The sequence below is a fragment of the Pipra filicauda genome, unplaced genomic scaffold, assembly GCF_003945595.2.
Source record: "Pipra filicauda isolate LSUMZ 115617 unplaced genomic scaffold, ASM394559v2 scaffold734_size124207_pilon, whole genome shotgun sequence".
Lineage (NCBI taxonomy): Eukaryota > Metazoa > Chordata > Aves > Passeriformes > Pipridae > Pipra > Pipra filicauda.
The window spans coordinates 1-124,218 of NW_024104903.1; the positions used below are offsets into that span (position 1 = coordinate 1).

The window sequence follows — 124,218 nt, forward strand, 5'->3', positions numbered from 1 at the left end:
CCTAACCAACCTCTAATTAACTGAGGTTTTGATTCCCCCTTTAATGAGTTCACCCAGCAGCTGCTTTCAAGAAAAATCCCTCTGTGGTTTTGGTTTCCTTTGAAAGAGAAACTCGGGAAGGCGGAATTTCGAAGAGAGCCTGGATGCTTGGAGAGGGTTGGAGGAGCTTGGGATGGGTTTCAGGGTGTCTGGTGTGGTCAGGAGCAGGAAAAAAATCTGGTTTCAGCTTTGAGAACAAGTGTGCAGATATTAAAATAAGATTCCTGGTGGCCTCCAAGGGGCAGATTTTAGAGTTTGTGTCCCCTCTGAGCTCGTTTGCTTCCAAGTTCTGTCCCAATTTTCCCTTTATTTTGTTCCTTTCTTGTGTTTCCCACCCTGTGGCTTTGTCCCCACCCCTTTTTCCCTCTTGCCATCTGCTACAAAGGTGATTTCCCCTCCTAAGGGCCAAGCTGGCACTTGATGCATCTTTATTTTGGAGCCATCCCATTCCTGTTAGTCCTGGAATTCTATCCCAGCAGTGCATCCAACGGGCAGGTGGTTGAGGAGGGGTAGAGCTTTGGGGTTTTTGCTCCATAAAATACTTTAATGGTGGCGTTGGAAGGAAGGCAGGGATTTCCTAACCCCAGAAAAACCTCAAAGCTTGGGAAATCTTGGCTGGTTTGGGCTCCTGGTTTCCAGCCAAGGAGGCCAAGGAAGGGGGAAACGGTGGCAGGGTGAGGGGCTGGGTGATTTTTGGGAACGATGCTGCTCTTGGGATACCTGTTCCAGGTCACCTTTCCCAATATATTCCAGGAGGAGACCAAAGGAACCCTCCCCCAAGGGCCATCTGTGGAGCTTCAAGACTCTTCAGGGTGAGTTGAGTCACTTTTGGGATGATTTTTACCCGGAGAATTGGGAACTTTGTCCTTTTTCTTCTTTTTTTTTTGTGGGGTTGCACAGCCCTGGGTCACCCAAACCAGCAGTTGGTGCCTCCACCTGAGCAGCTTCACCGGTGACACCTTTCCAAAAACATCCCGAGGGGGATTTAAGGCCCAATCCTGGGATTTGAGGGTGGAGAGGGAAGGTCCTGCCCCATCCAAGCTCCCTGAGTCAGCAGGGTGGGATTGCTCAGCTGCAAACACCTCCAGGAACAGAGAGGTGGGAACAACCAGCCTCCCAAATCCTGGGAAAAGGCTGTTCCTTCCCTCTCCCTGGGTTAGATCTGGGCAGAGATAAGAAGCTGAACTCAGACTAAAGCTGGGCCTAAGCAGGTTAATCCTCTCTTGCCTCTTCAAAATGCCCACTGAGAGGCCTCTAATGAGACCTTTGGAATAAAGAGCCGATGCCAAAAGGTGGCAGGAAGGACTTTGCCTCCTGAGTCATGGATCTGTTAATGAGATTGGAAGGGCTGAGCTTGTTTTCCTGGGATATTTTTCCCTAATGAGTTTAGTGGGGATGGTCTGACGTGCCTTCCAGCTGGAAAAAGCATCTGGCTCCTGGTTTGGTGTTTTTTTTTTCCTTGGGAGCTTTGTTTCCATCCCAAAAATTCCTGTGCCCTATTTTGTCCCACATTAAGGTAATTAAGGATCAGCCTAAATTAATTTGGAGAAAAGGGCCAAACCCTCCACTGTCTCTTGTAGAAACTGTGTGGGATGTTTTGGATAAAAGCAGGAATTTGTGGCTCTTCTGTTTGGGCTCCCCTGGAATTCCAGGAGAACCATCCCATCCCTTCTGTTGAGCCTCTTCCTTGGGAGCAGGAATGTGGTTTTCCAGCTCTTTCCTGGGTAGGATCAGGGCTGTGCTTCCAAAATGGTCCTGCTGAGGGGTGCCAGGAGCTGGGAAAGGCAGGGAATGGGGCTGATCCATGGGCTGAGCTCAGCTCCAGCCTTATCCAGCTGGGAGAACTTTCTTGGGAAGTGACAATGACCCCAAAGGGACAGAAACAACTTTCCATGTGGACATGGAGGCACAGTCACCTCCAGCCTGGAATCACAGAGTTTGGAAAAGACCCCACATTTCCATGTGGGGCCAGGGGACACCATCACCACAACCCTCATGGAATCGTTAAGGTTGGAAAAGACATCCAAGATCATCAAGTCCAACCACTATCCCACGTCCCCAAGTGCCACGTTTATGTTTCCTGGACACTTCCAAGAGGGATGGTGATTCCAGCACTTCCCTGGGCAACCCATTCCAATGCTTGCCCACCCTTCCAGTGAGGAATTTTCCCGATATCCATCTTAAATCCACCCTGAGGAGATGTAGGCTTGGTTTAGGCTGGGCTTGCTACTCCTTCCTCCCTATTTTGCTTGGATTTTTTTTTTTTGGGAACAGGAGCAGCTCCAAGATGATGTCCCAATTCCCTGCCTGGCTCGGAGAAACCTTGGGAGGAGTTATTTTATAGGGACCAGGTTGTGCTTTGTAATCTTTCCCAAGTCCCACAGAAATCCCAGAAATCCCAGTGATCTCTGTGCTGAGCAGGGAAACATTCCCATGTTCCCCACCCATATTGTGGATGGAAGGAATTGTGGATTTGGACACTCCTTGTCCTGCAGATTGTTGTGAACTTGTGGCCTTCCCTGGCCTTCCCTGGCCTTCCCTGGCCTTCCCTGGCCTTCCCTTTCCATCCTCAGGCTGCCTTGGGATGGAGGAGCTTGTCCCCACAATCCCAGCAGTCCCATCTCCTCCTCCGCTATATCCATGATATCCAACCTGATCCCACCTGTCCCGTGTGCTGTTGGTGCTCCCAAACCTTGTAAACTTTTCCCCTGAGGTTTCTCTGGGAATATTCCCTTGGAATGTTGCCCATTTGGTCTGGAGACCTCATGGTCCTGCTTTTCTTGTGCTTCCTCATCCCATCAAATCCGTGTGGGATAAAAGGTGGATAAAATCCGCTGCTGCTTTGGGATATCTCCGTGTGCCACAACACCTGTGGAGCTTCCCTGGAGGAGAAACAAGGACTTGTTTGGGAGCAATTCCCTAATTTTGGATGGAAGAGGTGGAGCTGGTGCTCCCCAAGGTGGTGAGAAGTGGCTGGAATTTCGTTGTAGGTCCCAGGATAAACCCCGGGAAGCAGGACCTGCGGTGGGACAGCAGCTCTTGGAGAGCCAGAATGGAATTGGGGTAGGAAATCTGGGAGGAATGACATTCCCTGGATCTTATCCTGCATGGAATACGTCCCTCAGCCACTCCTGGGCTTTGGGATAACCTCTCTCTTTTCCCAACCTCAACATTCCTTCCCTTCTGGCTGCTTCCCACAGATCCCAAAGCCAAGTGATGGTGTCGCTGGTGGGATTTCCTCCCCCTCTGGAGATCCTGGGAATTTGGAGATGGATGAGGAGAAGGAGCTGGATCCCCCTGTCCCACAAAAGGAATGGGATTCCCAAGTCCTGAAAAGCAAAAAAGGACGAGAGAAGAAACAAGAAGAAAAGAAAGAGCAGGAAAAGGGATTGAAGAGGAAAAGAGGGAGGAAGAAGGATAAATTTGGGAATGGGATGGAGGGAATTGAGGAGGAGGAGGAGGGTGATGGGGGCAGGAATTGGGAAGGGGAACAGGGAAGAGCCGAAAGAGGGAAAAGCAACGGATTTCAGGGACAGGGGGATGGGAGAGAAAACCAGGAGACGGGAAAAGCGAAGAAACACAAGAAGGGGAAAGTTGAGGGGGTGGAAAAGGTGGGGAAAAAGGGAATAAAGAAGGAAAAAGTGTTGGAAGAGGAAAAGGAGCAAGAGGTGGAAAAGATGGAGGAGGAGGAGGAAAGAGAGGAAGGAGTGGGAGGTGAAACAGAGGGAAAAGATGAGGTGGGAAAGGGAAGTGGGGATGGAAAAGGAGTAAAGGAGGAGGAAAAGGTGGAGGAGGAAAGAGAGGAAGGAGCAGGAGGTGAAATGGGGGGAAAAGGTGAGGTGGGAAAGGGAAGTGGGGATGGAAAAGGAGTAAAGGAGGAGGAAGAGTTGGGAGAGACACGGAGCACGGGGATGGAGCAGGAAAAGGAGGAGGAGGAAGGGAAGGGAGATGGACCAGGGAAAGAGAAAAAGAGGAAAAGCAAGAAGAAAAAGCTGGAGGGGGAAGAGCAAGAGAAGGAGGAGAAGAAGAGGGAAGAGGAGGAGACTCCAGGGAAAAGCAGGAAAAGGAAATCCAAGGAAGGAGGAGGAGAAAAGGACAACAAAAAGGCGCGGAAAGAGGAGGAAAAAGAGGCGGAAAACAAGTGGAAATGGTAAATATTCCGTGTGCTTTTGGCCCCCCGGGAAGATCCGACCCGGATGCTTTGGGGGGGTTTTGGTTTGAGTTCTTTGGGTAAAAGGGTGAAAATGGAATTTTGAGTTTTATTTTTTAGGGCAAAAGCGTGAAAATTGAATTTTTGGTTTTATTTCTTTGGGTAAAATTGAGAATTGAACTTTTGGTTTTATTTCTTTGGGTAAAATTGAGAATTGAATTTTTGGTTTTATTTCTTTGGGTAAAGGTTGAAAATTGAATTTTTAGTTTTATTTCTTTGAGCAAAAGTGTGAAAATTGAATTTGAGTTTTATTTCTTGGGGTAAAACTGAAAACTGAATTTTTGGTTTTCTTTCTAAGGCCAAAAGTGTGGAAAATTGAATTTGAGTTTTATTTCTTAAGGTAAAACTGAAAATTAAATTTTTGGTTTTATTTCTTGGGGCAAAAGTGTGAAAATTGGATTTTGTTGCCATTTTTTACCTGTTTTGCTGGATTTTCTGAAGCCCTGAACTCGTCACTCTTGGCAGGACGAAGGGGCTGAGAGAGAAAACCCAACAGTGTCTGCAAAATTGGAGATATTTCTTTATAATTTAGTATTTAAGGTATTTATTTAATAGTTGGTTTTAGTTATTTCTCCAGAAATGCCTTTTCTGGTGTCCAACCAGAGAAGGGAGATGCCTGGAGTTGGTGCAAGGAGATAATTTGCCCAAATTATATAATAAAATATAAATATAATATATGTATTATATATAAAAATAGAAATAAAAAATATAAAATAAAAAATAAATGAAAATAAACATAAATATACAAATAAAAATAACAAAATAATAAATATAAATACAAAATATAAAATAAATTATATATAATAAATAAATAAAAATGAATATACAAATATAAAATAAATAATATATAATAATTAAAGATATATTATGAAGATACAAATATAACTAAATAATAAATATATACTAAATAAATAAAAATAAAGACACATTTTAAATAAAATATATAATAAAAACATAAAAATAAATAGAAATAGAAACATAATTATATTTATATTTGTATATAATATATATGTTCTGTATAATATTTTATATTAATATTTAATACATATTTAATATGTGTATTATTTGATATAAATATAATAAATAAATAGAAATATAAAATAAATAATAAACAAAGATAAATATTAAATAAATAATAAATATATAATAAACAATAAATAGATACAAATATAAAACTAGAAATATATAATAAATAAAAATAAAGGTAACTATATAAAAAATAAAAATATAAATATAATTATATTTATATTTGTATACAGTAGATAATGTTATTAAACATTAATGTAAACTATTATATAAGATATTTAATATTTATATTATTTGATATTTATACAATATAAGTAATATATAATACTATATAAAATAGAATATTTGTATGTAGTATATAATTATATTTGTATACATATAATATAATTATATCACATTATATTATATTATGTATTATAAAAATATAGAAAAATATATAAACAATCTGTATAAAATATAGAAAATAAAAATAAATAATAATATAGAAAAATAAAAGTAAAATATATTAAAAATCTCCCCCCCCGTGTTTTTCTTGGAAAATGCATCTTTTGGAATTGGATTTCTTTGCATTTGGATTTATTCCTCCGTGTTTCCCATCCCAAATTCCTGTAGCTTGTTGATTTTTCCTTAATATTTTTATTTTCCCTGTGTTTTTCTTCCAAAATACACCTTTTGCCACACTGGATTTATTCCTCCATATTTCCCATCCAAAATTCCTGTAACCTGTTGTTATTTCCTTTGTATTTTTATTTTCCCTGTGTTTTTCTGGGAAAATCCACCTTTTGCCACACTGGATTTATCCCTGCACATTTCCCATCTAAAATTCCTGTAACTCATTGATTTTTTTTTTTCCTTAATATCTTGTATTTTCCCTGTATTTTTGTGGGAGAATCCACCTTTTACCACACTGGATTTATTCCCCATTTATTTCCCATCCAAAATTCCTATAACTCATTGATTTTTCCTTAATATCCTTTTTCCCCCCCCCGTGTTTTTCTGACAAAATCCACCTTTTCCTACAACCCATCCGTTCCTGCACGTTTCCAGGGGGAAGGAGAAAAATCCCAAATGCTTCCGGGGCCGCCTCCTGAGCAAGAAAGGGGAATTTCTCTCTCTCAGCCCGTGTTTTCCCAGCAATCCTTGGCTTTTTTTTCCCTTGGAGATGCTGGAATTAAAGGGCCAGTGCCCCATCCTGTGCTGTACCTCTTCTTTTATCCCTGACCTTTTTTTTTTTTTTCCCCTTTTTCATGCTTTTTGATTTTTTTTTTTTTTTTTCAGGTTGTTCTGACACTTTTTAACTTTTATATTTGATTAATTAATTAATTGATTAATTGATTTTGAATCTCCAGCCAAGATCCTGTTTCTTCTGGCTGAGGGGGGAGATGTGTTCAAATCTTCTTTGCATCAAACTCAAAGTTCTGAATGATCCTGAGGAACAGCTCCGGGTTTTCCAGAGGAAGCAGTGGCTGCCTCATCCCTGGAATTCTTCAGGAGGGATTGGATGGGGCTTGGAGCGACCTGGGATAGTGGAAGGTGTCTCTTCCCATGGAATGAGATGATCTTTGAGGTCCCTTCGCTCTCCTGAATCCCTCCAATATCACCACCCCCTTCCTCAAAACACCTTTCCCTGGGTTCCTTTGCGGCTTCCCTCGTCTCAAACAATGGGAAAACCGAGGCGGGAGCGGAGAAAACGGGATTTCACCTGGAGTTTGGGCCAACTTGGGGTCTGGAACTTCACCCCGGGGGTTTAGGATGTTCTCACTGGTCCCCCCTTTGTGTCTTCTCCCAGGTGGGAAGAGGAAAAGAAGGAAGATGGAGTCAAGTGGACGCAGTTGGAGCACAGGGGCCCCTACTTTGCCCCCCTTTACGAGCCCCTTCCCGAAGACGTTCGCTTTTATTACGCCGGTACGTCCGCCTCGGGATGGCACCTGGGGTTGTCTCTTCCCTGGAAAAACAACTGGTGTCTTCTGCTGTATGGAATAGGAATATCCCATGGGATAAAGCCTGCAGGCATCGCTTGGAACTGGAGGTGGAAGGAGTTCTGGGGTTATTCACGAGTTGATCCTGGTGGTCGTTTTTTTCTCTGAGGAACCGTTTTTTTCCTCGTTAAGGTGCGTTTTGGGGGTTGAGTTTTAAGGATGAGTTGAAGCTCATCCCGGCTGGAAAACCAGGATTTTCCTGTCCCGTGGCCTCAGTGACTCGCCCCGTGTAATCTGGAAGGCTTTGGTTGAGGTGCTCTGAGCTCCTGCTCGTGGCTCCTGGTGTCCCCAAGGTCACCAAGGATCACTCCCAGCAACTCCGGCGTTGCCGAGGGGCTGATCCAGGACAGATCCAGAGCTCTGCTGTCCTTGTTTTCCTCCCATTTCTGCTGGATTGTCTTCTCCCTGCTCTCAGCTTCATCCCTGAACTCGTTTCTGGTGGATCCAGGCAAGGAGGGGCAACTTGGGGCTTGGCCAAAGGGGTGCTGGAGATGGGAGGGGACCGCGTTCCCTGGGGGTCTTGGTGCTCCTCAGCTCCATCCCTGGGCCTTCCTGTGCCTTTTTTCCAGTAGGAAAAAGGCCAATTTTGGGGAAGGAGGTGTCTGGAGACACCAGAGGGCACTGCTGGGACATCCATGGGGCTGTCAGAGACTCAGGAGGATCCCTGGCAGGGTTTGAACCTTCTCTGTGACCTCTGAAGTTGTTGGAGATCCACCTGTGTGCTGTGTGGATCGGGGCCGGTGGCTTTGACCTGGAATCTTTGATCTTGGCTCGTTTCCTTAAAAATTATCACCATTCCTGGATGGAAAAGTGTTTGTGGACAGACAACAACCCCAAGGAGGAGGAGACCACGGAAGGGACCACGTGGTGCCTGTAGGTTGTCGTGGGGCTGCTCTGAGGCTGTGACCCCCCATGGCCTGCAGTCCAGGAACCCCAAACCCCAGTGGTCCAGGTGGGATTGGACCATCCCCTGGAGCTCTGCAGGTTGCTTTTCCTCCAGCTTGCCTCGGAAAGCTGTTTCCAAGGAATTCTTAGGATGAGCCAAGATGTTCTTCCTTGGTTTCAGTGTGTTTCTCTGGGCGAAGAGCTCAGCAGAGGGTGGTGGCTTTGGCACCTCCAGGGACCGATCCCAGGCCCGGAGAAGCCCCGGGAACCGATCCCAGGCCCGGAGAAGCCCCGGGAACCGATCCCAGGCCCGGAGAAGCCCCGGGAACCGATCCCCGGAGACGCCCCGGGAAAGCCCCGGAACCGAATCCCAGGGCCCGGAAAGCCCCGGGAACCGATCCCAGTCCCAGCCCCGGGAACCGATCCCAGGCCATCCCAGCCCCGGGAACCGATCCCAGGCCCGGAGAAGCCCCGGGAACCGATCCCAGGCCCGGAGAAGCCCCGGGAACCGATCCCAGGCCCGGAGAAGCCCCGGGAACCGATCCCAGGCCCGGAGAAGCTGTGCCTGTCCCATCCCTGGAAGTCTCCAAGGCCCGGTTGGACAGGACTTGGAGCAACCTGGGCTAGTGGAAGGTGTCCCTGCCCATGGCAGGGGTTTTGGAACTGAAAATCCCTTGCAACCCAAACTATTCCATGATTCTTGGATCCATTGGACAACCAGGAGAGGCTCTTGCCTCTTATGTCTTTTACAAACTTCAGCTTGGAGCATCCCATGGTTGTTCTATCTGCGTGGATGAGGTGAAACCTCTCCAAGGAGGATCCTGCCTCCTGGAATTGGTGGGATTCAGGAACATTCCACTGTGCCAAGAGCTATGGACGTTGATCCTGGAGCAGGAGGTGCTGAGCTCCTGCCAGTGACTCTTCTCACCCTTTGTCCCTGTTTTGGTGGAGCGTGGAATGTGAGGAGTCTCCAAAGGATGCTGGGATTGGGCTGTTCCCTTAACTGATGCTGAAGGTCCTCTCTTTTCCCAGGAAAACCCCTGAAGCTGAGCTTGACCACAGAGGAAATTGCCACATTTTATGCCAAAATGCTCGACCACGAATACACGACCAAGGAGATCTTCCAGAACAACTTCTTCCACGACTGGAGGAAGGTACATCCCTGGGAAGGCTTCCTTGATATCCATCATCAGGCCGTGGTGTGGGATGGGAGGGAATGAGAGGCTTTTATGGCTTATTTATAACTATGAAATCCCGAATTCTGATTTGTTTCCTTGGTTTGGGGGGGATTTGGGCTGGGATTTGCTGCCTGCAGCATCTTTGAGGGCTTCACTTGTGCTCCCCCCGAGTTTTGGTGATGGGAGGAGGTGCTGGATCTTCCAAACAGCTTCCCAAATATTTGGGGGCTTGAAGGAACAACCTTATGGTCCTAAATAAAACCAAAAGCCCTGCTAGGGTGCGTTTACACCCCCCCAAATACCTTTTGTGCACCTTCTGCAGTCCCTGAAGTTCCTGCAGTGGTTTTTGGGGGATTTTTTTCCATGTCAGAGGTTGTTCCACCCCAGCTTTGGCTGCATTTTGTTTCTCTGGGTGTTGGTTGAATCTGAAGGTCATCCAGACCTCCCTCTGTGGAAGCTGGATGTGGCTGTGCCTCCTGATACTTTTCCAGAGAGGTGGAATATGGGTCTCTGTTCCCTTTTCTGGGAAGGAGAGGCACAAACTGTGTGAGGTTAGTTTGGTCTCCCAGCTTTATCCAGCCCATCCCACCTTTTCCCCAGGAGATGACCTCAGAGGAGCAGGAGATAATCCAGGAGCTGGCCAAGTGTGACTTCAGTGAGATCCACAAGTACTTTGTGGACAAAAGCGAGGCACGGAAAGCGCTCCCCAAGGAGGAGAAGCAGGTCAGGACTCATCCCTGGGACATCTGGGACTGGATAACGGTGTTTTGGGGTCCAGCTTTGGGGTGTTTGGGCTCCTGCTTGTCATTTTTTCCTGCTGGAATGCCCTGGGACCTCTTTGGAGCAGCTCTGTCTCCATGACCATCATCCTCTCCTCTTCGTGAATTTTATCAGCAGGTCCTGCCCTTTCCATGGTTTTCCAACCTGCCAACCATCCTTGGACCATGGTTTTGGGTCCTGCTCTATCCAGAGGATGGTGGACCTTGCTGAGGGACTGGTGGCCCTTGGGGTTGTTCCATCAGCATCACTGGGAAGGTTTGCAGAGTGGATGGAGATGAGCCACCTTTTGGGAATGGATTTACCTCCTTCTCCCACCCTCTGAGCTCTGCCTTCCCAGCCTTCCTTTTCTCCAGGGAAAGGGGGGTGGTGTTGAGTAAACACGAACCATGGGGGTTAAAACTCATCCTGTGGGATGAGAGTAGGTTTAGATTAGATGTTGGGAAGAAATTCCATACTGGGAGGGTGGTGGGACACTGGCACAGGTTGCCCAGAGAAGCTGTGGCTGCCCCATCCCTGGAAGTCTCCAAGGCCAGGTTGGATGGGGCCTGGAGCAACCTGGGCTAGTGGAAGGTGTCCTTGCCCAGGGCAGGGAGGTGGAATAAGAATGAGATAAATTTGGAGGTCTTTTCCAACTCAAACCATTCCATGATTTTTTTTTTTTTTTGGTGTCCTGGTGCTTCTTTCAGAAGCTGAAGGAGGAGGCAGACAAGATCCAGGAGGAATATGGCTACTGCATCCTGGATGGGCACCGCGAGAAGATCGGCAACTTCAAAACGGAGCCGCCGGGGCTGTTCCGTGGCCGTGGCGACCACCCCAAAATGGGGATGCTGAAGAAGAGGATCATGCCAGAAGATGTGATCATCAACTGCAGCAGGTGAGTTGCCATGAGCTCCTGGAGCTGGTTTTGGGACCGGGAGGAGCAGGATCCTGGGATTTCACCATCTCCTGCAATCCCTGCTTTCCATGCCCTGAGGACTTGCTGGAGCTCTTTGGTCACCTCCAGAATTCCTCTGTGGATCTCCAGTGGCCAGGAAGCTGCTCAAGCAGCTCCATCTCCCACTGGTTCATCCAAAATCAACCATAAACAACCCGTGGTTCTCTTGCTGCCTCTTGGAAGAAGGGACAACTCTGTGCTCCTCCTAATTTTTTGGACCCCTCACGCTGCCTGGAAGCACCAGGATCGTCCCTGGAGGAGGGAGGAAGGCAGTGATTGGGTTAAGAGTCTTCTCTAAGTGCTAAATTAGATGAGTTGGGTTGGTCTTAAACCACCCATTTGAAGACTTTGATTCAAAACATTCCCCTCCAGAAAGTTCTCCTTTGTCTTCAGCATCCAAATGATAAAAGACCTGATGGTGGGAAGGGTCTGGAGCACCAGGAGTGGCTGAGGGAGCTTGGGGGGGGCTCAGCTTGGAGAAAAGGAGGCTCAGGATGGACCTTATTTCTCTTTACAGCTCCCTGAAAGAAAGGGGTGGACAGGTGGGGGTTGGTCTCTTCTCCCAGATGAGGCCATTTCCTCTTGTCCTATCACTTAAGTTGTCCCAGGAGAGAGGTTTAGGTTGGATGTGAGGGAAAACCTCTTCCCAGAAAGGGTTGTCAGGCACTAGGAAAGGCTGCTCAGGGCGGTGGTGGAGTCCCCAGCCCTGAAGGGATTTGTAGATGTGGCACTTGGGGACACGGTTTATTGGTGGACCTGGAAGTGCTGGTTTAATGGTTGAACTTCCTGATCTTGAAGGACTTTCCCAACCTTAACAATTCCACGTTGTGGACTCTGTGACCGTCCTTGGCTCACTGAAGTCGAGCTGAAGCCCCATCTCCTTCATGGTCTCAGGGCTTTAATCCTGCTCTTCCCACAGGGATTCCAAGATTCCCGAGCCCCCAGAAGGTCACAAGTGGAAGGAGGTTCGCTTTGACAACACAGTGACCTGGTTGGCCTCGTGGACAGAGAACATCCAGAACACCCTGAAGTACATCATGCTGAACCCCAGCTCCAAGCTGAAGGTTGGAATGGTGGTGGAAAGATCAGGGAAAGCAGAGATGTGGCACAGCACCAAAAATCCGTTTTTTTTTTTCCACCTTTCCCAAAAAAAAGACCGGGGTGAACTAAAGGAATCTGTGTGTCGTTGGGTGGTGAGAGGAGAAGGACAGATGGTTGTTAAGCATTAATCCTATTCCAGGGAAGGATTGCTGCTGGCAGAGCCAACATTCCAATATTGCCTGTGCCACATTCCTCATGTGTGTCCAGGGAAGGCTGTTGGAAGCCTGGCAGGAGCTGGGAGGGTCCACAGGGACCAGAGTCCATGGGGTGGAGTTCACTCATGGGGAAAAGTGGGATCATGGTCTTTAGTGCCATGGGAAGAAAGCAAAGGAGATTTAAGGCTTTTTCCAGTGTTCCAAGTAAATGAGGGCACTGAATCCCAGCTGGGCAAAGCCCAGGGAGTGTTGTGTCCCTCCCTGGTGGTGTCCAGGCAGTGGTGGCCGTGGCCACGCAGTGTTTGACCACTTTGGCTCCTTGCTGGGCACTCCTGGTGGAGAACACCTCGACTTGGCCACGATCCCAAATCCAGCTCAGCCAGCAGAGGGCACAGAAACCTTGGATGAGCTGCTTCTGCTCCAGTTCTTCCACTTTGTGGATTTTTCCTTGAGAAAACAACGGGCTCTGAGCAGAATTTAGATGCTGGAAGTGTTTCCAAAACAGGGTTAGACTGGAAGGGGTGGAATAAAGGTGGGGCACAGTGAAAAATGTCTTGGCCTCCCTTTATTTCCTAAGGAAACAGCGGGATTGGAGCAGGATTTAGATGCTGGAGGTGTTCCCAGAGCAGGGTTAGACTGGAAGGGGTGGAATAAAGGTGGGACACTGATTGAAGAATGTCTTGGCCTCCCTTTCCAGGGGGAGAAGGACTGGCAGAAGTATGAGGTCGCTCGGCGCTTGAAGGACGTCGTCCATGAAATCCGGGCTCGGTACCGAGCGGATTGGAAATCCAAGGAGATGAAGAACAGGCAAAGAGCAGTGGCCCTCTACTTCATTGATAAGGTACCCACAGCCTCACATCCAGTCCCTGGGTCCCCCATCCATGTGGAAGTTGGGAATTGCCTGATCCACTCCGCCCTGGAGTTGTTTTTTTGGTGATTCCTCGTGCTCTATGTGAGGAATCTTGGCAGCGATTATGGGATCGTGGAATGGTTTGGGTTGGAAGGGACCTTCGAGATCATCCAGTTCCAACCTCCTGTCACAGGCAGGGACACCTTCCACTAGACCAGGTGGCTCCAGTGCCCATCCTGCCTGGATGGCTCCAGTGCCCATCCAGCCCGGATGGGGTGTGACCATGGATGGTGATTCCCACTATTCCCTGAGGGTGCAGTTGTGCAGCAGAGCAGGAGCTGTGCTGTCCTTCCTGGGCTTCACCTGCACTTGTGTCTCCATGTGGTGGCAAAATCCCCACTGGGAAGACAGAGAACCTTCATCTGGGGGGGGATATTTTAGGGTTTCTCTTGCTGGAGGCAGCTGCTGTTTGATTTCCACCAGGGTTCCGGTGAGACACCATCCTGAGAAAGCTGTCCTTGAGGCTCTGGAACAGGGAAGTGTTCAAGACCAGGTTGGATGAGGCTTTAACCCAATCTGGTCTTGAACACTTCCAGGGATGAGGAATCCACAGTTTCCCTGTCCCAGGTTGCTCCAAGCCCCATCCAACCTGGCCTTGGACACTTCCAGGGATGGGGCATGACAGTGAATCCCAAATAATGGCTTCCACTTGATACAAATAACTGGAACAGGGAAACTGCGGATTCCTCATCCCTGGAAGTGTTCAAGACCAGGTTGGATGAGGCTTTAACCCAGTCTGGTCTTGAACACTTCCAGGGAGGAGGAATCCACAGTAGTGGAAGGTGTCCCTGCCCACGGCAGAGGGTTGCAACGAGATGATTTTTGAAGTCCCTTCTAACCCAAACCATTCCACGATTCTCTTCCCCCGCGTGTCCACATCCACTTTAACAACCTTGGAAAGGGGGAATCGAGGTGGGATGGGGGTGGATGACTCCCTGTCTCCCTTCCAGCTGGCCCTGAGAGCCGGGAACGAGAAGGAGGAAGGGGAGACGGCGGACACGGTCGGCTGCTGCTCCCTGCGCGTGGAGCACATCCGGCTGCACCCCCGGCTGGACGGGCAGGAGCACGTGGTGGAGTTGGACTTCCTTGGGAAGGATTCCATCCGCTACTACAACAAGGTGGCAGTGGAGAAGCAGGTGAGCGGGGGCAGTGCCAGGTCTCCAGGTGGTTCAAGTCAGCCCCGTGTCCGTCAGTCCCAAATCCGCATCCAAAACCTCTGGCAGAGGTGCCTCTTGTGCCTTAAAACCATCTCCTTGTCCTGGAGAACGGGGAGAAACTTCGGAGGAGGGGGGCTTGCCAAGTTGTTCTGCCCCAGGGACCGTGAAGGTCTCAGGATCTTTGGAGGGAGAAGTTCCCACCTCTGTTGAGGGAGAAAAGGTCCTGGAATCTTTTGGGGGGGGAGAGGAAAGGTCCTGAAGTCTTTTGAGGGGGGGAGAAGAAGCTCCCACCTCTTCTGAGGGGAAGAGGAGAATTCCCACCTCTTTTTGAGGGGGGGAGAGGGGAATTCCCAGCTCTTTGAAGGGGGGGAGAGGAGAATTCCCAGCTCTTTGGAGGGGGGGAGAGGAGAATTCCCAGCTCTTTGGAGGGGGGGAGAGGAGAATTCCCAGCTCTTTGGAGGGGGGGAGAGGAGAATTCCCAAGCTCTTTCTGGAGCATCCTCAGTTGGCTACCTGGCACCAGAACTTGAAATGTCTTCATTTAGATTTAATTATATAAATATAAATTTATATTTAATGTGTATTTACATATTTATATGTAAGTATTTATATATTTAAAAGTATCAAAAATGCTTTGCCTGTGGAATGGATGATTTTAATGGCGTTTTGGGGGGAAAACTGGAGTGTCAGCGGTGGGAAAGGTTTGGGGGCACAGCCCCAGTGTGGCACCAGGGGCAGCCCTTGGAGTTGAGAAGGTTGGTGGGCGTGGATCTGAGTCCATCTGGATGAGGAGACAGAGATGAGGGAGATGTCTGGAAGCAATTCCACCTTGTCCCTGACCAGGACCATCCTTTCCCCCCATCTTTAGGTCTTCAAGAACCTGCAGCTGTTCATGAAGAACAAGGACCCCTCCGATGACCTCTTTGACAGGCTCACTGTGAGTTGTCACCTCAGATCTTCTCAACCAGCACTGGTGGCCCAGAGGGGGGAGAAGCAAAGCTGGGACCTCCCCCCTCCAGCCTTTGGTGCTGCTCAGTGCCACCCCTTTCCCTGCTTTTAGTCATTCCACCCTCAGAGACACCACTATCACCGTTGGATGGACCTGGGGGGGTTCTCTGAGATGTTTTCCATCCTCTCTGTGCTCTGGTGGCATCTCTGCTCGTGGCCCTTCTAAGGGGGTGGATTTCTGCTCCTTTGATCCTCCTCATTCATCTCCTTGGGATTTTTCTACCCTGGGCTGTGGGGTCCCCAGGGAGCCCCGGGATGGGGCCGTGGGGTCCGTAGGGAGCCCCGGGATGGGGCCGTGGGGTCCGTAGGGAGCCCCGGGATGGGGCCGTGGGGTCCGTAGGGAGCCCCGGGATGGGGCCGTGGGGTCCCTAGGGAGCCCCGGGATGGGGCCGCGGGGTCCCTAGGGAGCCCCGGGATGGGGCCGCGGGGTCCCTAGGGAGCCCCGGGATGGGGCCGTGGGGTCCCTAGGGAGCCCCGGGATGGGGCCGCGGGGTCCCTGGAGGGATAGCCCCGGATGATGGGGCCGCGGGGTGGGGCCCCCTAGGGAGCCCCGGGATGGGGCCGTGGGGTCCCTAGGGAGCCCCGGGATGGGGCCGTGGGGTCCCTAGGGAGCCCCGGGATGGGGCCGTGGGGTCCCTAGGGAGCCCCGGGATGGGGCCGTGGGGTCCCTAGGGAGCCCCAACATGTCGAACAGATCTGAGATCATATATTGGGTGATATCACGGAATCATTAAGGTTGGAAAAGCCCTCCCAAGATCATCCAGTCCAAGCATTAACCACACTCAGCACTAAACGGTGTCCCCACAGGCCAAGATGTGTCTTCTTGGACGTGGCTGGGCAGAAATTGTTGACTTCCAGGGAGATTCTTTGTGGATTTAGGTGGAATTTGTGCCAGTTTGGGGTAGATGGTGACCTGACCCGACCAGTGGATCTACAAACTTCAGAATTTCATGGTTTTTAATTTGGTTTCTTAGGCAGGAGCGGGTGTGAAAAACAAGAGCTTTATTTTCCTGTCTTCTGCTTGTTCTGTTCTTTCTCTTTCATAGAATCATGGAATGGTTTGGGTTGGAAGGGACCTTAAAGATCACCTAGTTCCACCTCCAGCCACGAGCAGGGACACCTTCCACTATCCCAGGTTGCTCCGAGAACCATCCAAGCTGGCCTGGAACACTTCCAGGGCTGGAGCATGATACTGAATCCCAAACTAAGTCTTCTATTCACTACAAATAACTGGATTTGGGGCAAGAAGGGTTCACAGCTTCTCTGGGCAACCTGTGCCAGGACCTCCCCACCTTCCCAGGGAAGAATTTCTTCCCAATATCCCATCTAAACCTACTCTTTTCAGCTTGAAGCCATTCCCCCTTGTCCTGCCGCCCCAGTTCCTGCTGTGAGGTTTCTGTAGCCTTTGTCCTGTCTCCTTTCCCCCAGACAACCTTCCTGAACAAACATCTCCAGCACCTGATGGATGGTTTGACGGCCAAGGTGTTCAGGACCTACAACGCCTCCATCACCCTGCAGGAGCAGCTCAAGGCCCTCACCAACTGTGAGTTGCACTCTGGTTGGGCTCTCACCAGCTGCTTCACGTGGCCAGTGGGCTCAGAAATGTCCACTGGGGTCCCAAGAACTGTCTCCCCCCCCCTTGGCACTACCTTGTAGGGCAGGATGTAACTTATGGGATTGCAGCACTTCCGGGGCAGCAGGTTGGGAACCACGGTGAGAAATAGTTAACTCAGTAATACTCTGACTAATTTCAAGCCAAGGTGGGACTGTTTGTCTCCCCCTTCCTTGTTTTGCTGGTTGGTTGCACCATTATTACCTCCTGGGGCACATGGGTCATGAGTCTCAGCAGCAGAGATTGTGATGCTCGGTTGTCCTTCCCCAATTCCCTTATCGCTCTCCCTGGAGAAAGGATGGGAAAGGCAAATGCCTTGCTGTTGTTCTGCCTTCCCTAAACCCCAGGAAAGAGCCTGAGTGATGCTTTCATTTATTCCCAGCTGAGGACAACGTTGCTGGGAAGCTCCTCTCCTACAACCGAGCCAACCGCGCTGTGGCCGTGCTGTGCAACCATCAGAGGTCTGTGCCCAAAACCTTTGCCAAATCCATGGAAATCCTGCAGACCAAGGTGAGAAAGAGACCAAGTTGAGAGCCCTCAGGCCTGATCTCAGTCTCTGAGTTTTATTTTTGGGATGGGGGGGAGAAGGTGATGCCCAAAGATCAAGTTGATGAAGCTCATCGGGGAATGAAGTGGGAATAGTGGAGCTTAATCAGTGCAGAGCCATCAGTGCCCAGGGTGGAGAGGGATGGGATAAGATCCAGGGTCAAATGCAGGATGAAGCTCACTTGGCACAGAATTTGGGTGGGTTTTTGTGGTTTTGGTCTGTTTTCATCACTTAATGCCTGCAAACCAAGCTCTTTGTGATGCCACAACTCTGGCACAGCTGGCTCAGGACCGGGGAAACAGGTTTTCCTGTCCTGACTGCAGGAGGATCAGCTGGAAATTCCATGGATCTGCTCTGGAAATGCCTCAAATTACCACTTGTTATTGTCCTCAGCTTTTGCTCACACTCCCCTGAGGGACTGGGACTGTCACAAACCAGTTGGTCTCAGGCAATGACACAAGATGAACGGATTTAGGAGCTCCAAGTGTTTCTGGAATCTCTTGGCAAGATTCAAAGTAATGCTTGAGCCCAGCAGGTGCTGCAGCGACAGGTTTTTGGGACTGGGGTAGGGCTGGTAAGAAATTAGGGAATGGTGTGGGAAGGGGAAAAGGGAGGCAGCTGAAACCTCCAGGAAAGACAGGAGTGTGGTCTGACTTTCTTTTCATCTTCCCAGATCGATGCCAAGAAGAAACAGGTGGAGGAAGCCCAGCAAGAGCTGAAAAAAGCTGAAGATGAGTTGGAAGACTCAAAAGATGCCAAAGCAGAAGCGTGAGTGGCTCTTCCTTGGAATCCTGTCTTGCAGGGGGATTCTCTGCACGGAGAGCCCGTGGGTGGGGATGCTTTGGTCCAACACCCTCCTGGCAGTTCAGGAGAACAGGAATGCCCATGGTGGGGGGTATCAGGTGCCTCTTGGCCCATGGAAGTCTGGAAGATGGTATTAGATCATGTGGATGGTTCCTTCCACTAGAGCAGGTTGCTCCAAGAACCATCCAACCCCGCCTGGAACACTTCCAGGGATGGGACAGCCACGGCTTCTCCGGGTAACCCATTCCAAGGTTTTGAGGGTGATGGTCTCTGGATGTTGGATTTTGTGTCTGCCCATCTTTGGTGGTGGGAATGATATTATTTTATATAAAAATAAAAGGCATCTTACCAGGTCAAAGTCCTGGAGAAATAAGTCAAGATTCTTTTGATTCTTCCATTCTGGAATATTTCTAAGCTTAGGCCTTTCCTCTGTGTTTTTTTCTTCCTGTGCCCTCAGGAATGTGAAGAAGAAGAAGAAGCTGCTGAAGAGGCTGGAGGAGCAGCTGGCCAGGCTGAATGTCCAGGCCACAGATAAGGAGGAGAACAAGCAGATAGCTCTGGGCACTTCCAAGCTCAATTACCTGGATCCCAGGATTAGCATTGCTTGGTAAATCTTGAATGTGCAGTCATGGAATGGTTTGAGTTGGAAGGGACCTTGAAGCTCACCCGGTTCCAACCCCCTGCCATGGGCAGGAACACCTTGCACTGTCCCAGGTTGCTCCAAGCCCCGTCCAACCTGGCCTTGGACACTTCCAGGGATGGGGCATGACAGTGGATCCCAAATTATGGCTTCCACTTGATATAAATAACTGGATTTAGGGTGAGAGGGGGTCACTTGGCAAGTCTTCAACAGTGAGTTATTTGCTTAAGGAACTTGGGTTGGAGATGCTGCACCTGGAGTGGGGAGGACACTGAATCCCAGAATCCCAGAATCACTGAGGTTGGAAAAGACCTCCAAGATCATCAAATCCAACCTGTGATCCATCTCCACCTTGTCCCCCAGCCCAGAGCACTGAGTGCCATGTCCAGGCCTTCCTTGGACACCTCCAGGGATGGGGACTCCAAACCTCCCTGGGCATCCCATTCCAGTGCTTGACGACCCTTTCCATGAAGAAATTCCTCCTGATGTCCAACCTGACCCTCCCCTGGTGCATCTTGAGGCCGTTTCCTCTTGTCCTGTCCCTTGTTCCCTGGGAGCAGAGCCCAACCCCCCCAGCTCCTCCCTCCTCTCAGGGAATTGCAGAGATCCAGAAGGTCCCCCCTGAGCCTCCTTTTCTCCACGCTGAACCCCCCCAGCTCCCTCAGCTGCTCCTCATTTATTCTCCAGACCTTCCCCATCTCCATTCCCTTCCCTGGACACGCTCCAGCCCCTCAATGTCTTCCTTGTCACAAGAGGCCCAAAACCCACCCCAGGATCTGAAGTGTGGCCTCTCCTGTGCCCAGCACAGGGGGACAATCCCTGCCCTGCTCCTGCTGGTCACATTATTTCTGATCCAAGCCAGGTGCCACTGTCCTTCTTGGCCACCTGGGCACACCTGGCTCGTGTCCACGAGCATCTCCAGGTCTCTGCCCCTCCAGCCTGGAGCACTCGGGGGGGTGGGTCATTGGGCCTGGGGAGTGTTGGAACATCTCCCTGAGGTGGGAGGTACCAAACACACCCCGTGTCTTGTGCTCCTCACAGGTGCAAGAAGTTCGGGGTGCCCATCGAGAAGATCTACAACAAGACCCAGAGGGAGAAGTTCGCCTGGGCCATCGCCATGGCCAACGAGGACTTTGAGTTCTGAGCCCGCTTCCACCTTCAGTCCTTCATCTGGTGCTGCTAGAAAGCTTCTTTTATTTTTTCCCTGCTGCTGCAGGGGGCTGAGGGGTTGTCCAGGAGAAGAATTTGATGCCTTTTTTGTAGACAGAAGAAAACCTCTGGTTTCTTTTTGAGGGGGTTTTGCTGATTGTGACCCTCGCCCTGAGTGACTTTGAGGGAGCTCCTGATTCATCCTCGGAGCTGCCAAGTGCTTGGGATTTTGTTTTTCTTTTTTTTCCTTTGTGAAGAAGATTAAATGAGAACCTTAACTGTGCTGATAAACAAGCTCTAGTTTAATCCTGTCTCCTTGATGTGGTTGGAGCCCTTTTTGAATTGGCTGGGTGGGAAATACGAGGTGGTGACAGTGCCAGAACAGGTTTGAGCTGTTCTGTCAGACCCGGGCTTGGATTGGGGGTGAAATGAGAGGGAGGGGAAAATCTCAGAGTTCTACATTTCAGGGGGTTTTGTGCCCTTTCACCTCCAGGAGAGGAGAAAGTTTTGCAGGTGCAAGGATGTGAAATGAAAAAATGTGGGAGGGAGGAGAAGGATCCTGGATTAAAAAGCAGCTTCATGTTGCAGGGGGATAAAATTCACCTTGGCACGAGCCAAGTGTACTCTAACCACCCCTAGGTGGGTGAATCTTGGTCTGGGAGAGAACATCTCACTTGGGAATGTGGGAGTTTTTTTTATCCCAAATTCCTTCAGTTGGCTCTGTCTCAGTTTCTCTGGGGCACAAACGTAAACTGCCCGGGCACGGATTTAGGGAATGGGTCATTTCCTAGAAAACAGGCAGTAAGGAAAGATGATGCTGGGCCAGACTCTTGAGTGTGCTGGAGGAGGTGGTACCAACCTTCCTGGAGCTCTTCCTGTGTTGGGATGACATTCCAACTGCTGCAGGGACCGACGGCACCGACCGCTCGTGCTGCTTTTCACCTAATTAGCTGGTTTTAGACCTAAAAAAAAAGTGATCCCAGCATGTCCCTGGCAACATTCCCACATCCCAGCACCTCCCAGGTGTGAACAAGCTGTTGGATTGGCAGCAAAAGCCTTCTGGCACCTCAGGGCTGATGTTCAGGTTGCTCCAGTGCAAAGCTCCTGGTGCTTCCCACGTGTTCTTGTGTTTAAGCTGTCACTGTTTTGGTTGGGAATTTGGGGTTTTAAATGCATTTCTTTAAAACTAGGAGTGTTTTTTTTTCTGGGAATCAGTGACTTGAGGATTTTTGGAGTTTGTCAAGGGTGTGGTTCTGCTGAGATGATGTTCCTTGAGCCCTGTGTTGGGGTCGGGAGCTCTGAGACACAAGGAACCAGTTCGGTCCCAGTGGATGGGAGATGGTTTTCTGCCCACCTTGAAGTGCTTTCTGGCTTTTCAAAGAGGTTAAACTGAATATTTGTCATGAAGCGGGATGGAAAGTTTTTATTCCATCCCAGATGGATGCTTAGAGAAGCTGTGGCTGCCCCATCCCTGGAATTGTTCAGGTTAGACAGGACTTGGAGCAGCCTGGGGCAGTGGAAGGTGTCCCTGCCTATAACAGGGGTTTGGAACTGGATGAGCTTTAAGGTTCCTTTCAATCCAAACCATTCTGTGATTCTCTAAAATAAGGACATAATTCCTGTTAAGTCCCCACAAAACCAGTGCTCCTGTCTCCCAGGAGCAGGAAAAAGAGGAGCAAGATGCAGTGGGATGAGCACTGGGGATGTCTCCGTATCACTGTGGATGTTCCCACCCAACCAGTAGATTTATTAATTCTTTTTTTAGAATTTCCTACAGGAAAAAAGGTCTCTAGAACATCATGTGAGAGAAGAGCTGCTCAGGAGCAGGATGGTGTCCTCACCACACACCCCTGAGAGCAGGATCCCTCTCCCAGGGGAGAGGGTTATTTGTTGACTCCCAGTTTAACCCTGGGAAGCCATTCCCTGTGTCCTGTCCCTCCATCCCTTGTCCCAAGTCCCTCTCCAGCTCTCCTGGAGCCCCTTTAGGCCCTGCAAGGGACTCTCAGGTCTCCCTGGAGCCTTCTCTTCTCTAAGTGAACATTCCCAGCTCTCCCAGCCTGGCTCCAGAGCAGAGGGGCTCCAGCCCTTGGAGCATCTCCGTGGCCTCCTCTGGACCTGCTCCAGCAGCTCCAGATCCTTGTGCTGATGATCCCAGAGCTGGATGCAGAACTCCAGCTCTGGTGCCCCGATATAAGGATGGTTTGAGGGTGTCCAAAGTCTCTCCCCATAGAAGTTCTTTGAGCAGCTGGAGGCTCCAGAGGGGCTCAATCCCTTCCTGGTGCTTCTCCATAAGCATCCTGGAGCCACGGGAACATAAATCCCCGGGACAGAGCCGTGGACAGTGGGAAATTTCCCACATGGTGCTCTTTCCTGGGAATGCTGTGGGGGCAACACATGATCCTCAAGGATGAAAATTGTGCATCCTTTTTCCCAGAGCCACTTTCCATAGCCTGGCCTTGGAAACACCATTCCCTGGGGATGATCTGAGTCGTGGAATTCTTTAGCTTGGAAAACACCTTTAAGTTCCTCCAATCCAACCTTTCCCTGCCGTGTTCACCATCACACCAAGTCCCCAAGTGCTGCTTTTCCAAGCCTTTTAAATCCCTCCATTGGGAATTGAGGGGTTTTTTTGAGAGATACCAGATGGTTTTAGGTCTTGGAGAGCTCAGGTGGAGGCTCATCCCTACAGTATTCCAACCTGGGTTCCCAAGGGGCTGATTATTCCAGGGTCTTGCTATTCCCAGGCTGGAATTGAGGGGTTTTTTTGAGGGATACCAGGTGGTTTTTGGTCTTCGTGAGCTCAAGGGGAGACTCATCCCTGCAGGATCCCAGCCTGGGTTCTCAGGAGGCTGAGTATTCCAGGTTCCCGCTGTTCCCATGCTGGAATTGAGGTGTTTTTTGAGGGATACCAGGTGGTTTTAGGTCTTAGAACTTCATCAGTGAGCTCATCCCTGCCACATTCCAGCTTGGATTCTTGGAGGGCTGCGCTGCTGGGAGTATTCCAGGTTCCTGCTCTTCCCATGCTGGAATTGAGGTGTTTTTTTTAGGGATACCAGGGGGATTTAGGTCTTGGTGAGCTCAGGTGGAGGCTTATCCCTCCAGGATTCCAGCCTGGGTTCCCAGGGGGGCTGATTATCCCAGGTTCCTGCTCTTCCTATGCTGGAATTGAGGGGTTTTTTGAGGGATAGAAGGTGGTTTTAGGTCTTAGAATTTCATTGGTGAGCTCAGGTGGAGGCTCATCCCTACAGAATTCCAGCCTGGGTTCCCGGGGAGGCTGATTATTCCAGGTTATTGCTCTTCCCATGCTGGAATTGAGGGTTCCTTGGGGGAAGGACAGTCGTGGGCTCTTTCATCTGCTCAGGGATGGGTTCTTCCTACGGAGGAGCTGCAGAGAGACGAGTTTTTGGCTGATTCATCCCAGCTGGTGCCGAGAGAGGAGTGGGTGGGATGACAACTCCTCCTGCTGGATCTGCTCCCTGGGGAAGGGAGGGTTGGAAAACAAACCAGTGGGATCTGGCAGACGCTGAGAGGTGGGAAAAGCCCCGTGAGGGTTTGAGGGAGAGCAAGGGGAAGGCTTTCCAGAGGGTTCTTTCTCCTCTTGCCTTCTTCCCAGAAGGGTCTGATGTCACAAAAAAATGAAAAAAAAAGAAAAAATAATAGGGGAAAAATGGACCAGAAACTTCCAAGTGGGATGTTTTTTATCGGTCTGAGAGGAAAGGGATGAGAAAACATTTGAGTTGTCACTGCTGTGGTTCAGAGTCTGTCTCTGAACTCATGAATTTCCTTTCCCAACATGTTTTAGAGGCAGACAGGAGCGTGTCTGTGGTTTGGCATCGATAAAATATGTGTTTAAGGAGCTCCCTGCGTTTATTTTGTCCCTCAGCCAAGATCAGCCTGATGTAAAACAAACCCAAATTGGAGAGACGTCCCCCTGTGCCACGTGCCTGGAAGTGCAGCTCTGCCGGTGATCCCAGGGAAGCAAACAATTAACCCGGGAGAAATTGGATCCCTGGGATAAACCCAAGGACTGGCTAAGGAGGGGCAGGGGAAAGGCTTCCAAGGAAGGATCCAACTCCAGGATATCAGGTTTGTGCCCTGTGAAGGAGAACTGACACTTGCTGTGGGCTCAGGAAGGAGGTGGCTGCACATCCAGGGTATCCCACTGGGAATGAGAGGATAACACACAGCCTGGCTCTTCCTAAAGTTGCTTTTTTAGCCCTAACAGGGATGTTTTTGTCCAATGATTATTTAAATCAAAATAAAGACTCAAGAAGGGCTTGGCTGAGCTTGTCTCAGGCTCCAAGAATGGCTTCTCCAGGCCTTAATCCTGAGCCTCTGCAAGCTGGGACATGAGAAATCCCAATAAATTACTTAGTTAATATTCTTAATCCGGGTCTGGATTAAGCTGCAGTTATGATTGATTAGCTTGGCTGAGAAAGAAGCCTTTGGATAAGTTGCTCTCCCAGCTGCCATGAGCCTGGAAAGAGAGGGATCATGGAATCATAGAATGGTTTGGGTTGGAAGGGAGCTGAAAAATCATTGTCTTCCAACCCCCTGCCATGGGCAGGGACACCTTCCACTAGCCCAGGTTGCTCCAGCCTGGCCTTGGACACTTCCAGGGATGGGGCAGCCACAGCTTCTTTGGGAATTCCATCCCAGCCCCTCCCCACCCTCCCAGCCAAAAATTCCTTCCCTATATCCCACCTAACCCTGCCCTCTGGCAGTGGGAAGCCATTCCCTCTGTCCTAGTGATCTGTGGGTGCAAAGAATTCCTCTTCCATGTGATGTGAGCTCCCTGCGGAGCTTCCAGAGGTTCCCAGGGATTGCCCCGTGCTGCAGGAGGCAGACAGCTGATGCCTTCCCAAAAAAAATGCCGTGATTCCAGCTGGGTGGTGGCACTTGGGGTGCCCCTCCCTTGCCAACAGGGCAGGAGCTTTTCCTGCCAAGGTGGGAGAGACAAGGAAGTCTCTCCTCCTACCCCAGAGGTCACTTAGAGCCGAATGAGCTCATGGATTTGGGGTTTTTGTTTGGGTTTTAAAGCTGTTCTGTGTCATCTCTCCCACCTATTTCTCAAGCTTTAAGTGGACTCTTTAACCCCTCAAGGCTTGGTTTGCCCAAGTGGGCCGGAATGGGGTGGTAATTACCTCCAACAGCTTTAATTAGTGCTCCTGGTTCATCCTTGGGGGTCCCCCAGGCAGGAACAGATCCCGACTTCCCACAGTTCATTCCTGGTGCTGGAAGCACCACTTGGGTTGGAGGGAGGACCTGGAGGGGTTAAATCTCCCCTTCCACCCCTCTCCTGAGCATCCTTGAATCCCACATTGTCTCCAGTTCTTTATTCAGAAGGATTTCTGACAAAACCAGGCCTGGCAGGAACTCAGGTGCCCTGAAGAAGAAAATCTGGTGCTGGGGGGGAGATTTGAGGGGGGTGAGGGGACATTTGAAGGGAGTGAGGGGACATTTGAGGGGGGTGAGGTGACATTTGAAGGGATGAGGAGACATTTGAAGGGGCTGAGGGGGGATTTGAAGGAGGTGAGGGGATGTGAACTGGACCCAGAAGTTCTGACCACTCTTCCTTGCCCAGGAACTTTTCAGAATCCTGTTTTTTTTAATTGGCCTTCTCCTCCTTCTCCCGTGGGATCCTATACTGAATCACACAGCCATGATTTAGTTCCATTTTCCTTTTATTTCCTTCTTCTTTATTATTTTTCTTTCTATTATCACCTTTCAAAGAACTTCCACAAGGGCTGTGCTGGGTCATCCTCGGAGTCCCTTCCTGTGTGCTGGGGGAAAAACAAAATAACAACACAAAAGTGACAAAACCGAGAGATTTAATTCCAAAAATAGAACAGGGAAGAGCTTGGTCCAGTTTTTCCTTTTTGAAAGTCCAAGACAGGGTTGTTTTTTATCCTGTGCTGCTTTAATTGGATGTTGTCTTCGGGGTAATTCTTTTTCCCAAAAATCCCATTTGTAGCACAGGATCCAGCTCTGGGGTTTCCCAGAATAAGAAGGATGTGGAGCTGCTGGAGCAGGTCCAGAGGAGGCCACGGAGATGCTCCAAAGGCTGGAGCCCCTCTGCTCTGGAGCCAGGCTGGGAGAGCTGGGAATGTCCAACCTGGAGAAGAGAAGGCTCCAGGGAGACCTGAGAGCTCCTTCCAAGGGCCTAAAGGGGCTCCAGGAGAGCTGGAGAGGGATTTGGGACAAGGGATGGAGGGACAGGACACAGGGAATGGCTTCCCACTGCCAGAGGGTTAGACGGGATATTGGGAAGGAATTCTTGGTTGGGAGGGTGGGGAGGGTCTGGAATGGAATTCCCAGAGAAGCTGTGGCTGCCCCATCCCTGGAAGTGTCCAAGGCCAGGTTGGAGTAACCTGGGATAGCAGGAGGTATTCCTGCCCATGGAATGAGATGGTTTTTAAGGTCCCTTCCAAATCATCCTGGGATTTTGATGGACTCTCAGCTTTCTCCCAAGTTTGTAAAACCTCTGGATTGAGCCTGGTTGGACTGGCTCTGACTGAGCTCCTCTTGAGCTGCCTGAGGGTTTATTTTTTTAATCTTGGCTGAGTGGGAAGAGCAATTTTTCAAATTAACCGAGTGTTTCTGGCTCATCTGCTGGACTTTTGGGCATCTTTGTGTTGAGGGGCCGTAGATTTATAGAAATAGCAAAAACCAAGCTATAATTCCCTGCAAAATGAGATATTTGTCACTCTGACCCAAGGACAGAGAGAAGAGGAGTGGAGTGGAGATGTGGGATGTGGAGAGGAGGGAGGGATGGGGTGATGGGATGGGGCTTGGGATGGAACTGGAGGTCCCTTGGCTGGAAATTGTTCACTCAGCTGAAGAATTGAAGAGCTGGAGCTGAACTGGGCTGGGTTTAGGGATAATAAACAGGGAAAAAAGGAGCGCCTGACACATGGAAAATCACGGCCTGGGGTAAATTGAGATGTAACAAAGGGCTGCAGAGCAGTTAAAATCAGTTAAATAATCAGTTAAAATCAGTTAAAATCAGTTAAAAAATCAGTTAAAATCAGTAAAAAATCAGTTAAAAAATCAGTTAAAAAATCAGTTAAAAATCAGTTAAAATCAGTTAAAAAATCAGTTAAGAATCAGTTAAAAAAATCAGTTAAAAAAATCAGTTAAAAAAATCAGTTAAAAAAATCAGTTAAAAAAATCAGTTAAAAAAATCAGTTAAAAAAGCATTAAAAAAAAAAGAGACAAAATTCATAAACACAATTGGAGTCCTCTCATCCATTTTGCTTCCATCAGAACCCTAATTTTCCAGGTTTACCCTTTTTTATGTGCTTTGGGTTCTGGAATCGTCTCTCCCATGATGGGCTTGAAAATGATCCTCAGCACTGACACCCAAGAGCTGGAATTCCCAAGGGTGAGGGAAAGCTGAGAAGAAAATGAGATAAATAAGTTTTTCTCTCTGTGAAAAGGTGTGAGGAGCTCCCTGGACAACCTTTGTGCTTTTCCCAGCATCACAGAATGGTTTGGGTTGGAAGGGATCCTAAAGATCATGGAATTCCAACCCTCTGCCACGGGATATATTTAATTTCCAGCTCACTGGATGTATTTATATTTATGTAATATATGTTATATATCATTTATATTTATGTATTGGAGGTATATATATATTTATATTGGATATATTTAATTTCCAGCTCACTGGATATATTTATAATTATATAATATATATAATACATAATTTATACTTCTGTATTGGATATATATACACATATTTATTTATATTGAATATATAACCTTCCACTATCCCAGAATGCTCCAATCTGGCCTTGGACACTTCCAGGGATGGAGCAGCCACAGCTTCTCTGGGATTTCTATTCCAGCACTTCACCACCCTCCCAGGGAAGAATTTCTTCCCAGTGTCTCATCCTAACATTCCCTCAGCATCCAGATAAAATAATTCCAAGATGTTTGTTATTTATTCTCTTTTTTTTTTTTTTTTTTTTTTTTATGGAGAGCTGACTCACAGCAGGGTTTGGAACAGGTTGTTCATGGAAATACAAATTGAGGTGAATTTGTAGGAGGAGGATCCAATCCAGCCCTAGATCTGAATGTGTCCCTCAGTGTTTCAGGCAGGCAGAGATTCCTGAAACTTTATAGGAGACAAAAAAAGCCTGGAAAAATAATGCGTTTGGATTCCTAATGGTATTGTTCTAGTTTGGTCTTGATAAGATCACGGGGAAGGAAAATCAGGGAACAAAACACCCTGGGACACTTCCTGGCCGTGGAGTCAACTGGTGACTCTCCAGGAAAGGATTTCTCTCCCTCTAAAATAAGAAGGAGGAATCCAAAATCCCGACTGGAAAGCAGAGATGGGACTTTCAGGGACAGTCAGGTCAAAAGAGTGTGAAGAATGAAACAGTGTGGGCAGTTGTGGGGCTGGGCATGGATTTTCCATGTGTTATGGATATGGACATAACTGGCTCCAGGAGAGATCCTCTGTGGTGTCATTCCAGCCCCAGGGCAGCTGGAAACATCCTCTGGATGTGGTGACATCCTCTGGAGCTTCTCACCACTTGGATACACCTATTAATGTATGATTACAGGTATAATCTTTTAGCTGACTTAATCCAGACCCAGCCAGGATTTGGGCAATCCAGGAGTTCCAGAGACACCCTGAAATCAGGGAATCCTCCTAACCAGAGGTCTGGGATGGCCCTGGGGCACCATTTCCCTGCTCTGCTTGAAAAGAGGAAGCCAAAGGGCAGGTTCCCAGGAGGATTTCAACACCTTGGTGTGATCTGGCCCATGCTTGGATCCTGACCTGGAGCATCTCTTCCCCACAGGGGCACCCTGTGCTGGGTTAGGAACTGGCTGGAGGGCTGGGCCCAGAGAGTGGTGGGGATGGAGCTGCATCCAGTTGGGATCCGGTCACCAGTGGTGTCCCCAGGGATCAGTGCTGGGCCCAGTCCTGTTTAATGTCTTTATTGGTGATTTAGATGAGGGGATCAAGTGAACCATCAGCAAATTTGCAGATGACACCAAGCTGGGGAGGAGTGTTGATCTGCTGGAAGGCAGGAGGGCTCTGCAGAGGGACCTGGATAGGTTGGAGAGTTGAGTTGATTCCAATGGGATGAGGTTCAACAAGGCCAAGGGCCGGGTCCTGCACTTTGGCCACAACAACCCCTGGCAGCTCCACGGGCTGGGACAGAGTGGCTGGAGAGCAGCCAGGCAGGAAGGGAGCTGGGATTTGGGATGGGCAGGAAGCTGAACAGGAGCCAGAGTGTGCCCAGGTGGGCAAGAAGGCCAATGGATCCTGGCCTGAATCAGGAAGAGTGTGGCCAACAGGTCCAAGGAAGTGATTCTTCCCCTGGACTCAGTGCTGGTGAGGCCTCCCCTGGAGTGCTGTGTCCAGCTCTGGGCCCTCAGCTCAGGAAGGACATGGAGGTCCTGGAGCAGGTGCAGAGAAGAGCAACGAGGCTGGGGAAGGGTCTGGAGCACAATTCCCATGAGGAGAGGCTGAGGGAGCTGGGACTGTTCAGCCTGGAGAAGAGGAGGCTCAGAGGAGACCTCCTCACTCTCTGCAACTCCCTGAAAAGAGGTTGTAGCCAGGTGGGGGTTGGTCTCTTTTCCCAGGCAACAATCAGCAAGACAAGAGGGCTCAGTCTTAAGCTGTGCCAGGGGAGGTTTAGGTTGGATATTAGAAAGAATTTCTTTCCAGAGAGGATAATCAGCCATTGGAATGGGCTGCCCAGGGAGGGGGTGGATTCTCCGTCCCTGGAGGTTTTTAAGATAAGACTGGATGTGGCATCAGTGCCATGGTCTGGGAACCGCAGCGGTGTTGGATCAAGGGTTGGACTTGATGATCTCGGAGGTCCCTTCCAACCCAGCTGATTCTATGATTCTATGACTCCCACGGGAAGCACCTGGAATGGGGAATGTGTGGGAGATCGGCAGGAGTAGCCCCAGGGACCGAGTTCTTTGATGATTTGACGTGGAAAGGGTCGAAAACTGGGTTAGTTTGCAGCAAATCCAGGGGTGGGATCAGCTCCAAATTCCTCTTGGCTTCCCGACAGCTGAGCGTGGGACACCTGTGAGGGTCTGAGGTGACAGATCTGTGGCAGAGGGGTGGGGGTGACACCTCACTATGCTGTCCTGATTTTGGGGAGGTGACAACCGTGAAGGATATGAAGAACGAGACTTGTGTTGTGGTAAATCCCTGCAGCAAAGGGGAAAGATGGAGAAAAAGAAGGAAAAAATCATCCTTCATCCACTGTCTGGACCCAAGGAAGGGAAAAGCTGGAGCTTGAACTCCCCCAGGAGCTGCTCAACACACAGAGCCACCTCTTCTCCTCCCTGGAGTGCTCCAAAGTGTTTTCCCTGCCGAAAAATGGGAGAAGCAGGAGAAGGGGGAGGGTTCTGTGTTGGCTCAGCCTCTTCCTCCCACCAAACCTGCCCAAAATGACCCAGACAGGGTTAAATTCTGCAGTTGTTCCAAAGGGTTTTATTTAGGGCTGGAAAATCCCTGGTGGTGACATGGTGGAACCAATTCCATCCTGCAGCTCCTGGTGCGGTGGAAATCGGGTAGGGAACAGGGACACGTGGATTGGGAGAGATGGAGTTATGTGGGAACCTTCTGAGATGTCACCTAAGTGAGGTGACCACAGGGAAGCCCAGTAGTTAAAAACATCAGGGCAAAGAAAAGGGAGAGGTCCCAAAAGAAAAGGGAGAAATCCCAAAAGAAGAGGAAGAGATCCCATGAGCCCAAGCCCGGATGTTCCTGTCCTTCCTTGATGCTCATTGGATATATTTTTTATATTTATAATGATTTATGATATAATGTATATTATATAATGTATATTTATATATTGGGTGTATATATATATATTTATATTGGATATATTTAATTTCCAGCTCATTAGATATATTTATTATTATAATTATATAATATATATAATATATAATTTATATTTATGTATTAGATATATTTAACTTCCAGGTCAAATGATATATGCATATTTACATTTTTAATTATAATGATATAGGATATATTATATAACCTATATATTGGAAGGATATTTATTTATACTGGATATATTTAATTTCCAGCTCATTGGATATAGTTATATTTACAATTATATAATATATTTCATATATATAATTTATATTTATATATTGAATATATATTTATCTATATTAGATATAGTTAATTTCCAGCTCATTGAGTAGATTTATATTAACAATTATATAATACATATTGTATATATAATTTATATTTATATATTCCACACGTATATTTATTTATATTGGATATATTTAATTTCCAGCTCACTGGATAGAGATCCTATTTGCAATTATATAATACAGATTATATATATATATATTTATATATATAATATATTATATATAATTAATATTTTTATGTTGGATATATATTTATCTATATTGGATATATTTAATTTCCAGCTCATTGGATAGATTCCTATTTACAATTATATAATACATATTATATATATTATTTATATTTATATATTCCACACATATATTTATTTATATTGGACATATTTAATTTCCAGCTCATTGGATAGATTCCTATTTACAATTATATATATTAATATATATATAATATATATATAATATATATATTACATATATTATATATAATTAATACTTATATATTGGATATATATTTATTTATATTAGATATATTTAATTTCCATCTCATTGGACATATTTATAATTACACTATATATATATAATTTATATTTATATCTTGCACATATATATTTATTTATATTGGATATATTTCATTTCCAGCCTCGTTTCTGCCCCGTTATCCCAGATCCTGGCACACATTTTTCCAGCTCCCTGCCCTTTCCCAGCCAGGCACTGCCTTCCACGCTCCAGTTGTGCCACCCGAGGTGACACCACCCCCCTCAGTGTCCCGTGTGCCTCCGAGGAAATTCCAGCCATGGCACTGCCACCCTCCCACCTGCCTCACACATACCCGAGCCTGGGATGGGACCTTCCCAATTAACTATCCCAAATTTACGGCTCCATAACCCCTAAAATGCCAAGTGGCCAATTTTGGACCTTTGTCCACCATCCCACTTGTCCATCCAACCCCTCCTGCCAGCAGAGCCGTGCTGGAGCACCTCCCACGGCCCTGCTGAGGGCTCCCTGAGGAGCAGATCTGAATCCCTGGAGCTGATCATTCCTCTCCGGGATGTGTTTGTGCCACCAGTCCTTGGAATCGAGGGAACAAACCTTGTTAATCACAGAAAGGATTTAACTGCAAGGGAACTTCGGGATCATCCCGTTCCACCCCCTGCCATGGGCAGGGACACCTTCCACTATCCCAGGTTGCTCCAAGCCCCATCCACCCCCTGCCATGGGCAGGGACACCTTCCACTATCCCAGGTTGCTCCAAGCCCCATCCAAGCTGGCCTTGGACACTTGCATGGATGAGTCGTCCACAACCACTCCTGAAGAGTAACACAATTATTTTTCCATTTTTCCTGTCAAAAACCAGTCAAATTTAGATCAAACCAGATCAAACCCTGCTTTATCAGCACAGAGCTTTTCCAGGGTGCTCCCACCTCCGCAGGACACGGAGCCTTGACTTCCCAGGCTGACTTCCAGACTCATCCCTGCAAGATGAATTCCCTGGAACAGGTCCTGCTCTTGGGTCACTGCCTTGTGACATCTGGGAGCAGTGACACACCTCCCCTGGCATTCCCATTGGCATTCCCTCCCTATTCCCACTGGCATTCCGGCCCTGAGCCTGGCAGCATTCCATCTCTTGGGCAAGCACTGTGGCTTCTCCTCCCCACACCCACGTGTCTGGCCATCGGAGAGGAATGGTTGGAGCTCTTGGGGTTATCAGGGCTGACTTCACCATCCTGTTGATCCTGTTTGACGTCAGCAGAGCTGGTGGTTCAACATCAGGGGCAGAAACCTCAAAAATAGCTGCGAATCCACCCCAAAAAATGCTCAGTGCAATAACCCCCCACTTTTTTTTTTCCCCCTTGAAAAAGAAGCTGCTCTGAGGTTTGGGGTCTCCTTGAACTTCCTCTGGCCATGCCTTCACTGTGATGGGCAGTGGCTGGTCCCACCAGATGGTCTAAATACCTTGGATGAGCATCACCCCTCCTTGAGGAGCTCTTGTTCATCTGATTTATCTCCTGCCAAGACACTGATGCTGGCCCCCAAATATTTAACCCTCAGCTCATCCATCTAATCTTCCACATGTTTGTGGAGCCTCTCCCTTTTCTCCTTCTGCTTCTCCATCTTCTAAATCCCAGGCTGGGAGTTGCAATGATTGGTCCAAATGTTTTGGATGAGCATCATCCCTCCTTGAGGAATTCTTGCTCCTCTGATTTACCTCCTGACAAGAAACCAATGTTGCCCCCAATCATTAAACCCTCACCTCATCCATCTAATCCTTCTTCCACGTGTTTTTCTCCTTGAAGAGGAATCTGCTCTGGGTTTGGTGTCTCCTTGAACTTCCTCTGGCCATGCCTTCACTGCGATGGGCAATGATTGATCCCATAGATGTTCTAAAGCCTTGGATGAGCATCACCCTCCTTGAGGAGCTCTTGTTCATCTATCTCCTGCCAAGACACTGATGTTGGCCCCCAAATATTTAACCCTCAGCTCAACCCATCTAATCTTCCACATGTTTTTGGAGCCTCTCTCTCTTCTTCTTCTGCTTCTCCATCTTCTAAATCCCAGTCTGGGAGTTGCAATGATTGGTCCCACCAGATGTTCCAAATGTTTTGGATGAGCATCATCCCTCCTTGAGGAATTCTTGCTCCTCTGAGTTATCTCCTGCCAAGAAACCAATGTTGGTCCCAATCATTAAACCCTCACCTCATCCATCTAATCCTTCTTCCACGTGTTTTTCTCCTTGAAGAGGAATCTGCTCTGGGTTTGGTGTCTCCTTGAACTTCCTCTGGCCATGCCTTCACTGCGATGGGCAATGATTGATCCCATAGATGCTCTAAAGCCTTGGATGAGCATCACCCCTCCTTGAGGAACTCTTGTTCATCTATCTCCTGCCAAGACACTGATGTTGGCCCCCAAATATTTAACCCTCAGCTCAACCCATCTAATCTTCCACATGTTTTTGGAGCCTCTCCCTTTTCTCCTTCTGCTTCTCCATCTTCTAAATCCCAGTCTGGGAGTTGCAATGATTGGTCCCACCAGATGTTCCAAATGTTTTGGATGAGCATCATCCCTCCTTGAGGAATTCTTGCTCCTCTGATTTATCTCCTGCCAAGAAACCAATGTTGGTCCCAATCATTAAACCCTCACCTCATCCATCTAATCCTTCTTCCACGTGTTTTTCTCCTTGAAGAGGAATCTGCTCTGGGTTTGGTGTCTCCTTGAACTTCCTCTGGCCATGCCTTCACTGCGATGGGCAATGATTGATCCCATAGATGTTCTAAATACCTTGGATGAGCTCCTTGAGGGGCTCTTGCTCATCTGATTTATCTCCTGACAAGAGACTAATGTTGGCCCCCAATCATTTAACCCTCACCCTCGTCCATCTAATCTTTCTTCCACCTGTTTTTGGAGCCTCTGCCTCTTCTCCTTCTGCTTCTCCATCTTCTAAATGCCAGGCTGGGAGTTGCAGTGGGTCTCTGTTCCCTTTCCTTGCAGGGTGGAGGACAAAAGGGATGAGCAGACACCTGATTGCACAAGTGGCTTCTCTCCAAGGGGCTCCTCCTGCTTCACCCTCCCTGCTCCTCGGTGGCTTGATGAGTTGGTGATTCACGGAGATGAATCTGATATCCAGCACTAAACCTTCTGGGAACTCTTTCCTTGGAAGCAGAAGTGGGACAGGCAGGCAAAGGGAAGCCCTGGAAGGGGTGAAGTTCTCAGCTCCAGCTCCACCTAAACCATAATCCTGCAGAGAAATCCTCAAGGCTGAGAACATCAGGTCTGGCTGGGATCTGGCAGGGCTTGGAATTGGATGCTCCGTGTAGAGAAGGGGCACAAAGATATTTTGAACCCTTGCTGGAAGTGTTCAAGGCCAGGTTGGGTGGGGATTTGAGGTGGTCTAATGGAGGGTGTCCCTGCCCACGGCAGAGGGGTGAAACAAGATGGTCTTCAATGTCTCTTCCAACCCATCCTGTGATTCTATAATTTAGGACTTTGTAGGTAACCAGCAGCTTTTAGAGGCAAAGAAGGCATTGTAAGACATTTCTTGTTTAGGTTGTCACCATAAGTGGGTAATAATCTAAAATGGGTTTAACCTGACTGTAGATATTGAGACTTCTCCAGGTCTAAACCCTGGAAATGCCCTTGGCATTAATCCACGGGGACGAAGCCCTTAATTTATGCCCTTTTCCTTTGAGTGTTTGCCTTCACTGAACTCTCCAACCACAGATCAGATGGAGCTGAGCAGAACAAAAGCCCCACTCAGTGCACCAGCAGGACTTCCAGCCTGACCAAGGGTAAATTAAAGCATTAAATCCAACAAATGGGGCGAATTCCCGTGGGGCTTTCACTCCTCTCAGCCCGGAGGTGAGAAAACAACCCACGTGCATTCCTGGCCTCTCACCCAGCTCGTGATCCCTGCCCACTGTTTCCAAATCGCTGTCTTCATCATCAGCCAGCTCAAAGGCAGGGAAGATATATATCCTGTCCCCAGGTGAGGGTGTTTTTCCTGGGCTGTGGAGACGACGGGGAGAAGATGAAGGGCTCTCTCCTTGCGGTGCTGGCTTTGATCCTCTGCGCGGCTCCAGGTGAGGTGACACCCTTTGCTCCCGGATAAAATATCCTGGAGTGGTTTAGAGGCAGGGACATTCCTATCCATGGGAGAGGTTCAGCCTCAGCTCTTGTGTTGCAGCAGCTGAAGGACATGGGGCTCCTCTTTGGGTTTTATTATCCGTCATCTCGGGCGGAAGACGCGGATTTTCCGCCTGGAAATTTCCCTGTCAAGGCTTTTTATGGATTTTTTAATGGGATTTTTATGGAAACAAAGAAAAAAAAAAAAAAAAGGAGGCAGTTGCCACTGCTCTGCCTCTAAGAGACTTTGCCGGGAGTTTGTCTGTTGAGGCGGTGCAAGATTGTGGTCGTTTCTAAATCTTGATGAAGACGACACGACACGACAGCAACTCTGAACAGCTGGTTCCCACTCTGGAAGCAGCAGCTGGATAGGGCCACACCTACAACATCTGGCCTTGTGCAGCTCTTCCTACCCATCTCGGAGACCCGGGAAGCTCCCTGATTTCAGAGATTTTCGGGAAAAAGTTGGGGGGTTAAGGAGAAGTCATGAACTGAATGGGTTAAGCAGCTTTATGGTGGGATATTTGGGTTTTGCATCTTATTTGTGCTGTAGATGATTCATTTTATTTCACAGTGTGGTGGTAAATTAAATCAAAGCCCTTTTAAGGAATGGGATCTTATGTCCTCTCTAGACCAGACAATCCAGCAACCAGAGAGAATTAAATCTTATCCTCGCTTTGTAAAGAGGGATGGGGCTTGCCAGCGCTTGGAATTCTGCCACGTTGTCTGGTGCAGAGAAAGAATTCCTTGGAATAGTTATTTCTGTCTCATTGTGGCCTAAGAATACCTTTCTGCTATTTAGCTTTGTTCACTCACCAGAATAGAGGTTCTGACAGATTTCCAAGCGTTAACAAGGCCTGGGAGACAGAGAGTTTGTCCTCGGTGCCAAAATGAAGACTGGGCTAATCCACGCTGGATAATCCAGGCAGGAAAAATGAAGTGTTACATTGCACGTGTTTTAGGGCTGAGTTCTCCCAGCAAAGAGTTAAAAGCCCTTCTCCTCACCTTCTTTTTTCCTTAATCCAGGTATTGGATGTATTTTTGAGGGCATTGATGTCCCACCGAAGGACGAGGGCATGGGAGCCTGACTTCTTTAGGCTGTGGAGGTCCCAATTAACTCTCTTCATCTGCCTTAGGTTTTCTGCCTAATTAGGCTGCAGCCTAATAGTCTCCAGAACTAGGAAAGGTGACCCCAGGCCTTGGAACACTGTTGTAGATCCTCCAGCAGTTCCTGCCCTTCCCCGCTCCAGGCATCACATCAAACTCAGTGTCCTCGGCCCATCAAACTGAAGGAGGGAAATTTAGTTTAGATATTGGGAAGGAATTCTTCCCTGGCAGGGTGGGGAGGCCCTGGCACAGGTTGCCCAGGGAAGCTGTGGCTGCCCCATCCCTGGAAGTGTCCAAGGCCAGCTTGGATGGGGCTTGGAGCGACCCGGGCTAGTGGAAGGTGTCCCTGCCCATGGCAGGTTGAAACTGGATGATCTTTCAGGTCCCTTGCAACCCAAACCATGCCATGATTCTATGATTGTTGTGTTATTTTGAGCCCCCTGGCCCTTTGGGGTGTTATTTGGAGTGCAGGGCAGGACTTGGGTGTGTGCACAGGTGTGTGACCCTGACCCACGTGTTGGTGCAAATATTCCAGTGTGGGGATGGAAGAGTGGGTTGGGTCTTTGAGTTCCATCCCTCCCATCAGACCTGCACCTCATGCATTTGAGACTCAGTGAAAAGAAGGTGATAATTTTTGCTGCCAGGGCTGGTGGCATTTCACAGAATCCCAAAATCCTTCAGGTTGGAAAAGACCTCCAAGGTCATCAAGTCCAACCTGTGACCCATCCCCACCTTGTCCACCAGCCCAGGGCACTGAGTGCCATGTCCAGGCCTTCCTTGGACACCTCCAGGGATGGGGACTCCAAACCTCCCTGGGCAGCCCCTTCCAATGTTTGACAACCCTTTCCTTGAAGAAATTCATCCTGATGCCCAAACCGAACCTCTCCTGGCGCAGCTTGAGATTGTTTCCTCTCCTGTCCCTTGTTCCCTGGGAGCAGGGCCTGACCAGCTCCCCCTCTTGTCAGGGAGTTGCAGAGAGCAAAAAGGTCCCCCCTGAGCCTCCTTTTCTCCAGGACGAGCCCCTCCAGCTCCCTCAGCTGCTCCAGCCCCTTCCCCAGCTCCATTCCCTTCCCTGGACATGCTCCAGCCCCTCAATGTCTTTCTTGTCCCAAGGGGCCTAAAACCGATTCCAGGATTCAAGGTGTGGCCTCACCAGCGTTGAATACAGAGGGACAACCCCTTCCCTGATTTTCTGATGATTTTTTCCTCCATCTTCCATGTCTTGTGTCCCCTCCTGCAGCCAATGCCCTGTATTGCTACACCTGCAACTGGGAACAAAGCAACTGGAGCTGCCTGAAGGCCGAGAAGTGCTCGGAGAAGGACGAGTACTGTGTGACCAACGTGGCCTCTGTAGGGATTGGTAGGTGCTGGTTGTGTGTCCCCTCCTGAGGACTCGGGAATGGGATGTGGGGTTTGGGCTGGATTTGTCATGGTTGCCCTGTGGTGATGGATGGGTTGAGGAGTCACTGGGAGGTGGAGTCCTTGGTGGCCCAGCCTGGCAGTGCTGAAGGTTTGAAATGCTCCTCCCCATCACACTGAGATTGTCCTTTGTTTCATTCCTGCATGGAAAGGCAGGGGGACAGTGGGAGAAGGGGAAGGATCCTTCAGAGAAAGAATAAGTAAATTTGAACCTTGGTTAGACAAGGAGATGGAAAGAAACGAGTAGTGGGGGTGGATGAGAAGGTCTAGAGAGATGGAGAATCAGGGAATTGTTAAAGCTGGAAAAGACCTCTAAGGTCATCAAATCCAACCGTCAGTGCACCACCACCATGTTCACCACTAAACTGTGTCCTCAAATGTCAAATCCACACATTTTTTGAACACTTTCAGGGATGGTGAGTCCACCAGTGCCCTGGGCACTGTCCCTTGTTCCCTGGGAGCAGAGCCTGACCTCCCCTGGCTCCCCCCTCCTGTCAGGGAGTTGGAGAGAGCAAAAAGGTCCCCCCTGAGCCTCCTTTTCTCCAGGATGAGCCTCCCCAGCTCCCTCAGCTGCTCCAGCCCCTTCCCCAGCTCCGTTCCCTTCTCTGGACACTCTCTGACCCCTCATCTTTGTCATGAGGCGCCCAAAACTGATCCCAGGATTTGAGGTGTGGCCTCACCAGCGCCAGGAGAGGGGAAGGATCCCTTCCCTGGTCCTGCAGGTCACACTATTTCTGACACAAGCCAGATACAGAGGAGAACAGAATTATTTCCTTCAGGCAGAGAAACCTGGGAATGTGTTTCCAATCCAGGGCTGAATCCACAGATCCCATCCTATACCTTGGACACAAGGGTTCACATTGGGAAGTGCCCAGCAAGGACATTGAATGCCTTGTGTGGGGGTCAGCAACAATTGTTGGGCTGTGGTGGGACTGGGGTGGGTCTCATGGGGGGACAGTGGGACCCATTAATCCATCTCCCTCCTGTGAAAGCTGGAGGAGAACTCCCTAAACTCCCATCGCTGATCCCGCTCTCTCCCTCCCTCCCTCGGCCAAGGCTTTTTGTCTCTGTGGAAGAGGATCACCAAGAAGTGCTCTGAGACCTGCCCACACCACAACTTCAGCCTGGGCCTGGCTTCCTACACCTCCTACTGCTGCCAAACCTTCCTGTGCAACCTGAGTGCGTGCCCGGGGCCCAGGCTGGCCCGGCAGTGAGGTGCCAGGGAGCCCCATCCCGGTGTCCTTCTTCACCTGCTCCATGCTGAGGGAAGAAAGGGGGCTCCTGAAGGCCTGAAGAGCATGGCCAGATTCCCCCAGGAGGGCATGGCCACGGAACATGCTGTGGAATAGATAAAATATTATGGTCAGCACCTCCTGCCCTGTGTTGCCTCCTGACCTGTGGCTTCTCACTCGATTCTCACACCCCAGCTCTGTCACCTCAGCAGCTTCCTGGAGGAATGGCCCTGCTCTATCCTGCTACCTGGGGCAGGGAGGTGCTGCTTCTGCATCTCCTGCATCTCTAGAGGGGTTTCTGCTGCAGTTTTGTCTTATTTTGGGTGCAGCTGGAGCCACGGAGCGGCAGCTTCCAGGCTGAGGGAGGGGAGGGGGCAAAAATAACAACCAGCTCAGAGGGGAAACTGTGCAAACTCGTGGGTTTGTTGCCAGGGAAGGGGAAAAGCTTCCTGGGTGAAAGAGCCTGAGCCTGTGATGGGTGAGAGTCACAGCTCCCCCCTTGCACCTCTCACCCTGCTCTGTCCATCCTCTCCCTCCCCAGCTTGGGCACAGTGACACCCCCAGAGCCCCAGGAACAGGCAGACACGTCACCCACACCCCTCCTCTTCCTCTTGGCTCTGCCTCGGGTGCCACATTTCTTCTCAAAATGATGCTTCTCTGCACATCTGCACAAACATCTGCTTGGTTTTGGCCCCACCTCCACTTCCAACATCCCTGGGAATCCCTTTCTCCACGTTGCCCTTCTGTTGCTGGAGCCGAGTGGCCTCACCTCGGGCCAGCACTGCCCCGGCCTTCCCACTTGGAATTGTGTCTTCCAGAAACCCCTTCATTTATCTTTCCCTCTGACATCCCCCCAAAATCGACTGTAGAGTAATCACAGAATCGTGGAATGTCCTGAGTTGGAAGGCAACCACGAGGATCATCCAAGTCCAACCCCAAGAATCCCACCACGTGCCTGAGAGCTTTTTCCAAGTGCTCCTGGAACTCTGGCAGGCTTGGGGCTGTGACCACTTCCCTGAGGAGATTGTTCCAGCGCCCAACCACCCTCTGGATGAAGAACCTTTTCCTAAAATCCAGCCTAACCCTCCCCTGACACAGCTCCAGCCGTTCCCTCCGGTCCTGTTGCTGCTCCAAGAGAGCAGAGATCGGAGCTGCTCCTTCACCTCCCCTCGTGAAAACTATTTGGGTCGAGCTGCTGAGGAACATTCCAGAGGTTTTGTAAGGAAAAAAAAAATGAAATTTCACAGCAGCCAAATATTTCATGCAGATGTTTCCAGAGCCTGCAGAGAAATGAGGGTAAAAAGAAGCCGAAAAGAACGACGACGAGAGCAGAGATTTTTTTCATTGCCGAAGCGTCTCTGTTTTCCCCCAGGCAGCATTTTTTTGGGGAGGGAGGGAGGGAATTTTGCTCTGGAAAGTGCTTTAACTCTGTTCAGCTCGGGCTCCCGAGTGCACAAACCGTTTGTGAGCCAAGGGGTGACGTTCTGTGTTGTGTTTGGAACCCAACCCTTGGTAAACAAGGGGGACAAAAGGGGCTTTGAGCCGAGCTGAGCGGGGCCGCCTCGGGCTGCTGGAGCTTTTCTTCTCAAGTGCTGCAGAACAGGAACCCTCAGAGATGTGTCTCTCTCTAATTAATCCACTTCTCTCCAGCCCACCTGGATGCTGCCCAGGGAAAGGCACTTCCATCCCTCCAGAGCTGGAGTGGGGAAAAATAATTTCCAACCTGGATTTCTTGGTTTTAATTGTCAAGTGATTTATAAGCTGGATTTCTTGAAGCTGGATCCCTCTGTGTTGGGGGTTAATTAAAGCCCTGTCAAGCCCCTATATAGGGGTTAATTAAACCCCTAATGAGCCTCTATTTAAGGGTTAATTAAACCCCTGTCGAGCCCCTATTTGAGAATTAATTTAAAACACGATCTCGACCCTTTGTCCCGGTTGATTTTAAAGCCAGGTCGGGTGTTGTATTTTCCCCTCTCTGCTGCAGAAATGAGATAAAATCAGAATTTTTTTATTAAAAAAAAAAACAAAACCAAAAAAAAAAAGTCCAGAGAAGAGCAACAAGGCTGGTGAAGGGACTGGAGCACAAGTCCTGTAGGCAATTCACCCCCTTCTAACCCTTTTTTAGATCCCCATCCCTCCCAAATCCTCTTTAGTAATCCACATTTCTTACCCTGAAGCAACCCAAGCCCCCTCCCCTCCCTCCACCCAAAGCTCTAATTTACCCATCACATGACGTTTTCTCATAAAAAGAAGAAGAAAAACAACGACAAAATAATAATAAAAAAAAAGGGACTTGTGTGGTTTTCCTCCCGTGGGCCGGAATTATTCAGCTCTCTGAAAGCACCGAGGAGTCCCAGTTGGACAGACTCTAATAATTAATATTTCATTGGATTGGATTTACAAGTCCTGCAGTAGCGGAGCTCCCCCCACCCCACCCCCAGCCTTCAGGAGAACACAAAAGGATGGTTTTTTGCTGCTTTAAAGCTAAAACTGGCTGGGTTCCAGGTTTTTTTGACTTGATTTGCTGGTTTTTTGCAGCAAAAAAACCCCTCTTTTATATCCCCTGGGTGATATGAGGGGAAATAAATCGTCCTGGGCAGGGCTGAGCAGCAAAGGGGTATTTTTTTACGGTGACAGGACAAGGGGGAATGGCTTTAAACTAAAAGAGAGGAGGTTTACATGGAATATTAGGAAGAAAATCTTTAATTTGAGGGTGGGGAGGCCCCGGCACAGGTTGCCCAGAGGAGCTGTGGCTGCTCCATCCCTGAAAGTGTCCAAGGCCAGGTTGGACAGGGCTTGGAGCAACCTGGGATAGTGGGAGGTGTCCCTGCCCATGGCAGGGGAGTGGAACTGGATCGTCTTTAAGGTCCCTTCCAAATAAAATCATTCCATGATTCCATGATTCCCTTGCCCAAAGGCCACTGCAGCTCAAGCACATGGAAATCTCCCCTTCTCCTATTCCATAAAATTCCATGATTCCCTTGCCCAAAGGCCACTGCAGCTCAAGCCCATGGAAATCTGCCCTTCTGCCATTCCATAAAATTCCATGATTCCCTTGCCCAAAGGCCACTGCAGCTTGAGCACATGGAAATCTGCCCTTCTGCCATTCCATAAAATTCCATGTTTCCCCTGCCCAAAGGCCACTGCAGCTCAAGCCCATGGAAATCTGCCCTTCTCCTGTGGTCCAAACCTGTCCTGGTGATAATGACTCCTCTCTGATACATCTGAGATGCCCCAGGAGGAAGAAGAGGAGGGTGTGATTCCAAACTACTAATTCTGACCAGGAATTGGGGCCGGTTTTGATCCCAGAGACATTCCAGGGATTCAGTCCCGCTGAGCCTTTCCCCTTGGCTGTGTCACTCTGGGCAGAATCCACCCCTTTGGGCTGCAAAGTTGCAACAAAAAGAGGTTGGAAAAGAACTTGTTCTCGTCGCTCCAGACTTGTCTGACCCATCCAAAAACGTGATGGAGATGGTGGGAGAGAGATGAAGGACAAAGAATCCACGGAGATCTTGGCACACAGGAATTCGGGGAGGGGATTCCCAATTATCTGGACATGCAGAGAGAGGGAATAGCCAGCTGTTGTCCTCCAAGGCCTGGAAAAAGGTCCTTGGAGAAAGAAGTGCCCGAGGTTGGAGCTTGGAAGAGGCAGCACGAAGCAGACACGGAGTCCTTCCAGCGGCAGGAACACGTGGGATCGGGATGAGGCAACGAACAATTCCAAATGGAATCATAAATGCCTGGTTAGAGATAATAACCAGCAGTTTAAATGCCTGAGGGATGCACTGGGTGGACATCAGGGGTGGCTGTGACGTGGTTCCTTCGGGATGGGGGACACCTGGAATTGCTGTGTGTGGTTGTCACCCTTCACCTTTGCTACCAGAGCCTCCAACAGCCAAATCCAGGGATAAATTTATCCCTATGCCGAGATGTGTGTGTGGGCGGGGCTGGAGAAGAATTGGGATGGAGCCATCGAGCCTTGAAAAAGGGGGAGAAGTTCCCCAGGCAGGGATTTGTGGGAGAGGGGACATCCCGTGAGGACACGTGGCCCTCACACCACTGAGATGTGGATTGTTCCAGGCAGGAAAACACCAAACCACCATTGGGAGCTGCAGCAGCCCCAGATGTGTTGCCTAAATTCTTTGGAGGGTTCCAAGAAGGGGGTGAGGTCTTTGTTCGTGCTGTGAGGTGACCGTTGGAGAGACCTGCTGGGTCACGGGAACCAGAGAGGATGGAGAGGGGACAAGTGATCTGGATGTCCCCAGAGTGGACAAACACTCTCTGGGCTTGTGATCCCTTCCCGTTGGGGTTTGTATGGAAAAGCTGCAGGAAACGCAGCTCTGGGGGAAATTCCAGCTCCAAACTTTTCCAAAAGCTGAAATCCCTGGCGCTGCTCAGAACGAATCAGAAGAGGGTGGTTTTTTTTAAAAAAATTGGAATTCTCCTTTTCTTTCTTGACTTTTGACTTCATAAAGCACATTTGATTTCAAGCATTTCCACCTGAAACAGCCTTTGGGGACTCGTGTTTGGGCCTTAATTCACTTATTTAAATGCTGGATGCCCCAGTCTGTGCCCACCCCCCTTCCTGGCACAGGCACCACGAGTAGCATTTGAAGGGCTCAGTGGAGATTCCCAACTTTTTTTTCCCGGAGCCTCTGGGCAAGTGAATCAGAGAGATCATACCTAAATTAGTTGTTTTGAATCCCAGACTCGGTGAGAGAAATAAAATAAATTAAGAAAAACATGGCAAAATTATAAAAAAAAGAATAAAACCACACACAACTACGAGGCGGAATTTGATGGAAGTTGGAGGTTTTCCATGAAATTTCCAGGTCTGGTGCACTAATGTTGAGAGGGGAGACATAACAACAAAATAAAACCCGCTTTCCCGGGAAATTCTGGCTGGTTTCCAGCACGAGGAGCTGGAAGCACAGGACGAAGCCCACGAGGGGGAGCTGGTGCCTCTGCTCCCGGAGCAAATTCCGGGGGGGAAAACGAGCAGCCGAGGGAGGGATGAGGCTGCTGGGCTGGAAAGAACCCGGGGAAGGGTGGCTTTGGGTGCCAACCCGTGCCAATCGTGCGGAGGTGCCGGCGGGTCCTGGCCACGCTCCAGGCTCCGCTCGTCCCACGCCGGCGGCAACCGGGACGTGCCTTGGTTTGGATTGTGGGATAATTCTGGAGCGTGGAATATCCTGTGCTAGGAGAAGATATTTTGCATCCAAATCCCAAAGCCCTGCAAGGTTTAACCTGGAGTTTGTAACCGTACAGTGCTTGGAAGTGGGTCGCTCTGTGTCCTCCCCTCACCTCCTACGGCTGCGAGGCTCTTGGAAGTGCCCAAAATTGTTGGGATGGGCCTGGGAATCTTGTTTTCTTGGCACCTGTGAGGGCTTGGGGAATAAAGAGGGGATCAAAACAGATGGTGCTGTGCTTTTTTGCCCCATTCTGGGTGAAAATCCTCCTGATTTTCCTACAAATTCCCTCTCTGCAGTGACTCCCTGAGCCTCTTCCTGCCACTCCAGTACTAAATTCCACTAAATCCCCCTGGAAACACAAGTGCCTGCAACCCACCATGCATCAAAATAAGGGAAATTCCCCTTTTTTTCTCCTCTTTTGCGAGTTCTAATCCTGCCTTCAACCTGTCTGAGGCCTCCAGCAGTTCTGTGGGAGTAGAGTAGGGAAGAAGTTCTCGAAGTTCTTCAAGGACATGGTGACCCAGGTGAGGCTCCAAACCGAGCTCTGCCATCACTTCCCCATGTGTGACCTTGGGAGAGTCACTGGGTGCCTCTGATTCATGTGCTGAAGGTGGAGATAACTCAGGGCTTCTCTCCCCGACCTGGAGGACTCTTTGGATCTCAGCACTCGGTGTCTTGGGGATGTTTCACAAGATCAACAAGGTTGGGAAAGACCCCTGAGATCGTTGAGTCCAACCCATGCCCCAACCCCACCTTGGCACCCAGCCCATGGCACCGAGTGCCACGTCCAGGCTGTGCTTCAGCACCCCCAGAGATGGGGACTCCACCCCCTCCCTGGGCAGCCCATTCCAAGGGCTGATCCCTCTCTCTGGAAAGAACTTCTTCCCAATGTTCAACCTAAACCTCCTGTCAGGGAGTTCCAGAGAGAGAGGAAGTCTCCCCTGAGCCTCCTCCTCCCCAGGCTGAGCCCCCCCAGCTGGTCCAGGACCTTAGGCCAGGCCCAGGAAGGCTCAGGTGCCCACCCACGGTGTGTGTGCCCCCAGATCTGCCTCTCCCTCAGCTCTGTGCCACTCTGCCTGGCGGGAACACTCCTTCTTTCCACACCACCAGGCACAAACCTGCTGTGGCAGAGCCAGGGCTGCTCCCACGCTGCTCCCTCCCCCAGAAATGCTGTTCTTTGACTCACTGGAGAGCTTTGGTTGGGAGTTCTTTAGGAGCTGGGCATGCCAACATTGCCCAAAGCCATCTCTGTCCTGCTGCCCCAGCATAAAGGAGCTTTGACAACGGCTGGATGGAGACACAGAGGTGAAGACAAGGGTGTGGGCATCGTCTGGTGCCACTGCCAAGTTGGTGGCATCAGGGTGATGGGTATCCTGCTGGGCTGAGGCTGCTCAGCAGGTCTGGTGGCATCCAGGACCCCTTGGTCAGCTTTGAGTCTCCTGGCAGCGTAAACAGAGGAGCTCTGAGAGCAGGATTGGTCTCTGGAATGAGCCCAGGGTTGGTGTCTGGAATGAGCCCTCTGCCAGGGTGAGGTATAGAGTCATAGAATCATAGAATCATAGAATCATGGAATCATAGAATCACAGAATCATAGAATCATAAAATCATAGAATCATAAAATCATAGAATCACAGAATCATAGAATCATGGAATCATGGAATCATAGAATCACAGAATCATAGAATCATAGAATCATAAAATCATAGAATCATAAAATCATAGAATCATAGAATCAGACAGGTTGGAAAGGACCTCTGAGATCATCAAGTCCAACCCTTGATCCAACACCGCTGTGGTTCCCAGCCCATGGCACTGATCCAGTCTGTCCTTAAACACCTCCAGGGATGGAGAATCCACCACTTCCCTGGGCAGCCCATTCCAATGGCTGATCACCCTCTCTGGAAAGAATTTCTTCCTAATATCCAACCTAAACCTCCCCTGGCACAGCTTAAGACCAAGCCCTCTTGTCCTACTGATCGTTGCCTGCAAGAAGAGCCCAACGCCCCCCCCCCGGCTCCCCCCTCCTGTCAGGGAGTTGCAGAGAGTGAGGAGGTCTCCCATGAGCCTCCTCCTGTCCAGGCTGAGCCCCCCCAGCTCCCTCAGCCTCTCCTCATGGCAATTGTGCTCCAGACCCTTCCCCAGCCTCGTTGCTCTTCTCTGCACCTGCTCCAGCCCCTCCATGGCCTTCCTGAGCTGAGGGCCCAGAACTGGACACAGCACTCCAGGGGAGGCCTCACCAGCGCTGAGTCCAGGGGCAGAATCACTTCCCTGCTCCTGCTGCCACACTGTTCCTGATCCAGGCCATGATCCATCGGCCTTCTTGGCCACCTAGGCATGCTCTGGCTCCTGTTCAGCTTCCTGTCAATCCAAACTCCCAGGTCCCTTCCTGCCTGGCTGAGGTGCAGAGCCCTGTGCCCTCAGAAAGCTCTGGAAGGGAGCAGGAAGGTCCCACTGGCCTGTCTCCCCCTTCAGCAGGCAGATGCCCCCTCCCCAGCACTGGTACAGGAGAGAAGGAGGGCTGAGCCCAGCAGACAGGAGAGCAGGGAGGAGTTGGGAATGAACTCCACCCTGAAAAAGTTGGAGAACTGGCTCATCAAGCTCCCAGCTGGAAGTCAGCAGGGATGAGAAGGAAGGTGGTGCTTTTACCCTCTTTCCACAGGAAAAAAAACCCTCACAGAATCATAGAAGGGTTTGGGTTGGAAGGGACCTTAAAGATCATCTCATTCCAACCCCCTGCCATGGGCAGGGACACCTTCCAGAGACCAGGTTGCTCCAACCTGGCCTTGGACACTTTCAGGGATGAGGCAACCACAGCTTCTCTGGGAATTCCATTCCAGGGCCTCCCTACCCTCCTGGGGAAGAATTCCTTCCTAATATCTAATCCAAACCTCTCCTCTTTCAGTTTAAAAGCTGCTTTTTTCCCTGTGCTTGGAGGGGTTCAAAGCTTTCCCTTGGCACGTGGTCCTCGCTCCCGGGGTGGATGTGTCTGGATTCAGATGCTCTTCCCAAGGTTTGCTGCTGCTGTGGGGCTGAAGGGCTCAGGGAGAGCAGAGCTGGGTGATTTTCTGCGCCTGACCATATTTCATTTCCCAAAATAGCCACAGTCACCAAGGTTTGGTGGCAGAGCTCCCTGGAGATGCTGCCCTGCTTCCAAGGAAACCGGCAGGAGGGATCGCTCAGCATCTCCCAGGCATTCCTGAACTGGTCCTTCCTCTTCTCTGGAGCAAGAGGGAGCTGGGTTGGGGACTGTCAGAGCAGCACCTCCACCCCAAATCCTCCTCCCTAAATTCTGCCCCACAGGAACTGGGAAGAAGCAAAAGGGTGAAGCAAGATCCTGATGTGAAATCCTACAGAGAAAAGGCTCCACCCACACAGAGAAAACAGGGCAAGGGGTGTCCCCCAGCCATGAGGACACATGGTGTGACCTGTTTGTGACACCCTTTCCATCCCCAAAACAGGGTGGTCACACCCAAATGGTCCATGGGCTGTTCCTGGGCATGGATTGGGAAGTGTTTCTTGGCATGGGAGAGTGCTGAGAGGGGAATGTGCCGAGTCTTTGACTTATTTATTGGTGTGGAAGTGGCTTCACAGCTCTTTTTTGTGTCAGAGCTCTCTGTGGGTCTGGCCAGGACCCCACTGGGTGGTACAGCCGGCAGGAGGAACCCAAAGGAAGCAATGCCTGACTCCAGCCCATGCAGGGAACGCTTGGATGACCCTGAATCCTCCTCCTTCCACAGGGGAATGAGGTGGATCAGAGTGAGTGGTCGGGACTCATCCCACCAGCAGGATGAGGGCACCAGAGATGTCATGGCTGGGTTTTGGCTGTGGAAGTGACACCAGAGGCACTTCTCGGTGCTATGGATGTCGAGGAGAAGAGACACCCACCATGTCTGCTGGGAAATCTATGCCTGGAGGACACAGGATGAGCTTTTGGTCTCCTGGTGCCGAGCCCATCCCAAATTCCTTTCTGTTGGCACTTCCTTCACCCCATCTCCCTACAAAAGTGAGTTTTCTTCCACGTGGGAAGGCAGGAGAGGGTGGCTGAGAGCAAAACCAGGCCCTGATGCCAAACACCGTGTTTACAGCCCAGAAATGGGAGAAGGGGACACCTCCGGGCTTTGCTTGCAGAGAAAAGAAAGCTTCATGGACCTCTTTTTCCACCAGAGATCCTGTTTCCTTGCTCAAGCAGCAGTTGGGTTGCAAAGCAGAGCTGGAGGGAGGCTGAGGAGCCAAGGCCACCGCTCTCCCAGGCCTGTGACTTTGGACACATCACTCCTCACTCAGGCTTAAAACCCAGTAATTTTAAGGCTCTGCAAACCTTTGCTGGAACATCCTAAAGTCCCTCCAAGACATGGTTGTCCCTTTTCTGACGGTTTAACAAGTTGGGGGTGAGTCAAAGCCTGGTTCACCATGTCCAAAATGGAGATGGGACGAGTCATTCCTCCCACACCCTTTCCTTGGGGTGCCTGGAAACCCAGGATGGCTTTTTCACCTTCCTATTTTTCTCCCTGGTTTGGCGTGGGTGGCTTTGGGTTCCTGTGGCTGCCATCCAGGAGCTTTACAAGCCCTTGTTTGTGATTTTGGGATCAAGGGGGATGCTCTGCCAGTGGAGCTGCTCTCCCCATACCCCACGAGTGGCTGGGAATGGGGTGGGAGAATCCAAGCCCAGCTGGAGTTTGCAGAGATGCTCCTGAGGTGGCACAAAGCCTTTCCCACCTTCTACCTTCCCACCAGCACCAAATCATTCCCTGATCTTCCAAAGCAACAATAATTTAAAAAAAACCCCAAACCCAAGCAACACACAGCCAGGAATTTTTGGCCAATCCTGCTGGGAAAATGCCCAGGTGCCCTCCCAGTGAGGGATTTGATTGTGATCTCAGATAGGGCTCTGTTTGTTCCTGGGCCCTGGAGAACACACCCATCAGCCTGAGAAGGTTTCAGCCAGGTTGTTTCTCTGCTCCTGGAATGGTTTCAGCCAAGGATGTTTCCCTTCTCCTGGAATGGTTTCAGCCAGGATGTTTCCCTACTCTTGGAATGGTTTCAGCCAAGGATGTTTCCTTGCTCCTGGAATGGTTTCAGCCAAGGATGTTTCCTTGCTCCTGCCCCTGAGCCAGCGTGGGCTCTCCCAGGGGACAGGCCCTGCTCTCCTGGCCCTGCCTGGGCACTGCTGGAGGTTTCAGCAGGGCTATTACACGAGGTGGGACCAGTTTCGAGACGTAACAAGGGCTGGCCCAAGCTCTTGTTCTCACCATGCCTGGCTGGGTCAGCAGGAGCAGGGCAGGAGAGAAACCGGAGCATCCCGATCTTCCCACGAGTTTTTCCCGCTCTCGTTGGGTTTTCCCACTCTCAGTTGGGACCCTCTTGTGAAAAAAAAAACCACAAAAAACAGATGCAGAGAAGCTAAAATGAATTAAGGGTAGTGATAGCACAACAGGGAATGGATTGAAATTGAAAAAGAATGGGATTAGAAGAGATATTGGGAAGAAATTCCTCCTTAGGAGGGTGGTGAGGTACTGGAATAGAATTCCCAGAGAAGCTGTGGCTGCCCCATCCCTGGAAGTGTTCAAGGCCAGGTTGGAGCATCCTGGGACAGTGGAAGGTGTCCCTACCCGTGGCAGGCAGGTTGGAATTCCACAATCCTTAGGAATCCTTCCAACCCAAACCATTCTGTGATGCTGTGAAGAGTACAAAGGTTGTCCATGGAGCTCCTCACAACTTTTTTCCACAGAGAGAAAAACTTATTTATCTCCTTTTCTTCTCAACTTTCCCTCATCCTTGGGAATTTCAGCTCTTGGGTGTCAGTGCTGAGGATCATTTTCAGGCCCATCACGGGAGAGGCGAGTCCAGAACCCAAAGCACATAAAAATGGGTAGACCTGGAAAATTGTGGTTCTGATGGAAGCAAAATGGATGAGAAGACTCAGGGTTGTCTTGGAGGCTCCATGGAGAGCTCCCACAAAGCCTGATGCCACCATAGCTGTGTCATGGATGATTTTCACGTATCACTGGCCTGGCAGGTTCAAATGCCTACTCTCTCCACCACCCTGCAGCTCCAGGATCTTCAAATTTATTCTAAAAACACCCACAAAACAAACACAACCCCCCCTCCCTGCCCCCAGTGATCACTGAGACAGTTGTGAAGACAAACACAAGAGCTGTCACCCACTCTTCTTCCTCAAAAGGTTGGGCCAAAACCTTCCTTCACGAGGTTCTTGGAGGTGTTGTTGTAAATATTTTTCCTGGCGGGCTTGAGATGCCTCTCACAGGCCAAGATTTCCCAAGAGACATCAGAGCCTCTCCTGTCAGGACCTGTGAGGTCTCGTGGTGGAGGGGATGGTCCCATTCCAGTGTCCTCACGTTGACTGCTCATGTTATGAAAGAGGATCAGGAGGGCTGGGCCTGCAACAAGGGGAAATTCCCACTTCCAGTGGAAAAAACAACAAGAATTATCAACCAAGCAGTATTATTTCTCCCCAGATAGAGTTGTAGCAAGCGGTGTCCTCCTCGGGGAGGACTGGGGTTAAATATTTGGGGGAATTCCAAGAGGGCACTGAGGTTTCTATCTTGCCTCTTCTTCCCCCTCCCCACCATCCTCTCAGACCCTGCAGGTCTCCAGGCTTGTTGTTCTGGTTTGAACCATCCCATGGGATCTTTCCTTGTAGGACCGAGGCCTGCAAGGTTGTGGGATGGTGATGTGAGAGGGGAGAAAAGAGGGAAAGCACTGGGATCCACCAGTTTGAACCATCCCATGGGATCTTTCCTTGTAGGACTGAGGCCTGCAAGGTTGTGGGATGGTGATGTGAGAGGGGAGAAAAGAGAGAAAACACCAGGATCCAGAACAACAAGCCTTGGCCCTGGATGCAAGAAGGATGATTCACCCCCCTGACTCTCCAGCTCTTCCCTCTCCAAGCAGGGTGGTTCCATCCCCCGTGTGAGGGCCCTGGGCAGGGTGATGCTGTTTGGGGTGTGCCCAAGCCATGTCTGATGGATGCCCTTGATGGCACAGATGGCGTCTGGGCTGGGCTTGGGCCCTGTCTGGGGAGCTGGGCTGGGCCTGGCCCTTCCATCAGGACTTTGGTGGGGTTGGGAATCACGGGGGGTTGGCTCCGGGTGTGATGGTGCTGGTTGATATCTCCGAGCTCATGGGACTGGAAATGGGGACTGGAACACCCCTTAGGACCTTGGAGTTTAAGGGAATGTGACAAAATGGCTTTGGCTGAGGCTCCAAAGGACTCAATATCGATATCAAAGCTCCTGGTGGCTGTCACAACTGCCGTGGAAGCCACAGCAACATGGAATCATGGAATGGTTTGGGTTGGAAGGGGCCTTAGACACCATCCTGTTCCATTCCCCCCTCCATGGCCGGGGTTGCCAAGCACTAGATGAGGTTGCTCCAAGCTCCACCCGACCTGGCCTTGAAGCCAGCATGGATCCCCCTGGTATTTCAGCCAGATTTGGCGGATTTGGGCTCTTCCAATCCTTCCTAACTTGGTCATTCTGCTGTTGGAGTGACCTGAGGAGCTCTGTCCTGCTGTCTGGAGCCTCCCAGAACAGCTACAAACCCAGTTGTGTTTTGGCAAGGGGTGAACAGAGCAACTGCCTGCAACAGGCCTCAGGTGGTTTTCCAAAATGTCCCACTGGGGTCTTCCTTTTTTTTTTCCTGGTATTTCTGAATCCCCCAATTTCCCTGTTCTCCTTCACCAAACCCTGTTGTCATTGCACATCCAAATGAAGCAATTCAGCCTTCCCTGACCCTCCAAGGAAGGAGGAGAGGATGTGCCCAGGTCAGCCTGGTGTTGTCAGGAGCCAGGCTGGCCCTCCTGCCCTCTGTGCCCCATCTGCATGACTCAGGGAGACGGGGAGCACCATCCACGCCTGGAACCTCCTCAACTTGTCCCACGGCCTCTTTGTTCCCCTCCTGAACTCCCCCTGACCACCCTGAGCTGAAACAGAGCTTCCCCTCTGCACCAGGGAGGAGATCTGAGGTCACAGCCACCCTCCAGACAGGGAAAACAAAAAAGGGAAGAAAGTGGGGAGAGCTGACATTTAAACGTCCCTGGATCTGGCACTTGCTCCATCATGGGTTGAAAACACGCTTTGTGCGACTCCAGTTACACAAAAAGGACTGGCCTTGCACAACCCACTGCCAAGGTCTGGCACAAACACACCCTATTGGCTGCCAAGCTCCAAGTGGGTGAAGGTTTTCCTTTCTCCAAACTCCCAGGCTCTGTTAACTCCCCGATCCCCCTCGTGACACCCGCCCGGCCCAGTTTCTGCTGCGAGATTCGCCCCCTCCCCTCCCTCCCCTCTCCTTTTTTTATGTCCCTGGGAAATGTTTTAACACCTCCCCTCCGTGTTCTCCTGGCACCATCTGCCCTCCCACTCCCTCAGTTGGCTTTGCCCTGGATTTTCTTCCAGCTCTCTCCACCCCTTTGCTTGGAAAAACCGGGCTGTTCTCTGCTTCCAGAGGCACCACCACGGTGCTGGTGGAGACCTTGCAGTGGCCCTGGGTGTGACTGCAATAGCAACAGTGCCCCAGAATAGTACTGTGGCTTTGGGACATTGCCAGCCCCCAGTCTGGCTCCCAAAGTTTTGACAGTGTCCTGCAGGGACACAGGGATGGAGGCCAAGTGATGCCCCTGATGCTTTCACCAGCCAGGTCGCACAGGAGCTCCCCCAGGGGCTGGTTAAACTGGGATTTTGGGAGTTCTACACCTCCCCAGGCCCCTGAAGAACTGTTTTTGACACCTGAACAGTGTCTGCACATAACAAGAGGTACATTTTTCACAGCACTGAGTGATGCCACCACAGGAGCAACGGTGAATCCCATTCCCATCTTATTTCTGACCCTCACTTTGCGTGGTTTCTTTGGTTCCAGCAGCTGGTTAAACCAGGATTTGGGGAATTCTACACCCCCCTCGAACCTTAAAGAACTGATTTTAATACTTAAAGTGTCTGCACATAACAAGAGGTAATATTTTTCGCAGCACTGAGTGATGCCACCACAGGAACGACACTGAATCCCATTCCCATCTTATTTCTGACCCTCACTTTCCTTGTTTAATTATTTCCCCCCCAACTTTGTGTGTTTGCTTTGGCTCCAGTGGTTGGTTAAACTGAGATTTTTGGGAGTTCCACCCTTCCCAGGCCCCTGAAGAACTGTTTTTAACACCTAAACAGTGTCTGCACATAACAAAATGTCCATTTTTCACAGCACAGAGTGTTGCCACCACGGGAACAACAGTGAATCCCATTCCCATCTTATTTCTGACCCTCACTTTGTGTGTTTGCTTTGGCTCCAGTGGCTGGTTAAACTGGGATTTGGGGAATTGTATAACCCCCTAGAACCTTGAAGAACTGATTATGATACTTAAACAGTGTCTGCACATAACAAAATGTACATTTTGCACAGTGCTGAGTGATACCAGCACAGGAGCAACAGAGAAGTCCATCCCATCTTAGTTCTTCCCCTCACTTTGTGTTTGTTTCTCCCCCAACTTTGTGTGTTTGCTTTGGCTCCAGTGGCTGGTTAAACTGGGATTTGGGGAATTCTGCAACCCCCAGAACCTTAAAAAACTGATTTAAATACTTAAACAGTGTCTGCACATAACAAGGTGTCCATTTTACACAGCACTGACTGATGCCACCACAGGAGCAACAGTGAATCCCATTCCCATCTTATTTCTGACCCTCACTTTGTGTGTTTGCTTTGGCTCCAGTGGCTGGTTAAACTGGGATTTGGGGAATTGTAAAACCCCCCAGAATCTTAAAGCACTGATTTTAACACCTAAACAGTGTCTGCACATAACAAGAGGTACAATTTTCACAGCACTGAGTGATGCCACCACAGGAACAACAGTGAAACCCCTCCCATCTTATTTCTTACCCTTACTTTGTGTTTGTTTCTCCCCCAACTTTGTGTGTTTGCTTTGATTCTAGTGGCTGGTTAAACTGGGATTTCGGGATCTCCCCACCTCTCCAGACCCTTGAAGAACTGTTTTTAACACCTAAACAGTGTCTGCACATAACAAGGTGTCCATTTTTCACAGCACTGAGTGTTGCCACCACAGGAACGACACTGAATCCCATTCCCATCTTATTTCTTACCCTCGCTTTTCTTGTGTTTAATTATTTCCTCCCCCCCATCTTTGTGTGTTTGCTTTGGCTCCAGTGGCTGGTTAAACTGGGATTTGGGGAATTGTACAACCCCCCAGAATCTTAAAGAACTGATTTTAACACCTAAACAGTGTCTGCACATAACAAAATATCCATTTTTCACAGCACTGAGTGTTGCCACCACAGGAGCAACGATGAATCCCCATTCCCATCTTATTTCTTACCCTCACTTTTCTTGTGTTTAATTATTTCCCCCCCAGCTCTGTGGGTTTGCTTTGATTCCAGTGGCTGGTTAAACTGAGATTTTTGGGAGTTCCACCCTTCCCAGGCCCCTGAAGAACTGTTTTTAACACCTAAACAGTGTCTGCACATAACAAAATGTCCATTTTTCACAGCACTGAGTGTTGCCACCACAGGAACAACAGTGAATCCCATTCCCATCTTAGTTCTTACCCTCGCTTTTCTTGTGTTTAATTATTTCCCCCCCAACTTTGTGTGTTTGCTTTGGCTCCAGTGGCTGGTTAAACTGGGATTTGGGGAATTCTGCAACCCCCAGAACCTTAAAAAACTGATTTAAATACTTAAAGAGTATCTGCACATAACAAAATGTACATTTTGCACAGCATTGAATGATGCCACCACAGGAACAACAGTGAATCTCATTCCCATCTTATTTCTGACCCTCATTTTCTTGTGTTTAATTATTTCCTCTCCAACTTTCTGTGTTTGCTTTGATTTATTTTGCTTTGCACCAATATTTCCTCACCCTCCCTCCCTCCTTCTCTCTTGTCCGGGTGAAATATTCATCTTGTTTATTATTATTAACCTCCCCTTTTCTCTAATCTATTTAAATGCTTTCTCACATTTCCACTTCCTCCGGCCCAATTTCTCACTTGCAGATTTTTCTGTTCAGCTGCACTTTGCTTTAACAGCCTCATTTATTTACTGTTCATTTATTTGCTTTCATTTCCAAGCCTTTCCTCTCCTCTCCTGTCTTGGGCTGTGTTTGGGCTTCACTCCTGCTGAGGAGCTGCATTTTTCTGCTCGATTTGCTCCACGATGAGCCGGATTTTGTGGGATAATTCATTTTCATTTGGGGTTTTTTGATGGGATGGAAGAGTAGAAAGTGTAGAAAGTCCCATTTTCCATTTACCCAGCTGCCTGAGACAACCCTGGTATTATAAATAAAACAAACATGTAGATTAATACCCCCTCTTTCCCTCCGTGCTCCAGCATTTTTCCAGCCTGATGTTGTATTTATAAGGAATCTTGTTTGGAAAGGATATTTTGGGTTTTTTTTTCACAGATTATTTCTGAAATATTGTTGCCACATTATCTGTCCCGTGGGTCTTTCACATCCTGGCTAAAAGGGGAGTTAAAGATTCGTGTTCAAGGTCAGAGAACAGAGTGGAAAACTTGGCAAAGAGGATGTTCATCCCCTCCAACCTTCTCTGGACACGGAGACAGAAACCACTGAGGGTTAAAACTGCTGCAGGAAAGGAGGAACTGGGCAAAAGGAGGAATGACCGGAAGGAAAAGACTCATCCCAGGGGTTGGGAATGGGTCCAGCTGCCCAGGATCCTGCAGGAAGGTGATCAGAGACTCTTGGGGAGTTGGTTTCTGGGCTCCCCAGGGAAGTGATCACGGAACCAACCCTGCCAGAGTTGAAGTGTTTGGCCAACACTCTGAGGCACGTGGTGGGACTTTTTGGGTTGTCCTGTGCAGGGCCAGGAGCTGGGCTCGATGGGTCTCTCCCAGCTCAGGATAATCTGTGATTTGATGAGCAATCTGGGGACTCAAAGAGCAACTGGATGTTCTTTATTCTGTTTCCACCCCATTTGTGACCTTACAACCCTTTACTTTGAGCTTCCCTTGGTCCTTTCTCTCTCTAAAGACCAAAGGTCCTGTTGAGGTGTCTCCTTGACCAGGACTTGTTTTATTTCTCAGTCTTTTTCACTCCCATTCCACAGCTGAACTCCTGCAGGTGTTTCCACGATGTTTCCATGTCCCTCTTCTGCATCCTGAGTCATCTGCCAAGAGGTGTTGTGGGAGCAGAAGGAGGGAGCCCAGAAAGATTGGAGAGGTCACGAGGGACTGGAAAAACCTGACAGAGCCCAGAGCTGGTTGACAGGTAACAACAAACATTGTTGCTTGGAAACCCCAGATGGTTCTGGAGGACAGGGGAGCAGAACAAAACAAGAACATCAGTCCCCATCCCTGCCTGGAGCACGGGAGCCTCGGAGGGACAACCTCCAGGCACAAAGAGTGGCATCAGGGTTGGAACTGGGTGAGCTTTGAGGTCCCTTCCAACCCAAACCTTCCCCCGATTCTGTGGTCACCGCTGATTTCTGTTTGAAGTTTCTTTGGGCAAGCGAGAGAAATCTGGGTGGTTGTGGACAAACCAGCAAAACAAAATCTCCTCTCCCACTTCCCACAAATATTCAGCTCCCATTCCATGGCAGAGAGGAAGGATGGAGGATTCCAGACGACCCGGCTCCGGGTTTCGCGGTTCAAGCCCGAGAAGGGAGTCCCGCCTTGGAATCAGATAAATTGCTCCCCAAATTAGCAAAGCAGGCAAGGTCAGCGGGGGGAAAAAAAAAAAAAAAGATTGGATCTGGAGATGAGATGGAAGAAAACACCTCTACCCCTGCAGCTTTGTAACAGGTTCCTACGCACGAACACACCCAGCCCTGATCACACCTTGGGTGCTGTCACTCCCCAACCCTCAAATTACTGCAATCAAGGGAAGGAAAAGACAACTCAGTCCCGGTATAAAACCTTCTTGTGGTGCCCCATCCCACACCTTTGGGGCTCTGAGGGCTCTCCTTCAACCATGAAGGCTTTTCTGGTTGCCCTGCTGGCGGTCGTCCTGTGTGCCCAGCCAGGTAAGGAGCTTGGGAGGTTTTTGGGAGAACCAGGATGGGAATGGGAACATCAGAAGAGAAATCCAGGTTAACTCAGGGACAAGAGGGTTTTGGGAATGGGAACATCAGGAGAGAAATTCAAGTTAACTCAGGGACAAGAGGGTTTGGCAGCTTTTAGTGCAGCTGGTGAGGTCTTGGGGGTGAAGTTTTGCATTGGGCACGTCGAGGAATATTTGGGGTGGTTTAGTCTTTGTTTCTGGGTGAGTTCTGCAAAGGCACCTGGAGATATTTGGGGTGGTTTAGTCTTAGTTTCTGGGTGAGTTTTACAGAGATACCTGGAAATATTTTGTGTGATTTAGTCTTTTTTCTGGGTGAGTTGTGCAGAGGCACCTGGAGATATTTAGTGTGGTTTAATCTTAGTTTCTGGGTGAGTTCTGCAAAGGTACCTGGAAATATTTTGTGTGATTTAGTCTTTTTTTCTGGGTGAGTTCTGCAGAGGTACCTGGGGATATTTAGTGTGGTTAAGTCTTAGTTGCTGGGTGAGTTCTGCAGAGGTATCTGGAGATATTTTGTGTGGTTTAGTCTTAGTTTTTGTGTGTTTTACAGAGGTACCTGGAAATATTTTGTGTGATTTAGTCTTTTTTCTGGGTGAGTTATGCCAAGGTACCTGGAAATATTTAGTGAGGTTTAATCTTAGTTTCTGGGTGAGTTCTGCAGAGGTACCTGGAAATATTTAGTGAGGTTTAATCTTAGTTTCTGGGTGAGTTCTGCAGAGGTACCTGGGAATATTTTGTGTGATTTAGTCTTTTTTCTGGGTGAGTTCTGCAGAGGCACCTGGAGATATTTGGATTGGTTGAGTCTTGATTTCTGAGTGAGTTCTGCAGAGTTACCTGGAGATATTTTGTGTGTTTTAATCATAGTTTTTGGGTGAGTTCTGCCCAGGTACCTCAAAACTGAGCTCCCCCCTCTGGTTTCTCACATCCTCCCCTCTGAAGACAGGCACAAACTCAAACATGCTCACAGGAATTAAGCTGAGCTCAGAGTCCTGCCTTTGATTTTATTTTTGTTCCTGGATGAAACTGGGGGAGCTGCTGTCAACAGGAGGTTGTGTGGCTGGTTTTGACACCCCATCTCCTGCCAGAGCTTCACTCTCCTCCCCACAGCCACATCCCAATTAAGAAACAAGATTTTCGAAAGCCCAAGAGCTCTTTGCTCCTGAGTTTGAGGAGCAAACTCTCAAGTGGGAGTGTGTTTATTGTGGAATCCACAGCTCTCTTGTCCTTTTGCACCGTTAAGGTTATTTCTGGCCGCGTTTCCTAAAATTCCAGCTCCTGGAGGGTGGAGCCCAGAGGCAGGAAAGGCTTTATAGCAGCTCTAATGGTTTAAGCTGTTCTTGTTTCCTGGCTGGAAGGGGTTTTCCTTGCCTCACTTAGTGAGCACAAGTGCATTGCAGTTGCTTTCAGACACGTGCTGGGGTTTGGGCTCCTCTGCAGCAGGAAGTGGTTTGAACAACTTTGGCAACAAAAGGAACTCAGAGAGAGCTCCAGGGGCTGTAAAATGGAATCAATTCTTGCTAAGTAGCAGGTCTGGGGTTTGCTTTGCCTGCCAAAGGACAGGAGCCCACAGCTCATGTTGGGGAACCTCCAGAGGAGAGAAAAGAGGCTAAAAATATCCATGTGATGGAGAAACGGGGAAAACTGAACAGTGATTTAAAGAGGAGTTAAAGCCAGGATTCAATTCAGTTCAAAACCAAGGCTGGTTTTATCTCCTAGTCCGGAGAACAGCTGAACTTGCAACACCTGGACTGGAAAAGAGCAGAGAATCATCAAATCATAGAATGGTTTGGGATGGAAAGGACCTTAAAAATCATCCAGTTCCAACCCCCTGCCATGGGCAGGGACACCTTTCACTAGACCAGGCTGCTCAAAGTCCAACCTGGCCTTGAAGCATCTGGGACAGTCCTGTGCTGAGACACCCAGAGCTGTACCCAAGGCACTCAGATCACAGAGGGGAGGCCTTTTCTCCCCCTGCTTGTGATAGTCAGGGACTAAACTGGCTTTTAATTCTCTTTCAAAACTGCTTCTGGAGTCGTCTAACCAAGTTCATGGGCAGATTGAACTCCAGGGATGAGTCTGAACCAACAGCAGCTGGGCTTTGGAGAGCCCCTGGCAGGAGGCTAAAACCAAGTCCAGAATTAATTGAGAGGGGATTTTGTGCAGAATTTAGAGCCTTGCTGGGCTGAGAAAAGCAGGAGGAACCAAACCAGGGGAAGTTCAGGACCCTCCCTGCTTTATAATTGGGTCACCTGCAACCAAGAGCTGGGAAGGATGGAGCAGCATTTCCCCAGAGCAGCTCAACTCCCTCTTGTCACCCCTTACCCAAAAGGAGGAGCATTCCATGGAACTCCAGGCAGTGGGAAAACAATTTCCCCCAATGAATGCACCTCCGGGGAATGGGATGACACATGCCCACATTCCTCACATAAAATGCCACCTGGAATCCTAACTCAATTGACTTGGGTTGTGCCCAACAATCCATATCCCACCTCCTCCTGGTTTGGAAATAGCCCTGGCTCAGCGCTGAGTTAAGAATATCCCTGGGAACACGTCGTTCCAGGCGCTGATAGGAATAATCTCTCCATTGTCCGGAGCGACCTCTCCCTTTATTGTGGGGCTGTGTTTAGTCATTTTGCTCCCTGGGGGTGCCACAGGCATTCATTAATTCGTGTCTGGGCAGTGTTTTTTGCAGATGTTGCCTGAAAATCCCTGGGATTGAGCTCCCAATCCAAGAACTGGGCCAGTTCCTTCTCTCCTTGCCAGTTCTTCTCCTCCTCGCAGGTTGTGAGCTTTGCTTTTGGAGCTTGGCTTCCAACCAGGCCAATGTGGACCCCTGGGCAGAAGGAAAGGTCACCTGGGAATGCTGCTCTGGCTGGAAAATGTTGTTTCAAATTTAATCACCCCCCAAATCTCAAGTCAATGAGGAAAACTCGTTTTCTTCTCTGTATTTTCTTCCTCAGCTTCATTAATCAAAACCAACCCCTTCTTTCACTTATTCACAACATACTTTTCACCTTGAGTTTTCCAAGGAAAGATATGGTTTTGACACCTTTTTTTCCCAAGAGGGAACGGCTGGAAACCTCTAATCTGTGCCACACGTGCTTTTTTCCAGCTTCCTCCCTGTTTTGCTACACATGTGACAACGAGCATTCCAACTGGAACTGCCTTAAAACCTACAAGTGTGAAGACCATGAGAAGTACTGCACGACCACGTACAGCACTGCTGGGCTTGGTGAGTGCCAGTAACACATCCAGGCTTTCCTAATCTTCATTTTAGTCCTGGGAAACAGTGATTTTTTTGGGGGTCCTTTGGGAAGAATTGATTGAGGTTTAGGGATCACAACACGTAATTTGTGAATCCCTCAGTGGTGCTTTGTGATCCCAAAATGGTTTGGGTTGGAAGGGACCTTCAAGATCATCTGGTTCCCATGGGCAGGGACACCTTCCAGTATCCCAGGTTGCTCCAAGCTCCATCCAACCTGGCCTTGAACACTTCCAGGGATGGGGAATCCACAACTTTTCTGGGCAACCCGTGCCGGTTCCTCCTCACCCTTGTGGCTGGAACACACAGATTTCAGGAGCAGACACTGAGAACTCTCCCACGTGCTCTGGGATGAAGGATGGAAAGGGATTGGATGTAAATAATGTGGGTTTAGAGGCATTTTAGTGGCATTTTAGAGACCATTTAGAGGAAAATGCACTCCAGTGATTTCCTGCTGTCCCACAGGAAGCACAGAATCCCACAGTCATTTAGTTGGAAAAGGTCTCCAAGATCGAGTCCAACCTTTGGCTGGTCACCACCTGGTCACCCAGACCAGAGATTTCGGCTTGGCGTGGGTTTCTATCAAGGACTATTTAGTGCCATGCATGATACCCACTCAGCACTCATCAACTCCCCTGGTGGCTGTTATTAATTGCAATTAATACCCCCCCCCCTTCCCGAAGAACCTCAAATCCCAGCTTTCCTTTCTCCTCCTCCCCCCAGGCAAGGACGCGGGGCACCGGATCACCAAGAAGTGCTCCGTGGACTGTCCCGAGACAAACGTGAACTTCGGGGTGGCAGCTTTTTCCACCAAGTGCTGCAGCACCTCCCTGTGCAACTTCAGCGGCGCCAACAGCGTCCGAACCTCCTACGCCGTGATGCTCCTGGGAATCGCTGCCAGTCTGGGCTGGGTCATCAGGGCAGGATTGTGAGGAGGGGTGGGATGAGATGGGACAACCCGAGAACCCACAAGGTATCCCCCGAGTGAGAAACCATGCTCCTCTGTCAAATGGTTCCAACAGGGTCTGTGCTGCCTTGTTCTTATCCCAGACAGATCCCATTCCCGATGTGGCAGTGCAGCTCCCGGTTTCCCCCTCCTCGTTTTATACTAATTTTCCCTGGAAAAGCTCTTTTGATAGCACAGCATGTGACGATGGTCAGGCAAAAATAAAGATTTATGTTATTCTAGAGTGTCTTTGTTCAATCCAGCCTGAGACAACAGCTCTGCCAGCGAGGGGTTGTTCTCGGAATCTCCGCTTCCCGTTGAATTCTGCACTTCCGAGTCTTCTCCTGGTTGCCTTTCCCAGCTGACTCGGTTGCATCCAGACATTCCATAAAGCGAAATACTCCGATGGCTCGGAGCAGAGGTGTCGGTCTGGGAAGGTCAGAGATGTTTGTGTTGCTCCCACTGCCAACTGGGAATTCCCACTTGTAGCCGCTGGGACACACGGCCGGGGTTTGGCAGGAATTGCGATCCTGCAAAGTTCTCCCGTGGTCTCTGCAAGGTGGGTGGTCTCAGCTTTTCAAACAAGGAAAAGTCCCACCTGGAGATGCTGGAGATGTCCAAGATGAGGACAGTGCTGCTGGAAAGCGTCCTCCTGGGAAGGAGATCTCTGTGCCTGCTTGGAGAAGATATTGCTGAGGGATTGGTCACGATTTCCCAGTGGGAAAACAGACAGGATGAGTCTGGGAAAGGTGATGGGTGTCTGGGCTGGTGGGGAGGTCTCTCCTTCCCTTTCCAGTCACTGCTGCATTTCCAGGCTTGGGGATGGAGGAGATGAGATTGGGATCCTCTGGAGCTCTTGGGTTGGACATCCCCGGCAACTCTTGGGGTTGAGATTCCCTCCTGCTCCTGGAAGAGTGAAACTATAATTAAAGGGGAAAATACACATAATTGTGGAGCTGGAGAGTGTGGAATTCCCAGCTGAGCAGCTTAAAACTTCAGCACTGGATTTTGGGAGGGTTTGTATAATGGCACCTGGAAAAAATCCCTCATGTTTGCTGCCCAGCTGGGTTTGAGGGGAATCCTGTGTCGGATTTGAGGGGAATCCTGCTCTGGATTTGAGGGGAATCCCATACTGGATTTGTGCAGAACCCTGTGCTGGATTTGAGGGGAATCCTGTGCTGGATTTGAGGGGAAGTCTGTGCTGGTTTTGAGGGGAATCCTGTGCTAGATTTGAGGGAATCTTGTGCTGGATTTGAGGGAATCTTGTGCTGGATTTGAGGGAATCTTGTGCTGGATTTGAGGGAATCTTGTGCTGAATTTGAAGGAAGCCTGTGCTGGATTCAAGGGAATCCTGTGCTGGATTCAAGGGAATCCTGTGCTGGATTCAAGGGAATCCTGCACTGGATTTGAGGGGAATCCTGCACTGTTTTTGAGGGGAATCCTGTGCTGGATTTGAGGGAATCCTGTGCTGGATTTGAGGGGAATCCTGCTGTGCATTTGAGTGGAATCATGCACTGGATTTGAGGGGAATCCTGCACTGGATTTGAAAGGAATCCTGTGCTGGATTTGAAAGGAATCCTGCTCCACCAGAACGGCAAAATCCAGGTGTTTCTGTGCAACAGGAAGAAACCACAGTTCTGTCCAAAGGCTGTGAAAATGGGATTAGGTTTAATCATCCCATAAAGATTTAATTTCTGGTCAAGGAGGGTGTTCTGGCATTTATTTAAATGTTCTAACTAGAGGATAGTGGTGTTGTAGCATTTCTGTGCTGAGGGACCAACAGAAACTTGGGCCTTTGCACTTTTTTAACCACTTTTCCAACGGCTTTTCCCGCATTTTAATCACAGCAATTTCTGAAACTCTTCTCAAAGCTTTTGGCCGACTTGAAATTCCACATTTAGCAACGACATCTGAGTTTCACACTTACATTTACATACATTTACAGTTACATTTGACCAGCTTTTGTTTCGAGAAAACTGCTTTTCCCTCCCTAAAATAAAGCAACTGTTCATCCTCCTCACATGAGTTTCAACCAGGTTTAGAACGAGACAAGCAAAACACTTTTCCTTCTCCCCTCAGCAACTGTGTCAAGGGAAATAAGTCTTTCCACCTCACCTTCCACCTCCACCTCCAGTTAAATCCCCTGTTACTCATTCCGAAGCCTTTATGAAGTTCATAACTCCCAAATTCTTGTAAACTCTGATATTACCTTTGCCTTCTTGTGTCCTGAAAAAAAATCATCTTTCTGCGCTCATGGTTTGTTTTTTTTTTGATTTCTGGTGAGGGACAAAGACAACATTAAGAAGGACATAAGGGACCAGCTGGAAGATTCCAGGATCATCTACTGGAAAATCCTGCTCTAAAGCCTTTAAGAACTCGGGCCCTGCCTTCTCAAAATCTCAGCAGCTTGCAGGAGACAGGAGATATTTTAGGTTTTGGCTTGGCTGAGATTACAGGGGGAGGGAATCAAAAACAAGTGCCTGGTTGAGCTGCTATTTCTGTACCTGCGAGGGGATGCTGTTGGCTGAGATAACTGGGAATGTGGGCTGGCTCTGCTCTGCAACTCAACGTTCCCTCTGCTGAGGGGCATCACCCCCCCCCCCCCCCCAGATAATCACTAAAAAAAGCTGATTTACCAATCAAATCTCTCCTGGCCTGGGGAAAATCAAATATTTCACAAGCAAGAGAGGGTTTCACTGGCAAGGAAGGTGCCAGCTCCTATTTTCCTCCCTCCTGGTGCCTTTGGAAGGCTGACGAAGCCAAACACGCCCCTCCTTGGAGCCTTTTGGCTTAATTGCCACCTCTGTTCCAACTGAGTTTCATGCTCTCCCTGTTGAGAAAGCAGAAATTTCCTCACCTCAGTCACGTGAACAGTGTTTATAAGCCCGATTTAGAGGTGATGGAAAGTCTTACATCACCCCAAGAACCCCGGGGTGGCTTTTGGGTGAGACAATGGCTGGAGGTGGGTCACGTCAGAAGGCCAAAATATTTACTGGGAGACGGAAATCTGAGGAATTTGGAGATGAGGAAAAAAAGGGAAATAAGGCAGATGGGGAGCAGCAAGGGGCAGAGTCACTGGCAGAGGCTTTGGGGCAGCTCCTGCAGCTCCAGGTGTCACGTGGAAGGAGCTTTTCTGGGATTGTGTCTCTGTCCCCGTGAGGAGATGGCAGGAAAACAACGGCAGGAGGGAAAAACAACAACAACAACCCGAAGAAGATGGGGAAAAATTCTGATTTTATACAGGGAGACAGGATGAAACATGATTAAAAAAAAAAAGGAATAAAGAGCACAACATGGAAATCCAATGGAATATTCTTGTTGGCATTTCACAGAATTTTGGCTGGTTTGTTTTTTTTTTCCTCTGAAAACTTAATGAGTTGAGATCCTTGATCAGCCAACCCCTCGTTCTCCCTGCTTTAATTGGTTGGTGTTTTTCTCCCTGACATTTATTTTTTTGGAATTTGTGAAAAAAAAAAAAAAAAAAACGGCACAGCTTGTTGGATGCTGTGGGAGTGGGTGTCATGTCTGGTTTTTAATTTAAGGGGTCGTTTTCATTGCCCAGTGGAATTTATTTTGTAACAAGATAACATTTTCTTCTCATATAAAATATTCACTTTTTTTTTTTTTTTTTTTTTTTTTTAGCAGAAACATTTGTGATTTTTTGAACTGCTGCCTTAAAAAAGAGACAGAAAACTATGCCTGGTCCCCTATGAAAGGCAGTGGAAGGATTCTGCTCTGCTGCTCTAGTGCTGTTGCCAGTCCTGGGAGACATTTTGTAGAAGCTTCAATCCCAAATTCCATTTGAAATTTAAATCCAACCCATGCCAGGGGGTTGGATTTAGAGGGATCTTTAAAGGGATTCAGCCCTGGGAGGCCCAGAAAGGAGAACCTTTCTCTCCTCGTTGTTTTGGTTTTTTTGTGTCCTTTGCTTTTCCTCCACTTCCCCAAAATTAGAAACTGTCTCAGAGTTCACACAGGATGAAGCAGTTGAGTTGTGAAACGAGGAGGAAAAGAAGTTGGGGGGGAGAACACACCCCCTCTTAGACTTCCAACAAAGAGTCCTTGGACACGCAAGCCCCGACACGTTGCTCCCAATTATCCCTCCTCTGACACAGCAACCCCGTGGTTATTATCTCGAGATCAAAGCAAACACTCCAGAGGTATAAAACCTGCCCTGACCGAGTCCTGCTTATTTTGGGAGCTGGCAAGAACCTGGAAAGGATGAAGGCTCCTCTCCTCCTCCTCGCCGCGCTCGTCCTCGCCCTGTGCACGGACAGGGGTGAGTCTCCAAGGGTTTGCTTTGCTTGGGGAGGAGACCCTCCCAAAACTTTGGCTTTGATGTGGTGGGATGATAAGAGGATTTTGCAGGAGGGTCACTGAGGTCCAGAAAATATTCCAGTCCTTGGGATAAGAAGCCAGGGGACGTGTTCCCACCAGAAGGTGGGTGGACAAGGAGGCGAAATGGGGGATGAGACACCCACCTCAGACGACTCATGAAGACCCAGCCCAGCCCTCGGAGTGGTTGAGAGCCCTCGGTGCAGCTCCATGGGAAGGGGGTTAGTTGAGGGATACACAGAGCTGGGCACTAAAGCTGCAGGTTTGACCCAGGACTCACCACAGCCCGATCATTATGAATTTTTTTCACTTGTTTATTGGTTGCAATTACAAACCATCATTACCTAAATCGCTAGAGATGGTCAGACCACAAGAGGAGAGGCAGTTCTGGCTCCCATCTCTCGTTGCTTTGAAGTGCAGCAAGGCTGGAAATGATCATTAAGGTTGGAAATGACCTCTCAGATCGTCAAGACTGACCATTAACCCATCAGGAAAAATGCCATCACTGAAAGGGTGCTCAAGCATGGGAACAGGGAAGGGGTGGAATCACCATCCAGAGAAGTGGTGGAATCACTGCCCATGGAAGTGCTCAAAAAACATGTCGATGTGGTGCTCAGGAACGTGGTTTAGTGGTGAACGTGGCAGTGCTGGGGTAATGTTGGACCCGATGACCTTTGAGGTCTTTTCCAGCCCCAGCGGTTCTGTAATTCCCAGTGTGGTTGATCCCAGGTCTGGGATGGAGATGCAGAGTCCCATTTTCGTTCTGAGAAGTGTCTGGAGTTTTTCTGGGGGGAGAGCACTGGGAACCTGCATTTCAGTTCTCCTGGCTGGGTTCTGCCTGTGCCTCTGGGAACCCCCAAGGTTGGGCTTTGGGTCAAGCAAGGAAGGGAAGGTGCTGCCCTGAATATCCCTCTATTTTAGGGGAATAGTTGATTCCCTCAGCTCAGGGTTTTTTTGCCTTATTACAAACTGAATTTTTCTCAGCCTCTGCTGTAGCATTTGACCTGCAAACTACCACCCATTCTGCTCCTGGTCTAGCAGAGCCCTTCAGCTCTGTAAATATTCTTATCACAGGAATACTTATCACAGGCTTTAAACTTGGTATGTGCTAAATCGTTGTGCTCAAGTTGAGAACCTTAAGGACAAGAAAAGGATCTTATCAACTGTAATCACACTTCTTAAAAAGATCAGTGGAAATTACCCCACTTTGCTGTGCAATCCAAGGTTGGTTCCTCTTCCAATTAATCCTGAAACCAGTGTCGATCCCTGCACTTCCTAATGCTTCACACATGTAAGAGGTTTATGTGTGTGGCTGGAATCATCCACGAGAACATTTTCCTCGGGGAATGTTCCCCTTCAGTCAGAGCAGAGGTCCTGGTGGGTGCAGGTAGGAGACATCCAGTGCAAAATACACTGATTTTATTTGAGGTAAACCAGCTTAGGCCAGCCTGGTTTAACTCCAGGTTTACACCTTGAGTAGGGCACTGAAAGAAATAGTTTTCCTTTCCTTCTCAGCCCTCAGATGCCTGAAGAGATTAAATAAAATTAGAAATGTTTTTTCAGTAGAATGACCAAAATTGTCCTCCCTGAGTTCAGGGTCTTAATTGAGCTGCCATTTAGGATTCCATCTGCTTCCAGAGTCCTCTAGGGAATGGTGAGTAAGAAATCTCCTGAGGAGAGTCAGAGGTTGGAAAAGGTGATGAAAGGCTCCCAGGGCAACTGGACTCTGAAATGAAGACTCCAGCTTTGGGAGGATGGGATGAAATAGGATTTGGGCACATGACAAGCTCCACTGCATTAATTCAGGAAATTATTCTGGGGATGGGCTTGGATTAAAGAAGCTGTATTATTAAGGATTAAGCCAGGCTATGTGTCTGGAAAATCCAGTTTGGGGATTCAGCTTTAGTGCGTTTCTGGGAGGAAAGGGTGGTTCCCAGTGGGGTGGAGCAGAAACATCCCTGGATGGGATTTGCACGAGAAAAGAGAGTGGAGCCACACATTTCTCACACAGATGGTCCTAAGGAGGGTCTCAGACTCGAACAAATAAATTTATCCATCAGGGTCAGGACAATACTGAAGGCAAGAGCCAAGTGGGAGAACTGGTGAGGTTGTGGAGATGGAAATGACTGAGGTAGGAAGGAAATTGCAGCAGTTTTGGTGTGAAGTCAAAGAGAGCCGAGGGTGCCAAGGGTGAGGGGTTTGAAACAACCATGGCAATGGAGGGTGACGGGATCTGAGGCACTGCCAGCCCAGTTTTATGGCCTCTCTGTCCTCTGTGGCCTCTGCTCATGGACATTTAGTGGGATATAACAGAACAGGGAATGGGAGGACTATGGGCCATGAAAGGAAAAGGAAGGTCAGCACTGGGAGGCCACGAAAAGGGAGAAGGGGCTGAGTTGGAGTGGGAGAAGAAGGCAGCTTCCACCGAGGTAGAGGATGAATAGTGACCTAAAAGGCATTTCCTATGGAAACCACTGATCCCGGGGTCATGGACTGAGTTGGAGCCAGGGCTGAGCCTGTTTGGGCCACATGAACTTGTCTTAAGGTCACACAAGGGCAGGGATGAGGTTGGGACACTGCGGACAAAGGTGTTGATGAGCTTGGGCAGGGGAGAGGAAGAGCAAGGAAGATGAAGGGCAAGGAAGGTAAAGATAAAGGGGAGAAAAAGAGAAGAAGGACAAGAGGGAAGAAGAGCACGGAAGATGAAGGGAAAGGAAGGCAAAGCTAAAGGGGAGAAGAGGAGCAAGGAAAATGAAGGGCAAGGGGGAAGAAGAGCAAGGAAGATGAAGGGAAAGGAAGGCAAAGCTAAAGGCCAGTGCTGCTCCAAGAATTAAATGGGTATTAACGGGCCGTAGAAAGAGATATTCTGGACATGAGGATGAGTCTAATCCCCAGAGGGTGACATTGCTGTCAGGAGTGTTTGTGCCAGATAAAGAGATGAGGAGGAAATTCCTCTTATCATGCAAAAAAACCTTCCCCAAGGATCTCTTTGCCATGAATGGCTGTTTTAGCCTCAGTGAGTGCAAGCTGTTTGCATTCATTCCCGTCAGCACAGCGCTTGGCAGATGCAGAGTGTTCCAGATGTGCACATTTTGTGGAGAGAGGATGTTAATACCCATGGATGGCTGTAAAAAGGAATCTGCTGCAGCCCAGGGGGTGATTTGCTCAGCCCTGTCTTCTGTAGGTCCAAGATTTTCCTCCTGACACAGGAGAGCTCTGAAAATGAACCAGAAAAATCATGGGATGGTTTGGGTTTGAAGGAATCTTAAAGATCATCCAGTTCCAACCCCATGCCATGGGCAGGGACAACTTCCACTAGACCAGGTTACTCCAAGCCTTATCCAGCCTTGCCTTGAACACTTCCAGGGATGGAGCAGCCACAGATTCTCTGGTCCAGTGTCTCCATCCAAGAACTATTGTCCACCAACCAAGGCTTGAAGGAGCCAGGCTGGAAAGGGATCCCAAGAGCTTCACACTGGAAGTGACAGTAGATCAGGGTGCTCTTTCCAACAGCACAGTGGAGATGCCACACATCTAAATGGATTCAAGGCAGAGTCAACTAAATATCCAGCAGGAAGATCCCTGAGGGTTCCTAAAGGAGCAAAGCACATCTGTGGTGGGAATTTGAGCTTAAACTAACTGGGCTCCTGGGGCCAAGTTTAACACATGGAGGTGGTTGTCAAGTTGTGGCCGCTGGGCTTGACAGATCCTCCATCCACCACCAGTTTTGTGCTCCTGGGGATGTTTCTGGAGGTGATTGATGGGTGTTCTGTGCTTTTTTTGGTAGCTTCCTCCTTGACCTGTTTCTCGTGCAAAGACGCGACTTCCAACATCCACTGTCTCGGCACCACCAAATGCTCTGACAACGAGAAGTACTGTCTGACCACCTATTCCACCACGGGAATGGGTAAGTGGGGAGAGCTTTTCCAAGGCTCTGATGGCGAGATGGGGATCAGGGGAGGCTGATTGCAGAGCCTGCTCCCACCAGGAGGTGTGGTGGAAGAATTAATGAGGATCGTAGCACACGGAGAGCAAATCTTGCAGAACTCAGAGATTATCTCTGTAGCTGCACTGATTAAACACTCCTGGGAAAGGGAGACATTGGAATAGAAAGAATTTCCCTCCACAAACTCCTTCTCTCAACTCCAAGGTCAAGTAGGCGCTCAAGAGGTGGTGGAATTAGAAAGGGCCAGGCACGCTGATGCTGTCTCAAGATTGCACTTCACAAATGCGTTAAACCCCAAAAATTCTTGCCCTAAGTTGCTCTCAGCTGGCCCTGAAACCACCAGAAGGGTTGTGAGGGCTGGAGTTGGTCTCCAGAGGTCACAATATACACAAATAATGGTGCAGCCAGAAGGGAAACCAACAGTAGCAAGTGGGAGTAGCCTGGGATCTACTACCGGATATTGCACATCCAGGTGATCATTGAGGCCTAAAAAAAATATATGAGATAAAAATCCTGACTTTTCCTGCTGTTTTCTGTCCCTCCCACCCCAGGCAGTGACAAGAACCAGCGCATCACCAAGAAGTGTTCTGCATATTGCCCGACAATCGACCTCAACATCGGCATAGCCGGGGTGGCCACCAGCTGCTGCGAGACCTCCCTGTGCAACATCAGCGGCGCCAGCAGCGTGAAAACCAGTGCCACCATCATCGCTCTGGGCCTCCTGGCCAGCCTGGCCTGCATCCTCAGCATGGGCTTTTAAAGGCTTTCCCGGGGGGAAATGAGACCTTGCACAGTCAGGGCTCGAGGTGGCACCTGCAGGGTGGGAATGCGGCCCTGCTTCCCCCGCCCGGGAGGTCACATCCCGTCAGGAAGCGCTTTTGCTCCGATGACAAAGCCCAAGGGCACTGCCCTACCTCAAAAGGATATTTTTGGAAGAGAAAGGAGTGATGTGGAGCCCACCACGGGCACCATCTCTCCTGTTATTGACATTTCTAAATCAGTGCATTTTTTCCCCTTCGTTTTGTCCCTCGTGCCGTTTTTTTCTCTTTATACCACTTTTTGCCCCGCATAATTTTGCTCCGAGGAAGCCCTTTAATATCAGAGTTGTTAAGCAGCAACTGGGCACAATAAAGTGTTATTTTATCCTCTGCGTGGCTGCGTGGTGTGGGACGTGGGGAGGAGCTGCTGGATGCATCCATGGCAGCAGGAATAAAAGTGGAGGCTGCAAGTGGAAGGGAATAATGCTGGAATATGCTCAAATTGCTTTGCATTCACTTCAGGAAGCCTCTCCCCAGATTTTATTTTTCTGCATTGGCAGAAATGTCATTTTTGTGACTCTGTTTCAGAATAAACTCTATTTAACTTGTTTTCAGTTCCTCTTGTGGGTCAGCTGCCCAAAGAGAAGTTGGGCTCCCCAGCAAACAGAGGGGACAGGGCAGGACTCCACAGGAAGGGACCTCGAGCATTAAGTTTTCTTTAAACTGATGGAAGATCTTCCAGTGGAAATTGCTTTATAGGCATTAAGGATTATCCTGAAAGGGGAGAAAAGCATCTTGCATGGTGCTTAAAGGCAGGAAAGCCAGATGTGTGTCCGCTGGAGTCTGGAAATTCCAGCCTCATCTGCGACAAAATATGAATTTGGAAAATGAATCTTTTAGGTTTGCCAGTCAGGTGTCCCAGCGTGGGTAAAATGGAAGGGATTCATCACCCTGCCCTGCTCTTCCCTGTGGATAATCTTGGGAATGAGAGATTTCCTCACTCAAACCCTTCCAAAGGGAGCCAGGGGAGGATGAGTTGCTTTCTCCCGAGGCAGCTCTTCCCAGGGATCACTCCAAGGAAGATCTCCCAGGATAATTAGTTGGCTGCAGCTGACCCAGCTGGTTTTCCCTCTGTAGACTCGTGTCACAGGGAGAGCAGCTGCATGTTCTGCTCCCTCTGATGGGCATTTCCTCAGAAACAGCCACATCTTTGTTCTTTTGAACAGGTTTTCAAAGGAAACTTGACCTCAAGACCAGCTCACCCGCACCTGCTCTCACCCCTTCCTCCCATCCATATCCCACCTCCAGCTCTGCACTCCTGGCTGTTTTCTCTCCTAGGTTTCCTATTTGGCTTCTTCATCCAGTCTTAGTCCTGTTTTTTCCACCCAACCTCTATTTTCTTGCTACAGCCTCAGCTCAGTGTTTTCTCCTCGGTGGAAATCCAAGGTTGGCCGAGAATACTCCATCTTTAGCCCTGAGACTCTTCCATCTCCTTGTGGTTTTTATCATCCCCCAGCTGAGCTGGTTCCACCCTTCTGTCAGATTTACCCTCTTCCCTTTTCTTCTCCTCCTGCCACATTTAGAGATATTCAAGTGACAGGCAGATGTGAACACCCCACACGAGCCAAGAGCTGTTCTGTGGCCCTTGGGTGGCCAAATTCTGCCCCACACACAGATCACAGCGTGGCAACAGCTGAACTATTTGGAATAATCCTCAGCCTTTGCTATCCATGGGTTTAGGATTCCTTAGGGACTGGGAAAGGGCAAGATGGGGTTATTAAGGCCCCAGGTCTCGTTGTGCTGAGCTTGTGAGTTCAGGCCAGCTCTTGGCAACCAGGTTTAAAATAAATCGTGTTTAGTGGTGCCTGAACTTGGCAGGTGCCTCTGTATTGGGTTGGGAAGGAACCTGGCATGGCCAAAGGGATGGAGGCACGTGGGACACACCCTGCTTCTTGCCTGATTTCTCCCTGATCCCACAGATTCCAGTCCCTACTGCCCAGCAACATGACCCCCCGTGTGTGGGGCCAAAGCTGACCCATGTCTCGAGGTCCTTGTCTGGAGGTGGGAGCTCAGCTGCCCTGAGGCACAGGAGGTCCTAAAAAACATGAAGGCTCTCTTAGATACCCCTCCCTGGGAGGGTTGGGCAAGAGGAGACTCTCTGCCAACCTCCCTGAGAAATCCTGAGGTGCCACCTCCTGCTCAGGGGCTGGTTCCTAATCCCACATCCCTCCACCCAAGCTTTCCGTTGGATCCCGTGGCTTCATCCTCCTGGCATGGGAGTGTCGAGCTGCCCAGCACAGCTACCTGGGATGCCTGGAGGGCTCTTGGGAAGGAGATGGGAGTCTCATTCAAATACCTGGGATTGCTCCTGGGAGGGAACTGCCTCTCTCTCCCTGTGGATTATATAAGAGCTCAGTTTTCAGGGCTCTGAGTCAAGACCTGGATCAGCCAAGGAGGCCTTGCTCTGCCTAAATTAGGAGGTGCTTTAACTTTGGTCCTTCCTCTCCTTCACTTGGGGTTTTATCACCGTTGGTTTTGAAGGATCTGTGCTGCCTTCTGCTCTCCTTGAATAATTTGGGTGTCTTTCCCCTCACAACATGAAATTTCTCCCCTTTTCCCCATTTATCTGCATAGATCCAACCAACACCTGGCAACTCAATGACAAAGCAGGAGATGAGATGGATGCAAAAGATCAAAACAAGGCCTAAAAAAGCTTCTGGAAGCCATGGAAAGCGACAAAAGCAACCCTTCTCCAAAATTTACTGCTGCTCTGCTGTCACACAGCCAAGTGATGGCTCCAATTTAAGGTCCATCGCCAGCTCATGGCTCCAATTTGAGGTCCATTTTAATTTTCCCAAATGGATGAGATGAGATGACTCTACAGAGGTGACTCACAATCCTTGGGGGTTTTATTGTTTCCAGTCTTCCTCAATCTTGCTCCTCACTTGGTGGCCCTGGTGTGCCTGCAGGATCCTTTCTGGATCCTTCAGTGATGCTTTTGTGGTTCATAATCAGTCCTCTTTGAGAAAGAAACCTCTCTTCCCACTCTCCAGACACCGGGAAGAGGGAATATCCCAGTGTTAGGACACCAAGGAAGACATTAATGTCCTGGAAACGGCTCCCAGATGAATTTTTGACACAGAAAAGCTCATTTCCAACCCAAATTTCTCCCCTTGGATGCGCTCGGGGAGTTTTAACATCACCACTCCTTCAAATCTAACTCGATCCTATTGCAGGAAAGATCATGCAGGAATAAAATGGATGTTGGGAAACTCAAAAAGACATTTCAAGGCCAGCTTGGACAGGCCTTGGAGCAACCCGGTCTAGTGGGAGGTGGATGAGATGATCTTGAAAGTCCCTTCCAAACCAACCCAGCCTATGATTCTCTGAAAGCCATCATGAGTCTATGGGATAAAACAGGACCAAAAATAAGGGGGAAATGGTTTCTTCCTTGTACCCTCATTGCAAAATCCCATCAAGAAGCCACACCCACTAATTAAGAAGGAAAACCTGTTTATGACACCCTCGGTTATAAAGCTGCCCTCTGAGGAGTACGAGCCTGGATTTGATCATCACCAGGTCCTTGTTGACCTCACCAGCCTCCAAACCCCAGAGTGGGAATGTACAGTTTGACATCAGGCTTGAACAACCCTGGAATTCACCCCCCGATGACGCCATTCCGGGAGCAGATCAGGACTCAGACACTCACATGGATAAGGAAATCATCCAGTGTTGGGATGATTCATATTAGAGATGGATAAAAATACCCTCCTGGTGGCTGCATCCAGGGAATTTCTGAAGTTATTCCATAATTGCCCGAAAAAGGAGGGTTTGACAATATTTTCTTTCGCACTTTCTGCTCTGCCTGCTGTCCAGGAGTGATTTTATTTTGGAAGAAGCTCTGTTGGGATGGCAACTCATGATGCATGTTGTATCAGGGTCCTCTTTCCCAGACTGTCAGAAACAGATTTTAAGAAATTCAGAGGAGAGGAGCAACACAGAGGAATAAAAGAAAAGGGTTGATTGGAGAGGAGAGAGATTGAAAAAGAGACAGTTTGAGAGATGGCTCTTTGCAGAGCAGAGCTGCAACTCCAGGGAGCCAATTTGTGGTTTCATAAATGGAAGTCTAATTTCAAGAAGCTGTTGGCTTTCTGTTGGAGAAAATCAGCTCCTCTGAAGGATCCTTGGAAGAGGAGCCAGACTTGATTAAATAACAAGTGCCCGGGGTATTTGAGGATTACGAGAGAGAGAAGAGGGATTAACGGGAGGGGAATTGATAAAGGAATGAAGAGTGACATGGAAATTGGAGGCAAATCTTCTGTTTAACTAACCATTAGCTAATTTAATGTGCTGTAAAACACACTGATTTTATTTGAGGTGCTGTAAAACATACTGATTTTATTTGAGGTAAGCCAGCTGAGAGCCTGAGGCCGGTGCTGGTGAATAACTAAGGGAAAGGAACGGTACAAACCCTGATCCATCACTATCCAAAGGGCTTGGAAAAAGTCATGGCTAGGACTGTATCCCTGTGCCTCCAGGCTCTGTTGCTGCATCAGAGCAGCGAGCAAAGTGAGAAACTCCGAGGAGAAAAGAGCAGATCCCAATTTCCCATCGCTCCCAAGACCAGAAGGGCAAGAAATGTGTCACCAAAAGGGTTTTTCTCCTCCCCGAGGTGCCGCAGCCTGGAATTGCTCAGACTTTTAGGAATTTAATCTTAATATCCCTTAGCATCCCTTTTTGTACAGATCTCCCATGTTTTCACCACAGGACGTATAAACCATCACATATTGGCATCACATTCCAAACGGATTTAAGGACAGGCTTTTACACCTTTCTAGCCCGGTGTAAATCAAGAATAAGAGGTTGCAGCTTTCTGGCCTAAAAGAGGGACAACAGAAAACATGGAGGTAACTTGTTTGATCCCTCTCACGCATCTGGGGTCCCATCTGAGACCCCAATAACCAACTTTTGATCAAAACTGTCGATCTTTCAGCCCACCAAAGAGGGTCTGTTGCCTTTTCCAGCTATAAACTCGCTGTTACAGTTAAACTGTGTCCGGAAGAACTCTTAAAAGGTTCCGAGAGCTCCAGCCTGGAAAACTCCCACGTGAAACATCCCCCGCACGTGGGCTGAGTCTGTGTCCACCTGTGGGAACCTGTAAAACTGCTGTTGCAGAGGTATAAAACCTGCCCTCCAAACACCTTCCCAGTGCAGCTGAGAGCATCTGCTGGAGATGAGGACTCCTCTCGTCACCCTGCTGGTTGCTGTCCTGTGTGTGCAACAAGGTGAGCCTCAGCTGCTGCTTCTGGCTAAGATCAGGGGCAGGGAGAAGGGGAGGGCAAATTTTTCAGGCGGCAAAAAATTTAGAGGGTTGTCCCCAGTTTTGTTGTCGCCAACGTCCTTTGGTACCTCGATTGATTTGAGCACCTTCTGTGCTCCAACTTGATGCAGAAATAAGGTCTTGATAAATTAATCTTTGGATGCCAGGTTAAATCCACTCAGTGGTCTATGGGATCTTCCCAAAAGCTGCAAGCTGGAAGTGCCAGAAAGCCTAAAAACCTGTAATTTTTTAAATGAATACCGGTTTTTGGGTACTTTTAGAGACTTTTCTCTACTGCTGCTTCCTCCACTGTGGTGATCCACGTGGTTTGCCAAGTGTCTTCCACCCTAGGAAGTGCAACACTGGGAATTTTATAGATTAAATCAGAGGCAGAGCTGAAAGAACTTCTCTGTGCCCGTGTCATGTTAAAGGCATCCTTCTCCCAAAGGGAAGTCTGAGGTGCTGGGAATGCACCTCCTCCTTCTGGGACTGTTCCATGTGTTGCTCCATTGCTCCTGGCACGTAGGAATAATGACCAGATTGCCAATATCTGCCCCACACCTGATGGTTTCCCAGAAACCACGATACATATCTAGCAGGCCTTGAGAAAGAGGTACCTCATTAATTCCTGTTCCCTGATGCATCAACCCCCTCACTCCCATGTTTTTGGGATGGATGGCTTTGAAGCGCTCCTGGAAGAGCGGGAGCTCTGGCCGGTCTTGGGGTGGGAAAATGACTATTTATTATTTAAAAAAAGAAAGGATTTTGTGCCCCTAATTCCTGAATGAAACTACAGAACGGAGAAAAGAGGGTAATTTTCAAAACAACATCCTCAGTGTGAGCCAGGATAAAATGGAAAGCTCAGGGATGCCAGGCTCTGGAAGCACACGTTCCTGGGGGGATTCCTTACTGGTGTAGGGTTGATGATGTTTTATATTGTCATCAGATCCCAAATGAATTTAAGGACAGGCTTTTACACCTTTCTAGCCCAGTGTAGATCGAGAATAAGAGGTTGCAGCTTTCCGGCCTAAAAGAGGGACAACAGAAAACCTGGAGGTAACTTGTTTGATACTTCTCTGGGGTCCCATCCAAGATCCCAATATCCAACTTTTGATCAAAACTGTCGATCTTTCAGCCCACCAAAGAGGGTCTGTTGCCTTTTCCATCTATAAACTCACTGTTACAGTTAAACTGTGTCCAGAAGAAATCTTAAAAGGTCACGATCCTTCCCACACAATCACAGAATCCTTAAGGTTGGAAAAGACCTCCAAGATCATCAAGTTCTTGCTGTCGGACAAAACCAGGCAGATGTTTTTTTAAAGTATCTTTGAAAGTTTCCAGCAAGGAAGATTTCATGGCCTGGAATTGCTCAGACTTTTAGGAATCTTAATATCCCTTAGCATCCCTTTTTGTGCAGATCTCCTGTGTTTTCACCACAGGACGTATAAACCAGTTTATTATTTTCTCCTCCCCTGCTTCCTTTTTCCTTGCAGGAAGGTGGTTATTGTGCCTTTCCTCAACATATTCTCATTTCTAATAAACACTCTAAAGGCTTCCAACCTTTTCCACGAGGTCACATTTCCAAAACTCCAGTCAGACCCTTTCTCCTCCCTCTCCTCTGGGCTCTCTCCAAATGCCCTGCATAGTTTTTGAAGTGCCGCAGACAGATTTGGGCATGGGGTTCGGTCGCTGGTGTTCCAGCTGAGGCTTTGCCAGGGTGGAAAGGCCACTTTGCATATCTTGCACATGACATTGTGCCTGTGTTCCCTTCCATCCCTGGAATGTGACACTGTTGACTCCTGCTGTTTGCACTGCGGTTCTTGATCGTCGCCGAACCACTCGTTCATCATCCGACGTTCAAGTGTCTAATTTTTATCCAAGTGTGATTTATTTGTCTTTGTTGAACTTCATTCACTGCTTGTTGCCTTTTTTTCTCTGCTCTTTTATTACATCCATCTGTCAAAATCAGTTGGAATCATAGAATCTTGGAATTATGGGATCATAGAGTCACAGAATCACAGAACGGCCTGATTTGGAAGGGACCTTAAAGATCATCTCATTCCAATGCCCCTGCCATGGGCAGGGACACTTTCCCCCAGACCAGGTTGCCCCAAGTCCTTCCCAGCCTGGCCTTGGACACTTCCAGGGATGGGGCAGCCACAGCTTCTCTGGGCAATCTGTGCCAGGGCCTCCCCACCCTCACAGTAAAGAATTTCTTCCTAATATCCAATCTAAGCTTATTCTTATTTTGAAGCCATTCCCCCTTGTCCTGTCACTTGTTTCTCCATGTTTCTTGTAGCTCCTTCAGGTGCAGGAAGGTCACAATCAGGTCACCCTGAAACCTTTACTTCTCCAGGCTGAACAAACCCACCTCTCACAGTCTTTCCTCCCAGCAGAGCTGCTCCATCCCTCTGATCATCCTGGTGCCTCCTCTGGACTCTCTGCAGCAGCTCCATGTCCTTCCTGTGCTGTTCCCCAGGGCTGGAGGAAGCTCTGCAGGAGGGGTCTCAGCTTAGAGGGGGTTGGAGGGACAGAGTCCCCTCCCTTGCCCTGCTGCCCACACTGCTTTGGATGCTGCCCAAGATTCCTTGGCTCTGCTTCCAGCACTTACAGAACTCTACCCACAGTGTCTTCTCACCTTTGTTGTCCTTGGCACCATCTGAAAACATGATGTTCATCCTCCATCCCATCCCTTCTGTCACCAGGGATGATGCTGGACAGACCTGAGCCCACAGCAGAGCTTTGGAGCTGCATTGCTCAAATTGGTTTGACCACTCATCATCATGAACTACCCTGTGAGAGGGTTTCCATGCCTGGCTTTGCACCCATTCTATGGCATTTTCACTGCCTTGTCTTTCCTGGTCTTGCTCAAAACATCACTCAAGACTGTGCCAAAAATTTGGCAAAACCTCACTGATTGTCCTCTACTCTGCCCATGAAAATTCAACTTTTAGTGCCAACCAAAGCAAAAAAGACAAACATTGTTCTGACCCTTACAGGATCAACAACTGAGGACTTTTTCCTTCCCTTCCATCACAAACTTCTCATTTAATGGTCTGACCTTCGTTGTCCTTCCACATTCTCGCCGCCAACTTCTTATCGGGCAAAGCTGCTCTCCCAGGAACGTGTCCTCTGCTTGCTTTCTGCCCTTGCCATGCTCACAGACTGCCCCCAGACTTAGCACCAACTCGTGTGGTGCTGTGTTTGCTTCCCTTCAAAAACTATCCATGTTTTTAAAGGAGCTCATCCTGTCTCCTTCCCACAAAACCACACACTTTGCTCTGGGTGATTTCGTGAGCCCAGAACTTGACCGCCACCCTAAAATCCTTCAAACCATCTGCCCAGCGGACACTTCGGTGTGTTCTCTCACCCAGACAGTGTCTTTGCTCTTTTTCCTCTTTTTCTTTACCTTCCAGAGGTCTGTCCTACCCCATTCTGGCTTTGAGGGCGAGTGTGTAAATTGTTGACAGGAAAGACAACTCATCACTGCGAGTTGACGTGAGTCACTCATTGACATGAATCCTCTACCAGAGTTGCAGATATGAATTATCTCACCAAATCTCCCTTTACCACTTCAACCAGACTTTTAGTTAAGACTTTTCCATTTATTCTCTGTTTTACACTACAACAGGACCTTGGCAGAGCATCTGGCAGCTCTCCCCAGACTTCTTAGAACTGAGGTTAGGCCAGGTCAGGGAGTGATGTCCGACTACAAAAAAGGAGATGTGACAGCAGTGTTTGAGCCAGGAAAGACAAGCAGGACACTGGGCATTGTCCACCTCCTCCAAACACCCCAGACACCCTCAAATTCTCCCTGCCAAGCCCTGCCTGGTGTTGCCCAGGAGAAACCACTGGGCAGGAACTGGCAACTCACGTGGCAGAGCCGTCAGGATGGAGACGCTATTTATTGCTCGGCAATAATCTCCAGCATAAAAGCCCCCAAATCCTCAAATTCCACTCACATCTCCTGCTCCCAGAGATTGCAAACAGATCAATAACACTCCTCAGCCTGAGACACAAGAGACAGAGAAGGATTTAGCACAACTGCCACGGGTCAAGGGATAAAGAAATCAGCGGTCACCCACACACAAACATTCATCAGCAAGGAAAACGGAGATCTCTGGGCAGCAGCTTTTGTGGTTCTCAAACCATGTAATGTGCTTTCTCTGTTTTGCTTTCTTTTCCCCAGCTTATCCATTCATGTGCTACGTCTGCCAAGAGCAGGAGTCCAACAAGGACTGTTTGACCATTTCCATGTGCTCAGAGGAGGACAAATACTGTGTGACCGTGCGGAAGGACATCAGAACAAGTACGTTCCTGAGAAGCACCTTGTTTGTTCTGGAGAGGAGCAGCCCCAGGAATGAGGCTGCTCATCATGACTTTCACCCCAGTCATGGAAACAATAGGCCTTGATCACCAGTTTTTAGGAGACATGGACCTTGTGGCTCCCTTTTGCAGTCACTCAGTGTCGATGTTGCTGCCGGGAGGTGGGAAATGCTGGAAACACGTTGAGCAGCACCAGGGAGTGAACTCAAGCCTGGGGGTCGAGTTCATGTGCATTTTTCACTCTTAGAGTTGTTTTTAGAGGTTTTTGGGGCAAAAAACTCCATGGCTGACTCCCTTGTGCCATGAACAATCCTTCAGGTCTGTGCCCTCAAAGACCTCCAGGTGCTCTCAGCCCAAATCTGAGGTCATGCAGAACATTCCCCCTAGTTTTGTGCCGTAGGAAAACCATCCTGGTGGGAAGTGACCCAGCTTGGGCATCACTTCAGGGAACTTGAACTGAAAGGCACCCACAGGTGATAATTCCTCCAGGAACAGAAGAGACCTGGAGCCCAGGGAAGACCAGCATCATGTTGGTGGACACGCAGGGTGGACGTGGCCAGATTGATGCTGGTCCTGAGCAGAGGACCAAGTCTTGGTTGGACTTGATAATCTTAAAGGTCTTTTTTAACTTTAACAGTCCTAGGATTCTGTGACATTGTGGCTGTCCCATCCCTGGAAGTGTTAGATGTTATTCTGAGCAACCTGGGATAGTGGAAGGTGTCCCTGCCCATGGCAGGGGAGCTGGAATTAGATGATCCTTAAGGTCCCTTCCAAACCAAACCATTCCATGATTCTATGATTCATTCCACGAAATTTGCCTTGAGCGTTAGTGCCTGCCCTTCTTTTATTCCCCAGCACCGATTTAGCCATGAAAGCAACTTAACAATGATTTTTACATCCTACTCTTCCTTTATTTCCCCCCTTCTCTTCTCCGTTAGAGCCCAACAAGCCCAAATACATCATCTCCAAGATGTGCTCTCCGACGTGTCCAGCAGCAAGTCAGCAACAAAGCTCTCAGAGGGTTTCTTGCTGTGAGAAACCCTTGTGCAACGTGAACGGAGCCAGCAGCAAGAAAAGCAGCTTTGGAGTGATGTCTCTGGCTGTCCTGGCCAGTGTCACCTACATCTTTGCACGTGGACTGTGATGGGTTGGGAAAAGCTCCCCGTGATGGCTTTGTTGGCTGAAATAAAAGTGGGATAATTTCTGCTCTCAAAGATTCATGTTTTGCGGCTGAGCTTCCCCTCGGGATTTTTGAGAGAGCCTGGATAAGTCAGGTGCTGAACTCCTATTGATTTCCTAAGCCTGCTTGAATCCAAAGTGTCCCCAGACATTCAACTCACCTAAGGAAACCTGTAAAAGATGAGCCTTTTGACATGTTCAGGCTTCCAATCGTTATTGCTCTGAAGAGATCCTTGAAGGTGTCTTTTTGTCTCTTTAAGTTTCAAAGCATTGTGAGGAATAACAGCCCACCCTGGATAAAACCCAGGGAATGGCTCTGTCAGCACAGAGGGATGATCAGGATCTTCTGTTCACAGGGAGTCTGGCGATCACACACCAGTTTATAAACAAGGAAGAAGAGGTAAAGTTTTTTTTCTGGCAGCATTTTGTACATTTTTCCAGCCTCAGTAGGGGAGCAATTTCTGCCTCTTGGCTCTTGGTGGGGTTTTATCACGATTTGAAATGGCCATCCTTTATCACCCACGTGAGAAAATGGGGAAAGGCAGGGAAAAAGGGGAAAAGGCAGAGAAAAAGGGGGAAAGGCAGAGAAGAAGAAAGGTGGCTGAGAGAGGAAAGGCAGAGAAGAAGAAAGGTGGTTGAGAGAGGAAAAAGATGGGAGGGAGAAGGGAAGGGAAGAAGCAGAACACGGAGCTGAGAATTACCCTCACGCTGCCTCTTCATGGACCTGGGCCAGCTGGAAAACACATCCCCATATCTATTTCCCTCTTCTTTTCCAGGGTCAAACCAACCTCCCAGCTGTTGCCAAGCCCAGTCATTTAGAGCTTGTGAGCTGGTTTCTACAAAACCACGTTCCTGGCACAGAAACGACCGATTGTGTCGGGCTTTGTTCTGCTTTGCCCTCCCGGCTCTCGGCTCCCTCCTCTCCCCGCTGGAGCTGCAGCTGAGGGGACACAGAAAAGCTCTGTGGGAGGCCTGGGAGTGTCACAGAGAAGAAGAAGGGCAGCCAGCCAGGCCCTAACACAAACAGCCCAGAGCCCCTCGGGTCATAGCCCTGCTGCAAGCTCGCTTTTCCTGGAAAACATGCAAAAAAAAAGGGAAATCTGGCAGCATCGCTAACTCAGCTGCGCTCTGGGAGAAACCAGAGCTGCTCCAAACAAGTGAAGGGTGGGGTTTGTTTTGGGTTTTTTTGTAGGATGAGATGTTGCACTTGATGGCTAAATGAGATCTGAAGCGTTGCCTTGGAACTCTGCTGTGTTCTGGTGGGAGGATGAGCATTTTGGAGACATTTCATGTTGCTTGGATGACAAAGCAACTGGTTTTCCAAGAGCGGCAAAGATGCCACATCAGCTCCTTGTTTTCTGTTGTGAACTTTAAATCCTGGTGCCTGATTTTAAACATATTTTTAAATGGAATTCCACGAGGATGATCAGCCAAAGACACCACATCAGCTCCATGTTTTGTGCTGTGAGCTCTGAATCCTGGTGCCTGATTTTAAATATTTTGTTTAATGGATGGTGGAAAATGAAGCAAAAAAAAGAGGTGACACCACACTGGTGGGAAAGGACAAGAAGATGCTGACACTCAGCTGTGTTTTGGTTGCACATATGGAAGGATGAGCATTCTGGAGATGTTTCATGTTGCTTGGATGACAAAGCAACTGGTTTTCCAAGAGCAGCCAAAGATGACACATCAACTCCTTGTTTTTTGTTGTGAACTTTAAATCCTGGTGCCTGATTTTAAACATTTTGTTTAATGGAATTGAAGCAAGTTAAGGAGGTGACCCCACAGTGGTGGGAAAGGACTAGGAGATGTTGACAGCCTGTGATCTGAGCAGACTGGGGAGCTGTGATGACAAGATGTCAAAAGGCCCAAATGTGAACTTGCCAGCAGAACCAGCTGATAATTTTCTCTCAGCAAATACAACCACAAAAAGGAAGCAAATTTATGGTGGAGAAGTGGGAGAGTTTTTATACCAAGAAGAAGGAAGAGATGCCCAGCTGGTGAGGGCAGGGCTGGCAGCACTGGTAGGGGCTGTGCTGCATCCCATGCCATGAGCAAGTTTTCCGTGGATACCCAGCACAGAGGGAAGCCAGTTCTTCCCTAGAATACCTTGGGTGCCTTCAAAAAGCTCCAGGAAAGTTGGGCTCTGAGCCAAAGCCGTCACTGCTTTGCCACCTGTTGAGTCTTCCCAAGAAAGAGGAAGCAGGAGCAATTTATGTCTCAACCAGTTGCACTGGATGTGAGAAAGCAAAGACCTGGTGGGGGAGACCAACTGGAGGGGAGGGAACAAGTCAAGGGGTGAGATAATTCCACTGAGGGTGGTGGGGTGGAGGCAACCAGGACAAGCAGAGCAAAGGGGAGAGGACAAACCTCCTCCAGATCCTTTGCAGAGCCTTGTTACCTTCCCAGCTCTTCCCTTCCTCTTCCCCACGCTGGTTTCAGTACTGATGGCACCCACAGGGATGTTGCCTCCCACAAGATCGAGTGGAAAAAGTGGTTCCAGAATCTCCTTGTCCACAACTTGAGAGGAGTTTCTTGTCTGGAAATTTCTGGATGTCGAAGCACCGGGATTAAACTCTTTGATCCCGTGGAGGTGAAGGGACTGAATTTAAAAGGATTTACCTGGTTCCTGGAGTGAACAGGAACAGGAACAGGCTCCTGCTCCTCACAGTTGTGGAAGCAGAAGGTGTCTGAAAAGGGAGCATTGGGGGTGGGATTTAGGAATGGATTTTGTCAGAGCTGGTGCCTTGAGTGGAAAATCCCTGAAAGTCTTTCAGATAAAGAAGGAAGAGGGATCTCCTTCTTGGCTGGAGGTGAGAAATGGGATAATGAGAAGGTCACAGTTCCTTTTCCACACTGGTACCTGCCTTCCCTGAGCTGGAAGAAGATCAGGGCTTCTCTTGGCTCAGAACTTTAGGCACAAACAGCCAATTCTCCTCTCCCCCCACGGAAAAAAATCCCAAATCTGTCACATCTGCCTTTTCCAGTGCAGCTGCACTGTGAGGTTTGGTTGGTGGTGCTCTCCAAGCTGGGCTGTGCCTGGTGGGAGAAGACACCCAGGTGATACTTGAAGGTGCCACATCCAGAGCCGGGAGATGTGTTTGTGCTTCCAGCTTGAAATATTTGCGGAGTTAAAGGGAAGAGGAGTGGGGAGGCACCAACCACATCCAACACAAGAGCAAGAACCATTTTGCTGCCAGAGATGTTAATGAGATGGACTAATTAACACATCAAAAGCAAAGAAAAGTGATGTTTTCCCTGTGAATACACACATGACTGAGGGATGTCTGCCCAAGTGGTATCCAGGAGGAGGCACTGGGAGAAGGAATCTGTGGATTCCTTGGAGATACCAAGCCCAGTCTGTTCCTCCAGCTCCTGTTTCTTCACAGCAGGGAAATCTGGGTGTTCATGACAACAAATCACAGGTTCACAGAATTTAGGTTGGAAAAGACCTCCAAGATCATCAAGTCCAACCTTTGGCCCATCCTCACCTTGTCGCCCAGCCCAGAGCACTGAGTTCCACGTCCAGGCCTTGCTTGGACACCTCCAGGGATGGGGACTCCAAACCTCCCTGGGCAGCCCCTTCCAGTGCTTAACAACCTTTTCCATGAAGAAATGCAGCATCCATCAATAAAAAGGGGGCTGGGGACACTCTGGGGACACACAGAGCTCAGTATTGGGGGAAAAAAGCTCTGAAAAAAGGTCGTCAAGCAATTTGCAGCGGTTTGAGGGCTACCAAGGAGATGGGGGGCGAGCAGCAGGACTTTAGTGACAGATGGGTGTTATTCCCACCTGTGACAAGATAACAAAATGTGTATTTAAGGTAAAAGTGGTACCTGTCACACAGCTCAGCGTTAATAAAGCTTTTGGTACCGTGACAGGTGATGGGCTCGAAAGGAAAACTAAGAAAACACAGTGTAGTTAAAAATCACAAGCAAAATAACCACGGACAATTTGCTGTCAGGCTGGAATGATCCATTAAAAAGGGTCATCTGTGGCTTGTCTTGGCTCTGGGACGATGCAAAGTTTTAATTGTCGGTTTGAATGATGGATTAGGGAGTAAATCCCTCGAGCTCACAGGCGACAAATGGAGAGAACCTGCAAACAGGAGAATTTTGGGGGATTCTGAGGGATCCGAGTGATAGTCTGAGAGATAAAGAAGGGGGTAATTCAGGAAGGACAAGCACAAAGCTCTGCAGTTAATGTGGACCCATCACATGCACAAAGAGGGGATGAGGAAATCTCCCTGACAGGAAAAGAAGAGGTGTCAGATCACAGGTTTAACATGTGTCAGACTTAGGGGGAAATTGTGGAAATTGTTGGAACTTGTTGGAAGTCTACAATCCTTTGTGTTTGGGAAGTTAAACTGGTGAGTGATGGGATGGGATCCTTCCAGGCTCCTCCAAGGGGTTGCTCCATTCTCCCCACTTTTTGACTCAGGGTTCACACAGCAGCAAAGAGGGTTTTGGGTAGGATCAGTAAAGATTCCTGGCACCTGACATGTGGTGAAGAGCTGGAGAACTGCCTCCAGAATCAGCAGCTTTAGCACCACAACCAAAATGCACCAAAGCACAGAAGAACAGTGTCCTCAGCATCAACCTTGGTGTCTCCAAGGGGCTGGAGAATGAACTCAGTTGCCTCTCCTGCTTCTCTCTGTCTCCTTTCTGTCATTCCCATGTGGAGCTGGTTCCCTTCCCTAGAGCAGAATTTCCTAGTGCTGTCTAAGCTTGACTTGCTTTATCACAGGACGTTTTGGGTGGGAGGGAACCGTAAAGATCATCCCATTCCAACCCCTTTGCCATGGGCAGGGACACTTTCCACCAGACCAGGTGGCTCCAAGCCAAATATACAACTTGTCTACCAAGATGCTCCTCCATTCGCATCGCGCAGGAACTTCACTCCAAAGGATGTTTGTTCAACTTCCAGGACACCCCCAGGTTTCCCAGGATCTCAGTCAGCATAAAAGCGTGTGGAGAGAGCTCTGCATAGGAATGACAGATGGTTTTCCCCTCTTCCAGCTGATCTCTCGCTTGGGCAAGTCCTTAAGCATCGTCGTCATGCAGGGGGGTGTCAGGAATTCGATATTCCTTGATCCAGGAGAGCCAGGAAACAGGAGCTGGCTCTGTGCCCAGTGCTCCCAACAGCTCACCCGGCACCTGCCTCCAACTCCAGGGCCGCCTCCAGCCTGAGATGTTAATCAGCAATTAAAGAAGGTGCAGACGCCGCTCCTGGGAACGGGGAACTCCCCTCGGCAGCCCGCAGGAAATCGGAGTAATAAAACTCGCTGCGAGATCTTCCGGGAGGACAAAGAAACGTCATCGTGCAAAGATCTCTGTATAAAAGTGGCTTTTGTCCTGTCAGGCTTCTCCTTGAGGATTTCGTTTAGTCACGATGATGTGTGTGACCGGGTCATCTGCCTGGGTCACTTTTACACCGGGAGGTGACAGCTCTGCAGTTCTCCTCCTGCCTCGGAGGTTGAGCGCAACGTGAAGGTAAAAGGTGAAAAGCAAAGCACAAAAAAACCCCCGATTTTGGACTTGCTTTTTATTGATTTTAAAGAGAGGGTTCTGTCTTGGCTCCCTTTCCCTTTCGTTTTCCCCCTTTGAGGCGAAATGGCTGAATATTCCAGCTCTTTTGTTCGCTTGAGCTGGGTGTTTTATGGCCCCCACCCTTAGCTCTTATCTAAAATCAGTTTATCCAGGGTCAGTTTGTACCTCCTCTTCTTCTGACCCGGAGGCAGACACTGGAATCTCCACGACAATGAAAACACGCCTTTCCTATTTAACCCTCCACCTGTTGTTTCTTCTCAGTCCTTTCCTGCCTTGGAACCTTCCCATTCCAATGTTTTTGACACCAAATTTAACATTTCTACTGTAAATCTCCACAATCCCTTGCACTGTTTGTGCTGGATCCCAGGGAATTCCTTGCTTGGAAAGAGGCACATTTTTGGTGGAAGGGATGGGGAAAGGACTGAAAAGCCTCTTCCAGCCCCCCAAAAACCTGGAGACTTATTTCATTCCCATGGGATGCAGCAGAGTGGCCTGTCAGTGATAGCAAAGAAGCAGCTGGAACTTGGTTTTCCCGGGAAAAACCTGTGTCTGGAGCATCCTTGGATGCTCCAAATAAATTCCTGAAGGTCTTCTGGGCAACTTTTTTCCAGAGCAACCACGAGGGACTTGAGGAGGAGGCAAATCCAGGGTGGGATGATGATTTATTCAGCATGCTGGGTCTAGTCTCATACTGAGTTTTTTGGGGAGAAAAGACCCTTTGGGTTCAAATTTCATGCATTTTATAGTTTCATAAAATCCCGCCCGTTTTCAGATAAGTTTGATATATTCATTTTTGCCTAAAAAGGTTTCTTTTCTCTGATAAGGGGCTTTCCCTTCCTTCCGATTGGGTACGAAGGGTCCTCTGTCAAAAACGATGGATCTTCCCTTGTTCTTAGCCCAAAGAGAGAAAAGAAACCTCCGTGTACAAAATTTCCACGTGGCCCCGAAGGATTTTAATTTTTAGGAACTTTTATATTTCCCTTATCCAGCTGAAAAAGCCACTGATGCCCAGGTCTAGTTTGGAACTCGGATATCTTACAACTTTGCAACACTCCTGAAAAAACCCGTATTTTATTTCTCCTAATGTCCTCCCAGTCCTCTGCCAAACCAATAATCCGTGTTTTACAGTGATGTGGTTTTGGGAGGTGGGACAGGACTCTTCCACAGAGCAGTTCCCATCCTCTCCAGAAGAAGAGGAATCAGAACATTCCTCATCTCCAGAGGATGATGCAATGACTGAAAAGAAAGGCCTTTGTCTCCTTCCTGTGTCATCGAGCCACGAGTTGTTTGAGCAGTTTTGCTCCACTGAACATCTCATTTGCAAATCCCACCGGGTGAGAGCCACGTGCACGGGCCTGGCTGGGCCCAGAAAGTCCCACACAAGCCCTGAAATAGAAACGTGGTGTGGAAGGAACCTCTGCAGGTGCCACAGAAGCTGAGCGAGCTTGTGGTGAGCCCACCTTTCAAGCCTGAACTCCTCAAGTGCCCGTTCAACCCCGAAGCCTCTCCCTGCAGCCCTGGTTTGAATTGCTGCACCATCTCTGCTCTCCTGAGCCATGAAAGGAGCTTGGCACTCATCATTTCCTGATTTAACACATGCCTCTTCTTCCCTCACATGCCAGTAACCTTGAAATATTTACCCAAGCACCAGTTTGCTCCTTGATCCAGCCCCTGCCTTATCTTCTTCTCCCTTAAGAATGTTCCTGTACCTGGCTCTGCCTTTCCCCAGCACACACCACTTTCCTGCTGTTGGACTCTACCCCTGCTGCCTTTTTTACTGTGTCCCTCCTCTTGTGAAGAGATGTTTTTTGGCCTTGTATTCTCAACATGAAGCCAACGGTTCAATGACGCCTCCAACAACCCCAAACAACCTTCCAACAACCCCAAAACTCCAAGGAATTTGCAAGAAGAGGCTGGAGCAACCAGGGCAGTGTTTTGTGTGTTGGTCTAGAGCAGAAATCTCTGTTGAGCTTTGCAGCCTGTCCCACGCCACAGCCTTGGTAAGGAGGTGGGAGACACAAGCTTAGACCATGGAATAATGAATATCCTGAGTTGGAAGGGACCCACAAGGGTCATGGAGTCCAAGCAAGCCTTCAGGAGGGCTTCCTTCCTTTCCTGGTGCATCTTCCACCACAGGAAATCGGTTCCTGGTTTCTCAGGTCGCCTGTTCATTTGTAGTACCCTGTAATTAATGCTGTCCCTGCCCAGCCATTGCAGAGTATCGGGATGACTCCGGATCCTGTGGTTGGTTGAATCTCATGTGACTCTCAGGTCCTCCCTCTTCCTTCCTATTAACAGACCTAATAACAGACAGGCCTCCTCCAGGAAACAGTGGGACTGATAATGTGAAATTAATGTGTAGGAGAAAACCAGGAAGCTGCAGGTCCTCGGACGCTTCTCCTGGGGATGAGGGGAGCGTCTCATGGAATCACAGAAGGGTTTGGGTTGGAAAGAACCTTCAAGATCATCCAGTTCCAACCCCTTGCCATGGGCAGGGACACCTTCCACTATCCCAAGTTGCTCCAAGCCCCGTCCAACCTGGCCTTGGACACTTCCAGGGATGGGGCAGCCACAGCTTCTCTGGGCAACCTGTGCCAGGGCCTCCCCACCCTCTGAGTGAAGAATTTCTTCCTAATATCCCATCTAAATTAGTTTAGCAGACACTGAAGGAAGAGAAGAGCTGAAGGAACATACCTTCACCTTCCTGATACCCAGAAATTAAATCTCAGGTGCTGCACGTCAGTGCTGTGAGATTGCTCATGTGTAGCCACAAAAAGCCAAACAGACTCTCATGGGCAAAACCTCACCTTGTTAAAGAGACAGGGGGTTGATGAGTGTGTTTGAATTATGGTTTCTCAGTTACCACAAAGCTGCAACTTCCCAGTGTTTTAGCATTTGGTTTGTGAAGCAGAGAAGAAAACAGTCCCAGCAGCCTGTTCCAGTGGAAGATGTTAGACCACAGAAACACACTGCTCAGAAGGCAGTTCCTGCTACAATACCTGGCAATGAGAAATAAAGATGAGAGAAAAGGGAGCAGGAGTTTGCAGGCACGGATTTGTTTCCCAAGCAGAGTACTCTGAATGCACTCTGACAAGACAGGAGCTGGAATTTCTTCTGACAGATGCATTTGCCAGGAAATGCTGACTCTGCAGAATAAACCCCATCTGTGGCATGGAGTTTGTCAAGCCTGCTTGTTTCCTGCTGGCTCACCAGCCAGCTCCTCCATTCCCAGGCTTTCCTGACAGCCAGCTTCCCAGGATCCCTCCCCCACTGCCCTCCCTGCAGCTCATTTCTTGGAGGATTTAGTTATTTCTATGGGACCTACTCAATTTGGGCCACTCCAACAAACCTTTCTGGTGGACTTGTTTACACTCTGAGGCCTCATCCTGCCAAGCAGCCCAGGCTGTCCCATGCCATTCCAGCTCTTCAAGCTTCCCAAATCCTGTGTGTCTAATCCAATTTAGGCTCTGGTAAACAGATGGGGGAAGTTGGTTCTGTACGTGCTTGGCTCTTGGATGGGGGGCTGTGCATGCAGAGGGGTCCTACACGAAGAGGGGGTGTCATGCATTGCAGGGGTGGGTTATGAATTTGGGGGGGGGAGGATGCTGCATGCAGGACATCCATGCAGGGAGTCCTGCACACAGGGAATATGTGGGCACACAGGGAATACCTGGGCACACGGGGAATATGCGGATCCAGGGTGGGTGGGAGCGTGTGGAGGGGGTGTGTGTGCGCTCGGGGCGTCTGTGAATGGTGATGTACAGAGGAGGGGAGGGAGGCACGAAATCGGCAGGTCCTGCGGGTACAGGGAGCCGTGAACCAGGGGGTTGCACTTGAAAAGGGCTGCGCACTAGTGGGGTCCCGCACATGGCCAGCACTCCCGCTCCTGCCTCCTCCTTCACGGAAGCAGCAGGGACACGAAAAAAAGGGGCGGGGGGTGGGGGGGAGTGTGTGGAAAAACCCTTTGGAGCAGGGCTAGGGTAGATCCGGCCCCTCTCCCCTCGGCGGGGCGGCCGCTCCCGCCTCTTTCCCCGGCGCCGGTTCTCCCGATCGGGAAACCGAAAGCGGGCGCGGCCGGAGGGGCGGAGGGGGGAGGCGGCGCGGGGGCCGGGCCCGGCCCGCGGGGCGGGGCCGCCGCCCTTTGCCCACCCCCGGTGCCCGGCCCTGCCGCCAGCCCTGCGCTCCGCCAGCCGCCCCTGCGCATCGCCACGGCCACAGCCCCGCAACATGAAGGCGCTGCTGCTCGCCGTGCTGGCCGCGGTGCTCTGCGTGGAGAGAGGTAAAAAAGGGAAAAGGAGCAGGGTGGGCCCGCCAGCATCACCTCCTCCAGGGGGGTATCCTGGTCCCTCGCCAGCTCTGCGTTGAGAGCGAATTGGGGGGGCTGGGGGGAGGCGTGGGGGGGGGAAGGAATGATGCGTGTAGGCGCTGGAAGTTGGAGGTTTGCAGGGGGATGTAAGGGTTGGAAAGGGGCTGGAGGCGCAGAGCTGAGCCGTGGGAGGGTTTGGAGCGGGCTGGGGGGTGTCTTTCCCAGCCCTGCCTCGGATCAGTGTCCCTCCTGAAGCAGGAACTTCGGGGCTTCCCTGCCTCTAGGAATAGGTGAGCGTCTCCAGCTGTAGCATCTCCAGCTGCGCGCGTGGGTATCCTGGAGCTTTTCCCAGTTGCGGCTCGAACAAAGACCCAGGGCCGGCTCCTCTCCCCCCTTTTTCGGCGCGGCGAGCTGGGATAACGGCGCTGGGATGGGCTGGGATGCAGCCGAGGGGAAGGAGGGTGGAGGGGAGATGCAATGGCTGATGGAGCAAAGTCTGGGCAGATCCTCTCGTGATTCTGCCCCCTCCGAGCATCCTTGGGGCGATGACCCCCCCAAGGGACAGTGCCCTGTGAGGAGCATCTTGGGGCTGCCACCGAATCTGGGGAGAACCCGGGGGAGAACGTGGTTCCTGTTGCTGGGCGTTGAACTGCCAAGTTGCCCAAGTGTCAGGGCCTGCCATCCCCTCCTTCCTGTGGGCTCCATTTCTGACTATCCCAACTCCAAGGGGGCCGCGCAAAACCGCGTATTGTTTCCATATGTCGCTGCTTGGAGATGCCAAACAAAGAGCGAACAGGAGAGTTCTGGCCTCTCGCAGCCCCCGCTCGGCAAACACGGGCCCTTCTTGCCTTCTGAGGACACCGGTGAGACGAAACGAGTTGTTTGCTGCCCTTCCCACTCCCCCCTCCCGGTGGGATCGGGCAATTCAAGCGTTGAGTCTCGGGCAGAGCCCAGCTGGTGTGTGCTCAGTTCCAACTGGGAGGATGGGCTGTCCAGGCCAAGGCAGGGAAGGGTTTTTGCTTCCCTCCCCCTTCCAAAAAACCTTTCAGCTTTAAAAGTAAAGTTCTGAGCCAGGCAAAAGGGTTTGGTGCAGGGAGTTTTATCCCCAAACGCTTCCAGCGTATCCAGGGGGTGTTTTACAGAAAAGCTTTACCTCCTGCTCAAAGATCTTGTCCATGTTATTTAGGGATCTTGCCTATGGTATATAATGATCCAAGAGCCATGGAAAAGGGAAGAGTTTTTGGCATCGGGACTGAATGGAAGAGCTACCAAAGCAGCAGCATTTTCCCTTGTGCTGCCGAGCTTCAGACTCGGCTTTTCCAGGCTTTCCCCCCCCCCACCTTGCATTGCTTTTCACAAGAACGATTCAACCTCTTATCTGAAGGAATTCCTTCAAACGCTCTGCTCTGTTTTGGGAGCTCTTTGTTCCTCGGAGTAGCCGAGCAACAAACAAATAAACACATCAATCCTTAAGTTGCTGAAAACGCGGCTTCCCTTTTGCATTGGTCGGGCTTGGGACTATTAATTTTTTTTTCTTTTCCTGTAGCCTTGAGCTCCAACTCTTTCCTCCTCCAGCTGCAGTAAATTAATTCTGCCACCCTTCTTGTGCCTTTTGTCTCAAACACTCAGCCTGCCTGTGCTCTCTGAACTCTGCAGGGGGTTATTTAGGTGGATTTTGGGGGCAGCAAGGGACTGAATGTTTCCTCACTTAAATTATGTCGAAGGACTTGCCTCTCCTGGAAAGATTCAGTCTCTGTTAAGGTTTAATACGTGGGTGTGACAAAGAAAAACATGGGGACAGGTGGGAGATGCTGTAGATTTAGTCACATGGCAGAGAATGTCAAGCCTAAAGGCACTTTTGTGTCATGGACAAATATTTCTGGTGTGTTTGCTCCTGGAACTTCTCGAGGTTTAATGAGTATCATTGAGCCACTCGTGCCTCCAGCATAATGAGCAAATCCATGTGGGGACATCTGTCCTGCCCTAATGCCCACAGGAAGCCTGTAATCCACTTCATCCCTGCTTGCAGAGGGTTCCTGTGCAATGGGATGAGTCAATTTGCCTCCTCAGAGTGGTTGCAAAGTGGAGGGTTTGGGACAGGTCACCTGAAGGGGACGAAGGAGCAGAACTGGGCTTCGCTCCGATGTCCCACGGGGACTTTTGGCCAAGCCATGGGAGCGCTTGGAGGGCTCAATGACTCAACAGCTGGTTCCATCCTCCTCCCCCTCTCCTAAATCCAGAGCCAGGGCCCACTGAGGAATCCCTGCTGGGGTTTTTGACTCAGCTGGTGGCCCTGGAATCCTGTGTGGTGGCTGTGGCTGCCGCTCAGGTAACCCGGCTTTGTTGCAGGGATGTTGCCAGAGTGATGATCCTTGGAGGGTGGGTGAGACACTCCAGGAAATTCCTGCTCAGGGGGTTGTGGTGTTGGCTTCCCTTCCAAAGCAGAGTCCTTTGGCTGCCCTGATGTGACATTCAGGACCTCCCACTCACCCACTTTAATCTGTTTCTGTGAGATTGTGTTTTGCTTTCTTTTCTCCTCCTTGGCTGTGGCTGCTCAAAAGTCATTCTCCTGAGAACAATTGTTAGGGTTTTTTTTTCTCAATTTTCTTGTAGAAACCTTTTATTTTCCTGAGAGAAGAACCTCAAACCTTTTATTTTTCTGAGAGAAACAAGATTGAGAAGAACCTTGACCCTTTTATTTTCCTGAGAGAAACAGGATCGAGAAGAACCTCAACATGTTGTGCAGTTCCGCAGCAGAGTGGGACAGCTCTGAGAATTATTTATCCAAGTTATTCTTCAAAATATCTGTGACAGGGACTGCTGAGCCTCTGTGAGGCTTCACCAGCTTCACATCTTTGGGATAATATTTGAAAGGGCCTACAAAAAAGCTGGAGAGGGACTTTTTTAGTGATAGGACAAGCAGGAATGGCTTTAAACTGAGAGAGAGTAGGTTCAGAGGAGATATTAGGAAAAAATTCTTCCCTGTGAGGGTGATGAGGCCCTGGAACAGGGAAGTTGTGGCTGCCCCATTCCTGGAAATGTTCAAGGCCAGGTTGGAGCAACCTGGGATAGTGGAAGGTGTCCCTGGGGGTTGGAATGAGATGATCTTTCAGGTTCCTTCCAACCCAAATCACTCTGTGATTCTGTGCTGATCTGTTCGTGGTGGGAGCAGGAATGATTCTGCCTTGAACTTCCCATCCTGGATCAGCCCCTGCTCTGTTTTGCATCCTGTAAATACAGAGGAGGAAGGAGGTGCCTCGTGGAAGAGCTCAAAAAATCAGAGCCCCTGAAACCTTGGGAAGAGCCCTGATCTGCCTGCAGATGTAGGTCAACAACTGCAGTGTGGGTGTGATGTTCTTGTGTGTAAAATACAGAGGAGATCAAAGTCCCTGCATCTCTGCTGAGTCCAGGCTGTTTCCACAACCATTTCTCACCCCCGAGTGCTGTTTTCCAATATTTCCCCTTTCCTGAAGGATGAGGGATGGGAGCCAGCTAGTGCAGCCCATCCCGCTGGTGTAGGGTAAACCATAAATGTTGTGCCAGGGGAGGTTTAAATTGGATATTAGGGAAAATTTCTTCCCTGAAAGGGTGGTCAAGCATTGGAATGGATGGAATCACCATCCCTGGAAGTATTCAAAAAACCTGTAGATGCTTTGCTTAAAGACTTGGTTTAGTGGGGAACTTTGCAGTTCTGGGTTAATGGTTGGACTCAGTGATCTTAGAGGTCTTTTCCAGCCTAAGTGATTCCATGATTTAAGGGAGACCTGCCTTGGAGGAAGGCATGGAAATGAATGCTCCTGCTCCAAATTGAAAAGCTTGGATGCAAAAACTGCCCTCGTAGTGCTGTGACTCCCTGAGCAGTGGGATGGTGCAAGTCCTTGCAGGTCTTGCTGCAATGCTGGACTTGCTCCAGCTGAGAAATCATTTCCACCAGGTGATGTAGGTCAAGTGGAGCCTGATCTTGGTGTCACAGAATCACAGAGTATGCCCAGCTGGAAGGGACCCACAAGGATCATCGAGTCCAACTCCTGGCCCTGCACAGGCCCAGCCCCGAGAGTCCCACCCTGTGCCCAAAGGCAGGGCATGGAAAACTCGAACCCATGAGTGTGTCACACAATCATGGAAAGGTTTGGGTTGGAAGGGACCCTAAAGATCATCCAGTTGCACAGACAGGGGTGCTGTGTCCGTGGTGGCTGAGCTGAAAAAGCCCAAATCCCAAAAACTTGCCTCTGCTGTTTAGTTTTGAGTCGGCAACTGCGGCTTGAACTTGGTGCAAACAGGAGGTTGTTATAAACTACCAGGCTGTGGTTGTATCCAGGCTTTAGCTGATCCTTCCAAGAGCTCAAAATATATCCCTTATGCTTGAATCTTTCACTAGGCCAGTTTTTTTGGGGAAAAAAAACCCAACTGCAGGTCAATACAGGTGAAATAGCTGCGGGGGGATGCGATACGTACCGTGTGTCGGAGGTGGTGACGACCAAGTGAGGAGATCTTCCCACCAGCCTTAACTGAGGTGTCTCTTTTCTCTTGCAGCCCACACACTCATCTGCTTTTCGTGCTCTGATGCCTCCTCCAACTGGGCCTGCCTGAAGCCTGTCAAGTGTGGGGAGAATGAGAACCACTGCGTGACGACGTACGTCGGAGTGGGACTCGGTGAGTGCCGGCAGCGCCTCCTGCCCCTCTTGGCCGCTCTCCTGGGGCACCTGCTGAAGCTGCACGAAGGCTTTTCCTTCCTTTGACTGGGGAAAAAAAAAGGGAAAGTTCTGCTTAGCAACCGCTGTCGGACCATCCCCCGGGAATATTGGGGAGGGACGCGCTGCCGGGAGGAGTCACGTTAAGGCCCACGTGCTGCTCCGACGCCGGAGGAGTCCGAGGGGAATTCAGGGAGGGGGTGGGGAGGTTGTGCTGATGAATAAGTGAAAGCGTGGAGGATGCTGCAGGCTTCTTCTGTGGGAAGCTCCAGGCTTGCTACTCCTGCTTTTTTTTCCCCCCCTTGTGTTTGGGTTGTTCATCCCAGAGCCCCACCTGGGCTTCTTCGCTTTCCGTGGCCGAGGCAGGAAGGGACGTTTGTGTTTTTCCTCCCTGAGTGTCAGGAAAGGTTTGGGAGGCTCTGAGCTTCCCAGCTGCTGCTCTGAGAGAAGCAGGGTGCTCTGGGAGGTCTTTGCAGAGCCAAGATCCCATCCTGGCTGTGCCTTCCAGGAGGAAGGGATGTTCCATGCCGGAATGGGTGGGTTGTGAACGCCTGGGAGCTTTAATAAACTCCCATCTCAGCCCAGTGCTGATTATTTCCTCTTCTCTGCCCCTTCATTTGGGCTGTGCCTCTCTGGAAGTGCACACTTGGCTCCAAAGTGCCCCCCTTGAACACCCAGTGCTCCTTGTCTCGCTTGAGGGGTCCCAGGGTGAAGCTGGAGCGAGATTTTTGGGATTCCTCAGCAGAGCTTTATATGAACCAGGCCCCGATAACAATGGGCTCTGTCCATGACACATCTCATACATAAGCAACACTTAGAAAGTTTATAAAGTCTGAGCCGAAAATGAGCATCAGGAAAAGGACAAAAAGAAAGCAGAAGGGTTTTGTGTCCTCCCAGTCTCTACTGGAACAAATTGGTGCCATTACCTGCACAAGTGATGGCACAGAGCAAAGAAACAGTTTATGAGAGCACAAACTCTTCTGTCCCCAGTTAAAAGTCTCAGCTCCTGTTCAGGCTCTTCTCCCACTGATTTTGCCACTGCACATTTGTGTGGGGTCTTGTGGAAAAAATTCCTGGCCTTTTTATTTTATTTCTTTTTTTAACCAGAGAAGAGCCAAACCTTGCTTTATGATTGTTAAATTCATAACTGAACGCTTGAGCCCTGTATAAATCTATTTAAGGCATTTTATTAATTGAAGTGAGGCCACGGATTGCTGAGGACACCTGAAAAATTACAGGAGAGATCTGTGCTGAACCAAGTCCAGTGTTTAGTTACAGCAGAGAAACCTTAAAGGTTTTTTTCCAGTGCAAAATTTACCCTCACACACTGATTCTAAGTCTTGTCTTAGGAATACTCCAAACCTGTCTTTAGAAACATTCTAACCTTGTCTTTAGAAACACTTTAAACCTGTCTTGGAAACGCTCTAAACATGTCTTTAGGCACATTCTAACCTTGTCTTTACAAACACTCTAAACTTGTCTTGGGAACACTCTTAAACCTATGTCTTGGAAACGCTCTAAACCTGTATTGGGAACATTCTAACTTTGTCTTTAGAAACACTCTAAATCTGTGTCTTGGAAACACTCTAAACTGTCTTGAAAACACTCTAAACCTGTCCTTAGAAACGCTCTAAAATTGCCTTTAGAAATGCTCCAAACTTGTCTTGAAAATGCTCTAAACTTATCTTCAGAAAAACTCTAAAGCTGCCTTGGAAACGCTCTAAACCTCTCTTATTTTCTTCCTTCCCACCCCACCCCAAATCCAGGCGGCAAATCCGGCCAGTCCATCTCCAAGGGCTGCTCCCCCATCTGCCCCAGCGCCGGGATCAACCTGGGAATCGCGGCCGCCTCCGTCTACTGCTGCGATTCCTTCCTGTGCAACATCAGCGGCTCCAGCGGCGTCCGGGCCAGTTCCACCCTCCTGGCCCTGGGGATCCTCGTGAGCTTCTTCTACGTCCTCCGGGCTCGAGAGTGACGGGGTTGGCCGAGGCAGAGCCACCTCCCGGAGGCCCCCCCGTGGGTCTCACCAGCCAATATCTTCTCTGTCGCTGTCTGCAAGGAGATCCTCCACTTCTCAGCGGGCTTCCGAGGCCGTCGTTTCCCAGACTTTCTGCTCTTCCAAGCGTCGGAGCCGTGGGCGGTTCGGCCGAGCTGTTCTCTCTCTCTCTCTCTCTTCCCGTGGACAAACCCCGCTGCGCCCTCGCGCCTCCTTGGCCAAGGTGGATCGTTTTGGAAGGGTTTTCTGCTTTTCTACCTAATAAATAACCTCCCCCCTCGTTTCTAAGGTTGGTTAAAAGCAGGCTGGGACTCGCCAAGATTAACCCCCCACAGCACCACCAGGTGAAGAGCTCAGACTTTTTCCTGCCTCTCTCCTGGCTCCAGCACGTGGGTGGCACCACGGGCTTTGGGAATGCATGATCCAAAGGGAGACACATTCCTGGCCCCCCCTCCCACCCCCTTGCAGCTGCAGTCTGTCTTTTTATAGAATAATTTCGTTTCTTCTGAATCCTGGGCTGACTTTTTCTGGAAAAAGAGTGACCTGTACCTTGTCCTTCTCAGCTCTGTAAGTGCCAGACCTGAATAAACATGCTCCTGTTGGTACCTACGGTGGGATGTGTGCTGTGTTTCCTTGCCCCAGGCAGAGATTAGGAATTCTCTTATGGAAAATCCAAACCTTTGGGCCTCTCACCCTCCTGAGCAGCTTTTGAGAGCTTCATTTCAACGTTCCCTTTCACCTCTGAGCAGCAAGTGCATCTCTGCTCCCTGTTGCTGTCCTTGCTGATTAACCCTCCTGGGCCTGCTTGCCTCAGCTCTCTTGGGAATCGCTTTTTCCAGGTGAATTTTAGTGAAAAAATGCCAGGTTTTGAGGGCTGAATCAACCCCAATGGAGCAAACACAGCAGGAGCAGGACCTCTGGAAGTTCATCTGCATCTTACAAAGACTTGGTGCCTCAGTTTCCCCAACTTTGGACTTGTGATGGTGGGAGACAACAACGCGGATCCCTAAAAGAACCGGGTCTGTCTGCAAAATTCAGTGGAGTCACAGGCCAAGATCCCAATATTCAGATCTCTGGGCTCGACCTTCAATGCCTGATGGTGCACATGGACCTGCTGGGGGTGACTTCTTCTTTCCTGCTGTCCCCTCAGCTCCCAGGATCTTCCCAGCATTGCTCCTGGAAGTTCTGAGCTGTCCCATGGGAGATTTGTCCTCCTGCCATCTCTGTGTCATCCGTCCTGCCTGCTTTGCTCACCTGTGGACCTGCCAGACGCAAAACCAAACCAAAATTCAGCCTTAAAGTTCCAGTTGAAAGCTTGTTGTCACTTCCACTGGTTGATCAGAGGTGCACTGGGCTTTTTTTTTCTTCTTTCTAGCAGCAAAAATTAGGTGGTTGGCACTCCTTGGCCCTGCCTTCCTTGTGGTTCTCCTGTTTTGTGTCAAAATCCAACCTAAAGCTCCACACACTGTTCAATTTTATCTCTGTCCCCCCTTAAATGAGTTGACAAACAGCTTCTTTTGAAAGATGGTGTAGAAATATTGGCAGCAAAGGTTGTTTCATGGTTTTTAACCCCTCCTTCCCCCCGTGTTTTAATTAAATGACACGTGTTAATGACAGGCTTCCTGACAGGAGGGACCGGTGGTGAGGATGTGACCTGCAATTAATGAGGAGTTTGGGAAGGATGAATCACTTGTGTGGGTCCTCAGATGTGCCTTCCTCTGGGTCAATCATCCTCCCTCACCTTCTGGGACCTGCTGGGGCCACGGGGCCCCACAAACCTCTGCTATGCACGTGGAGCACAGGGAAAACTGGGGAAAAACTTCCTAAAAATAAGGTGAACGTTCCCCAGCTTCCCTGTGCCTTGGCCTTCCTCCCAGGAGGGTTCCAAAGCTCCTTGCTTGGGTTAATTTGTTCCTCAGCACTTGGCTGTGACACCGAGGTGGCACCCAGGGTGCTCTGCCTTGAAATGATGGGGCTGTGACTCTTTTCTGGCCACCTGATAACAGGTTTGGGGGTTGATTTTGGACTTAAAACACCTCTAGGAAAGAGCTAAACTTCAAGCCATGAGCACAGCTGTGTCCTAAAGCCTGACCCATTCCTTTAGGAGGCTCCTGAAGGTGCCAAACTGGACAAACCTGAAGCCACAAGACCTGGTTGTCTCTTCCAAAAGCCATTTCCTTCCTATCTCAGCGTTCCAGGGGCTGCCGGTGCCAAGGATTTGGTTCTGAAGGGGAGCAAAGGCTGGTGGGAGGAGCATTCAGAGGCTGCTTATCCCATAAAATAACAATTTATATTAATGACATTGCCAGGGGACAGAGCTGAAGGTCATTCACTCGTGGTTTTGAGCTATAAATGATGGATAAATTGCATATTTTGGAGATTTGTTTTCCCTCTTCACTCCCTTTTTGTCTTCCCTCCTCATGTGCTATAATCCTTATGGAAAAAAGAGATATTTTCAGTTTTGAACACATGTGCAAAGATCTCTTTGACAGATTTAAGTATGTTTGAGAGAGGGAGGGTGTGACAGCTCGTCACAGTTTAATCCTGAGCATTTTATCACCAATTCTTCCAAACCTCCCAATTTCTGCTCCTGCCACAGAGGGTTTTTTTTGCCCCCAAAATCCCCGGAATGAGAATCCATGTGAGAACCTCAGCTGTTGTAAAGCCCAGGAGGGGAAAAAGGCCTGAAAATGGGCAGCTGAAGTGATTAAAAACATTAATAATAAGACAATAAACAGGAAGAACCCGGCGTTTATAAAGTGATAAAACCTGTGGGTTGATGAACCAAGTGCCGGATTTGGAACTTGAGGGCCGTGGTGGGACAGCCCTGAAGTGCTTTGGAGGTGTTTATGTGGACTTTGGAATTAAGAGACAGAAATCTGAGCGGAAAACTCAGATATTCACCTCTTCCCACAGGACAAGAGGTTACGAGGGGAGGCAGCTTTGCTCCCTAGAAGCCTAAAATATCCTGGAATAGTTTTTACTGGAAAAGAAGAAGAGCTTAAATGAAATACTTACCCGTTTTGGAGCATGTTCATGAGAGAAAATGGGTTCAGTGCTTCCATGCTGGAAATGGCTGTATTTCAACAACCATCTACCACCAAGGGCTCTAATTTTTTTTTTTTTGGTGTATTTTCCAAAAAAAACCACTCAGAATTTATTGTGGCATCAGCCCTTTCCACCCAAATTCTGGGTGTTTGCTGTTTGCCAAGAAAGAAGGACTTTAAAATGAACCGAGTTCTTCCAGGTTTTTTTAAGAATTGTGGGTTGTTTTTGTTGTTTTTTTTAAAGGGCAAAATGTCTTCTTTTGGAAAAGACAAACCTGAGGTGGGGGAATTGTACAAACAGAAGGAATGATGTTTAATTATTACTCCAAGGATCCACCTCGTTACTCCAAGAGTGTTCTTTCTCGGTGTTGATTTACTCTGGTTGGGGGTTCTTGGAAGGGATTTCTCTCCCAGGGACCTTATTTTCCACAGAAGAGGCTTTGATTCTATCACCCCTGTGGGAAGCCTGGTAGCTCTGTCTGGTGTCTGTGTGTCCAAGGAATGAGTTCTGGGCGTCTGTGCCCTCTGGGAAAGGCAGATGTGCTGCACATCTGGATATGTGGAGGTTTAGGGTCCTCAGTGGGGTCTCGGGATGCTCGGGATGAAAGTGGCTCTGAGTCCTTCCTTGATCCCGAAGGAGTTCTTTCACCCCTGGAATGGGATCTGAGCTGGAATGGGATCACAACCCCCCAATCTGACGTTTTGGGAACCCAGGGAAGCGAAGCCCTGGGTTGGTCCTGCCATCTGCTGGTTCTTCCCAGACTCGGGAGAGGAGCTTTGAAGCCCCAAACTCAGAAATCAAGGAGGAAGAGCTGCCTTTAACCAAATAACTGCACAAAAAGCAGAGCATCAGCAACATCAGAGACAGATTAAAGGTTTTAATTCATCCAGCTTTGCTCTGATAGTGAAAATTGAGAAATAAAAGGCTTAACAGGCTTCCCAGGTCCAATATTTTCCGAGAGAATGCTTTTTTTTTTTTTCCCCAGCCCCAATCTTATTGTTTCATCAAAACTGAAATGGAAATCTAATAAGCCAGTAAAGTGTTGCTGAAAAAAAAAAATCAGAATATTGATACCTTTTATTTCAGCTTTGTTGGATGATCTGGTTTCACTGGGATGGTTCCACTGAGACGTTGGTTTTACTAATCCATAGGTGTGAGATTTGTAACTGTGTATTACCTTTGTTGTAACGGAATAAGCAGGATAAAGCAGCATCAATTCCTTTAAATATATTAATGTAAGTACAAGTGGAGTGTATGTCACATATTGTTTCTTATATTCTAATAAAAAAATATATGGAATTAATAAAGAGACACTTGGAACAAAGTCTTTGGCTGATTCTGTGGATATTACAGAGGTTATTCCTTGTTTTGGGTGAAGGGAAAGTGCTTGGATGGGATTCAAAGCCCAGGGCTGGGTCAAAAGGTCAGACATGAGGCTGAGCCTCTGGAATATAGGAGGGATAAATCCATCCATGTCATCTCAAGGCCTTTGGAGTCTCTTCCTGTGATGGATGAAGAACGGGGATTGTCTTTGCCTTCAATAGCTCATAAATATCCTTGACTTTTCTGTGACCCTGCCGGGAACAGGGCTGAGATTTGTCCTTGGAGCCTGAGCTCTTGTTGGAAAGGGAGGATATTTTGGGCACAGAATGGCCCCTGGGTGGGTGGCTGGGGGGCAGCTGCTCCTCTTCCTGCACTCCCAGGGTTTGCAGGGATTGCTCCAACCCCCCTCCTGCCTGTGGACAGACGGACACAGGGACACACAGACATGGAGCTCGGGAGACCCCCCTGCTGTCCCAAACCAGGGCCGTTCCCAGTGCATTGTAAGGATGGCTCACTGGAATTTTTGTTTAAATTTTTAAAGAATATTTTATTGTTTTATTATATTATTTTATGTATTATTATATCTTTTTATACATGATATGTACTATATATGATATAGTATATATTTTTACATGCACTCAATAATATATATTTTATATGATATAGTATATATAATATATTTTATACACATTATATATCATTTATTCATTAATAATTTATTTATCACATTATTTATATTAATGTATTTATATTATTTATATAATATATATCATATATCATATATAGAATATATATTATATATTATATTATATTTATTATTTTTATATAACATAAATATATATTTATATACAAAATGGGGCCTCTGGTGGTCTAGTGGTTAGAGTGTCTGACTCTCACCGCTGCGACCTGGGTTCGATTCCCGGCCCCCTGGGCAGGTGGAGCTCGTCAGCCATGGAAGGCAATCCACCTAAGAGAAGGTCACTCTAAACAAACCTACATCCTGGTGACCTCACTGCCACTGTCCAAGCTTTGCTCGGCCCCGGCAGATGAACCTCAGGACTAAAGGGTGGGCTCAGTTCAGCGCACGCTGTGTCTCACCTAAAAATCCACTGCGCAGGCTGTAAGGGTTAATGACCTTTCCCAAATCTTCGCTCGCGAAGACTGGCCATTATTATTATACAAAATATATATTATCTAGTAATAGTATATATTATATTATATATATTACATGATATTATTTATTATTGACTTATATTTTATTTATTATTTATTCTATTATTTAATAATTACATGTTATTTATATGTTATATATAATATAAACCATATATATTATATATTACTATATTACATTTTTATATATTATATATATAATCATATATATAATATATATTATATATTATATATATTAAATATTGTGTATTGTATATATTATATATTACTATATATATGTATATTATATATTACTATATATGTATATTATATATATGATATATTACTATATTACATTTATATATATATTTATATATATTTTATATATATATATATAAAAATATATTTATATATATATATATATTTATGTATATATACTTTTTGAGAGCCTGGTTGGATCCCATGGGAGAAAGGGATTATATTCCTTGAGGAATGTGAGACAAACAGAATAACAGTGATGGGCTCAGGGGTTCTTTAGGAACAACCAAAGGCTGTTTGAAACAAAGATATAAAAATACCTTTCCTTCTCTGGATAAACCCAGCCTGGACACTTCCTGGGAAAGGGTCTTCTCCACTGCCCTCCTTCCTTGCAATCCATATTTGTAAGGGATTTTGGGGATGGGAGGCACCAGTGATGACAGGGAATATTTTGGGGACTGGAGGACATTGCACAGCAGGGGATCACAGAAAAAACCCGCTCTTGAGAGGCTGCACCTCCCTCCTCCCTGGAATTCCCAACATTTCTTCTCACATTGCTCCTGATACTCCCCAAGGACCTGCCTGTCTCTGGACAGGCCTGGGATGGGTTCTCCCACATTCCAGGTATTCAGAAAATCCAGGAAAATGGTCCCAGCATGTCCAAATCCAAGAAGAAGCCTCATTAATGTTTTGACAAAGAGATTCTGGAGCTGCTTCCTTCCTTCAGGTCCATATTTCCAGGTGAGCCTTATTAAGAGATGTCAAATGCCTGGAATTGTTTCTGGGAACTATTTCCAGTGTTTCTCTTCCAGTTGGCTCTGGAAGAGATGCTTCTCCTTGGTATCCTGAGGTTGTGTTGATTGTCTCAGGGTATGAGACATCAGCAAATGGGTCCAAAGTGGGAGAATTCCTGCCTTCCCATCAGAGAATCATGGAATGGTTTGGGTTGGAAGGGAACTTAAAGTTCATCTTGTTCCAACCTCCCTGCCATGGGCATGGGCACCTCCCACTATCCCAGGTTGATCCAAGCCCTGTCCAACCTGGCCTGGAACACTTTCAGGGATGGGGCAGCCACAGCTTCTCTGGGAATTCCATTCCAGCCCCTCCCCACCCTCCCAGCCAAGAATTCCTTCCCAATATCCCATCTAACCCTGCCCTCTGGCACTGGGAAGCCGTTCCCTGTGTCCTGTCCCTCCATTCCTTGTCCCAAGTCCCTTTCCAGCTCTCCTGGAGCCCCTTTAGACCCTGGAAGTTCTCCCTGGAGCCTTCTCTTCTCCAGGCTGGACATTCCCATCTCTCCCAACCTGTGTCCAGAGCAGAGGTTCTGCAGCCTTCTGATCATCTTCATGGCCTCCTCTGGACTCATTCCAACATGTCCACATCATTCCTGTGCTGAGAAATCCAGCCTGGATGCAACAATCCTGGTGGAATCTCATGAGGGCAGAGTAGAGGGGTCAATTCCTGTCCTTTATTGTCCCTCTGGACATGCCTCCCCTCTAACCATGGCAAATACAGGTTTTGGAGGAAGAAATAACACTGGAGCTGGAGAATAATCTCCAGAAAGGTGATTCACTGGGAAGTTTTGACGTGGAGGAGTCAGGAAAAGCACGTGGGTGGAGAATTTGCAATTTAAAATTGGAGTGATGCTGAGGGAAGGCAAAAAAATGACTGAACCGAGAGCTCCACCTTTCTGCCGGCACCGACCCTCTCCTCCTTCTGTCCTCCTGCTTCCCCTGCTTCCCACTTCATGGCTTTTGAGGGCCACTCGAGAGACCATGAAGGGGCAAAAGGGTGAAGATGGCACCTCCAGGTGCAACGGAGGAGGCTGGAAAGGTGGGAAGTGCTTTGCACGGCTGTGGGAGCACGTTCTAACCTTCCCGTTTGTCATCTCCCGAGGAAAAGAGATTTAAAACCTTGCACAACATACCTTGGCCTCCTTGGGTTTGGAGATCTGACCGTTCCTGGGATACAGGGACACTTGGCCAGTTCTGATGTCACCGTGACTCCGGTACCTTCGTGTAGAAGGAATTAAAGTTGCAGGAGTGAAATGTAACATTTACAGCATCGAACTCGCAGAGGAAGAGGTGTGAGGAGCATCAAATTCCTGGAGGAAGAGCTGTGAGGAGCATCAGATTCCTGGAGGAAGAGCTGTGAGGAGCATCAGACTCCTGGGGGAGAGATGCAAGTAGCACCTTGCTCTCCTTCTCCACTCCAGTTAACACCACTAACAACTGGGTGGATCGTGTTTCACACACATTCCTGTGACATTCCTGTCACTCCTGCATCTCCCAGAGCCAAGTCCTGTGTTTTTCCGTAGGTTCCAAGATCTCCTGGCTCACGCCGTGTCTCTCATTGCTCAAATTGCGGGGATGTGGTGACCCTTTCTCGCTCCAGAGTCCGAGTTTCACCCCAAGGCTCCTTGCTGAGCTCAGACCTGTTAAACCTGCTGGGTCCAGCCCCCATTTGGTATCACATTTCAAAATATTAGAGGAGAAATGACCGAAAAAACAAGAGCTCTCAGCAGATGAGGGATGGTGGCACCTTGTGTGTGATCACTTTGGAGTGTTCAGGGTCTTTGCCACATTGGAATTCAACTCATGGGTTGTTCAAGGCAATTTAGATAATTTTTTTAGGTAATTTTCCACCTTATTTAGGAAAAATTTAGAATTTTTTTCTCCTTAATTAGGAAAAAAATAGAGAATTTTTCTCCTTTTTTAGGAAAAATTTAAAGAATTTTTCTCCTCATTTTATTGTCACACGGAGGTTTCTCATCCCAAAGCTGGTTGCAACCAAATGATTCCAAAACCCGAATGTTGGAAATAGTGAAAAATTAAAAATTACCAAAATAATCCTCAAAATTCCTCCCTTCCTTCCTCGGGAAACGGGTTGGGATGCGGGATTTGCATTCTCTCCTCTTGTCAGGAGGTGGCAGCGCTGGGCCCCAGTTCTACCAGTGCATCCCGGTAGGATGTACTGGGATGGGTGTGTCGGCATTCCAGGACCACAAGCCCCTTTTTCCAAGGAGCAGGATGCAGAAGGAAGTTCACCAGGAGTCTGGAGATGAGAAGAATTCCAGCCCAACCTTCTCCCTGACCCTTTTTCACGGCAGGTGCTGTTGGGCCTCCCGAGCTCTCCCTTCTCATTGTTTTTCCAGGCTGAACAAATCCACCTGTTTCATAATCCCCTGTATTGCCTGTGGTCAAATCCATGGCCAAACCACCTGGAATCTTGGGATCAGAGGGAAGTGGTGGGATAGGTCACAGAATTGAGGGCTGCCACAGCTGGGCTCTGAGCAACCTGGTCTGGTGGAAGGTGGGTTGGAACCAGATGGTCCTTAATTCCAAATTAGACCATTCTATGGCTGGATATGGAATGGTTAGGAAGGACAGGCTGCAAAAGTGAGGAAGAGGAGTTGCTTTTATGTAAGAAAACAGCGAAAATCCCTCAAGCTTGGCCTGGGGATGGATGATGAGTCAGCTGAGAGCTTTTGGGCAGGTGGATCAGCACAGGGGATGTTGTGGTGAGTGTCTGATACAGAACACCTGCTCACAAAGTGGATAAAACCTCCCTCACACAGCTGGAAAAAGCCTCACATTCCCAAGTGTTGGGACTCAGGGAGGGCTTTCAGCATCCCAGTATCAGTAGGACAATCTTGGAGGCTTTTGGAGTGAACTGGTCACAGATTCCTGAGAAAAGAGGGATTTTCGTGGACCTCACAGTTGAGAAAAAGGAAGGACTTGCTGAAGGTGTGAAGGTTGGGCTACAGTGACCATGAGTGGTGGAGCTCAAGATCCTGAGGGTGGGGAACAAGACAAAAAGCAGCATCATGAGCCTGGAGCCAGCACGGATTCCCAAAGGAGATGTTGGGCCTCACCATCATGAAATCCTTCATCCATGAGGGGACTGGTTTGGTGGATGAGGAGGGAGAGGTGGATGTGGGTTTTCTCCACCTCATTAAGGTTTTCAACACTGTCCCACAACATCCTCCTGGGTGAGGTGACAAAGGAAGGGTTGGATAAAGTGGACAAGGAGGTGGATTGAAAACTAGTGGAGCAACCGGTTCCAGAGGTTTGTGACCAGTGGCACCAAGTCCAGTTGGAGGCCAGTCACCAGTGGGGGCACCACAGGACTTGTTTTTGGGGTCAAAGCTGTTCACGACCTTGAAGATGTGGCAGAGCCTGCAGGTTTGCAGGTGACACAAAACTAGGAGAAGTGGTGGACGTGGACATGCCACCCAGAGGGATTTGAACAGCTTGGAAAAATAAACAGTGGGAATAAAGAAGAATAAACTTTGGGAAATTCAGCCGATGGAAATGTGGAGTCTTGGATCTGGGGAGGAGCAACTCCAGGCAGCAGGAAAGGCCATGAGATGGTGGGGATGGAAACAGCTTTGCAGAGAAGGAGCTGAGGATGGTGGACATCAAGCTGCACGTGAATCAGGAATGTTCCTCAGTGGTAAAGTCAGCCAAGGACCTTCTGGGCTGTGCCAGGAAGAGCGGGAGGTTCAGGGAAATGATCCTTCCCCTCCCACTCAGCACTTGTGAGGAATCCTGTGTCCAATCCTGGGCTCCTTAGCACAGGAGATCCGTGGACATTGGAGCAGAAGCATCTTCCTGAAATCTTCCGGCACCGGGAGGCCAAGCCTGGGATGTTTTTTGGTGCAAGACACACACGATACCGTCATTTAGGTTTTCTACTGGTTTGGGCAGAAATCCCGAGAACGCATTCCAAGATGTGACTATTTCCAGCTTCGATTCCAAGTGCTACAGTCTAGAGGGAGATGAGAAGGGCCTGGAGGCAAAGCTGGTTCTTCTCAGTCTGTTTTACACGTGTTGTCCTTGTTCTTCCCTTCTGGGTCAGCGAGAAGTGACTCAGGTAGGAAAGTATCTCCTGTCCCTTGGATTGAAGGAGGCAGGGGATAATTAAAGCAGGTGACAGCTACACTGAGCAAGTGATTTACATTCCTGCATCGTTAACAATGCCTTGGAAAGCTGGATGGAGCAAATAATCTCCAAACAAGTGATTAGTGCCTCAGTCAGAGTTGACAGGAAGGGAAAAGACAGGAGCTTGGAAGCAAAAAGAACAAAAGGAAGCTGGAAGAAATTTGATAGGGAAGGAAGACAAATTCCCAGTAGTTATAAATATATGATCAATCCTTTCTGTGCACATCATAAACACAGAGGGAGAGAGAACACATTTGAGTCGTTATTAATTCCTATAAGATCCTCCCTCAGGACAACTCTATCCATGGCCACCGGCCAGGGAAGTGATGGATGTGAAGGTCTCCCCCAGAAGGAGTTAAGTGCTACACAGAGGTTAATCTAAATAATAACCTGGAGATAAGAGGTGCCTGCATGGAATTCAAAGAGGGAGAAAAACAGGTTGGGAAAAAAAAATAAATAAGGAGGCAGGTGAATGTTTACCTGGAGGGAACAAGACTCCTCAGGAAAATAAATCAGCTTGTTCCTGGTGAATATACAAAACATCCCTGATTTTTAGGCACAGCTGACATGGCTGGGGCAGAGGGGGGATGTAGGGAGGTCTGGTGGGAATGTGGGATGAGCAGCAGGGTTGGAGAAGCCCTTTGTGCTTGTGGTGTGGTCTGACCTTTGTGCCCCGGGTCTGGCACTGCCCAGGCTCCCTTGTGTCTCTGGTGCAGCCCCGGGAGCCAACAGAGCCCTGGGATGCAGCAGAAGGATTGGGGGCACCAGGCTGAGGGAGGGGATTCTCCCCCTGTGCTCTACTCCCTGTAGATCCCACCTGGAGCACCTTGTCCAGCTCCGGGAACCTCAACACAAGGACATGGAACTGTTGGAGTGAGACCAGAGGAGACCACGGAGATGCTCCAAGGGCTGGAGCACCTCTGGAGCCAGGCTGGGAGAGCTGGAGGTGTCCACCTGGAGAAGAGAAGGCCCCAGGGAGACCTGAGAGCACCTTCCAGTGCCTAAAGGGGCTCCAAAAGAGCTGGAGAGGGACTCAGGACAAGGGATGGAGGGACAGGATACAGGGGAAGACTTCCCAATGCCAGAGGGCAGGGTTAGATGGGATATTGGGAAGGAATTCTTGGCTGGGAGGGTGGTGAGGGGCTGGGATGGAATTCCCGGAGAAGCTGTGGCTGCCCCATCCCTGGAAGTCTCCAGGACTGGTTTGGACAGGGCTTGGATCAATCTGGGCTAGTGGAAGGTGTCTCTGCCCATGGCGGGGGGGGGTTGGAAGGAGATGGTCTTTAAGTTCTCTTCCAACCCAAACCATTCCATGATTGTATGTCCCAGTCCACTACCAAGGTGGAAACCAGTGTGGAAAGAGCTGCCAAGCTTCCTGAATCCATCTGCAGCTCCAATCCATGTCAGACCCACCCGTTACCTGCCCAGCTGGGTGCTTTGATCCTCCTGCTTGTCAGATCCAGGGAGGATCTGCCCTTTGCCCAAGGGCACCTTCCAAAGACTAACTTGTGGGAATCACCCGACCTTTACAAGCTCCATAGGTGAGAGAGAGAGAGAGAGAGAGGGAGGGATGAAATGTCTCACAGAGCTATGCCAATAAAAGGGTTTTAGAGCCAGGCAGAAACATGCTGGATCTTGGCCATGCATTGTAATGGTAGTAAAATCAATTAGTAGGAATAAGGCTGCTCTGACTAATGAGCTAATGAGTGGTGCCTCAGTGAAAATGGCTCTGAAAGAGCTGCAGGGTTGGATTCCTGCTGAATTATTCACAGGGATAGGCCAGAGTCAGGCTTGGGGCTGTTTATGTCTTGTACTTGGCTTTTCGAGGTTTCTCTTGAACTTTTCAAGATGTTCCCCGTTAATGGAGGAGGGTGGAGGTACCTGTTTAATTCCTCCCTTTTTGGTGCAAAGTGTCCCATCTCTGGAGAGCTGGGGTTTCTGGGGGATGCAAGTGGGGGCTGGGATGTGCCAGAGGGGAAATTTGTGGTGGTTTAATCCCTGACACTCTGAACACCAGGTTTGCTGATCACACAAACCCATCCTCGCTGCTTCCATGAGTTCCTTGCATTAGTGACCCGTGGAGCTGCTGGAACAAGTCCAGAGGAGGCCACAGAGATATTCCAAGGGCTGGAGCTGCTCTGGAGCCAGGCTGGGAGAGCTGGGAGTGTTCACCTGGAGAAGAGAAGGCTCCAGGGAAACCTTAGAGCTCCTTCCAGGGCCTAAAGGGGCTCCAGGAGAGCTGGAGAGGGACTTGGGACAAGGGATGAAGTGATGGACAAGGGGGAACGGCTTCCCAGTGCCAGAGGGAAGGGTTAGATGGGATATTGGGAAGGAATTCTTCCCTGGGAGGATGGCGAGGTGCTGGAATGGATTTCCTGGAGAAGCTGTGGCTGCCCCATCCCTGGAAGTGTTCAAAGCCAGGTTGGAGCAACCTGGGCTAGTGGGAGGTGTCCCTGCCCATGGCAGGGGTTGGAACTGGATGATCTTTCAGGTCCCTTCCAACCCAAACCATTCCATAATTCCACGATCCCATAATATTTACTCCTCTTATAGGAATGTTTTTGAATTTAACCTTTCTGTAGGTGTGTGAGAAGAACTTAGCACTGGGATTGACACCGTCCTGTCAGCATTCCTCCCTTAAATCCAATCATACTTTTTTGCTCCTGCATCCCTCCGCCCTGGAAGAAATCTGGGATTCATAGGAGATATACAAGAACTTATCAGAGTAATGAGAACGCAGAGTTTAAAATAATGAAGTCAAGAAGGCTCTCAAACCCAACCAGTCCCTGAAACTCTGCTCTGGAGGTGGATGGGCAATTTTAGGATTTCCTAGTGGGATCTCAGCCTGGTAATGGGGCAGCATGAGCAGATCTATTGGGAGGTTTTGGGATTTGGAGGCTCTTTCCAGTGTGGATGCAACTGCTCCCATCAGATGCCTCCACCCAGAGACTGTCTCTGGGTGAGGTAGGACAGGAAAGGGCTTTGGCACAGGTTTCTCAGGCTGGAAGTAAACATTTGGCTGAATTTCTCCTTTTATTTATGACACAAACTCCTATGATATGCGGAGAGTTCTTGTATTAATTTACCTTTGAACACAGACACTAAAAATACCTATTTTTTTCCCAGCCATCCCATGGGTCATTGAGGCAGATTTATGCAGCTTCATAATTCTTTTCTCTGTGGTTAATGGGAATCCCCCAACACAATGGTTATGGTTTCCCACAAAATAATAAAAGGAATTCAACAAAACCCTCGTTGGATGTTCCCATTAGTTCTTCTTGTTCCTCTGGGGAGTTGCCAGCCCTGCAAGGCAGCTGCCACACAAAAGAGGAGACATTTCAGGCCTTCAAGACTCAGATAAGATCAACTGAAACCATAAACAAGCCAGGTATGTTGACACCCCCCCAAAAAAACAACCCTCCAAACCCAAGGAGGGAGCAGCATTTAAGAGCAGGGTGTTGGCACATGTTCTTCCCTCCAAGATTGGACAAGGCAGTGGAGATCACATTTCAGATGTGCATGTGAAACCAGTCATTTGGCACATTGTTGGAGGCCTCTTAATACCAAAAACCACACCCCAGCCGTATTAAATTGTTTTCTTTTCTTCCCCCCTTCAAGAACAAGGTGAACACAATCAGCAAATTTCTCTCTTCTTAATAGGATTATAACATTCCCCTGCTGAACAGGAGGAATGGCAAAGCCGGGATATACCAAAAAAGTCTTTCCCTGGGTGATTTTGGGGCTGGAAATAGCTGCTTAACTTTCATAATCGACATAATTACTGTATTACAGAGGCAACCGTGAAAACAATCCGTCTGGATTCCTGAGGATTTAAGTCATCCAGGAGTGCTGCTTGTAAAAGAAACAGGGTTTGTAAGATGATGAGACCACGTTTAGTTGAGATATTGGGGAAAAATCCTTCCCTGTGAGGGTGGGGAGGCTCTGGCACAGGGGATAGGGATAGAAAGGATGAGGGAGGATCTTGGAATCATAGACTAGAATCACAGGATGGTTTGGGTTGGAAGGGATCTTAAAGATCTTCCAGTTCCAACTCCCATCATGGGCAGGGACATCTCCCACTATCCCAGCTTACTCCAATCTGGCCTTGAACCCTTCCAGGAATGGGGCAGCCACAGCTTCTCTGGAACATCTAGGATGGTGGGGTCATTCCTTACGGTAACAAACTCCCAAATCCTCCAAAAAATGGGGAAAGACCCCAAAATACTTCACACTTGGTTGTTTTCTGTGGTGACCTGATGAAATTTTCTTTACTTCAGGTAAACCAGAGCGTGTTAATGAACAGAGCTCTAAACAAAGACACAGTGATAGGACAAGAGAGGATGAGAGGGGCAGAGTTAGATGGAATTTTGGGAAGAAATTGTTCCCTGTGAGGGTGGAGAGGCCCTGGCACAGGTTGCCCAGAGAAGCTGTGGCTGCCTCATCCCTGGAAGTTTCCAAGGTCAGGTTGGAGCAATCTGGGATAGTGGAAGGTGTCCCTGCCCATGGTAGAGGGTGGGAACTGGATGATCTTTAAGGTCCTTTCCAACCCAAACCATTCTATAATTCACTGGAGCTTCAGATTTGGAGAGAAAATGATTGGGTTGTTCGTTCAATATTCCCAGAAAATCTTGGAATGTTTTAAGACAGAACAAGACAAAACGGCCTCAAGTTGCACCAGGGGAGGTTTAGGTTGGATATTAGGGAAAAGGTCTTCATGGAAAGGGTTGTCAAGCACTAGACTGGGCTGCCCAGGGAAGTGGTGGAGTCGCATCCCTGAAAGAGTTCAAAAAACCTGTGGATGTGGCCCCTGAGGACACGGATTAGTGGTGCTGGGTTTGTGGTTGGACTTGGGGATCCTAAAGGTCTTTTCCAGCCTTAATGATTCTATATTGTAAGAGTTCAAGTGAATAACCCCGAATAAAGTCCCTCTGACGGTGTGATACAACAAAAGTGGTGGGAATATCTCCTGAAGTGTCTTTATTTCACCTTTTCCTCCTTTGTCATTAAAAGTCTGTGTTGGGAGGGCACCTGGAACAGCCAGGAAAGGCTCTTCTTGACCAGTTGTGGCAATCCCACATTCCAAATTGTTCATCACACCTTCCAGGAGGATTTACAAACATGCCACTGGCCTGAGGCACAGGACAAACCTGCAGGCACCTGAGGCAGCAGGAATGGGGATGGGAAAGGTGTTTGGGAAGCAAAGGAGTCAGGAGTTGCAAACGCACATGGAGAGGGTTGGCTCAGAGCAGAGAAGCTTCTCCCTGCACCATCCTCCTTGAACCCTGAGGATAATGAACCTGAGACATTCCCTTGGCCCAAATTTATGGCCTGGTCCTGTTGTCTTCCCAGTGCTCCATGTTTTTTTCCTGTGAGTAAAGGGATTTCAAGTTAGTTTTCCACTTTAAGGCCAGGTTGGACGGGGCTTGGAGCAACCTGGGCTAGTGGAAGGTGTCTCCGCTCATGGCATGTCCCTCCTTTCTCACTAAAAGTGTGTGTTGGGAGGGCTCCTGGAACAGCCAGGAAAGGCTCTTCTTGACCAGTTGTGGCAATCCCACATTCCAAATTGTTCATCACACTTTCCAGGAGGATTTACAAGCATCCTCCTTAAACCCTGGGGATACTGAACCTGAGACATTCCCTTGGCCCAAATTTATGACCTGGTCCTGTTTTCTTCCCAGTGCTCCATGTTTTTTCCTGTGAGTAAAGGGATTTCAAGTTAGTTTTCCACTTTAAGGCCAGGTTGGACGGGGCTTGTAGCAACCTGGGCTAGTGGAAGGTGTCCCTGTCTGTGGCAGGAGGTTGGAATGGTCTTTAAGGTCCCTTCCAACTCAAACTATGATTCTCTTGGAGATAAACTCTGTCCCCAGCTGAAGGTCCAAACAAAGAGGAGCAAAGTCCTTGAGGTTCCAAGCCTTGAAGTTCACAGCCACTAATGCTTTTTACCCCCAGGATTTCTGGAAACCACCCAGACCTCCCTAAAAAGGAAGGAGAAATATCACCAGGTTTCAAGGCAAGACAGGGCCACTGGGATTATTTAACACCCCTGGGCTTCCCCGTCATGAGGCACCCACCTTAAACAATCCCAGCCATTGTCCAAAGCCCGAACCCTAATTTTCTTCTCCAAGGAACATGAAAAGAGGTGACGGTGGAGGCAGGAGGTGGGGCCTGATTTGCAGCTCCTTCAATTCGTTTATAGCTCAATGGGACTCGTTTTTCCAGTAGATTTGGAGCTGGGGACACGATCAGTGCATGGCAAACCCCCAGGAAGTTTGACATCAAAGCCAGTTGAAGAGCAGTGACGACCCAGGCAACGATGAAGGTGTTTCTGTCTCTTCTGTTGACTGCCTTCATTTGCACAGAATTTGGTAAGTTCCTACTCTGATTTACCCAAATCCCACCAGGATATTCAGCAGGATGGGGTAGGATGTGTCCCCTTCCCCCCGAAATTCAGGCCTCCTGCTTGGAGCAGTTTTCAGCCCAAAAGAAAAAAAATCTATCTTTGGAATATTTCCAGCCTGTCAGATGTTCAGGATCACGATGGTGTCACTGGGATTGTTGGTTCAGGCTCTTTAGGAAGTGTTACAAGGCAGGGTGTGATTATGCCATGTCATCTCTTTAATGCAAATTCCAGCTCTCACTTTTTTACAGGTCCTTGCTCAATATCACTCCTTTTTATTTATTTTTTTAACATTATTTTTAACTTGGAGGATCTTTTTTTTCTTAATACTTAACCCTGAAAGTTGCCAGCCAGTTTAATGCAATGTGGGTGGAATTCCTCTAAAAATATGTTCCCTGTGGGATTTATCAAGTTTTAGCCACTAGAAGTGGGAAAGAGGGGCTGGGACAAAGCTGGTGGCCCATGTGCTGCAGGGTTGGTGTTTGTCATAGGATGGTTTGGGTTGGAAGGGAGCTTAAAGATCATGGAATTCTCACCTCTGCCATGGGCAGGGACACCTTCCACTAACCCAGGTTACTCCAACCTGGCTTTGAACACTTTCAGGGATGGGGCAGCCACAGCTTCTCTGGGCAACCTGTGCCAGGGCCTCTCCACCCTCACAGGGAACAATTTCTTCCCAAAATTCCATCTAACTCGAGCCCTCTCCCCCCCCTTGTCCTATTATTGTGTCTTTGTTTAGAGCTCTGTTTATTAACACACTGAAGTAAAGAAAATTCCATCAAGCCACCACAAAAACAACCAAGTGTGAAGTATTTTGGGGTCTTTCCCCATTTTTTGGAGGATTTGGGAGTTTGTCACTGTAAGGAGTGACCCCACCATCCTAGATGTTCCAGAGAACTGTGGCTGCCCCATTCCTGGAAGGGTTCAAGGCCAGGTTGGAGCAAGCTGGGATAGTGGGAGATGTCCCTGCCCATGATGGGAGTTGGAACTGGAAGATCTTTAAGATCCCTTCCAACCCAAACCATCCTGTGATTCTATTCTGTGATTCCAAGATCCTCCCTCATCCTTTCTATCCCTTTTATTCTACCTGCCTACTCACTGGAGGGGATAGACTTGGAGCAGGAGGTGTGTGGACAACAGCAGCCTGATATTTGGGATGATCTGTCTGGGATGTGGAGGTGGGGAACAAGCCCCATGAATCCAGGGATGCCATGGAAACCTTCCCTCTCTGTTTCCATTAGTGGGATTCAGTTGTTTCTCCTCCATCGCCAGCTCCACGAAGCCAAGTGTGGAATGACATTTAGGACACTGGTGTTTTAATCCCCTAGAAAGCAGGGAATCCCCTCATCCTGGGAAGATCTAGATGAGCAGTGATTCCATAACCTCTAAGGGTGGAATGTGGCTGCCCAGAGGGAAGGACACCCTGGAATACATTCCCTATCCCTTGTTTCCGCTACCACAACGACTTCTTGCTCCTTCTGCTGATCCCAAAATCTTCTTTGGTGTTCTCCTGGATGACCAAGGAAAGTCCTGTGCAAGAGCTGGGACTATTAATTGGGATATTCCCAAACCCAGGTGTGATTTTATTCGTGTCTGGATGGGACATGGAGCTCTGTCAGGATTTTCTTTCAATTTCTATTTCTTAATTTATTTTTAATTTTCTACTTCGTTTTCCTTCCTAAATCCTGGGACCTGCAAGGGGCAGATTCAGCAGAGGAGGAACAGGTGCTTTGTTTGGTTTTCTTTTCAGAGAGCAACACAAATGCTGTGGTTTGGATTTGCAAAATCTCCTGAAACCTGAGACCGGTGACGATTCTTCCCCCTCCAAAGATGTGTTTGACAACTGTCAGACGTAGGATTAAAGCAAACAAAACATTATAAAGTTTGCTCTGAATAAAAGCAAGAAAATTCCCTGGTCTGTTTAGAAAAGGGCTTTTTCTTTTTCTGGCTTATTAGTTGATCTCTATTTTCACAAGGTGACTTTCTGACATCCTGTTGTGGGTGTGCCGGGATGAACTGAATCCTTGCTCTTTTTCCAGTGGGATTTACAGGAGTTTCAGCAGGAATGTCACATAGATAAGGTGACAACTACCTTCCAGACCAAAGAGGGGCTGCTGGGCTGTACCAAGTACGTTGCTGTGATTTTAAGACAAATTCAGGTTTCTCTAAGGGGGTGGAAAAGAGGATCTGGAGTAGAGGACCCACATCAAGTGTTTGGTTCCTCAGGAAAACCTGCAGAATGCCCTGAAAATCTTATCCTGAAATATCTTTCTTGTTGATGGGAAACACCAGACACTATTTTGGCTCGACACCTTAAGCTTGGAGTGCTCTGTGTCACAACAATTTGGGCTCTTCAGTGTTTTTATCTAAAATTTCTCCCTCTCAGAAGATTTTGGACAAGGAAAGACTTGGGCTGTGGTTATTTTGTGTGTCTGGGAGCTGAGAGGAACCTGCAGCTGGAAAGGGCCTTTGCAGCTCAACAGGGAGCTGATGAGGAACATCCATAAACTGGTGAGGAACAAAGCAGGGTCGGATTTGGAGTCCTGAGTACCAAATTTTGTTTCTATGGCCTCCGTGTGGAGCAGAAGATGTCCCCATAGAATCCATCAAGGTGGTTGTTTTCGTGTTTTATTCTTCCCTGTGAGGGTGGTGAGGCCCTGGTACAAGCTGTCCAGAGAATTTGTGGCTGCCTCATCCCTGGAAGTGTCCAAGGACAGGTTGAAGCAACATGAAGAATGAAGACCATCTCGTTCCAACCCCTTGCCATGGGCAGGGACACCTTCCACTAGACCAGGTTGCTCCAAGCCCCATCCAACCTGGCCTTAAAGTGAAAAGCTGATTTGAAATCTCTTACTCGCTGGAAAAAAACATGGAGCACTGGGAAGACAACAGGACCAGGCCATAAATTTGGGCCAAGGGAATGTCTCAGGTTCATTATCCTCAGGGTTCAAGGAGGATGGTGCAGGGAGAAACTCCTCTGCTCTGGGCCAACCCTCTCCACGTGTGCTTGCAACTCCTGACTCCTTTGCTTCCCAAACACCTTTCCCATCCCCATTCCTGCTGCCTCAGGTGCCTGCAGGTTTGTCCTGTGCCTCAGGCCAGTGGCATGTTTGTAAATCCTCCTGGAAGGTGTGATGAACAATTTGGAATGTGGGATTGCCAAAACTGGCCAAGAAGAGCCTTTCCTGGCTATTCCAGTAGCCCTCCCAACACACACTTTTAGTGAGAAAGGAGGGACGTGCCATGGGCAGGGACACCTTCCGCTAGACTAAGTTGCTTCAAGGCCCATCCAACCTGGAATACCTTCAGGGATGTGGAGTCCACAACCTCTTTGGACAACCTGTTCCAAGATTCTCATGGACCTGCTGTTGAGGTATGGGCTGGGTGAGCAGACAGGGCTTGAAAACTAAATGTCGAGGCCTGGAGATCAGTGACACAAAGTCTACTTAAAGACCAGTAACTGGAGATCAGAGATCAAAACTGGCTCCAGCCCCATCCAACATCCTCATCAATGATCTGGATGAAGGGGCAGAGCACCCTCAGCAAGTCTGTGGATGACACAAACCTGGGAGGAGTGGTTGACACCTGGGGGGGTCGTGATCCCATCCAGAGGGACCTTGGCAGGTTGGAGAAATGGGTGAAGGGAACCTCATGACATCCTGGGTAGCATTAAAAGAAGTATCAGTCGAGGTGGATGATCCTTCCCTTCTACTCAACACCTGGAGCCCCGTGCCCTGTTCTGGGCTCCCCCAAGTACAAATCACATGGACACACTGGAGAGAGTCCAAGGAAGGGCCACGAGGAAAAACAGGGATGGTTCAGCCTGGAGAAGAGAAGCCTCAAAGAGAGAATCTCAGAAATGTCTATAAATCCCTGGAGGGAGGGGACAAAGAGACTCTTCCCAGTGGTTCCCAGTGCCAGGACTGCAGGCAATGGACACAAACTGGGGTGCAGGAGGTTCCCTTGGAACACCAGGAAACACTTTTGGACCAGGAGGGGGACTGAGAGCTGGCACAGGTTGCCCGGGGAGGTTGGGGAATCTCCATCCTTGGAGAAATTAGGACTCAATCTGTACACATTCCCGGACAAGAGGTTTTAGGTGGTCCTGCTTGAGGAGGGGGACTGGAGCAGATGAGCTCCAGATGACTCTGGTCATCCTGATTGATCTGGGGGGGCCCAGATTGATCCAAGGGGCCTGGATTGATCCAGTGGATCTCAGACTGATCCAGGGGGGGCCCATATTGATCCAGGTGTCCCAGATCGATCTGGATGTCTTGGGTTGATCCCAGGGATTCTGCATTGTTCCAGGGGTCCTGGATTGATCGGGGGGGTCCTGATTGATCTGGGTGGTCTCAGATTGATCCAAAAGATCCCAATTGATCCGGGGAGCTTCGACCACCAGTCTACTGTATTTCCCATTCCCACTGGCACAGACACATTTTACCCTTCCATTTCCATTTTCAACATGAGGATTTGGGAACATCCCTCCCCAGGGAGGGGCACAGACCAGCTCTGGTGTTCCACACTGGAGTCCAAGCTTGTGTTTTCCCTCCTCCCAGCTGTCACCTTGCAGTGCTACACATGCAGGAGCGAGACCCCTGTGGAGAGGTGTGTGACCGTCGAGAACTGCTCGGAGACCGAGAACATGTGCAAGACCACCATGTATTCCCTGGAGGAGGGTAAGGACAACGACCCCTTTATCCCTACTTTCGACATGAATCCTGAAGGAGGGTAAGGACAATGGCTTCTTCATCCACACTTTTAACAAGAATCAGTGTTTCTACAGTGAAACTGCTGGTGTGGAGAGCAAGTCCTTTTTTCACTTAAATGTGGGAAAGAGCTCCTGTGGGGCAGAGTCTCCTGCTGCTGCTGCTGAAAGCAGTGTTTGTGTGAGTAAATATTTAAGGTTCTCAAGTTCCCAGTTAATGGTGAGCATGTTTAGAAATGAGAGTTTAATTTTTTCCATGGTTGTGTAGTGATAGGACAACAGGGAATGGCTTAAACTTAAAGAGGGTAAGTTTAGGTTGGGTATTAGGGAGAAATCCTTCCCTGTGGAGGTGGGGAGGCCCTGGCACAGGTTACCCAGAGAAGCTGTGGATGCCCCATCCCTGGAAGTGTCCAAGGATGGGTTGGACAGGGCTTGGAGCAGCCTGGGATAGTGGAAGGTGTCCCTGCCCATGGAGGATCTTTAAGTTCCTTCCCAACCCAAACCGCTCTGTAGTTTTATGACACCAACTTCTGGTCACCTGAAGGTGAAAGAGGAATGCCCTGAAGTTCTTTGTAGCTCTCAAAGAGGCTTTGCCAACCTGACTGGTGACCCTGAAGGTTCTGGAGATGGAGGTTCTCCCTTTGGAAGGTCCTGCTGACGAGTCCCTGGTCACACTTGGAGAGGTAGGAGATGGTGAGGAGAGTCCAAGGAGAGGCAGAAAAAGTGGCTAATGCACTTTTTTCAGGGTAATGCTCATCCAGGCAGGACAAAGAGCTCAGTGGTCACTCGGGGAGCTGCTTCCCATATTCCTGGTAGGAATCACATTGTGTTTGAACCAGAACTAAGACTTTGGTAGTGAAGGTAGGAAGAAGAAGCATTTCACTAGGGACAAGGAGAGCTCTCCTTCATTTCCCCCAGCCCTAAACATCCCTTCTGTCTCTCTTTGTGTCAGTTTATCCCTTCACTGGAGTCTCCACTGTCACCAAGATGTGCTCATCCGTGTGTGTCCCGTCGGACGTGGACGGGATCGGGATGACCCGCCCCGTGTCCTGCTGCTACTCCGACCTGTGCAACGCGGATGGTGCCACAAGCCTGAGGATCAGCCTGGTGCCAGTGGGGCTGCTGGCAAGTTCCCTGTGTGTCTTCTTCTGGACTAGACCCTGAGGAGCTGATGGGAAGTTCTTTCACTCTGGAGAACCCAATGAAGAAGAGGAGAAACCCCCACCAGCCCAGCTTTCCCTTCGGATGCTTCATGAACAACCTCCAATTCCAACCTTCAAAAATCCGTTCTTTTTTTTAATTATTATTATTATTATCCACCCCTTTCCCACGATTAACAGAAGAGCAAAAACTCAGGAAGTCCCAACACAGTTTTTTAATTTTAATTTTTCAACCGCTCCCACAAAACCGGCTGTGGAGTTTTGTTGCTCTGCTGGGCTGGTTGGTTTGGAACTGAAAAATTCCGCTGTGTGAAGTATATTTAAGGCAAAAAGAAATATTATAAGAGCCTTTCATGGCTCCTTAGAGCAGGTCTTTTCCACCCCAAAGCTTTGGGCTGAGTCTTTGTTCTCTCTAGGTCTTCTTTGTACCCAAGAAATTAAGGAGACCCTTCTCTGTGTCCAAAATATGAGGCAGGAGATTCAACTTCCCAGGCCAATGATCTGATCCAGGGAGGCCGAAATCTCTCGTTTTCTGTACCCCTTCGAGCAGAATAAAAAGAATGTTGTGTTGAAAGTGTATTGATCCCATTTAATTGTGTTATTTTCTGCCCAAACCCCAGTTCCAGCTTTCAGGATTGTTTATACAGGGAGATGAGTGAGGTTTTGTGGTCGGTCTTGTAGGAGATTTCCAGGACATTTCCAGTTATCCCTCATTGGCAGTGGCCTTCCATGAACATTTCTTCCACCAACATTTCTTCCACCAATTCCACTGGAACAAAACTGTCTTGACTTGGAATTTTGGGTGATTTGAGTGATGATTCTGGCCTGAATTTGGAATTAAGTGTAATTTTCCCCCTTTATTTTAATCCTCCAGAGCATCACCTGAATTCCTTGTGTGTTGGCCAAAGCTCCCACATTTTGCTCCATCCTGACCTGGTTCTGCGTTTTCCTATAATCCCCTTTTTCAAGTTTCAGCAAAAATATTTGCCTTCAGTTATCATTCTGCTTGTGATATTTATAACAATCAATAAAGTTGTGATTTAAATGGGATGTGATTTAAATGGGACGTGATTTAAATGGGATGTGATTTAATGGGATGTGATTTAACCGGGATGTGATTTAGAAGCTCTATGGTGTGAAATACAGAAGGCTTCCAAGAGAGGTGGTTCAATTCTCATCTTTGGAAGTTTTCATGGCTCAGGTGGATGAAGTCCTGAGGAAACTTGGGAACTTCGATCAGGAATTTGGATTGGAAGCCTCCTGAGGTCACACTTCCAACCTGGGCTCCCTACAGTCCCACCCTGAGGTCACCAAAACACAAACACCAAATATTTCCAAGCATTCTCCAAAGTCTGGGAGATCTTCCTACCATGATTTTCACCTCTCCTGCTTTGCTTCCCGTTGCCAAAGCGAGACCAAATTTGGAACGAGGTGCAATTCCAGATCCAAGCAGAGCTCCCAGGTTGCTCAAATATAATTCCTTTGCTGGAAGAACATCGTGTACTTGGTCATGGTGCTGCCCTGGCATGGAGAGGGCTGGATCAACCACATTCCTGGCTCTGGAAGGGCTTTTGGAATGAGTTGAAGGCTTAATTAGCTGGCAGTGGGAGTTTTGCAGTGTCCTCTACCCACGAGCCATGGCCAGAGCTCCATTCCCAGAGGCAGTTCTGGATTTCTCCTGCAAAAAGACAAATCCATGGAGGTTCTCCCTTTTAACCTGCCTGTTCTGGCAGAGCAGCCTCAGGTTTTGCTGGACCCCCAAGAGCAAAACACCACCACAGAGTCCCATTGCACATTGATTTTATTCCCACTCCCAGCCTTCACTGCACCTTTTGGGTTTAACTCCAATATTTCATTGAGGGCAGTTTAGTTCTCTTTCAAACCCTTCATCTCACAGTTTTCTTCAGATTCCTCATTCTCATAGATGAGACCACTCCTTGTCTACCCTTCCTACATCATTTATATTAAATATGTTAAATGTCCACCCTCTATCTACCTTTCCTACATCATTTGTGTTATATGGCCCTGTGTCCACCCTCTATCCACCTTTCCTACATCATTTATGTTAAATATGTTAAATGTCCACCCTCCATCCACCTTTCCTACATCATTTGTGTTATATGGCCCTGTGTCCACCCTCTATCTACCTTTCCTACATCATTTATGTTATATGGACCTGTCCATATAACCTGTCCACCCTGGTAGCTCTTTTCCAAGCCCCAAATCCCTTCTCTAAATCCAGGTATCCCTCATGAACCCATGAGAACATGAACCCATTTGTACTCCAACAGAGGACCATCAGAAACCCTGATGGAACCTCATGGAGAAGGAAAAGTGTCCCAGATCCTCACCAGTCCCAGGACATGCTTGGAAGTGCCAAGATGTGAATTGGACACAATAAATTCCTTCTGAAATCTGAAGAAAAATAGAGTCTCCCTGAAAGCAAAGCTGGAGCCAAGATACATGGATAAGAATTTCCTCATCTGTGTATGAAGTCACTTGTGAAAAATTCTATTTTAACTTCTTACTCCAAAAATAAAATTCCAAAGAAAGCCCCGTTTATTTTTCACTGTTGAAAATGAAGCAATGGATGGAATGAATCACAGAATGGTTTGAGGTGGAAGGGACCTGAAAGATCCTCTCATTTCACCTCCTGCCGTGGGCAGGGACACCTTCCACTGGCCCAGGTTGCTCCAAGCCCTGTCCAACCTGGCCTTGGACACTTCCAGGAATCCAGAGGCAGCCACAGCTTCTCTGG

General features: G+C 48.9%; 7 protein-coding genes and 1 long non-coding RNA gene across 9 annotated transcripts; all 8 read left to right on the forward strand.

Annotated features, from left to right (window-relative positions):
* The first annotated feature begins 791 nt into the window (after window positions 1-791).
* Window positions 792-3,440, forward strand: LOC120324869. The gene is made up of 3 exons (XR_005566542.1): window positions 792-851; window positions 3,030-3,102; window positions 3,240-3,440. It is a non-coding gene; the product is annotated as an uncharacterized LOC120324869 (long non-coding RNA).
* A 537-nt stretch (window positions 3,441-3,977) lies between these two features.
* LOC113990981 (DNA topoisomerase I, mitochondrial) lies at window positions 3,978-20,391 on the forward strand (the record flags this gene model as incomplete). The annotated part of the gene is made up of 14 exons (XM_027726918.2): window positions 3,978-4,189; window positions 7,065-7,180; window positions 9,172-9,293; window positions 9,918-10,040; window positions 10,784-10,971; window positions 11,951-12,095; window positions 12,985-13,128; window positions 14,148-14,333; window positions 15,222-15,290; window positions 16,790-16,904; window positions 17,356-17,483; window positions 18,194-18,288; window positions 18,782-18,931; window positions 20,006-20,391. Coding segments are annotated over 14 exons (1,896 nt in total), but the record flags the coding sequence as incomplete, so codon positions are not given.
* Window positions 20,392-21,097: 706 nt separating this feature from the next.
* Window positions 21,098-39,746, forward strand: LOC113990976 (lymphocyte antigen 6E-like). The gene is made up of 4 exons (XM_039389510.1): window positions 21,098-21,136; window positions 24,088-24,199; window positions 38,223-38,342; window positions 39,458-39,746. The coding sequence occupies exons 1-4, from the start codon at window positions 21,098-21,100 to the stop codon at window positions 39,613-39,615; spliced, it is 429 nt and encodes a 142-aa protein (XP_039245444.1). The 3' UTR covers window positions 39,616-39,746.
* A 12,645-nt stretch (window positions 39,747-52,391) lies between these two features.
* On the forward strand, window positions 52,392-62,310 carry LOC113990980 (lymphocyte antigen 6E-like). 2 transcript variants are annotated; one of them, XM_027726911.2, is made up of 5 exons: window positions 52,392-52,440; window positions 56,911-57,071; window positions 57,403-57,825; window positions 60,973-61,092; window positions 61,846-62,310. In XM_027726911.2, exons 3-5 carry the CDS (start codon window positions 57,561-57,563, stop codon window positions 62,052-62,054), a joined length of 594 nt encoding a protein of 197 aa, XP_027582712.1. In that variant the 5' UTR covers window positions 52,392-52,440; window positions 56,911-57,071; window positions 57,403-57,560; the 3' UTR covers window positions 62,055-62,310. The 2 variants fall into 2 exon arrangements, with proteins under 2 accessions (XP_027582712.1, XP_039245445.1); XM_039389511.1 differs by lacking the exon at window positions 52,392-52,440 and adding an exon at window positions 52,685-53,014.
* A 3,835-nt stretch (window positions 62,311-66,145) lies between these two features.
* On the forward strand, window positions 66,146-71,498 carry LOC113990978 (lymphocyte antigen 6E-like). The gene is made up of 3 exons (XM_027726909.2): window positions 66,146-66,347; window positions 70,191-70,310; window positions 70,901-71,498. Exons 1-3 carry the CDS (start codon window positions 66,290-66,292, stop codon window positions 71,107-71,109), a joined length of 387 nt encoding a protein of 128 aa, XP_027582710.1. The 5' UTR covers window positions 66,146-66,289; the 3' UTR covers window positions 71,110-71,498.
* A 4,842-nt stretch (window positions 71,499-76,340) lies between these two features.
* LOC113990975 (lymphocyte antigen 6E-like) lies at window positions 76,341-81,897 on the forward strand. Its single transcript, XM_027726906.2, has 3 exons — window positions 76,341-76,392; window positions 80,617-80,736; window positions 81,692-81,897. The coding sequence occupies exons 1-3, from the start codon at window positions 76,341-76,343 to the stop codon at window positions 81,895-81,897; spliced, it is 378 nt and encodes a 125-aa protein (XP_027582707.1).
* A 9,746-nt stretch (window positions 81,898-91,643) lies between these two features.
* On the forward strand, window positions 91,644-102,842 carry LOC113990979 (lymphocyte antigen 6E). Its single transcript, XM_027726910.2, has 3 exons — window positions 91,644-91,760; window positions 96,321-96,440; window positions 98,245-102,842. The coding sequence occupies exons 1-3, from the start codon at window positions 91,709-91,711 to the stop codon at window positions 98,451-98,453; spliced, it is 381 nt and encodes a 126-aa protein (XP_027582711.1). The 5' UTR covers window positions 91,644-91,708; the 3' UTR covers window positions 98,454-102,842.
* Window positions 102,843-115,508: 12,666 nt separating this feature from the next.
* Window positions 115,509-121,464, forward strand: LOC113990977 (ly6/PLAUR domain-containing protein 2-like). The gene is made up of 3 exons (XM_027726908.2): window positions 115,509-115,560; window positions 120,152-120,271; window positions 121,253-121,464. Exons 1-3 carry the CDS (start codon window positions 115,509-115,511, stop codon window positions 121,462-121,464), a joined length of 384 nt encoding a protein of 127 aa, XP_027582709.2.
* The last annotated feature ends 2,754 nt before the right edge of the window (window positions 121,465-124,218 follow it).

Coding starts and splice junctions, on each gene's coding strand:
- LOC113990976 (XM_039389510.1), top strand. CDS start 21,098: ATGTCCCTGGCAACATTCCCACATCCCAGCACCTCCCAG. Junction 21,137..24,087: donor CACATCCCAGCACCTCCCAG/GTGTGAACAAGC, acceptor CGGTGATCCCAG/GGAAGCAAACAATTAACCCG. Junction 38,343..39,457: donor CGTGGCCTCTGTAGGGATTG/GTAGGTGCTGGT, acceptor CCCTCGGCCAAG/GCTTTTTGTCTCTGTGGAAG.
- LOC113990980 (XM_027726911.2), top strand. CDS start 57,561: ATGAGATGGAAGAAAACACCTCTACCCCTGCAGCTTTGTAACAGGTTC. Junction 57,826..60,972: donor CGTCCTGTGTGCCCAGCCAG/GTAAGGAGCTTG, acceptor GCTTTTTTCCAG/CTTCCTCCCTGTTTTGCTAC. Junction 61,093..61,845: donor GTACAGCACTGCTGGGCTTG/GTGAGTGCCAGT, acceptor TCCTCCCCCCAG/GCAAGGACGCGGGGCACCGG.
- LOC113990978 (XM_027726909.2), top strand. CDS start 66,290: ATGAAGGCTCCTCTCCTCCTCCTCGCCGCGCTCGTCCTCGCCCTGTGC. Junction 66,348..70,190: donor CGCCCTGTGCACGGACAGGG/GTGAGTCTCCAA, acceptor TTTTTTTGGTAG/CTTCCTCCTTGACCTGTTTC. Junction 70,311..70,900: donor CTATTCCACCACGGGAATGG/GTAAGTGGGGAG, acceptor CTCCCACCCCAG/GCAGTGACAAGAACCAGCGC.
- LOC113990975 (XM_027726906.2), top strand. CDS start 76,341: ATGAGGACTCCTCTCGTCACCCTGCTGGTTGCTGTCCTGTGTGTGCAA. Junction 76,393..80,616: donor TGTCCTGTGTGTGCAACAAG/GTGAGCCTCAGC, acceptor TCTTTTCCCCAG/CTTATCCATTCATGTGCTAC. Junction 80,737..81,691: donor GCGGAAGGACATCAGAACAA/GTACGTTCCTGA, acceptor CTTCTCCGTTAG/AGCCCAACAAGCCCAAATAC.
- LOC113990979 (XM_027726910.2), top strand. CDS start 91,709: ATGAAGGCGCTGCTGCTCGCCGTGCTGGCCGCGGTGCTCTGCGTGGAG. Junction 91,761..96,320: donor GGTGCTCTGCGTGGAGAGAG/GTAAAAAAGGGA, acceptor TTTCTCTTGCAG/CCCACACACTCATCTGCTTT. Junction 96,441..98,244: donor GTACGTCGGAGTGGGACTCG/GTGAGTGCCGGC, acceptor CCCCAAATCCAG/GCGGCAAATCCGGCCAGTCC.
- LOC113990977 (XM_027726908.2), top strand. CDS start 115,509: ATGAAGGTGTTTCTGTCTCTTCTGTTGACTGCCTTCATTTGCACAGAA. Junction 115,561..120,151: donor CTTCATTTGCACAGAATTTG/GTAAGTTCCTAC, acceptor CCCTCCTCCCAG/CTGTCACCTTGCAGTGCTAC. Junction 120,272..121,252: donor CATGTATTCCCTGGAGGAGG/GTAAGGACAACG, acceptor TCTTTGTGTCAG/TTTATCCCTTCACTGGAGTC.